At 38.8% G+C, this 144,179-nt stretch overlaps 1 protein-coding gene and 1 long non-coding RNA gene across 2 annotated transcripts; one reads left to right on the forward strand and one right to left on the reverse strand.

The window, feature by feature from the left end:
- Positions 1-3,823: 3,823 nt before the first annotated feature.
- On the forward strand, positions 3,824-65,423 carry CPE (carboxypeptidase E). Its single transcript, XM_064510935.1, has 9 exons — positions 3,824-4,182; positions 45,990-46,186; positions 48,004-48,171; positions 49,103-49,220; positions 50,220-50,402; positions 56,365-56,504; positions 59,049-59,148; positions 61,532-61,650; positions 62,743-65,423. The coding sequence occupies exons 1-9, from the start codon at positions 3,894-3,896 to the stop codon at positions 62,839-62,841; spliced, it is 1,413 nt and encodes a 470-aa protein (XP_064367005.1). The 5' UTR covers positions 3,824-3,893; the 3' UTR covers positions 62,842-65,423.
- Positions 65,424-98,257: 32,834 nt separating this feature from the next.
- Positions 98,258-109,889, reverse strand: LOC112997079 (uncharacterized). The gene is made up of 6 exons (XR_003262609.2): positions 109,811-109,889; positions 105,335-105,480; positions 104,855-104,939; positions 103,379-103,555; positions 101,525-101,875; positions 98,258-100,550 (listed from the first exon to the last, which is right to left on the reverse strand). It is a non-coding gene; the product is annotated as an uncharacterized LOC112997079 (long non-coding RNA).
- Positions 109,890-144,179: the final 34,290 nt, after the last annotated feature.

Genomic DNA, 144,179 nt, shown 5'->3' on the forward strand with positions numbered 1-144,179 from the left:
GATTGGAAGATGTAAATTGAAGGTGGTTTTCTTTCCTTTCCTGTGCCTTGTTTGTATTTGCGTTTTCTTAATTCATTCTTTGTTTGTTTATATTTCCTTTGAGCTGCCTTATATGAAGACTGACTTTACTCAGACTTGAAGCACTGAGTAAAGCCATGGCTCTCCTTATCTCAGTGCTGTTTTCCAGGTATCCAAGAAATAGAACCGCTGAGTTGCGCAAGGCGTTTTGGAGGCTGGTAATATAAGCCTCTGTGTTGAAGAGGTATCCTCCGGAGACCAGAGCTGCCAGGTAGGGAGAGGTGTAAAACCTGAGGTTGTGTGCAGAGTCAGCAGTAAAATAGCTTCTGTAAAAGCTTATTATATCTTCGGTTATCTCTACCTACTTGTCCGATGATTTATCAAAAATGAGATCAAATGTTTTCTTTTTTAAATTGATTTTAACTATCATATTCCTATCCATAATTTCCTGATTAACTGAGTCCCTTATCAATTTTTTCGTTATCTGACCTGGTCTTTTAGAACGTGTATGATCTATAGCTATTCTTTCTGAACAGTTGTTAATACCCTAACTAGTCTTCCAGAATTTTTCCAAGATTCCAAAACTTAGTGTAACTGAATATTAGCAGGCCAAAGATAGTCCTCCAGGGAGTTCTTTAAAGATCTACTGACTTGGTCTTACTGAGAATATGCTTCTCCCTTACATACTCTGTTCAGCATCCTGCTTGGTTATTCATGTGCTAGAAAATACTTTCTTCCTCATACAATATAGTTCACCATCCTACTTCTTTCCAAATATAAACCAGAAAGCTTTGCTGCATATTTCAGTAGCATCCTTATTAACAGTGCATTGTTATTAATAATGTAAAGCTCTGATCTCCATCACAGAGTGTTAAGATTCCTGTTGTTCCTACTGTACTTTAAAAATGGTAGATAGCTTAAGGGTTCTCATTTTAAGTTTAGAAAATAATATGATAGTCTCAGCTTTCTTGTTTTGTCACAGAAGTGAAAAAGTACAAAGTTACTGAAGTCTTGTAGGTAGAATTGTCTGAGTGTGGGGAATTTCTTAAAAAAGATATTTGTGTATATACTTGCTGGTATTTGCTGCTGATTTGCTGAAAAGAAAGATTCAGAAAAGCCAGAACTACTTGAAAATTTGAATCACATTCACCAAAGAGAGAGAGAAAATGGATCTGAAATCTGCTGGTAGGTGATTTGTCTGGGCAGGGAGTACCTGAGATCTATTCCCATTTTAATTAGCATTGTTAGCTGACGCCAGAATATCCAGGAGCCTGGTTATGGGTATGGCCTGGGAATGCAAGGGTATTCCTCTGAGACTCAGGCAAGCGCAAAACCTTTTTCCATATTAGGCAGAAATTTGACCTTCATCTCTGATGACTGTGCTCATCTCCGAATGATGGAAAACAGGCGAAGGGAATGGGTATAAAGGAAGTCAACAATTTATTCCACCTACTCAGGTCTATGAATGTTCCTGAGCTCTCTGTGAATCTAATCTTTGTCTCTAAATCCCTTATTAAAAGAGGTTAGCATGTGTGAACTCAGAATGAAAGACTTATTTGATAGCATGTAAAACACCCCATTCTACCCAAGATGTATGTATGCATCTATTTTTATAGGAACACATTCACTTAAGTTTTTTTTTCACGTTAACCAGTAAGGAAATTAATGAAAATTCATTCAAGGCTAATTATGAGACTTGAACTGTGTGTAAAACAAAATTGTGTGTTAAAACAAAAAAGCTGATTTGTTGAGCCTAATTTTATCTTTGCTTTTAGTGGCATTGTATCTGGGGGAAATAAATTTGAAAGGAAGCCAATGAGTTGCTACCCAGCATAAAGTTCTTTATGACTAATCAGAAATTTTTCCCAGATAATGATACTCTAACTCTAAAATCACAGGTTTGGCGGGTTTGTTTACTTTTTATATAAGGAGTAAGGGAGAGTAATGGAGAAAAAAAGAAAATTTAGCTTGGGATGAAGCTAACCAACAAAACTGATAAAGGAGGAGGAAACTTCTGAATCTTCTGAACCCTGGGTCAACTACCTTTATTTGCAGTTCGTCTTGGAGCTCTGAGAGTGTTACCTATATAACATGTAATTTTGAAGTGATGTGAAGCCATAAACAAATTCATGACATAAATCATGCTGGGAGGGGAGAAATCGGAGGGATAGTGATTCAGTGATCCTAGATACGTACAGTGAGCATGCTATGAGAAACAGCACATCAGAGAGTTTCTGTATGTCCCAGCTCTGCAAAATGCTTAGAACAAGTTTGCGTTTGCATCGTTGCAAACCTGGAGCTGATATGGCACAGCACGATAGGCATCTTCCAAAGTTTTCTAGCAGTAAGAAAGGACAGTTGAGGGTTCTGGAGAACGGCTGTGAAGGTGCCTTTGCACACAGTTGCAGTGTCATAACCCTGGAATTAAACTGGCGTGAGGAAGCTTCTGGACCAAGTTGGCTTTGAAAGACAGTAAAGTCAGAGCAAGCTGACCTTTGGATATTTCTGTGGAAAAACATCAAATAGTCCAGGACTGACAGTCAGGACACAGAAAGATACCAAGTAGAAGTGTGTATGCACATATAAATATACGATAAGTGTGTTTTCAGGTCTGTGAAGAAGAGCTTTGCTTTGCTAGCATAGTGCTTGCACCCACTGGTAGCTGGTGTAGTGTTCAAGGTAGACTCACAGCCAGAAAGTACTTGTAACTTTTTTGCAGATGATGTATCCAGATCATTTGGAAGGCTCTAATCTTGGGCACGCATGCATGTTGTGGGACCTTGGATGTGTCTCACACTATGTTGCAAGTATGATTTTCAGGGCTGGTATTACCAAATGCCAGGAATATCAAGGATGTTCTCCTAGAAGATGTTATCTCCGTTATCTTCCTGCCTGTAACTAAGCAACCTGTAATTTAGGAAAATAGCTATTGGGTTGCAAAGAGTTATTAAAGAAACTTTCTGAAAATTGATTCATTATATTATTATTTGGTGATGGAGGAAGATGTCTTACAGGCTCATCTTTTAGGTTATTTGTTAAAAGGCTAGGTAAACAGATATGGAGCCTTGTTCCCTATAATTTCATTTGTAGAAGGATTTGAATGTTGAAAATTTTCAAGTGAGACTTTGTGTCCTTTAAAAAAAATCTATATGCAAGTTGCTCTTCAGCATGTATGTTTTTGCTTTTATCAGTCATCTTTCATGGGCTACTTTGACATAGTCTAAACTCCTCTGAACTTGTGTTGAAAAACTGGATGACTTCAGAAGTTCTGTGGTCTAGAACAGATTGTGATTTATTAATATGTCGTGACTGGCTTCTCACCACAGTAGGCTGTTGAACATAACGGGATTTGCTCTGTAAGTATTCTTCAGTACCAGCAAGGGTTCTCCGACAGCAGCTGTGTTCTGCCCCTCGGGTTCTATGATGCAGCAAAGCTGCTTTAATTTAAGGATCACCTGCTATTTTGCTTATCCTTTGCCCTGTGACCTCAGCCAAATGCATTTGTATCATTCTGCAACGGCGCTGTTTGAATCTAGCGGGACGCTGGCGCTTCGGCGGAGCGAAACGGCCAGCGGGTTACCGCGGCGGGACCGCAGGAAGGCTGTGCGGGGTTCAAAAACCCCAAAACCCCAGAAAAAAACCAAAACCAACCAACCAACCAAAAAAAAAAAAAAAAGAAAACCAGTGTGGCGATCATGTCAGCGGTGCCGCCGGACCCGGGCGCGGTGGCGCTCGCTCCCCCGCCGCGGCCCGCGGAGGGCGGTGGCGCCGCCGGCGCCGCCCCGCCGCCTCCGCCCGCCCCGGCGCCGCCCCCTCCCGGCGGCGGCGGCGGCGGCGGCGGCAGGAGCGGGTCGTCGGCTGGGCGCGGGCGCGGGATGCGGGGCGGGCGGCGGGTGCGGGCGCTGCTGGCGCTGTGCGGCGTGGTCGCTGCCTGCCGGGCGGCGGCGGCGGAGCCGGCGGGCGGCGCCAGCCGGCGGCGGCGGGTGAGCGCCGAGGAGGGCATCTCCTTCGAGTACCACCGCTACGCGGAGCTGCGGGAGGCGCTGGTGGCCGTGTGGCTGCAGTGCCCCGCCATCAGCCGCATCTACACCGTGGGGCGCAGCGCCGAGGGCCGCGAGCTGCTGGTCATCGAGGTCTCCGACCGCCCCGGCGAGCACGAGCCCGGTAAGGCCGGGAGCCCGGTGAGGCCGGGAGCCGCGGCGGCGGCCGCCCCCGGCGCTGCGGTGCTGCGGGAGCCGGGGGCCGCGCTGCCGGCGGCGCCCGGGGCCCCGGTCTGCGCCGCGGCCGGCCGCAGGCGCGGGGCGGGGCGGGGGAGCCGCGCGGGGCGCCCCGCAGCAGCCCAGCGTCTGTGCTTAGAGCTGCTCGGTGGCTTCTGAGGCGGCTGTGCAGGGCGGTGCGGTTTCTGCGCGCCCCCTTTGCACCCACGAGCGTGCGTTTTTGCCAGCTCCGGTCTCAGAGCGGGTGCTGTCATTTACGTCTGCACTTGAAAAGGCTCAATCCCGAGAGGTGCTGGCTGCCCGAGGCCTGACCGTGGTAAAGCCGCCTGCGGTCAGGTCTTGCCCTTCCCACCAGCAGGTTATGGGACAGGCCTGCAAGCCTGAGATGTTTGGCTGGAGATGGGGGTTTTGCAGAGCTTTGGGACTGGCTCCCTGCTGCTAGGGCTTCATCGTGAGGTTTTTTGACCGGAATCCAGCCTTGCTTTGCATCTTTAGGGGACTTACGTTTTTACCGACTGCATTGGGGTTATTGATAAGAGCGTTAAAAATTAGAGATCGTGGGATCGTAGGACGTTAGGGAGACTGAGGAGGAAGGCAGGGTAACAAAGCATGTCTTGAAATGAAAAAGAATCATAGACATCGCAGTGGAATTTGAAAAATTTCTTTGTGGTGTGTTGCCATCTTGACAGGAAAGGTGATATGGAAGGTAAGAATTAATCCAGCACCCTTATGTAATTTACACCCTGGAACGACGCACCCTTGTTATTGTGGCTTTGTGTTATTGTCGGTATTGGACAGTTGTTCCAGCGTATTTATTTGGCCAGCTGAAACAGGGAGAAAGAGAGAGCACTCTGTGCAGTCTGAGATGGGGAGCGCGCTCCTTCCTGGAGACCTGCTCCTTCTCCCGCCGACGTCAGCGATACGGAAAGGGTTTGCCGTTGAGTCCCGGCAAAAGAGTCCAACTTTACATCAAGGAATGATAATAAACAGCAGAAAAATTTCCTTTGGGTTGAATCCACATATGGCTACAGTGAATATCACAGACGTTCCACATTTCCTAGAACATGCTCAATCCCTCTCAAAAGGAGCCACGTCTAGACAAAAAACGTCACATCTTTTAGTGTCCAAATCACATGTCGGGGAATGTGATGAGTGCTAGCAATCTGTAGTGGCAAACACTGAAAATCCTTTTTTTTTTCTAGAGGATCACCTGGGGTTTGAACCAGAGCAGATTGTTTTATTTAAATCTTCAGTCTGGTTCTGCAAGGTACTGAGTATTTCTTGAAAAGTGGAGAGCTTCTGCAGCTTTGGTTATCTGCAGTGGCACATGAGAGGCACTCAGGTTCTCTTAGGAAGGGCAGCGAGCAGACCCCATGCCTGGCTATGTTCAACGTCCTTTGAAATCACTGTAAAATGATAATTTTCACTGATAATATGTGTGTGTCTTTGTTCCAGAATGTAAACACCCAAATATTATGCTAAAGATTGTATTAGAGATGTTTTCTTCTTAATAACATACCTTTTCTTCTACTGTGTAGTAAAATTTAGCACTATTTATTTTCATATGTGAGCTTTTCTAAAGTGTGTAGTTAAAGACGTGGAGCCTTTTAACAACCTTGGCAGGAAATACAAGGCTAATTTTGCAGCTCTTTGCAGCTGAGGGGTGAAATTCGTGCTCATTCTGAGAATCCACCCTTGATTCTCAGGGCAAGAATATGAATATGGATATTTTGTGCAATTACAGCTTGCAGGATCAGGACCTATCTGGTTTATCTTCATCTATTATTAAAGAATGATAGAGAAATGCACAGACATGTGCATAAATATATACTCACATATACATATATGTGTGTGTATATACATCCACATATATACACACACACTTTTTTTTTTCCTCCTTTCTTTGTGACAGGCTAAGGACTCATTACTCCTGAACATATCCTGTTCCTACAAGATCTCCTAAGTCATATGGTTTATTTTTAAATATGTGTATGTATAAGTGAAATATATAATGTGGCTCATGGGTGTATGATCTGTAGACAGCCCATGCTTCTAGAAGCGTGGTAAGTATGCAGGGATGCTACCTGAATTATTTAGTGAGCTGCTGTGAAAAAACAACAAAAAAATCTGTCCTCTTAGTGAGGAAGTTCATGATTAAATTATATTTTTGAAGAGACAAAGGAGTATAAAAATACATTCTCTGCTGTTCTGTTTATGTTTTTGCATGAAGCTGAACTGGAAGTTTGATTGTAAATGAATACTGCACATACATGCATACATTATATAATCATGGATGTTGCATGTCCATGCAGCAATGTGTGAATGCATTGGTCATACACAGACATATGAATTGACTTGTATTTTAAATGGTTTGTTCTTTGTGGAAATAAATTTGTGGGCAATATTTAAAAAGAGATATGTGAGAGAAATGTAAAGGAAAATTGCCGAAATGTGCTTTAGATTACTAAAGCAACTGGAATGAACCCTTAAGGCCTCATCTTTTGCTGGGATAAATATATGTTAAGAGGATTTTTTTTAAAGCCCTGATAGCACTTCAGAAACAAGAATGGCTCCATATGAGTAAGTCTGATTTCTTGTATAAGCATATGAAGTGTCTTGGCACATCTTTGAAACACAGATTAGTCACTTGGAAGACCAGAATGACCTCCGAAGCTATTCCCAGAGACGTGCTAAATGTCAGAAGTGTGAGAATGCCAAAAGTTTCTGATCATACGTTAAATACTAGGGAAATGTGCTGTCTTTTGTGTAAACTTGAATACCTGCATCTCCCTTTTGATTCATGCCAAAGTTTGTTCTGATACTTTGAAATTTTATTTATTTATTTATTTTTGTGTGGCAGCAGTTTCTTTAGGCTGATAGTGCACTCAAATAGGAGAACATGGCCTGGGAATCACTGATGGAAAAGAAAGTGTTGAATAAAGAGAAGGAAAACCAGAAGATGAAGATGTTTGACCTTTAACAAATAGTTTCATACTGAGGAAGCTGTTCCATGCTGATAACCTCACTTTTAATCAGTGAGGACTAGAGGTTAAGGCAGAGGAAGATTTTAATGAGACTGTGCCAGTGATTGTGTGTTAAAGGCATTATCTGAACCTAGACTGGAAGTGATCAAAAATTTTGGAGTGGCTTTGATCAAGTAAGAAAGTATGATTTTTGTCCTCGTGCTTGCCAAAGAATTAGCAAAGTTGACAGAAGATAGCAGACAGCAAGGCAAAGAGAAGGAGATTATGGCAAGTTGATGATGCACCTAAGGAAAACAAAAGAACAGTTGGTACTAAAGCACAGATTATTTCTGGGACAAAGAAAGTGATATTTTACTTTCATTCAGGTGCAGGAGAATCCGTACTACTTTTGAGAGTAGCAAATCAACTCTTGCTTTGGATATCTGATGTTCTTCTGAACGAACACCTGATAGATGCTGATCTCTTGAGGCTTTTTTTTTTTTAATGACTATAAGAAAGCTCATTTTTGGCATAAGTTTGTATCCTTTAGTAGCAATGAAATATATTCAGAACTGATTAATGCAGAAAACAGTTTTTGCACCGTTAATGTTCAGCCATTTGTTTAAGGTGTGCTGCCACTTCTGACCCAATTGTACCATTGATTTTGGTGGTGCAAGCTCAGTCCTTTCTGTTCATGCTCCACTTCTAACATGTGAAAATGAAACATTCTGACACTTTCAAGATTCTTAGGGGTTTTATTCTTTACATGAAAAAGTTGTAGCCAAAAAAATTGTCAAGAAATCCTGTGGTAATGATTATTAATCAATTGGTTACGTTGTTACAGATATAGGCTCTGGAAACTCCTTTTGCATCAAATGGAGGGGAGAGAGGACAGCTGAAAATGTCAATTCTGTGACGACAAAGTGCTCTGCAGATTTGTGCCATTTTCATCAAATTGTTCGTGTTACAGAAAAGCAAAAAGGAATCCTGAAAAATATTGCAATGTTGGCATTTTAAAAACAAAATATTTTTCATTTTTTCAAAACAGCATTTCATTTAGAAAAGTTTTTCAGTTTTAATAATTTTCTTTTTCACCCTTCCCTCAAAAGGAGTTTTAAAAAAGAACACTTGAAGAAAAAGGCTTATTTGTAGTTGAGTGTTATATCTGATTCTCTAGAAAATGGTATATTTGGACTTTTCAGTTTTCAACGACAACAAAACGTAAGCCAGTGAGATAGGTCTCAGTGATGAGGAGTGAGCATGTTGCACGTGAAGTGTGCGTTTGCTCAGCTGCAGTGCCAGACTTCTGTGAATTTGCTGAGGTGACACTCAGCTACGTTCATCTTTGGGACTGTCACTTGATGGAAGACCCTCCTCGACACCACGAGGAAGTGCGTTGGGTGGGTCACTGGTGGTGCTAAGCCTAAGAAAGCTGCTTGGCTTTCTGTACTGCCCTCCCCAAAGCAGCCCAATGTTAGGCGCTCAGTTTCTGGCGTTCCAGCCCTGCCTCACAAGATCACCGTAAGCGCTGCAGCTGTTTGATCCCGCAAACACACAACTAAAGGACAGACCAAACAAAAGCGAAAATCATGCATCTCCTCTATATTAATGAATGGGGAAAACCGAGGTCCGTCTAATCCAGAAGTGATTGTCATCACCGTCACTGAAGTGCTCCCTCTTTCAGGTGTGGGCACAAGCCATGTGATCTCATCCTTTCCATGATAAGGTGGCAGACTGACAAGTTCATGGCAAAAAAATGGTTACACATGATGTTTGTATTTCACTGTTGCACAGAAGCCCATTTTTTGATTTTTTTGATGATTTTGTAGATTTAAGGGACTCTGCAGCCATTCTAGAGAACTGTGAGCAAGTGCTGCTTTCTGAAAAACAGCAGCAGCAAGAGGAAACAAATGTGTAGGAAGATGCAGTGATTTCAGCACAGTGTGGGCAGCAACCCGTGCTGAGCTTCCTTAGAGCTGCGGCACAGGGGAGGGGGGGAGACGATCCGATATCACCGTAGGGCCTTGTGGTGCTGCTGTGGTCCACGCAGGAGAACGTTGAACTCGTGTAGGCAATAAAACATTTTAGCAACGGTGATGTTGGAAAGCACGTAACTGTTCTCTTGGTTACAGTGATGTCATCAGATGCTGCTGCTCTAATTTTATCATTTACAGCTAGTTGCACTTAATTTTGTAAAGCTTCTTTTTCTCCTTCTTGCAGTTTAGAAGTAAAAATCCTGTGAGCTGTTTGAGTTCTATTAATATCTCCTAGTTTGGCAAAAACATTAATACAAATTGACTATGGCAAGAGCTTGTTAATAAAGCTGGATATTAGAGAACAAATCTGATTTTTGCATGTTTAAGGTTTAAGCAAGCATCAGTTTTTTTATCAATGGCTACTTGTTTAGCATTTTTTTTTCTGAAGGGAGATGCTGAAGACTCTGGGACTAGTCTCTGGTAAATGACTGCAGTGAGTTCATATTCAGCTGTGTTGCAGGGTACTGCAAATGCTATAAAGGTATGAATATAAGGAGACCGCTTTGTATCAGAAGTACAGGAGATGCTAGTCTGAGCACACTATGCTCTCCTTTCTCTGTCCTCTGCTGTTCAGCTTGTCTCCTCTCATGGCTTATGCTTGCAACCTTCTTTAAACATGTGCTGCTCTTCAGGCAGTAAGACAACAAAAGTACCTTCAGTTTGAAATTTGATAGGTGACTAGGGCAGCTCTTGGTGTCTCCATGTGTATGTATGGGTGTATAAAATAAAATACAGAATAAAAAATGGTTAAATCCTAGTAACAAGTCTAACTACCTTTTAGGTAGCCTTCTGCATTCGGATTTTCTTTCTTTGTGCCTCAGGGAACAGATTTCCTTTCGGGACATTTAAGGAAGTTCTGCCTTTCCCCTAAAGCTTTGCTGGGGCTGGGCTGCAGACTTAGCTGCTGAGAGTGCCGAAAATAGAGGGCAAATCTGAGGCTAGTTGTGCCTCGATCATACTGTGGAGGACAGAGCGGCTACAGCTCGCTTCCCAATGAAACCCCTTTTGTGCTGTGGGCCCGCATATGCCGGTTGCTCTGGAGTCTCAGCGGCAGGGTTTGGCCTAGGTGGTCTTTTGCAGCAGGGTTTTAATGCTGCCTAAGGCCCATGTGGGATGTCCAGTGTCCTTATGAGCTTTTCTAGGTTGCGCAGGTCTCAGGAGTGCTATAGGATTTGCAGGCAATAAGATGGGTGTCTGTACATGCTGAGCAAGTTTTAAAAAGGCATTTGTTTCATTTTTGAATAACTTGAATAACTTTGTATTCTTTATAATTTCCTTAGTAGCAATAAATTTTTTGAAAATAAAAGATTTTGCTTCTTTAATATGTTATTTCATAAGTAAAAAATTATTTTCCTGATATTTGTAAATTCGTCTTTTCTTCCTATGTCATCTTAAAGCTCAATTTAAGATAGAGGTACGGAATACCACGAGTTAAATGTAGTGCTTGGAAAACTCTGGTGAAAATCAAGGAGATGTGGTAGGCGCATTTATACCTCACGTTTGCAGCTAGTTATTAATGCCATTCATGTTCCCACTGAAGTCAATGGAAATTCACAGTGAGTACAGTTAGGCAGCTGTGTTAAGCAGTCTCTGCAGTGTTTCCTAGAGATGCAGTACTCCAAATTGCTTTGCTGGCTGAGATATTTAATCAATTCCATTTTTATTAGATCGTTTGAAAAAGGATTAAGAGAGGGTTTGTGCTACCTGGGAAAATACTGTAGGTCCCATCTACTGTATCTAAGAAGTTGATGTTTTCTTTTACTTGATGGAATAAGGAAAAGGGTACACAAACTGTAGCAAAAAGGGCTCCAATCTTCATAAAGGTATATTATAACTCCACTGAAGGTGGTAGTTGTTTTATTTTTCAGGCTTAATTAAAATTAGACTGTTTATGAATGTTAGCCTGACCGTGCAGAATTCCTTGACCTGAGTCAGTCTGATTTTGATGATCCTGCTCCTTTTGAAAGAGTTGATTACTTTGACTTAATTTCTTTTAAAGAGAACAGTTATCATCATCCTCCACATCTGCAGAATTCCTTAACAGTTTCTAATGAAAACGAAGTGAACTGTTTTATTGTTGCTTTGGACTAAATGGATATTTTATTATGGTGAGGTTAATGTGAACTCCAGAGCATTAGTAAGAAATATATAAAACACAATGATTACCTAAGGTTTTGTGAGGCATTTTGTTGAAGGCAGTAAAATGTAATCATGTGATTTATCAAAAAGTGACCTTGCCATCATATAAATAATTCTTCATTCACTTCATCCAGGAATAGTTATTTATATTTCTATAATCTTGTGATCAATATCTCAAGCCTTTAAATTATGCAGAAGATGAAAAATGCGAGACTGGCCCACCTATTACATAGTAAGCACAAATTTTTGTCCATAAAAATGGAGTCACTACTGTGTTCAGTCAGTAATTTATCATTAGAACTAATTTAGAATTAGTTGTGTGTTCATTCCACCTAATTTTTGACTTTTAAATGGGGTATGTGATTTAGAAGCCTATGTGCTATGCATGCCTATTCATGGTATAATCTCTCTTTGCTGTTTTAGCAGATAGAGCTCTTAGGTGTGCTGCAATGCCCTCAGAAACTGTCTGTTTTCTCCACTGAGTATAAAAGACAGACTTCTAACATAGGCGTTTGTGCAAGAGCTTATGGTTAGACGTGATGAATCCCAGCCTTTGTGTTTCATCATATAATATACCTTGTTTTGTTTTATATGCTTACTTTGTGACGCGTACTGTTTATGAGCTGCATTTGGTCTTAGTGGATTAATTTAGATCGTTAATTCTTCATTCCTATTTAATTCGTGTCCCTTTTAAAAAAAAGAGTCCATAGGTCACATCTTTTTCTGGCCTACAGATTCTTTTTAAACAAAAGCCTCATATCTGTGTTGCCTTAGATGCTTGGTTAGCTGTTCCACTGAGGTGGGAAGTAAACTGGAAAGGAGGTTTGTAGGTGAATTCTTTTAAACCTCTATGGATTGAACAAAAAGTGAAAATTGCAGTGTGTACTTCAAGGCTTCTGAGTCAGTTAATTAAAAGGATGAGTAGTAGATTTGAGCACTGAAGTACAAGCTGTGTTCATTTTGGAGTAAGTTGACGAGTGACGTGTTGAAATCAAGAGCCAGGATTCACTGAAGTCAGAGGGATCAGGACGTCACATTGGAAGCTTAGTTTCTGGTATGCTGAGGCTAAATGAAGAGACTAAAGGCCTTTAGAGTTAAAAGGTTGAAGAAAACCCTCCTAAGTAAAATGGTAGCACAGTTGGTGAGTTTTATTTGCAGTATGACATGACTCTGAGCTCATTTGACTGCCATAGACCTCTGTGTTATCTCAGATTTAATATGAAAAGTTGATGCTGCATTGGGAATGGGTTAGGGGCTCTGTATGAACAAAAAAGCTAGAATAAGGCAGGCGATTCACTGGGATTTGGGATTTTGGAATCAGACTTCTGCCACATTATGGAAGACCAACTACATGTGCTGTGATGCTACCTGTGCTGGCCTAGGGCATTGAAGTCATCACCTTGCCCATTCCTTTCAGATTTACTGTGACTGATGAGGACACTAGACTCTCGAAGTATGGGCTTGGTCCATACCAACCTTCCCTTTCCAGCAGAGGTTTCCTGCAATGTGCTAACTTTGCGCTAGCTGAATCATTACCAGCCAAATCTTGCCATGACAGCAGCAAATAACAGCACAATTATCAAAGATTGTGGGTTCAGCTCATTATAAAGCCAAGCTGCAGAAATGTGTGCAAGACCAAGTAACAGGCAGTCTTATATCATAAACCTATGATGGCTAAGACAGCAAACATTTGTTTTTAATTAATTCTTTTTCCAAAATGAGACATTTGTAACTGCATAATCTAGTAGCTGTTTCCTAGTATTCATTCATACTGAATCATGTGCAAAACTGACATCCTTGTTTACGCACAAATTAAGTCCTGGGGAAGCAGCGGAGATAATCATTCTTTGTGTGGAACTGTTCATTATTGTGGAACATGAGCTGCCTGATCACAACAGGAGAAAGGAGAAGCTCTGGCTGCAGAGTCTGCCTACAATGAGAACAGCCGTCGTATGCCTAGATGCTTATCCTAAAACGTGGATCTGCCCTAAAGCTAGTGAAAAGAAAATGTTTTGGTCAGGTGGCATATATGGCTGCTCGGCCAAGATTTAGTGAGATGGTTTCTTGGCAGAGGCATCCTTGCTGACATACCAATTCAATGATCCAGTAGATTTTTCAGTATGTAGAAAGTCTGGCCTTTGTTGTATGAGCTCTCCAAACAAAAAGTCATGCAGGACTTTGCTGCAAGAAATACAATTAAAGTTTGAAAGAAAACAAAAAAGCAAAAGTTTGGCGACATTTTAAAGCTCAAAACTTTTTGCATAGTCATGTTTGCTATATCACAGTAAGGGATTACTAGGTAACAAGTGTGTGACTTATTGTGTATTTTTTCCCTCTGAGATTTCTAACTGTAAGACATTTCATTTGAGTGACATCCCTCAAAATTAAATCATGCCCACCACATGATTAGCTTTGAGTTAGACATGGCAGTTCTTCAGTACTGCAATGTAGTGAATACGTGAAACTATATTTCTTGCACACTTATCTTTCAAAATAAATAGTATAGCCTTTTTTTCTTTTTTCTTTTTTCTTTTTCTTTTTTTTTTTTACTATGGCAAACTGAGGGTTTTGTGGTTTTGGCTAGCTCTGTGTTTTGGCTTATTGGACAAAAGAGTGGTTTTAGAACTGTAAGCAAAGATGGGGTGAGTCTAAGACCTAAATATACTTATACTAAGTAATAAATATTATAATAAACTTATACTAAATAAGACCTAACACTCTTTACACAGGCGAAAAACCTTTTACTTCAAAGGGAGCTTTACGGATACGGTAAGGTGACTCTCCATGTCAGATCTTCATTTGATATAAACTACACAGTGGTTTAATTTCTCCTCTCACCCAGCTGCTGAGTGTGCTCAAATCAAACCAAAGTCAATGGGAACTGTATGTCTGTATCTCCATTATAAGCAGAAGGCTTATAAATCCTAATCCTTGAGCCTGCCTGTGTGAATACCCGTAAAAAGGAAGGCTTAACGTGACTTCAGTGCTGTAATAGCTTGCAGTTAAGGAATGAGAAATGAAAAGTTTACTCCTTTCTGAATAAAAGTTCTTTCTTTCTATTTTTGGTGAATTCAGTACATAGGAGGTTGGCAAGAGGAAAAAAAGTTGTGGAGTTACGGCCTGGGCTATTTTATGTTTCAGTTTTAAACAAGGTCATTTCTTTTAGTAAGCTGTTTCACAGGAAAAAAAAGTTGGTCCTGTGATGCAGGATGCCTTCTTTCCTGGCTCTGCCATGTATTCCTCATCTTTCTGGATGAGAACGCTGTAGCTCAGTGCCTCAGTTTCTTATCTGTGTGATAGGGAAGATTATACTTCCATGCTTTGGAAGGTTAATGTGTGGCTGTGCTATGTACCCAAAATACAGACCTGATACATGGCACGTGGTTCAGTATTTCCTCTGCCTTTGAGGCACAGCTCCTGCCTGCTTCCTGTCTGATATATCCTAGTTGTAAACAACCCCAATATCCGTGCTTCCTCGGCTGTGCTAATGGACATAACGTGAGCAGGAGTTATGAGTTTCTCCCTCCTTGTTGACCTGCTGCGGACATGCTATATATATATGTGTGTGTGTATGTATTTTTTTTATAATGCTCCGTCTTTCTAGCAGAGATGTATAAGGAAGGTATCGATTCCCCTTTTCCTCCAGTGCTGGCAGGCAGAGTCACATCTATATCTGCGGGCTTTCTATGTATTGCATTAGGGGTGCCATGGAAAAATCTATAAATAAAGAGGGGAGCATCTGTTCCTTGACACTCAATGTACATGAAGGAACTGAGAAAAATAAATTCTGTATTATAACAGTAACTAATGCAAAATGAAAACGTACCTGATAATGTAAGATCCCTGAATAGAGAAGTTTAAGAGCCAACAAGCTCATTTGACTTGAAAATTGAAGAATTGTCTGAAATAGATGTTGCCATAGTGACAGAGAGGATTAGCAGTCTGAGACTGATTTCATTGGTCTGCTACTAGCACAAGTTGCTTGTTTGAGTAGCATTAATATGTTGTCTCATGCTGCTTTATATGCTGAGACCATCTGGCATTAGTGGTATTTAAAGGTGCAGTTCTGTTATGAAAGCGTTGGCCAACATGATGTGATTTGTGTTTGTAAGATGAGTTATAAGAGGTCTTTGAAAAGCAGGCTTGTGCACTAAAAATATTCTTAAAAAGTCACAGCAGGTACAGAGATGAAGTGAGGGTTTTGGGAAGCCACACAGGGAATTTCAGAAGTTTGTTTTGTATTCAGTCAATGCACACTTAAAATATTTACTGCACTAACTTGCATTTTTGCATATTTAGGTATGTACATGTGTGCAGTTATGTTACTCATTTTGAAAAGAGGAACTTGTCACTCTACACTGTGAAGCAGCTTGGGAGCAACAGATCAAACACCTTGAACAAATGCAGGATATTATTGCTCATCTTATTGTGTATTAAAGAAAAGTATGTCATAGAATTAAATAAATAAAATAAAGTCCAACCAAGCAATAGAACTCCTCTAAGTTACTTTGCAGTCTGTGTTTTCAAGAAGGAATCAATTTCAATTTTATTTTTATTTTAATTTGGCTATATACTATTCAAAACATTTTTTGTGACAAAGTATTTGATAAGAAAGACATTTTTGTAGAGAGTAAGATAAATCCTATCTTTGATTTTATTTATAGCTGTGAGTCTTCATCTCCTTCCCTTAATACCACTGGGCTCCAGTGTGGGAGTTATCTTCCAAAGAAGCTTATATGACAGTGTTGACATTCATCAGATGCTTGTAGATTGTCATTATTTTTTCCATGGTATTTTTTATTATGATGCTTAACTATTCTCAAGAATTTTTTTCCCAGACAGAGATGGGTGATTTAAAAGTGACCAGCTTCTAACTGAGAAATGTTTCTGTCAGAGCTTGTGAATTCCAGTGTGGAGGTCGGTCTGTGGGCCAAGCATCATACGAAAGTGGCTTGGGAGAAAATTTGGCTCGGGGCTTTGTTCTCCTGTACTGACTTCAAACTAACCTGAATTTGAAGTTAAACCTTGGTAATGAACACTGTCAAAGCAATTATAGAGCATGAATGGAAGCATTTTTACATTCTGAACTTGTGTTTTGCAGGTATGCCGCAGATATTGATATGATTTTCATTAGATAGCAGTGGTTTAGTGTGTAGTACAATCATCAAATGAAGTGAAGGACTTGGGACATACCTCACAAATCTTTGGGCTTTAAGCTTTTATTCTGGAGCTTTGACTTTGATGCCAAAATAAATTCTTGTTATAAATTGCACTTCAAATGGGAGACCCAAGAAATACATAACTGTAGATGTTCTAACTCCTTTAAATAGCTTTAAAATTATTGTCTTTGATGCTTAATGTTTTTACAGCCTAGTCCTGTTTTAAATCTGTCAGAGTGAATATACGACACATGAAGACTGCCAAATACCTTCTCCCCCAGCCCACTCCCAAGCCCCAGTTCCTTGTCTGTAAGCAAGTTTGCTCCCTGGCTTTTGTTGGAGTCAGTCAACCAGTTCTCTCTGAGACAAAGCTTGGGTTGGGGATTTGGGGAGTATTCACCCAAAGACCTCCCTTGGGGTGATATGAACAGGACTGACTTGCTTTTTTCATTCCTCCGTAGCCTTCTAGAATTACCTGAGTGGGTTTCACAGCATCACATACATCTAGATACCCTCACAGGACACCCAGGGCATACCACACATCATCTCAGTGTTGTGCTATTAAAACCAGCCCAACAGGCACTTTGACCTTAAAAATTAATTAAAAAAAAAAAAAAAGGGAGAGAGAGAGAAAAAAAAAATCACTACTTAACCTTGGCCAAATGTAGAGATGATCAGAAGGAACTAGGCCTAAGCAACATGGGAATAAGCAACCTATGCCACTTGGCCTAAGGACTCTTCTGCATACTCTTAGCAATGCAGGCATGGCCATAATTGTTCATTTCTACTTTTACAATCAGAAGTTACAGTTTGTTTTTGAAAATTATTTGTACTTAAAAGCTTAAGTAACCTATTTTGACTAGATGCTACATCATTCTTTCTCAGTATTTGATTTGTTTCTGTTCTCCAAATACTGAAGTTTGTTATATTAATATTTATAGTTTGGGAATGAACTGATGGACTTTTCTTTTTAAAATAAACAAATGGCTTAATTTTGCCGCTTTCATTCTTGCCGAATTCCATAGCACTTAAATGAGCCTACTGCAGTTGATAAAACTACTCACAGATTAATTCAATGTGAGGAAAGATGATAGAATTTAGAAACAGTACAGATCTGGAATAGTGGATGTAGGACACACTCTCTGCTCTCTACAGAAAAACTCTACAGCAAGAGCTTAACGTGATACTAAGTTGCCAAGTCCAATGACTTGGACCATCTGAAGTAGAAATAGATGCCATCAGGCTGTCTTGTCTGGAGCATCCAACAGAATTCTTTAAGTTTATTGCTAATATCAATTGGAATCAACATAGATGGAATTATCAAATATTTTATGTATTCTATTTTTTATTAATATTTTATTTTCTGACCTATTTTACTAGTTGCCTTCTAGGGAGGAATAACCCCATGCACAGGAGCAGGCTGGGGGCTGACCTGCTGGAAAGCAGCTCTGTAGAGAAGGACCTGGGAGTTCTGGTGGACAACAAGCTGACCATGAGCCAGCAGTGTGTCCTCGTGACCGAGGAGGCCAATGGTATCCTGAGGTGCATTAGGAAGAGAGTTGCCAGCAGGCTGAGGGAGGTGATCCTCCCCCTCTACTCAGCCCTGGTGAGGCCACATCAGGAGTGCTGTGTCCAGTGCTGGGCTCCCCTGTATGAGAGAGAGAGACGGAGCTACTGCAGCGAGTGCAGCGCAGGGCTGCTAAGATGATTAGGGGACTGGAGCACCTCTCCTATGAGCAAAGGCTGAGAGAGCTGGGACTGTTCAGCCTGGAGAAGAGAAGACCAAGGGGGGATCTTATCAGTGTGTATAAGTATCTGAAGGGAGGGTGTAGAGATGATGGGGCCAGACTCTTTTCAGTGGTGCCCAGCAATAGGATGAGAGGCAACAGGCACAAACTGAAACACAGGCAGCTCCGTCTGAACATGAGGAAAAGCTTCTTTACTGTGAGGGCGATTGAGCCCTGGAACAGGTTGCCCGGAGAGGTTGTGGAGTCTCATTCCCTGGAGATATTCAAAAGCTGCTGGGCAATGTGCTCTGGGTGACACTGCTTGAGGAGGGGGTTTGGACTGGATGATCTCCAGAGGTCCCTTCCAACCTCAACCATTCCGTGATTCTGTGAAAGTTAATGAGATGGAAGTTTGCTGTTGACATAACCAGCCATAAGTGGCTAATGACAAGTTCTCGTAACAGATCTATAGCTCCAATAGGTCTATTTTAACAATACGTTGTCTATGTTCAGTGGATTACTCTAGTAGGCATTATTCCATATTATGGGAATAATTTCAGAAACTTGTACTTACAACCACAACTGAAATACCAGTAGGTGAAATGTCTCCTTTACAAAGAATCAATAAAAGGCTTGAGCAATACTCAGTTTAAATGTAAACAGAGCAGTTACTAGATTTATGCTTCTTAAATTTTTACTGGGTGAATTGCACCTTTTGGATAGCGTTCACTGAATAATCCCAGTGAAATCTGTATATATTGACCTCACAGTGACCTCACTGTGGAGTGCTCAGATCTAAAACTTGACTAAGATTTAGTGCCCATCTGTGACTCTGACTTCCGTAACCTTGAGCAAGTTATTCGGTATGTCTGTACTCTTGAGAAACGGGAGCAATTGTACAGCACAATTCACAGGAATCTGTGAGGCAGAAACCATTAAGGTCTATGAGTTGTCCAAACACCACAGACATTGGAGACATTGATCAGTGCAGTGCACTCCATTTTTCATTTTCTCCTTCTTAGGAACTGAAAGGAGGATTAGGATAGTCTAAACCAAAAATGATTTTGACAGGGACAGAGGAGATGGGGTCTTCTGTTCAGAGATCCTGCTCAAGAGTCCTTTAATGTCCTGTCTAAAGGCTAGTGGTGGTGTCGGTGTCTTCTCTTCCGATTCATCTAGCACAGAGCATACTGCCTCTGTAAATCCCTTATTTGCTTTGTAGCAAAATTTACTTTTGGTCACTTTGAATGTATATCACAAATCTCACATTTTTTGAGCATAAAATAGATTATTGTGAGGCAGGACCTTGAGTATCATTCTGCTATTATGACCATAGAAAGAAATAGAGCTTTATTTTGCAAAAGCATAGATGAGTATCCAGAACTGAACAACTTACAATTAGCTTATTGCCAGTGTCTGTCACCTGGGAGCGCTTTCCAGACCATTTATATTAAAATTAATTGCAGGGACATTGAGTCTGAGGCAGCTTAACCTGTTGCCGATATAGCAAATGGAGGTTGCAACCTTTATGAGCTCCCAGTTCTACTTTAAACTCGTTGCAACCTGGAAGGCCCTGAATGGTGCATATTTTTTGATATGAGCTCATTTAAAATACATTTTTCTTTTTCTTTTCTTTCTCCTCCTTTCTTTTCACTATTCCGATCTTTCTTTCTCAAGTCCTTTTTTATCACTGCAGTTGTTTAAAAAGAGCCTCTCAAAATATAGCAAGCTGAGACAGAGGAGACTAAAGAAAATGTGGTTTTGCTGCAGATTCTGTAGATTTTTGTTTTTCACTAGCCTTAAGACTGCATTATAGGGTGTATCAAGATTTAGAATATCCAGCAGAAAGCTGTAGCTAAAGTTTACAAGAAAATAGCGCATTAATAAGTGATCTATTCCTAGCATTGTGGTTTAGAGCAGAACTTGCCCTTTCCATAAGAGAATCTCTAGCAGAATCTCAGAAAAATCAAAGCAGTTGCAACTGTAAAAGGAAATGTACATTTAAAATGCCAGGGAGCAACCACACACAAGGATCCTCCTGCCTTGGTTATAGCTCTGTCATTAAATATTCCTTTCAAAGCTCTGAACAGAGATGGAAGTCACATTTATAAATAGATACATAAAGGGAATAGACAAATAATGATACCAGTTGTTCAGCTGATGATCAGATGTTTGGCGCAGTCTATAATATCCTAGGACCTGTCATTGCAGTTGGTGTCTGAACAGAAACCTCTCAGAATAAGAGCATGGGAGTACAAGGGGCAGTAAGCGTACGGAGTCTTACCTAATTTATAGGCATGGAAGCAAGCACACAAAAACCTGTGATAGATTTCATTATTACACTTTTTACAGAAAAATGCTGATTATTTGCTTATTGAGATTTTCATGGCTCAACTAGAATGTGGATCAAACTGTTCACTTTGGTTGCTCTAGGTGAGAAATAGGTTGCCTTCAATGCTGCCATCCTGTCATTCCCCTTTGGCTGTCCTTGTGTTACTCTCTTTCATTACAAAGCATTGAAAACGATGCAGCATAAATTCTCTTTGTGTTTACTTGGCAAATTGGTTAACGTAGGCTTAATTTTTGAAACAATTTATCAGAAGTGCACTAAGTGCATTTTAAGAAAAGTATGCCAAGAGTTATTTCCTCCAGTCTTCCCATGAACTATTTTATGGTGATGAATGTATCTTCCAGTAATGCAGTCAAAACTAAATGTTATGAAAATCTATATGAATTTCGGTTCTGCATACCACAAAGTCCACTGAAGCTTTGCTAGGCAACAGGGGATCCAGAATTTAACATATTGGCTATATTGTTAAAAACTATGGAAGTGAGACAAGACGGTGTGTTACATATGTGCCTTCCCACACGTATCGCATTAATTAACATGAAATAACTTATAATAAACTAAAATCAAACATGATTGTATGTGCATATTCATGCCTACCTGTACCTTTTATATCAAAAAAATTTCTAGAAGGTCCTTGTAGAATGAAAAAATCTCTAAACCACTGGCTGTGTAGAAAACCTGTTTCTTGGACTTTCTCCATGCAAAATAATCCAAAGTTCCCCACAGAGCTTCATAGGGGAAGTAGTCTTTACTGATGGAAAATAATAGCTTTGCTCATGTCCACAAGGCCTATTTAGGAGAGTAAAGATTTGCAAGACCAATTTTAAAAATGAAAAACTTTTAAAGTTAGTAGTAGAAACACTTTTATTCTAAAAGCCAAAGAAATAATAAGTAGTAAGTGTAACAGTAAAATGGAGACAGTGTAGCAGAATTTTGTCAACCTGGAAGTGAAGGTGTACTGACCAAGGGGGGAAGGGGTGAGCTGATCTTCAAAGCTTATTGAGTACTCAAGAGCAGAAAGCAAATAGAAAGATTAGAAATTCTAATGCTAGTCCTTACCTTAGATGATATTCCATGGTAAAAACTAGATATTTGGTAAAAATAACTTTCCAGCCCTTTATGTTCATACTAAAATTATGTTTTTATAAAGGCACGATGTAAAAATGTGAAAAGAAGCATAGTAAATGTTTGATTATATCATTATTAAAGTAGCACTGATGGTATTTGTGCCATATCAGTGAAGTGTAACAGAGACCTCTGAAATTTTATGGGCAGGGAAGGTCAAGAAACAGCCAATGGTTTTGAGATTTTGTTAATCCTTCTGTTCTGCAAGGGAATGAACTCCAGACCATTTTGAAGATCTTTTTTTCTTTTTCTTTTTTAGATACAAAAGAGACAGGTACAAATTAACACACAATTATGCTTGAGCTTGTGTTGTAAGTTATTTTATATTGTTAATAGTTTGCACAATCTAAGGTTTAACGATAGATGAACAATATATGAAGCCCATGTCCTTCCCTTGCTTCCAAAATAGTCAGTAATGTAACTAATGTGTGACGTTCTGCCTTTCTTCATGTTATTGGCAAAGCTTTAGCATCTTCAGCATGTGATTATACCAAATTATACCAAAACTGTTGCAGTTTCTATTTGTTATTCTGATTTGAAGTAGGGGTTCCTGAGACTAGCTTGCTTGTTCAGCTTGCAGGTTTGAGGCCGGTATCTATAATGTTGCAGACAGTAGTCACTAAGGAGGAGTTAAATGTTTAGGAAAGCATTTTGAACATCAGTCTTGCCTGTTCCTGGAATAATTTTACTTTTCAAAATCTTTAGAGCGAAGCCAAAGGTTTCCCAATGCTAAATAGAGTAGAACAAACTTAGAATTTCCCATTTCCTTTGGTTGTCATAACAGCTCTTTTTTTTCTCATGTTATGGCTAGTGCTGTTGATTGTGGCTTTTCTGTCTGGTACACTTAGATGCTTGTGGTACTTTTCTCTTCATAGCAGTGACAGCTTTGCTCTCCACAGGAGGATTCCCCAGGCAGGATAGGAATTGCATGTAGGTGCACAGCTTCTGTTGTTTTAACACATACTCCATTGAAGTCTCAAACTTAATTGACTTCGAAGACTGAAGTCTTTGTGAAGACTTTGTTTGATATCTTTAGGTTTGTGGAAAACTGAAGAACAGAATGACTATGGATGGCCTGGGTATATTTTTTTTTTCCTATGTGATGTGTTTCTTAAGCATTACTTAGTTATCATGTTATGAAAAATGTGTATTGAGAGCTACTATACTGCACATGACATTGTATATTTTGTACTTCAAAGTTCATGTTAAATTTTCAGATTATTTCTTCTAAAAGAAAATTAAAACTTTCAGATCTTTATGCTAAAAGGAATAGCTGCACAGAACCAATGTAAACGTTATTTATGAATTGCAAGTTCGAGAGAATAAGGAAGCTAGTGCAGGAGTATAATGAAAGGGTCATGTAGGGCCTGGAGACACGCTGGGGACAGTGATGTGAGCAGACTCTCTTTCCAGACCTCGGATGAGCTACTTAAGAAACAAAAAGTCAGAGCATGGTTTATCAAGGCAAAGAGGAATGTCATTGGTAGATGGCAGAGTGAAAGACACCCCTAGGAAATGGAATTTCAAATGTTTGGATTGGGTTTAAAACTCTTTAAGATATACTAAGCCTAAACGGTGTTCAAGTCAAGAGCTCGCTTTGTTCGCAGTTCAGTAATTCCAAAGGGAAAAAAACATAGAAAACTTTAAAAGGAAGTGATCTTAGAGAATGGGAACAAAAGTATCAAGGGTAACTTTCTAAAACTTTCTCATACATTGAAGGGGTGAAAGCAGATAGGTTAGAGGCATATGGTGCATCTTGAATAAGTGTTTTATTTATTGCTCTGCAACTAGAGAAAAGAAATAAAAGAATCTACCTAATCTTAAAGTCCGTGAAAACTCTTTAGATTAAAAAGAAACCAGAAAATTCTCCCGAGAGTGTTAGTGTGTTGCTATGTGAACAATTACAATGCAGTAGCAGAAAGTGTTTACTAAGTACCCACTATTCTGAGAAAGGTTTTATTTAGGGTATATCAAAAGAGAAGGAAAAGTGCTGTGATGCCAGTTAGAAAGATTGGTCCATGTTGTGAAATTTGTTCAATAACGTTTCCTGTGGAGGAATCACGGCAAGTCTGTTTACCAAGATCTGACCAGACTTTCAGAATTGCTGAAGAGACTAGAATACATTAGAGTACACTTTCATTATTGTTGAATGTTGATACGTGGGTGAAACATACATGTGAGGGACAAATTGATTCAGAAAAGAGAAACACAAACCCATTCCTTTGTAGGGTGTCTACTGAATAAGTAGAAGTGCAGTTGGACCAGATGGTGTATTTATGCTTGATTTAGTCAAGTGTCTGAAACTAACAGTATTGACGAAAATGTGTTAACAGAGCTTTTCTGAGCGTCTTAGGAGCTGGCTGGGATTGTTGGGTCTGTGTTTGCATTACTAGCCTGTGCTTAGATCTGCATCTTCATCACCATTGGTGTCCACTTAGCTAGATGAAACGTACCCATGCTGCTGTCATCCCCCGCTATACAGGACTTCCTAGTGCAATGTGGCTGCTGAAAGTGAAATCTGGAGCAAGGGCCAGGATAAAAACCTCATTCTTGAAGGAATTGTCACAGAATTTTTAATGAGGACAGGGGCAACATTATTAGGTTTCCTAGTCATCTGGAGGTTGGCACCCTCAGAAAGAGTGAATGTAAGTGTAAAGTGCCTTTAACAATGTAAGAAGGCATTTATTTGGAATTGGATTGGAGGATGTACTCTAATATTCAGGTATTCCCTGGAATGAGGCAATCAAAGAAATCCTTTGTCCTAAACTACTATCTTTTTCAGTGCTGATGATGACATTGTCCGAGGTGCTGTTATGAGGTTTCCCTTGATATTTTTGTGTGAAATATTATCCTTAGCTGATATCACAAAGATGTTGTTGAAAGCTGTCATTGTCTTGTACATTAGTAAACTTCCTAAAAGGGATTTTTCCACATTTTCATCATAATTAAAATAAACACAATTTATTATCGTAGTCAAATTAAATATAATTAAAATGATTAGGATTTACTACACGTTTTCCTTCTTCAAGGAGAATTTTGGAAATTAATATAGACTTTACCTATATTTTTAACATTTTTCTCTACCGCTTCCTCCTTTATATTGCTATTATATTTTTCTTTTTTTTCTTTTTTTTCTGTTTTTTTTAATCACAGTTCTGGAAGGAAAGTCCTGACCTTTTGATTTTCCCACGTAAGTGTCAAGCTGCATTTCACAAGTCAACTCATAATGTTGTCATAATGTCATGACTGTAATTTCAAACCTATATCTTTGTGGGATTTCCTCAGGAACCAGGAATCTTAAGCGGTACTTGTAGATGTAGTCTGTGGAATTACATTTCACTGATAAGAGAACAATGAATTAAGTAATAATAGGTAAACAATGAATTAAGAAGTGCTTATAGTTAATTGTTAAGCATTATAATTTTTGGCATGATTAGAAGAGAAAGAACTGGGAAAAAACTCTTCATAGTTCTAATAAGAATGAAAATTATAATATATATGATTTTTTGATTAATTTCACTTTTAAAAATCACCTGTAATTGAAATTTAGTTTTGGTCCATATCGCGGATCAAAATGTCACTACTGAGGGTACCTTGTGCATAAATCAGGTTGGATATACTTATAACAAGGAAGAATGCATTGTTTCTGGGTAGCGAAGTCAGCAGAATAGTGGAGAAATGAGCTGGCTTTTGTACAAATATGCATGCGTAGTACAGCTACTTAAGTGGGAGCAGAAACTGATTGCAAGAATTTCTTCACGTGTGAGAATACTGTGATGATGGATATAATATAAACCCATAAGAGAGGAAGGTTAAGTATGGTTCAGCAAGAGCACAGCGTAATTTTAAAGCATAAATATAAGCAGGTAGGTCCATCAGTTAGAATAATTTCATCTTTTGACACACAAACAGGGACAGTGCAGCACAAATGCATGTGATGTTCCACCAGTTCCCAGCACTTGAAATCAATGGTTATGATCATCTGGGAGGCTAACCACTAGTTACACTTTACTATTTGCTGAGGCCTGAGAGCAAATAAATGAAAATACGTTTATTTGCCAGTGACTTAGGAGACTTAGCTACTGCAGTCATGGATGTCCAACAGGTCTCCACTGGATAGATGCTGATTATGGTGCCAAATGGTGTACTTTTCAAGGTGGATAAACGGAAACAAAAGGCTAAAGATTTGGATTAAGCTGTGGTGAGATCACCCATGGAAACTATCAATTTGGAATACCTAATCAGAGGGAAAGTAACCAACTGTGTATATTTAATAGTTAGGGGATGGTTTATGAGGAAAAAGTGAAAACATGAAATAGGATAATTTGCATGTAGGAAAATGATAGAAAAACATTTAGTAATACTCAAAGGGTTTGATTCCCTTATAAGAAAATATTTATTCTAAACAGTGGATTATAGCTTGAAATGAGGAATTTATATTAAGGAACTAAATATGGGTAAATTCTCCGAAGAAGCATGCTCTCCACCTTGTTCCTAGGCCAGTGGCGGTCAGTCTTGTTAGGTCTGTGGCATGATAAGCCCATTAAGATTTTTTTGCTGATTACCAGCATAACAATTCCCTGCAATTTTAGATCACATGAAAACAGTGGAATGCTTTGGATGGTATGACACCCCTTGATTGATGAATGAAAGCTGATGTCATGGCCATTCGGCTACAGCGAGGTTACGGAAACACAACCTTTGAGGCCCAGTGTTGCATGTTGCTAAATCTCAGCATAGCGCTTCTGCTGGGTCGGGCAGTGCCCTGTCTCCAGTGACATGTCGTGCTGAGGCACCGCTGGTTTGGGGCCCATGCATCCGGGTCACTTAGCGTGTGGCACCTCTATTTCTCTTGCTCCAGAACAGAGCACAGGCATCAGGACGGAGCAGATTTGCACCTTCTGCCTTTTGTCCTGAGTTTCTGGGTCCCATTCAGCGCAGCTTCCCTCTCCGCTCGCCCGTGACTTCAGAGGTTGTTTCTTCACGGTACTCCTTTGCTGTTCTGAGAAACCTGCTCTGGGGTGGTGGAACAGCCTTCTGGGTAAACGATGAACTTCAAAGTGGTGTTTTCCAGCCACCGTGATTACGTGAGAGCACTCCCTTGGTGCACCTGCAAGCCTTACAGCAGAATTGAACTCATGCCTTTGGGAGGCTGATGTGGTAAGTTACTGCTTATTTGATTCACTGCCTGTGTGTGCTCATCCTGTTTGTGTAGTCTTCTCTGTAATCGTCTCTCTTAATCGACCTTTTATGGCCCTTAGTGTAATTCTCTCTGAAGTCCACAAAAACTTCAGAAACATTGTGACTTGGTGGAAAGGGTAAGCTTTTCCAGAGGCCACTGTAATCATCTTCAGCATTGTATTTTAACCTCAGGAAATCTTGGCCTCCTGTTCCCCAAACTGAAGGAAATGAAGACGCTACAGGAGCACTGCAGCCTCTCTGTTTCCACACTGATTTCCAGAGGAAAATCTTAGCACGTATTAAACCTTTTCTTTTATCTCAGACTTTTTTTTAAAGTGAGTGCTTTGCTTCTCCTCTAGGTTAGTAATTTAAATATACATCTCCTTCTTTTCCATTTACTAACATTCTGTAAAAGCATAGGTTAAATTCAAAAAGCACAGACTGTAAAGCAAGATGAGTGCTCAGATGCTCTTGAACAAATCATCTTTCATGTTTAGCACAACAACATGTAAATATGTAAAGGTTAATGAAGATAATTACAATCCAATATCTTTAAAATTTTAAGGGAGAAAGAACGTAGTTTTCAATACCCTCTTGAAGACCATTACGATCTGAAATTAAGTTGTGCGCACTGGAATGTAAAGCAGGACTTACAGATATAAGGGGAACCTCAGTAGGATGCTTTTGCTGAATTGTTCTGTACTTGCTTCATTGCTTTGTGGATAGTTTCTGAAATATATAGATCCAATGGAGAGATTTGTTGACAAATTAGGCATAATACATTAGGCATGGTGATAACAAGTCAAAGATTCCCTTACTGTTGCCTAAATCTTTGATTTTCTGGTGGTAACCATATATGCTATAAGACATACCTGGGTAAATCCCCTCTTCTGTCTGCTATTTGTCAGCATTCACTATTTTAAAAACAAAGATATAGTGCAATTCCCTTTGAAGGCAATTGACGTGCACCATGCAACGGAGGACAGAATAGACCCCAAATCCCATGCCTCACCTCCGCTACATATCAGGGGGATGAAATTGCCAGGATCCTTAGATGATGGTTTCTAGTATGACAGTGCAGCAGCTTGCATTGAACAGGCTCTCCTAAGAAGAAATGCTATTTGGCTTGGTCCACAACGAAGTATTCTGCTTCCAGAAGAATTTTGTAAATCACTATGATCTTTGTGAAACTACCTACCTTAGGGTTTGTGGAAAAAGGACAAAAAAAAAAGTATTATGGACTTGTGCCAGCAAAACGGGGCAGGTTCAGGGCTCAGTACCCTTAGGCATAAAATATAAATTTCATATATTTAACAGAAGAAAAATACATTTAATATAGAAAACATGCTCTGAGGGGAATCCATCTTACCTCTTCAAGGTTCCGAAATTTGCAAAGTCACTGATGATACATTGTTTGTTCTTGCAGTGAATTATTTATGGAAAACATCTGTGTTATTTGCTTGCTCATTAGAACAATAGTGTGCCAGTTCTGTGCTTTGCTGCCACCCAAAATGAACTGTGTCCATCATTATGTCTGTTATTCCTTTAGAACCGATAGGTATTTGCATAATACTGCTAGAACTATAGATAATGAAGAAGTGGTGTAAAAAAAAGGGGTGGGGGGCGTGTTTCTCTTCCTACACTTCTTTATCTGCATGCTTCTTAACATATGTGTTTATGCATTTGATGTGTGGAGTATTTGCACCTTTCCAACATCTGGTCATTCATTCTATTAAAAATTGGAGACTGAAGTTAAAAAAAAAAAAAAATCACTGTTCTGAACCATTAGGGTTCAGTATGACCTGAAGTGAGCTGGTTTGATACTATTTGGACAAATCTCAGATACGCTAAGACATTTCCATATCCTGTAGAATGTTGAAAGTGTTAAAGAATTAATGATTCTGGCCTTTCAAAAGCCAGAACTGCTTTTTGAGTTTGCAGGCTCCAACAATAGCCCTAAGAGACTCTGATTTCCATATGACTAAAGATATGTCTCTGAACTCTCATGATGAATTTGAATATCACCATTTGCCCTCTTACTGATGAGTTGAACAGACAGATTCAGTTTAAAAATTAGGTCATTGCAGTGTACGCCTTTTCCTTTGAATGGTGTTTGGATACTGACTCTCCAGGATGATTACAATCTCTTAAGTTGTTTGCTCGTAGGAACTTCGTCCAGCCCTAGCTAGGATTTCCAGCATGCAAGAGAAATGGAATTCTGGAAGAAGTCCCAAAAACTTTGCATGGGAAGGGGGGTTCAATCCATATAAGCTGCTGTGGGAGACGGTGAGCAGCAAGTCCACTTTTTTCTGGTGATAATGCTATGCTGTCAAGCTCCAGAATTTCACCCATTTGTGACTGTTGCCCTTTTGAGACTTCTCTGAGGCAAACTAGCTAATTCAGGCAACGTCTGCATTGTTGCACTTGAATTGTGCCCCTTCAAGCAGTGCGGCCGTACCTGCCTCAAATGGCTTTGCCCTGAAACCTTGATTCAGAGCTAGAGCAGAGCGGCGAGAAGCAGTGCAGACACAGCTGCTGTCTTACGTCCTTCTTGTTTTCCCAAGGAGGGGTCCTTGCATTAAATAGGTGGATGTTCCACAAAGTATAAATTAAATAAGTGAAAGAAAGTGGAAAGGAGAAAACTGTATCAACTGACACAAGCTTCAAGTAGCTGAGTGAAAAAAATTGCTTATGGTGGTCAAAGTGATAAAAAAAAAAAAAAATCCTGGAAGGACCATCAGACCAGAGAATAGTCTACAAAGGGCGTCAGAAGGGCTCAAAGGTTAAATGAATGAATAAACACAGAAAGATACTTCAGAGCAGACTCTTCCTCTAGCAGAAGAGATATATACAATATCAACATAGACCTTGCCAGCTTCTTTGGCTTCTTCGCTTGGAAAAAAAACTACTTGTCTTTCACTCTTTACATGTGTGTTGAGATTTGGATGATTCGTAGGATTTAAATGAAACTGCACATGAAGGTCATAATGAAAACACAGAGTGTTCTCTAGTTTTATCTGATTTACCTGGAAAGACATTATATTCACTTGGTATGACATTGCTTTTCCACCACCTGCATTTTCCTATGTAGGTGGACTTATGTGGGTGTAATCACAGTTCAGAAATCCTAAAATAAACCCATAAGATAGCACATTTCCTTTCTTCCTTTAAATAGAAACATATCAGCTACAAAGCCCGATGAAAGTAAACAGCAGCTGAACATCGCATGATCTCCTGCTTTCTCTCATGCACGTCAATGTGCTATCAAAATGACATCTGTTAGCATATTTCTGTGGTGAAAATCCATGAAGAAAGAATTACACAGCACAGCTGCCTAAACTTTCAGAAGCTATTATAATAATGCCCTTAAGTTTTAGTTAGTGGAAGCATTATATACAGGAACAAATACTGTGTGATGAGTAGTGACTGCTATGTATTTTTTCCCCTGCTGGTACTTGCTTAATTTCATAATAGTTACACAGTGAACTAAATTTCATGTTGGACACACTTACTTTTCTTAAACAAACTTCCCTGTTTCTTCATTTTCTTCATTAGATGGTCATGTAGACTGTTCCTCAAGAAAAATATATTCGTATTCAGTTGTCTATTTCAGGTAAATGTTGCCCATTCTGCTTATTTTGGAGGTCTCTTTGAGTCCCCTTCCAAAGGCTTGGAGCATCATTTTGGATTGGTACTTGATTTTGTTGCTGTTGAGAAAGTAACTGCCAAAATATTAATAAACATTAAAATATTAATTTGTACTTCTGGGACACTACTGATCACTTTTATTGTCCACTGAGCAAATTTTCAAACCAAGTTCCTTGCACTTGCTCCTGTGGTGACTTCTGCGGTAGCAAGGATTTTCCCCACAACAGTCACAGATCATATGGTCTGATGTCGTCTTTCAGATCTCTCCAATCTGTTTATTTTTGTCACGGCAGTTGGAAAAGATAAGAGAAGAAAAGGGGTCAGTGAGATCTATGCTGAGATCATCATGCGTCCTGTGCTTGCCATATGCTTCTCTTATCTTATCTCTGAGAGCAGGTACAATATTTTTGTTGTGTTTGTTCACACTGGTGTCTGTCCTGTTATGGGGACTATTAAGGACTTGTGTTAGTAGTATTAATATTTGTGTAAAGTATCACACTATTAAAATGGCATCCTTGAATAGAACACAATTAAGATTCCCTGCCTACCTTTCTCAGCTTGGACTCTCCTGTGTAATCATGCTTGTGCACACATAGGTGAAGAGGTGCTGTTGGCTCAGACAGATGTTTTTAAAAGTGCCTGTTACTTAGCGATCAGTAACATAAACTATATGGATCTTTTCATATGTGTATAGACCACTAGTAGACAAGTAATCTAAAATAGCAGTTTTTTCTTTGTAGGAAAAACATCTGGTCAGTCTGTTAAATTACTGTATTTTTGCCTGGAAAGAGCTGTGAACCAAAGCGTGAACTGCTCGTAACAGGCATGAATAATACATAACTTGGAAAGCCTGGTAAATTCCAGTTTCCTGCATTATACCGTGTTATGTTTTAGTCTGGTTATGCAGTCTTGATAGAACAACATCTTGATGGAAGTCCGGGGTCAGCTTCTAATCAAGAAACTCTTACGGTCCATGAAGTTCGTGCTTGTTTTGCTTTTCCTTGCCATGAAAGACTTAATTTTGCCCCATATCCTGCTTCTGTTGACACTGTGAGTTGACTATTTGGATCCAGCAGGGCCTCTTGAATAGTGTGAAATGTGAAAACAGTGTAGTTCATAATGTGAAATATTTTATGAGCAAGGCTTTGCTTTGAGTTAGTTGCTTTCGTGAGATTACAATAGTAGACTGATACATCCAGTGGGGGCAAATGAAGGTTACTCTGAGAGCCTAGCACGCATTTATTCCTAGGATAGCCTATCGCTAACGGGAACTTTGTCTTCCCTCTGTAAAAAAAAAGTGTAATTCTCTAACTTTGGAGGGTTTGAAATAGTTGTCTTAGCATAGCAATCATATAATATTATACATGTAATTTTACCTTCCTTCTCCTTTTTAAGCAAAAGCAGAAAAACCCCAAGGTTGAGTGTTCTAATTTGTGTGTGCTGAGCTCACTGTTCTTTTCTATAATTAATTACCAAATGTTTGTGTCTGCAGAGTTGACAGTGAAACAACACCTCGCTACACACACATGCCTAACACTAATATTTTGTATGCACCTATTTCAGTAGCTTTGCAAAATAGTATCATTATTCTAAATGTCACATTGCCTATTGCAAAATGGAGTTTTCAAGCTTTTATGAATCCATTGTTTTATAGCTGGTTTGAAGAGAAGTCCTCGGTGAAAGCAAGCCACCTGGAGAATTTCATCATGAAAAATTCATTTGTTTTCCAAGTTACACGTGTGCAAAGAAAATGTCTTAAAAGTTGTTGTCTTAATAGGAACTGTATTTATAAATAGGCAGAAAGATCTTGATTAAAAAAAAAAAAAAGATGAAATTAAATTTGGACAGAAACCAAATATGGAAAAAATCTACCCAGAAAGAAATTTTCAAAAATAAGGACTTGATCCAGAACCTAGTGGAGTCAGTGGAAAATCTCTTCTTGACTTTGTTGCTTTTGCATTAGACCACAAGGCCTCATTCTGGCAACATCCTGAGTATGTGCTTGACGTTAAGTTCCAGACTAATCCCTCTGAAGCTACTATGCTAAAGTTAAGCATATGTTTAATATGCTTTACTTGTTCGAGACCTAAATAAATGGGCAAGAGGATAAAGCTGAACTCTCAGTGTGATTTCAATGATAGTTTTTGCTACTAGTGAAGTTAAAATAAAAGAGAGAATGTCTTTATTGTACAGGTGTAGTTATACCCTTTATGGTTAAAAAAAGAGCCATGTCAGGTCAAATATCGCTGGGAGATTTTTGGGAGAAGAATAAAACTGATAAGTATCATCCCTACCTGCTGGGCTAGTAGCCTGTGAGTTTTATATGCTCCTCTTTCCAGAGTTTTTTGCCTTTCATTGAGTGCAATCTTTAAGGATAATGTGGTAGTCTTCTGTCCCTTTGCCCTCACATTTCTACATTCCTATAATCTGAACACATTTTTTAGATTATTTTATGTTTTGCAACTATATTTCTCTTTTTCTTTATTGCTTAGTAGACAGCTGGAAAATATATACTGAAACATGCTTTTGGCAGTCATCACAGCTGTGATCATAAAAATTAAATTCGGGATGAAAGAGAAGGTTAAGTAAAATGCATGTAAAAAGAAAAAGAAACAGGAAACATGGCAAAGACTGGATTGCTAATATTTTATAAAACAATCCAAGCAGCCTTAAGATTGTCTTTTAATGCAAAAATATATTCATTTGCTAGAAAAGGATTTTCTTTCATGTTGTGTGATTAAATGAGAATGAATCACTGGATCATAAGGTGTAAGGATTTTAATAAAATCAGGGAATATTGGGTTGCTTCCTAAAGGGTTCAGTTTATATCTCCCTTGGAGTCATGTGGTTTGGAGTCAATTTTGTTTGTGAACTGTGCCAAATCGGTCCTTTTCATACATTTTTGAATATCTGCAAATGCTATTCCTTTAGTTAGGCGTAGAAGTATGTTTTAGATCTGAGAAGTTAGTGAACAGAACCGTGAAAAATATTTTCTTGACTTGGTGATGACCTCTGTAGGGCCCGAGTCTCTCCATGAGGGATGTGTGTGTGTGTTTGTGGGCGTATACATCTCACACACACACACACAAACACACACACACACGCACACACACACACTCACTCACTCACTCAAATGGGGATGTGCTTGCAAACACAGCCAGGAAAGGATTTTCCGCTCACACTGCTCAGTATTGTTTGACGAATTATTGACCTTGTCTTAGGAGATAATCAAATGTGTATTGGATCAGGCACCACATCTTTCCCCCTCTTTGACTGGAGTAATTAATTCTTAGGCTTCCTTTTCCCTTCATTGGGAAGCCTGATGTCCTTGAATGCTTCTCTCACAAATGTGTCCATAGCAGGCTGGTCCTCTGAGAGAAGGGCTGCAGGTGTAAGCAGAGGTGTAGTCCAAAGATTAAGGAAGAAAAGAAAGGGGAGTACTTCGAGAAAAAACAAAGATAAGAATGATCCATCAGTTCATCAAGAATGATTCTTCATTATCCTGTGTCTCTTCATAATGTGAGCTAGATCTAGATGGTAGGTAAAGTTGCAGCTCTCCAGAAATGAATGGGGAAGCCTGGTTCTGACATGAGCCCAGTAATGTACGGTGGTCAGCATCTCCAAGGACGGTGGTAAAAGAGCCAAATGGGAACCTTGAGCTCATTTCCATAATTTTATGTCGATCAGATGATTTGGTAAATAGTTAACCCTGTGTGTCTCTGTGTATTTTACAGACATATGCGTTTCTGGGACTTTATGGGTACCATGGCAATTTACTTTGTCTTTAAATTCTCATTTCCAGATAGGATTTTTGCACCGTTCTCCTACTTTTTTTATGAAGGAAATATTTGGGCAACTTTGGTACTTTTCTGTTTTGCTTTCAAGGGTTTTTTAGCCACCCGCCAGATTAGTTTATCTGAGCATTCAAGTGAAGGTTCGAGTTTAAAATTAATAAATGATTCTCTTTGTGTTCTTGTTCTGTCTAGCATTTTCCACTCAGGTTTCTGAGATGTGTCCTATTTATTCTCTTTGCTTCTCTATGTGAAGAGGCAATTGATGATGATGATTGAAAATGGGAAAAAAAGACAGATGTTAAACAGATGGTTCAAAGTCTTAGAATTCATACTACTTCTCTTCCACACATACAAAGTATTTTTGTGTCCTAGAACTATTTCTTAATAGTAATCTCCTAGAGATGTTGCTTAATTATAATAACAGGACAAAGAGAAATTTTCCTTCAAAATGGCTTTCCAGTAAAGGCTTCAGTTTTCATTTAAATTAATAGTTTCAATGAAGGGGTCTGCTTTCCATGGGATTTATTTTCTTCAGCTCAGAAAGCCCCAAATGCCTGAAACATCAAAAAAATATTGCTGTAGCGCTTTGCAGGAGATGCTTTTTGGCTGTTACGCTCTCCTCTGTGGGCTGGCTAGCTAGCTGCTTCATGGAGTCCATAGCTGTTAAGAATGATACACTAAGTATGAGAAATTCGTACATAATTTCAACCACCTGAGAATATTTAATATTTATTGATAAACAGAGGCACAAAATGCATGAAATTGGCTTTCTAAAAAGCGCTAGACCTTATATTCTTCTTCATTAAACCTCCCTAGCCATTTACACCTGCATAAAATTTATATAACATGCTATAAATCTGGAAGGTAGGCCACAGTTTTCCTCTTACTTTCACTGCTTCAATATTGGTCTGAATTACTGAAGTATGACAAAATATTTCAGTTGCTAGTGTCTTACTACCTTTTCTTTAAACATAAATGGCTATACAGGAGGCATTGGGAATATGCTCAGACTGAAGCTTGGTACCACTGATACCAGTAACAAAAGTCCTTCTGCTCTTTAATTAATGAAGGCATTTGCCCTTAGATAACAGACAAGAAAATGTATAATTTCACTAACACGATATTTCCTCCTGCATTGGCAAGAAAGGGCCTCTCATGTTCTGCTACTAACATGAAAGAGAAAAAATTTCAAGGGGAATGAAAGAGAGCACACAAAAATGGATTTGCTGTAGCTTTTTGTATTGCTCAGAGGAGGAAAAATAATTAGACAGTACCAGGAGGAGCTGCTCAGTTTCTGATCCTGCTCATGGTTGCACTTTGATGTACTTGGTGTAATGGAGGCATAGGTGATATAATTGGAGGACATAACTATTATTCAACCTTTTGTAAAGAACATGCCTTGTTATTTTTAAATAACCTTTCTGCTTGCCTGCATGTGGAAGAGTAAATCCTGGGTAGGTTTATTTTATATCAAATTGCACGAAGCTCTCTTGCCAATATGGAGCTCATTATAAAATTTCGAGTTGCCCAGCTGCTAGTTCACATGCTGCACTTTTAGCTGCCATTCAGAAACGGGATTGTGATTTCTGTTGTCCTTGACTGTAGACCATATGGCCAACAGTTACCTGGCTCTCTCTTCTCTTAATGCATGTCTGTCTGATTCCTCTTCAAAAGGCAAACCCAATGGAAACTCTGGGGAAAGCTGATGAGGATATCAAACTGTTATGTTTGTTCCCCATATGGGGAAAAAAGTCTGTCTGTTTTTAGGACACTAGGATGTGTGTCCCTGAGCAGACATAAAAGCTGTTACAAAGTTTTTGTGAAGCATTTGTTTCTATCTTAGGAAGGCTGTTCTGTGTCTCGCAGCTGGACAGCTGTTCTGTGGCTTGTGGTTTTGAGGTCAGTGTTCATTTTTTTTTCTTTTTTTTTTGTCTCAAGCGCCCTCATCTAAGCCCAAAACATCTCCTGAAAGCTTTTTGGCTCCACTCCTCTTTGCTATTGAGACAAAGAATTTGCCTGGTTCAGCCATTTGACATCATTATTCTTGAGTCAACAAGCTGTTACATGACTCACTCCTTCATCTTATGCATCAAGCTTGAATTTATTAGCCTTTGCATCAGTTTAGCTTCCTCTCCTTATGCTGCCTTACTAGGAATCGCCAACTTCTTTCATTTTTAATGTTTAAGATGATATGGGGGACTTTTTATAAAGAGTATCTATGTTTCAAACGTGTGTGAAGAGATAGACCCCTCCAAGCCTTCAGGTCTGCATTTCTAACTGAACTGGACATGAATCAATCATTAAGGTATGATTCCAATTTTAAGTAAAATTTTATATATAATTGAAAAACTCTGAAGACATATGTTGCAATGTTGTATAGCCAGGCTGTTCAGAAATGCAGTGTTGTTGAACTATAAATCTGGATCATTTTGATACCCATGTTACCTCTTTTTGTACTTCACGCCGACCAAATTTAATAGTTGTTGTCTCAAGAACAAATGCAATCAAGTTTTAGTGCTGGTTATCATATAGTGTTCATACCTTAAATGCAGAAACCTAAGAGAATATTAACTGCTAAAATCAGGCTGCAGTTGAAGTGGAGCAAGAGAAGAGATCACAGTAAGCCACTTCTTAATCTTGGCTTCATATAGCTTACTAGGTTTTTAAGCCCACAGTGCTGCTGCTGTTTGTTTCCTGAAAAAAATAGTTAACTTCTGAAAGGAGGGAGTCCTGAGTTTTTAAAATTCTTTTCCTTTGTGTCAAAAGTGTGATACTAAATTAATACTAGGAATAAAAGAAGCTACCTGGGTATTTCTTAATTCCTGAGGATACTGGCATAAATCAGGTCATTTATGTTCTGACATAAATGATGGCCTCTCTTAGTCACCACAAGCCAGCCTTTCATTTTTTCCAGAAAGGAGCAATTTAACAGCGTAACAAGCTTTTGCAGTTTGCCCACTCCTTTCTTCCTGTAATTGATTTTAAAAGGGCACGTTATAAATTTTTCTGTGAACTTCCTGGCCAATAATCACAGAAGCAAAGATCAGTAAATACTAGGGCTCATCTAAGTGAGGAAAGCTGAACAAATATGTCAAAGCGAAAGCCACTCTTATTCTGTAATGTGTTGTCTACGTGGGGGGCTTGTTACAGACATATATTTATGAGGAGATTTAGCCCTCTCCCTCTGTTAGCAATGGCCAGTGCACTGGAGCATCATCGAACTGAATCACAAGTCTGCAACGCCCACAGATTTTGTCACACCTTTGTGACAAAACAGTAGTGGAATAAAATAATGTTCCAGTGCCAAAAAAGGAGGAGGATCCGGTATGCGTAGCCTCAGTGGGGTCACAGGTGCCATTGTGATGCCTAAGAAAGACTCCTGGAAATCAAGGGAGGAAGTCTAAGGACAGTAAATGGGATTTTACTATAGCTACTCCTTTATCCTTAAGGACAAAGGACCCAGAATTATTATTTCCCAAGGACCCAGAATGTCCTCCTGATGGAAACTGCAACCTTTTTATGTGGTAAATAACTCTCCCTCAAGGAGAGAAAATATGAGGAGTTGTGGTCGAAGCAGATGGATGCTGCGAAGGCACTTCCCTTACACATGCATCACAGAGCCATGTGGCTCGGGCCCAAGGTGACACAGCCCTGAAAGCTGCCCCAGCTTGCTTTCTTCCCAGTGTGGCCTCCCAGCAGTACCAGGACATGACACCCCGGGCGAGGAATCGTGGCCTGACTTTACTCCTTGCTCCTTCTTCGCATTCGTTTTCTGCCCTGGGCACTGCTGCAGAAACGGTTCCCGCGCGCTCTGGCCTGCAAATCACCCAGCAGCGGCTGCTCCCAGCGCTTCGGTCCTCCTGGCCACCCGCTTGGCGCAGAGAAGCTGCACGGCAAAGTTGCGCTGGGCCTGTAGACTGCAAAAACTGCTGTGTCCGGCAAAAGAATCATTGTGGTCTTTTCCTTTATTTTTTATTTGCTTCCAGTGAAAAGGGAGAGCTACTTCTGTTTCTTTGCCATCTTTGTCTGGCATTTCTCTCTACCTCTTTGACTTTAGAGTCAGGGCTCTGGATAAAAATGGGCTATTCCACACTTTTGTTTCTTCCCTTCACAAAATCAGGATGAGAACTAAGGAGACCCCCAAGTCCCAAATGTGTCCCCTGCTGGTAACTGGCATTTGAACTAGTTTAGCTTTTGAAATTCCCCATATATTTATTTAATGCAAAAGGAATGGAATAGACCAACTCGGTGCTTTTAAACGACTGTGACAGCTGGCAGATTCTTGCATTGGTGAAATGAAAAAGCTGATTATATGTTTTGCCGAAGAGATAAAGCTTGTCAAATGAACTCGAGGAGGAACTATCATAAATATACATGTAAATTATATATAAACTTTCTCTTCATCAAAAGGCCTATTTTGATGATAAATTGAGGGATTAAAGAAGTATCTTTGCTCTATGTGCCAACCAAAACTGGAGGGATACAGTGGGCGTCTTAAAATGAAAATTCACTTGGTCACACAGAGTTATAAATAGAGAAGTTCACTATTTTCCTGAGCGCAGGGGCCAAGATGAATAGAAGCCCTTGTGCTCTGCAGCCAGTGTCCCAGGGGATACGTGGAGAGTTGCTCGTGTCATCTCTGAGCTCCCAGTGTCCTTCACAAAGGGTGTGTTTTGGGTCCTTTTTTTTCCTACCAGTGACAGCAAAAACCTGTCAGAGAAAGATGAAAGGGAGATGAAAAGACTGCGCTTGTTCCATATGCTGCCACTGACTGGTACGGGTGGATCAGGACAGGTCATTTAATGTTTTGTTTTCTCAGTAACCTCATCTTCAATGCTGAGCTAACAATACCTGCCGTTGTAAAAACATAATGAAATTTGATAAATGAAAAGTCCAATTGATTTTTCCTAGAGTATGAAAAATGCAATGTAAAACCAATCTGATTAATCTGGTTGTATAAATGGGTATTTGTTACTTCTAAAATTTTGATTTCTTTAAAATCTATTTGGAACTTCAAAGACTACTTTTTAACACATTTACATAATTTCTCATTTTTCTAAGAAGTCACGACTTTGTGTGTATCACATTTGGATGTTCCTTATTAAAATAAGGAGTTTGATTAAATAAGAAAATTTGATTTGCTTTACAACTTGTTGTAATTTAAATAATCATTAATTTGGATACATAGCACCATCAGTTCATTAATTTGGATACATGGCACCATCAGTTCATGTGCAGTAACAGAAATCTAGTAGAAAGAAAGCTGTATTCCGTCATCTATCAAAGTAAGTGGGCTTTACCCCAAACACCTAATTCAATGTAACTAATGCACCCTTTGGTGTGGGCACGAGATGCTGTGGGAAGATCAGTACTGGAAGTGCCAGGAAAGAGCTGTGCATGGAGATTCACGAAACAGAGCAGATGCTTTGCCCACTTCTTGTGGGAGGCTGTACCAAGTCCTGTAACTACTGGGCTGAGAGTGGGTTTTTCGAAATCTGAAGAAGGCATCAAGCCACACAGAACCTTTATGGTGGAAATGACAATCTTGAGCATGAGGTAATCTTTCTGGAGTATTTACTTTCCAAGTCAAGGATATAGGATCCTATTTTGAAGCCTAACTGACAGTCTTTATACTCAGTAGAATGGAGATCCCATCCGAATTTATAAACACGAAGGTCAGCAGAAACATAGCTGTTCTTCATGAGGTTTCACTCCTGGTTTAATACGCTGCACAGTGTTAGTTGTTAACTTTAATTTTAAGCAGTACTGTTCAAATAATAATGAAATTTTCCAGAAACAGTTTGGGACCAGTCTTGAATCATGGCCATGAAAAAAATATATGTGCTACTTTCTTTTCAAGCAGGAGTTTGCTAAAGGTTCCTTGAATTTCTGTTCCTCTTGTCATCTTCTCTGGGTGCTCTCTAGCAGTTAATGGCAAGAATGGGAAAGACAGGTTTTTTTAAAAGCCTTCACTGTTGATCCGTTTCTGCTTCCATTTAAGCCAGCTGTGAAACTTCTATTAGTTTCCCTTTCAGCAGGGTTAAACCAACACTGTGTCTTTGTAAATTCCAGCCTAATCTTGTGTGAGGCCTTTATAATCATATATTTATATATATTTAGAAACTAATACTGCATTGCAAATCTGTCTTTTAACACTGTGTTCACATGAGTCATAGAGATCTGCATTTCCATTGAAATATTGTTAAGGCAGGTTGCCTACATTTAGTTTCCAGTGTGATAGAAATCTAGATTTTCTAACTCTCTCACACTTTCTTATCTCACCTCCTCATTTATTCCTTCTTTCCCTCTCTCATTTTTTTCATATTCAAAGGAGAAATCCATTTTATAATCCTTAGACTGCCATGTAGTCTCTGGAGAATTTCTTCCTCTTTGAACTACTGACAAAGTTGTGGAGCATATGAAAGTCCCCAAACACATTTAGATTAATGAATTTCTTGGCAGCAGGAGTTCTGGGATTTTCAGTACTGTGTATCTACAAGAACATTTTACTGGTTTCCATGTTTAAAAATGACAAGCAACTGTAAGTAATCAAAAACACGAAGTCTATTACAGAATCATTGCTTGCTTTTCCATAAGAAAAAATACAGGAAAATAGAAGAAAGACTATTTTTTAAGGGTATTTCAGGCTTGTTTGCAAAACAGTTCATTAAACACTTAAGCTTTCCAGCAGTTATTTTTTCTTTCGTATGGCTATGACTTCCGTGACTGAACTATTATGCATTTTAAAGGTAACTACTTAATGTTAGAGCATGCCTAGTGAAATGACACTGTCTTGATTCATAGACCTAGACTATGACATTACTTAGACTCATAGTATATAATTAGTAGCTACTAAACTTTTTGTACCTATATTTTAGAAAATTACTGTCTTTACAAATCAAATGTGTTTTAACATGCTTTTGAATTTAACGGGAGAGATGCAGCCTGACCTGAAAATGGCAGTGGTTAGTTACCTTTAATTGAACAATCTGCCTAGTATTAATCACGTTCATTCTGTTTCTAGGAAACTGCAGAAGACCTTAGCTGACAGTAACTGCAGAAGCGAATAGTTACATTTCACTATGTTTGCCAGTTTGTCACCAGAAAAGCAACATTTTAAAATACTTTTTCCTCAATCATTTATCAACTTATAATGTTCTATTGAGTCAATCTAGGAGGATGTAATAGCCTTTTAAAAGTGATAATGATGCATTGGCGTATACTTCACCAGAGGAATTAAGATATTTAAAGACTTGATTGTTGCGTTTAATTTCTTGTGACTTGCCCCAGAAGATGTTAGTATCCACCCATTCATTTGTCGTCCCAGACCTTTTCTAGCAATGAGCCATTTTGATGGGAAAGGGGAATCAGAATTTGAGCTGAGCTGCCTCAGTTTTCCTTTTAGTTGATGATAATATTACTGTATTTTATGTGTATAATGATGGATTTACATGGCATATAGGGTTTTCTTGAATAACTCTAACAGAATTTCTAATGATAGGTGATACTATATTTTCTTTACAGTTGAGGAGAATGAGTCACAAAGACTTCAAACTCCTCCTTTCAGCAGTAGGTTTTGCTCTGAGTGATTCCAATCTTTAGGTATACCCAGCCTAGACTGAATATGTAGGCGGCTGCGACTGGGCATTTGAACTCAGAACGCTGACAGTCACATCCCATCCTTGAAAATCTGTGTTCAAGAGGAAAAGCCACACAAACCGTGGGGCTTTGTGTGGACCTGGGAAAAGATGCCGTTTTGTTCTGAACCCTCTACAAAGTATTATTGCCCAATTTTTCCCGTCTCTTTTCCGTATTGCCTCTTTCCCCTCAGTTAGGATCCCCTCCTTTGGGGAGCTTCCAGGGGCTTGGGAGATTGGCCAACACTGACAGGGAAGCAACAAATTCATCTACATAGCTCCTGACTTACAACCAACAGAACAGCTACATTGGGGACTTATCTGCAGCAGTCTGAAGATCCCTGTGGGTCAGTCTGCTGTTAAGCTGTGTTGTGTGGTAGAAATGGATTTTGTTGATCCCTCAGTATCAGGGTTGAAATTATATGTAAACATTTATAAATGTCATCTTCATTATTATACAAAACAAACGCTTTTGCTATTGTGAATGAGAGATTATCTTTTAGAAAGGTATTATTAGAAAATTGATAGCGGTACTTAAATAAGAATTTTAAATATTAAAGCAACAGAAATGTTCCTTTCTGTTTATCATATCTTGGACCCTGGAAATCCATTAAAACTTTTCATTTTTGGTATGTGTGTGGGTCAAATAAACAAGAAAAAACAGTTTATCTTCATGCTTCTCCCTCAAAACCACCTTCAGTTCTCTGCAGTGAAACAGGAGCACTTCTAATGGTTTGGAGGAACTATTAAAAAAAAATTACATTTGCATCCAATTGAAATTTAGAGTCTTTTCGTAAAAAATACATTCTATGAGCAAAGTACAATTAGAGAATCCTGCAAGGGGTGTTTAAGATCTGCATTAAATGACTCATGAAGGGTTAATGGGAAGAGCAGCTATTCCTCTTGCTAAGTAGCAACAGGGACAAAAGGCTGTGTTCTCCATGGGATGGGCTGTTTTCCAGAGAAGCCTGAAGCTTTTCAAAGAGGTCTGGCAGGAGCTGTTGAATGATTAAACCCTGAAACCCATAAGGTGGGAAGTAGTCTGTCAGGTGTCATGCTTTTAGATTGACCAAAGCGGACGTAAGGACCAGACGATTGGCATCCTCGGCACTTGAGATGTCCGTGTTAGTCCATGCAGTGGAGGACAAGGAATCGATTCCTTCAGAAGCAAGAGTGGGCCTGGCGTGCTGACTGCAATACAACTGCACTACGGATTCAGTCACTAAAACGCAGGCCGTTGGTCTTGCTCAACTCAGCCTAACAGTGCAATAGGTGTTTCCTGTTGGCCTCAGTTAGTCTGCCCTCTGGCTTAGACATTATTGTCCTGGAGAAAAAGATGATTGGAGAGGATGTAGGTAAAAACAGCTCACAAAAGGATTTTCCAGAAGGTACATCCTGAGTTGCAGATTTCACTCTAGCGTGAAAGACAGAAATGCGAATGCAGATTAAGGGCTTCATTAACAGCAAAATCGTATCAGTGGATATTAGCCTGTGGATGCTCCCTCGGCTTTTTCAGTACTGTGGTGATAACTAATGGCTTTAGCAGCATTGTGTCCTTTTCCAGAACGGACACCCATGACTTTGCTCATGGTGGGCAGGGACAACTAAAAATGAGCGAGCTGCTAAGTCCCCTGCAGACTGCTTGTAGCATGAATTTGTTTCTGCTGAAATAAACAGTATAAATGCAGTTTGTTTCCTGTGGAGCAGCTGCAAAGCTTAGATGTGAAAGGCTCTTTTTCTCCATTGTTCTTTCAGAGGTATAGGGTAGTGCTGAGAGGAGGAAGAGTTTTCCTATAATGATAGCATACAGTCTGCTGTACATTGAGAAGGAACAAGGAACCGTATATTTCTTTGGTTGCTGTGGCTAGAGGTAAGAAAATAGGAAGCACTGGGGAATTGGTGGAGGACAGGTTCCTACATCAGGTTCCACCTCGCCTCTTTTTCAGCAAGCAGAAGCAGATACTTCAGAGAAATGTGTAAGAAAATGCCCTTGGGGGCTAAAATATGAATACTAAGTTAAGCTTTAAAGCAACTTTGTTATTCAGCACTCTGTTATCTTTCCTTTTTATTTCTTTTGCATTCACTTTTGGTTTAGTTTTCCAACTTTTATTGTTAGCAAAACTTGGAGTTCTGCTAACAAAGAAGTCGTTCTTTGATGATTGATTTCACAGTTCACGTTATGTGTAGTTTTTTTTTTTTTTATCTGTCCAAAAATTATCATTGTTTCCTTTCACTGAATGTTACCTTCTCTTATTCTGTGGTATAGAGAAATATTACATTCCAGACTGATTCTCCCATGCCACAACATATGGAATATGTAAATGTTCCCTTTTATAATTCTTCTTTCTAAGGAAAATAGGACTGATCTGTTTAGTCTCTTTTCATAGGAGATTTTTTCCGTATTACCAGTGACTCTCCTTACCTCTTCCTGAACTCCTTTTAGCTCTTAATACCCTGTTGAGATGGGCCAATAGTACTGCAGTTATGCTATAGATGAGGCTGTGCTCTTGGTTCGCTGTAGACTTTGTGCTTATTTTCACAAACTCTTTTAAACACTGCTAATGTGTCTTTGCGGCAGGGGGTAAGTAGTACCTAATGGGAAACATATTTCTATTCCTTTATTTGTAAAATGTAAATTCCTGTAAATTCCTTCTTGTAAAACTCAAGTGGGAAGGAAAGGTGATTACACCCGATGATTAGACCTCTAGTGTACCCTGGTATTAACAGATAGGAAGAAATAGTTAATAGAAGCTCAATACCAAAACAGCAAATGGAGGATTTTAGTCACAATGATGGAACTGTTTATATTGGATAAAATGGATGACTGAAACAAAAAAGCCTTTTAACTTACCTGTCAAAAATACCAGAGACTAATTCACACGTACAAAAACATCTCAGCTGGAGGGAAAACAGTCATGGTATAAATAGCACTGTCTGCCAGCATGTTATCACTGGATTAAGGTTAACAAGCACAGACGGAGGAGTCATAAGCAGATATGGCTATGTGCTTGCTTAACAATTATTTAGGCCTTGTTCGTGTTGCACTCCTCCTGGCTTGGATTTGCCCCGTGATGGTCCCAAAGACTATCCCAAAGCATATTCAAAGCTATGCAAAGCATGTCATTAGCATCATGTTTGATTAAAGCTTTTCTAACAGAAAAATTCCATCTAAAACAGAAGTTGTTAAGAAAGGAGGGCTACAACCCAGAAAACAGCTGTGTTCTTTGTTTTAGTTAGATGACAGTCCTGTTAACTGCATTGCGATATTTACACTTACACCAATGCACCTCTGGGATTAGGGCCCAGAATGTTGACTTTTTAAAAGATATGTCCCGCGCACCTCTAGAAGGCTTCTCTCGTGTGTTCTTTACATCTAGGGACATGACAAGGTGAGTAAGGAGCATTTGGGAGTATTGGAGTGCTTGTTTCCAGTCAAGTATGAACTTCCCCTTTTACGAGTTAGGTTACTGCACTTGCTTCATGAAGTCTGAGCTGAATATCCAAAGCAACTGCTGCATAACAGCTTGCAGATCACTGGGAGCAGCAGCCGTTTGTTGAGGGTGTTTTGGCAATTGCAGTTTAATGCGTCTGTAGTGGGATAAGCTTAACCTAACCTTGGAGAGAACATTAAAAATGAGCATCAGTTTGTATATTTACAAGCTTCCTAAACAAGACTCCTCTTATAATATTGAGGCAACGGTTACATTAGAAACCAACAGTGTTAATGTTAATAGCACTGCTTAGCATTTGTTTTGATATACTCTGTTTTCATGTGGTATCTTTCCCCTGCCTTTGGCAAATAGCTGAATAAAAATGAGTGTTCGTTTAGCTGGCGTTTCTAAATCTGCTTCTCTGAAAGAGACTTGCAGCTCCCTTGGGAGACTGTGACCAGTCAGAGTAATAGCGATGGCCGCGTCTGTGGTGCGTGGCGTGATGCAGCCCTTGCGTTGCTGTCGTGTGTTATTCTAAGACGTGTTCTCCCTTTTTTGTCGCAGGGGAGCCAGAATTTAAATATGTTGGGAATATGCATGGGAATGAAGCTGTTGGAAGGGAATTGCTCATCTTCTTGGCTCAGTACCTGTGTAATGAATACCAGAAAGGAAACGAAACTATTATCAACTTGATCCACAGCACACGTATTCACATCATGCCATCTTTGAATCCAGACGGCTTTGAGAAGGCAGCATCCCAGGTTTGTAAGGCTACTGGTAATAAGGATAGTTATCGATGTCTACATCAGCCTTAGGATCAGAATGGAACTTGAACGGACAATTTTACAAATACATGAACTTTCACCAGTGTTGTGGTGGTTGTCAGATGGAACAACGTAACTGCCGTATTTTCTAACAGGACCGTAGCCTTGTTCTATTTAACGACGCAGGTTATGTACTTAGGCTAGTACCACAAATGGTTTTCAACAAAAAGCCATTTCTATTTTAAATGAATTCACTGTATTTTAAAATATTATAATTTTTTCCCACATACACTCTTTCATCTAAATCCACTGACCAAAATGCCTCTGAAACAAGTATCATATTACTAATTGTATTATTTATACGTCATGTTTGAAACATGGCAGAAAGGGATGTTTCCACTAAAAATATTCTCATGTAAATGCCTTTATGCGTTTCCTTCACATCCATGAAAACAAGCCAACTTTGTGAGCAATTTTTTAAAAATAAAAAAATTGATTTTAAGTCTGAGGCATGAGATACTTTTAATTAAGCTGTTATTCAGAAAAATTTAACATGTTATTTAGGGTGAAAAGCCAATCAAGAAAAGTGTGACATGTTACTGTATAGTTAGAAAATAGAGGCCAAATAGGACTTTGTTATGTAGGGTTTTTAATATGTATTATGTTGTATGTAAAAATGTTGAACTTTTCTATGCAGCTGTTTATTATTAAATAATTCACATTTTATTAAGCTGCTTATTAAACTGATTCTCATTAAATCTCTTTTTTTTTCAAAAAACAGAACTGTTTTAAAACATAGTCAATATTATGTCTCCCTCTAGTGGCATTAAAGCAAAAGCTGTCCTTAAATTGGTGCAGTATTTTACTTGTTTGAAATCTCTTGTCTATACTGATTCTAATTTAGAATTTGAGAGAACCTTTTGCGCTTGAGTCAAGGTATACTTGCTTTTACAGAACTGCCTTATAAAATTGCATATAATTTGTAATACAATTTTGCTTTTGTGCCGCTCTTGTTCTAATTTAGTGATATATTGATCTTATACACAGTGTTTGACAGTATTAAAACCAAAAATCAAACCAAACCTACTTTACAGAGTACTGAAAGCTAGAGACAGCCTAGAGAAAACTAGGCACTTAGAGGGACTGAAGGCATTTCCTTGATTCAAGACAAAACCTCCCTTAGAGAACTAGCTTAAAGATTATGCAAAAATTCTCATCACATCTCTGTCCCACACCATCATTTCACTGAACAAAGCTGACAAACACCATAAAAATGAAAAGCTCAGGAAAACAAAGATTAAGATCCTTCTTTACCCTGAAATTACTTAAAAGAACTTTGACCTAAGTGCAAATGTTCCTTGCAGCTGGTTATTAAATCTACAGCTGCTCTCAGGCTCACTAAAATGTGGTCTGTAAATCATGACTGCAGGCAGAAGGCAAAGGGGAAAAGCCAAGTCCTGGGGGAAGAGTCAGCAGGCATAAACTGGGCAGGCACTGGAAAACCTGATGTTTCTGGTGATTTTGCCCACCCTCCGTCCAGATCTGCTGCTACGCGAATGATCCTCTGCTCCAAGACTGACAGTGACATAGAGGCTGGTTTGGTTCCTGCAGAGCTCTAGAAAGAAATATGGGTGACTCAGCTGTTCGTGCTTCAGAAGTTTTTACTGCCATATGGTCCCTTCTTCTTCTTCTCAAGAACATGAGAAGTGAAATCATGATTTGAATTTACATAGGTATCTCGTAAAGCTTGATGTGTAAGTTCCTGAATCTACTGATGTCCCTTCCCTTCCCTTTCTGTTTCTTTCCTCATTCAGCCCGGTGAACTTAAAGACTGGTTTGTTGGTCGGAGTAATGCCCAAGGAATAGATCTAAACCGAAATTTTCCTGACCTTGATAGAATAGTCTATGTTAATGAGAAAGAAGGTGGCCCAAACAATCACCTGCTGAAAAACATGAAAAAAGCTGTAGACCAGAATCCTAAGGTAAGTAGTGACTGTGTATCAGGTCACTTAAAAGCCTATCCTATTTTTTGCAAGCAGACACAAAGCAGGTTCTAGGAGCTGTATGTATGGTCTTTACATGAGTCAAGTTCTTGTAAATATTTTGTTTATTTTGTTACTTTAAATTTATCCATCTGATGTTTCTTACTGTCCTTTTCAAAGTTTCTGTAGTAAACCCTTTTGATCCATATTGGTTAATCCTTAGAAATTTCCTCATTCAAACATGTTTTATTTTTAAGGCCAGAGATTGTGTTGCCATCTCCCTTGGTTTAAAAATATTTTTGCAGATATTCTGCATTTTACCACTGCCAGAACTTCACTTGTGTGTTTTGCTTAAGTACACTGCTGGCCAGATATCTGTTCTCACATATAACACATGTAGTTTTGTTAAGCCTAAGCCTTCAATATGCAAGTTTTTCACATCTGGAAGGATTTTTACCTTCTTGTGTTTTCCACAGCAGGAGGTTCTAGAGGTTACAATGTTGTGACTGCAGTCTCATAGGGTTGTAGTTGTAGCTTTAACAGCCATATTCTGGCCTCAAATTCTAATTATTAAATGAAATAATTTTACTTCCAGTGCAGAGAATAGAGTGCATCGTACAAACAATGATTTTAAATTTATTTTACAAATTTAAATTTGCCATACTTTTTTTTTAATTTAACGGAAAAAAGTCCAGCATTGAGATTTCTTTTTCCATGGTATCATTCTGAACTAATTTACACCAGTTTTAGACAGCTATGAAACTACTTAGACTGGTTCCATCACAGAGGACTGTTCTAGTTCTCTCTGAAGCCAAAATAAGATTGCTCTTCATTTAAATGGCTTGCACAATATATGTGATCAGAATTAAGCCCCAAATCCATAATTATATAAGCTTCTACATTGAATACTGCACATACTATTTTGTTGTAGCTTGCTCCTGAAACAAAAGGTGTGATTCACTGGATTATGGATATTCCCTTCGTGCTCTCTGCCAATCTTCACGGAGGAGACCTCGTTGCAAACTATCCTTACGATGAGACTCGGAGTGGTATGTAGTACGAGTTAACAGGAAATAGTAGGAGATCTAAATTATATTCTATATTTATTTCACTGCTACCTAAGATCCATTTTGTAAATGTTATGTCACTGCATTATAATGAATTATTCTAGCATATTACTCATTAATTACTTACACTTTTAAAGCTCATCACTGTATGACTATGTTTTCTAGTTTTTTTCTGTAGAGTTACATCACAAAAGTGATGTAATACCTGAGGGAATCGTGGTCCCTCATATATGCAGTCAAGGCAACTTAGATCTAAAATTAGTGAAGGCTGTTTTTACCCTCTTGACTGAAGCAAGGGACTTGTATCTAGGCCTGTCTGTATGATCTAAGGTTTCTCTACTGGTACCTTTAAATAGCGAATTTCTGAAAGTGATAATATGCTAATAGAAACATTATCATTGTTTCTGCTTTCTCAGTATTGCTCATTTATTAAAAAAAAAAAAAAAAGGTTTGCACTGTGGCAGAGTTATCATTTAGCACACAGCAATTTTAAACTTTGTTGTTTCTGCCATGAGGAGATGTTCATGTGACTGAAAGGGATGTGATCTGATGGTGGTGTTTGTGATTGTCTTTTTTCAGTCTGCTTTCACACAGTTTAATGGCAAATTCTTTTACTATCAGATCCCTTAGGCAGAGACCATTTTGTATGTACTGTATGTTCTCTTATAAAATATCCAAAGCCTCGAATAGTTCAGTTATTTTTGTATATTTTGAAATTTTTATAATACCTATTAAGGCTGATATCAATAGTCACATTGATAATGGGGCAACCTGGTACAGGCAATTGATTAAATATTAGGGGAATATTACTGTTATTAAAATAGCGCTGCATTAATTTGTGGTGCTGTAAGACACTTACTTCTGTGTGGAGCATTTCCAGTCACAGACCTGCTGTACAGCGTTCGTAGTCTAGGCTGTGACACCAGTCTGTTTGACTGCCCTGCTAACATCCCTGCTTGCTGGACTTGTTGTTTCCCCTAGGCAGTGCTCACGAATACAGCTCCTGCCCTGATGATGCCATTTTTCAAAGCCTGGCTCGCAGTTACTCTTCTTTTAACCCCGCTATGTCTGACGCGAACAGGCCACCGTGCCGTAAAAATGATGATGACAGCAGCTTTGTGGATGGAACAACAAATGGTGGTGCGTGGTACAGTGTCCCAGGAGGTGAGTCCCGCTGCAGGGCCTTTCAGTGTCTCTGCTGATTGCTTTAAGCTTGAGTTTTCACCTGTTTAATTGCAGACTGCTATGTCACAAGGTTATCCACAATTTTTGGTGTGTTTAAGGCTAGATCAAAGATTGATCACTCACCACAGTACATGAATAGAATCCCATAAAGCTGATCATGATGCCAGTTTAAAATATTCCTCTTTTACTGCTTTTTCGATAATGTTTCTCCATTCAGGGTTCAGGTTATTACAAATGTGTTTAACAGCGGGCCGGTGATCGCTATGTTAACGTGATGAGAGCTAAGTAAAAAATAAAAAATCTCATAGCAAAACCTGATAAGAGATAGCAGGCTACTAACTGTTCATTATAACCTCAATAATGAAAGCCTCCAGCCTTGAAAGATGGTGAGGGGCCTGGTTCAGCAGCGCTGCAGACAATGGGAGCTTTGATTTCAATGGGAACAAAATCCAGCCATGAAGATACTTGCATCTTTATACTTCCTGGCTTAATTAGGGCTTGATGCACACCAATACCATTGTTTGCTTTCATCTTAATACTCAAATAACAGTCTCTGAATGAATTTTACATATTTATCTGTGCGCAAAATGAGTAGGAATCTCCCAAAGTCTTAGCCTAAGTGATAGCCTAACTCTGCTCTGTTACAGTAAAGGGGGTTTTACTACCACCTTTGAAAGGAACACAATAAAGCCAATACCAGGAGCTTAGGAACAGAACAAGTAATGGTAGTGCTCACAGAGGCAGCAATTATCTGTTTATTTTTATAGTTGTTATCCCCAGGCTTCACAGAGGCAGTGCACTTCCTCTGCTGTGGTACTACTGAGCTGGGTATGAGGCAAAATTTCAACATTCCTGAACATGACTGAAAAGCAAAAATTTCCCTTTGTGTGAAGCTTTCAATGGACTTCAATTTGGAATCATTAAAAAACTCTTGAAAAACTGAGTTTGCATGGTTTGAAAAAAAAAGAATATAAATAAAATATTGAAAGCTTTAGTAGTTAAAATTAGTTTCATTTCAGTCCAAAAATTATCTTAATAAAATGTTAAATGTTAACTGTAAAAGCATGGATATAATTTTTTCATTTTTTTTCCTCAGGAAAATGATATCAAAATCAGTATTTCCATTGTTCTGATGACATCTTTTGATTCTGATCAGACTGCACATGCCAATGGCACATTTTCCATTGGAAGAATTTTTTAGAAGGAGTGAATTATTTCCTGCTTTTTGTGTATTATTTTAAGTTAGACAGTGAATTCCCCAAGTGAGACTTTTCTTTTTCCCATGTATTTGTACAATGTACAAATTAGAAAGGAAGTAGGTTAGTGGAAAGGAATCCTTGTTCTAGCTAGGATCTATGATCCTAGTATACTAGGATCCTGCACCTAATAAAAACTAGTGAGATGACAGTAGACTTAGGGCTATACAGCATGATTCTATTCTTTCAAATGTGAAAATCAGCTGGCAAGCTGTAGCGCTTGAACAAAACCTCCATGCTAGTATTTGCCATTGTATGACTTAAAAAAACAAAAATAATTCAGCCAAAACAGTTCTGTTGTTTCCATGTCTAGTGCTAAGGAAAATAACTACACATTATTTAGTTCCAGTTAAAATTTTCTTGGAAGCTTTTTTCTCAAAAAATCTTTTTGTCCTGTGCTTTGCATCAGGAAACTGAGATGTGGCAATTAAGTTACCTTTTGGTAACTTAATTTTGGCAATTAAGGTTACCTTATCAGTGACCTTCTGCTGTCTATATGATAATGCACTCAAAGTTAGCAGTGGTATAAGCTGTTGAAAAGCAATTTGTATTGATTTTGGAAAAGCGTTTCATTGTACCAGAGTTTACAGGGAAAACTCTCGGAAGATCTTGTCTACGGTGTCTGATCTGGTTCTGAGCTAAGGTGGATCTTCTCTGCCTTTGCACCTTTGGGGTGCTGTAGGCTATTCCTCATCATAGTATGGCATGTGGTCTACAGGTTGGACTTGTCTCCCTGTGTGATCTCCCTGGACTGGGTGGAGGCAAAACAGAAGGGGACTTGCCTCAACTTTTTGAAGAAAGGAGAAGAACTGGAGGTTTGTGATTGGGCGTAGAGACAGGGAATAGGTAGAGTGGGTAATGAAACTGTATTTGGTGTAGAAAGGAGGGCAGTGCTTGAGCAGAGCAGAGGCAAGGGAAAGGAAAGGGAAAGAGTGAGGGACAGCTGAGCTAAGTGAGGTCTCCTGGACCCCCTCTTTGATAGTGCCTTATCAGACCCAGCGCTGTGACCTATGAGGGGCCAGTTTTTCTTTCTAATAAATTATTAGAGCTGCTGTTGCTCTCTAGAGCTTATGGTGCTCCCAGTTGTGCTGCATCCTACAAATTTCTTTGCCCCTATCATTTGCCCACAGGGACTTCTACCTTCTGCTAGAGACAGCAGTACATGGTGGGGTGGTAGCAGTCTTCATCACTATGAAGGGATATTGAAGAAGTTAGTATGCAGGGATCATATGTTGTTGGCTCTCCCATATGAATATAGTTTGCTTCTGCATGTGGTTTTCTGCAGTGCCTGATGTTTACAGTAGGAAGACTGAACGTCTGGTGGCAGAAATGTCTGGTAGCAATTCTTGTCTCAAACTAGAATTCAGGTTGTATTTTCCATTGAATTGCTGTTCTGTCCTTACCCTCCTTGTAAAGTCTGAAGATTTCCTCATCAAACACCTCTAGCCCTAGTCAAGGTAGCAATTCTCCATTCATGCTTTGGGGTTTTGGGGTAGAGAGAGCTGACAATATATAAGGAACATTTGCTACCTGCTTCTGTTTGTTAATTCACCTTTCTGGGAGGAGATTTTCTCACCATTATCTACTAAACAGTTCCTTTCTTCTGTGGAACAGGGACACAGAGAGATGCATTCAGCTCTCCCGTGGGATCTTTGTGCTGAATCTGTGACTGGGATGCCTGTTACACTTGTTTTGTATTAGCTGTCATCTGTAATTAGTTGATACTTGTAGGTTTTTCAGAGAGGAGCAAGCAAAGGTGAAGAGGTTCTTCTGTGTTCAGGAAAGGTCCTTTCAGCCACCAGAGCCTGGGAACAATCAAGCCTGTATACTGAATCAGTGCTATTTTTGACACAGGTCTTCTCCCTATCAGCATGTAGTTAATGACTTCACTTCTGCACAAGAAAGCCAAATTGAATTTTCACAGACAACTTTAATTCTGGTATTTCCTTAGCAGTTGAGTGCATGATTTTTCAATACTAATAATGTTCTTTTAATGTACCTTTTATGTGGAATATCTATTTGGAAATATAAATGAGAACAGCAGATAGTAGTTAATTACTAACTAGCTACATGCCTGTTCTGCTTGTCCTGTCATTACAGAGTCACCTGAGTCTAATCAGATTCATATGTCATTACAAAAATAGCATTTAAAAGCAGCTTACATTTGCTGTGTAACTAGGCTATTGTTTAAGTGTCTTTTTTGTTTCAGGTCCTGTAGATCCAGACTGTGAATCACTCTTGGCACTCAATTAGTTCATTCCTAGCTTGAATTACATTTGCAATTACCAGTTTTAGAATCAATGTAAAGGACTTTTTTTTAGGATTTTATACCAGTCATGTAGGAGGCACATGCTCTCCTCATTACCCCCAAGGCTCAAGTTCATTCTGTCCTGCTAGAGATTATTGTCTCTCTATACATAGGAGTTGAACGAGCTTAGTGTCGTAACTTGTAATTCAAAATCTAAGCAATTTAGATGCAGGGAGACTTCTTTGGGCTTCACTTGCTTTGTGAAGGTTGGAGTTCCTTTTTTAAAGTTGAAGACTTTCTTTTCCTCCCAAATTCTGAGCTTATTTTTGTAAATATCAACACAGAGAAACTAGTTCTTCAGAGTTATGGAACAGTGCCATTGTGTTGCTCAGTTCTGAAAAAAAATCCTACTCATAATCAGCAGCGAAGGGCATGAATCTCAGTTATATCTGACATGTACTAAACCTTTCTGATCTTCAGAGAGTGATCCCTGCTGAAGTATAGAAAATAACTTTTGTGCTATCTTTTGTTAAAAAGAGAGGCTTTGGGAGTGTAGGGACGTGCATGCATTTGATAATCCCATGTGCATAATAAGAAAGAGAGAATAGTGCAGTTTGAGGGCTTGGCCAATGGCAACAGGGCTGTTGTGATTTTGAATGCATCTTTTGAAATGTATTGAGTTCTTGGATATTCCACCTTATCACCAGGCTTAACAGGTAGTTAAAGAGCACAAATTGTAGCCAGCCAGATGCTCTCCAAATTACAGATGTGAGTAGGCCACAGTTTAGAACTAGGCTATCTTCACCCCCTTCACCATCCCAGAGATGCAGACCTGCAGGTCAGTGATGCAAGCTGAATCTTTTTCAGGAGCAACACATATAAGCCCTGGATCAAACCAAGAGCTGGGAAGCAAACTGTAGAATATGGCCATTGTGCACAAAACAGAAAACTATATTCCTTCTTTATTGTGTCCTTGAGAAACTTGGGCATTCCTGCTATCACCTTGCTTTGGAAGGTGAGGGAAATAGTGGGGAAGGAGACACCAAACGGTCTTCCTGAGAACTGGAGCAGCAATGGTCAAGAGTTGTTGGCATCACAGTAAAATTACATCATCTTTCGTCTCCCAGTTCTCATCTTCATGGATTCTTTCTTTGTTTTAGAAGAAAGACAAGAATCAAGAAAAACAACATTATCTAGTGTCTGGAACAGATGCCTGGCAGTCAGCACTGCTGTCAAGCTTTTACTCATGACTTTGCTGCTCTCTTGCTGTGTAGTGACAAATGGTCCACCTTGCTTTCTGCCTGGTGGGACATCAAACCCTTCCCTCCCAGGAGCCTTCTGCGTTGTGATTTTTCAGGCATCTAAAAAGGCTTAAACATAAGAACAATCCTTTAGGAATATGAAAAGCCCCAGTTTCTATCAGTAATTAGGAGTCTAGTTGCCTGGTTGGCAGGAAAAGGACTATTCACTCAAATGGGTTGGCAAAATCCCACCTGACTCAGTCTGTTCACTGCCCTATGCATTCTTTTTTGGACATGACATCAGCTCCCTGGACGTTGCTATGCGCAAGGCCGGTGCTTGGGTAAACTGACTGCATTAGGTCTCACGTGAGCCTCATTGATAGCCTTTTTCTTCTCAGCCCTGCGTCTGAGATTCCACTGACTCTGCTAGGTGGGTCGACTGGGAAGGGAAGAGGTAATGCTAGACCAGCTTTTGTGAAGAGTATATTTATAACTCTCCTGGGGACAGCCTCATACCCCTCCACCTGGTTGATCCACTCACAGATTTGGAAACCATTTTGGATATCATCTGACTCATTTGAGAACATAGCCAATATTTCCATGTAGTCAGAGGAGGGGCTCAGAAGTGCAAAAGAGTACATCTTTCCCAGGAAGTTTTTATTCCTAGTGGTGATTCTACTCTCTATATTTTTAAATTCCTATGATTAAAGATGCATTAATAATGACGTTTAATGCATGTCCAGTACTTATTTATCACATTTCCCTTTATCATGTTTCATTTGCTTTATAGCTAATTGTCTATATAAAATACTATGCCTTACAAAGTGATCAGTTTTTACTTTCATCTGGAAATATTTGAGTCATAATTGGAAATAAAGTTCAGTTTCTCAAGAAAAAATTAATTTCTATGTCAGGTATCCAAAAATGTGTTAGATGTGAATATATAGGCCAGGTACAATATTACAGTGAAATCTTTTCTAAATTCTCCCTGGGGTGAAAGTGTTTTTTGGGATTAATTGTCTTGTTGGTAGCTCCGATTTAACACAGCTGTGTTCAGACCTAAGCTGATGAAATAGAACTACACCAATTGTATTTATAGGTACATTTTTCTTAATATGACCAGCATGTCCCTTTTTACTGCATGTACTTCAGAACAATATAAAATACATCACCAGCTCTCTTTTCTGGAATTGCAGGAATGCAGGATTTCAATTACCTCAGCAGCAATTGCTTTGAAATCACAGTGGAGCTTAGCTGTGAAAAGTTTCCACCTGAAGAAACTCTGAAGGGCTACTGGGAAGACAACAAGAACTCTCTTATCAATTACATTGAGCAGGTAACAAAAAAAGAGGATGGCAAAACTCTAGTTGTTGTATGTGAAACTTCCAAGCATTGCATTGTGTAAACATGTAGTTCAAAATCTCTTATTAATCGCTGCTTCATAATCCTTATACATCTCTGAGGTGATAAATCCTGGGTGATCTTTCTAAAGAGAGGAAAAGAAAGGAGAAGATGGATTGATCTCACTTTCCTTAAGCTGTTACAGATATTTAATTTAAATGATTTATATCAGCTCCCTCAATGAAAAGAAATACACATCTCCAGAGTAGATTTCATTCCACCAGCACTGATGTGTATGCTAAGAGGAGATGGATTGCCCTCTACAGATAGGAAGGTGTGTTTACAAAACATGGAATGAATCGCTCTGGGTGTACAGGGAGCCTAGATGACTAGTTTAGATTACAGCTGCCTGGCAGTTCATTTTAACACCAGGGGAGAACTCTAATCCTGGTTTTATAGATACCTTCCTGCTCCGTGATTGCATCAGCTGCTGAAATTAAGTACAGAGCCATCTATGTGATTAAAGTGAATGATTCCATTAAAAATAATGTGGAATCAGGTTAGAAGGCTGAAGCACAGTCATGGGTTTAGATAACCTTGTGCTAATGGGTTGTTAGAAGTTCAGACTCCTGAAATAGATCTGATTTTTTTTAAGCATTTAATGCCATTGTAACAGACTGAACTGAAAGCATGTTTCCAAACAGTGTGGGAGTTTGGGATTTATGAAAGCTGGATGTTGTAGTGAAAGATCATGAATAGATCTGATACCCCTAACAGGTGCATGCCTGGGACTGTGAAATCAGAAACATATCTTGTTAGAAGGTCAAGTAATAGATGCATTTCTTAAAGATTTTATTTATGCAGGAATGCTTCAGTTGGCCACACAGAATATTTGGAATGTGTAAGTTACACAGTTCGGTTAGTAGGTTGTATGTGGGCTGAGGAAAAGGCTGCATCTGCACTGTCGTTTTTTACCCATTTATTATGGGCTCCCTCTCTGTGCTGTCCAGCACTTGCTTAGCTCCTTTGCACAGGGGTTAATTTTCTCTAACTCATTGAAAACTATGGTGTCACTGTATTTTCATAGCTGTTAGAGCTGAACTTGCCAACTTCCTTTGTTCCTGTGGAGCTGCCAGCTTTATCCTGTAAGTTCAGATGGTTTATCTGGCATTGCTTTCTACCTTCCTACAGAATAAGAGGTCCAGTTCTATGGTCCAGCTCTCTGGTGGTTGTTGAGGACAGTGCAAATATACATTTTCTACTTTTCTAAGCTGATGTCTGCCAAGCATGTCCCACAGTGTAAATTAGAGGAATCTGGTGAACTCAATTACAGCGGCTGAATACCTCACAGAGTTTCTTAAAAGTGAATGTATATGAACTCAGGAGTCTCAAAAGCAGATTTGTGATCCTGAAGTCGTCTTTTCAAAGGCCACAGAATGAGGGAGGTGTCTTAACTCCACAGCACTTCCCAGCTTAATTTCCAAGTCCTGAATAAGGTGTGTGTCTGCGCAGGTTCAAAACATCCCAGTTCTCCCCAGCGCTGAGAGGTAAATATCTACCTCTGTCAGAAGGTAGCTCTTCCTCAGGCGATCTCCTGGGAGGACATCAGCCTGCTTTCAGAGCATGCGAAAGAAACACCAGCAGGATTGGTCCTCCCACACACTGTGGTCAGATCAGGGATTTAATTTTATATATGCTAGGTGCCTACTGGGGACAAAGCAGGAAATGATTCTGCATTTGGTCCCTGCTCCCCAAGTGTTTTGATAGTTCACATTAAATATTAGTCCAATTGCTATTCCTCCTTTGAATCTAAAGAAAGCAGGGAGTCCTCTTCACTTTTCTGAAACTGAGTGGAGAGAGTTTTAAGCTCGTGATCCCAAGAGGCCAGTGCATGTCCTTCTGCAGTCCAGAGTGTGTTGCTGAGAGACAAGAAGGAATTAGGACATGACCCATCATAGCCTTTCTCTCGCAGGCCACGTGGGGAGCGCTGTGACTCTAAATGGCCCAGCTCAAAGACCTGTATTGGGGTACACAGCACAGAGACCTTAGGCATTTCACACCAGGTTCTTGATTGCCCGTGGAAGGCCAAGCGCTTAAATTCAAGCTTGTTTGTGTTTGACTTCTAAGCGGTTATGTCCTTTATTAGCCCTAAATTCTTCAATTAGTTGCAGAAGCTAAAAAAGTTGTTTTTCAGGCTGCCTTTCAAAACTTTTCAAAACATTCATTAATTCCCAGTAACAAAGAGTTTCAAGTGAGTCTTCATTTCTATCATAGTTTGCTGCATATTTCTGAGAAATGTTTGCATAGTGTGAAGAAATCAGTATAACTAACAACTGAATTCTTTTGACTCAGTCACTGCTCCTTCCATTATGATGTTTAATAATTATCCTTGATAGCTGTCAGCATGTAAACTGTGGGATCCATAACATACATCATTAGATACATCCATAGATACTTCACTGACTGAAATAGCCACCTTTTCTTAAGAATTGTTCAATAATTTCCCATGTGTTGCTAACTTTATTTATTTATTTTTTAGATTCATCGAGGGGTGAAGGGGTTTGTTAAAGATCTTCAGGGCAATCCAATAGCAAATGCTACCATCTCTGTTGAGGGAATAAGCCATGATATTACATCAGGTGAGTGTCGTACTTCCAGAAAACAAGAAGTGCTAGAGTCAGACCATTGCAGATCTTGTTAGCTGAAGCTTATTTAAGTGAGCAAATTTTGATGCTAGGAAAACATGTTGTGCCTCAAGAAGGTCAACAGGATTTCATGAATCTTCCTATTCTATTTTGCTTTCAAAGGAGCTAAAGACTGGTTGTTGGAACTTGACAGGTCTGTGTTGTGAACCATTTCTTATGGCTGTTGGTGACTCTTGCTTAGCTTGCCTTCTGATTTGGGGTGCAGGTAGTGTTTCACAGCTCTGGCAGGATTTAGTGTCCTGTTTGCAGTGCCATTTTGAGTATAAAAGCTAAATTGCAGTCCATACTCTTATATTGCTTACGATGTGATCATATCTTTGGTATGTAAATTCTTGACAGATTTTCAGCTTACGTAATTTCCTTCTGTGAAGATAAACTCTACCTGCTGTTTACGATTACGTGACATACTTTTTTCTTTTAGAACTGCCTTTCTAAAAGTATTGTGCTGGTGTTTATAGAAAGTTGTGTGTCACCTCTTCACTGTTGTTGCACCTTGTTCTAGAGGTGAATTTAAAGGTAGTTTGCACAGTGCCAGCTTGAAGTCCTCACTATAGACCTATGCATTCTCATTTTGAATGGCAATTTTGTATTTGTACAAGATACCGGTTAGAAAAACAATAATAAAATGCCAATGCTGTGTGCATGACTTTACATTATGGTCATTTTCCCACCAGTATGTCTCTCTATAGTGTGACAGAGGCAGAGAATACTGTGATACAGGACTGATCAGCCCTCCAGTTGGCTTCCGCTTGTATTCAGTATCACATTACCTGCAAAGAGGGCAGCATTTCTGCCAACCAGGAGAATAGCCCGTAATAACATGAGCCATCTTCTTTCACTGTATATAAAAAGGGAACAAAGCATAAAGGCTGGGAACAAATAGATAGGGTTTATGAAGAGGTAATAAGTGGTGAAAAGAGATATTTTGAGGTATTGGAGATTGATACCAGTGATATTACTGGTGATATTACTTATGCTCCTATGGTATGGAAAAGCATCTAGTCATGATCCTCACACATCACTGTGTGTATCAGCCTGGAAGTCATGTACTGTCAAAACACTGAGAAAGTAAGCACTCAAATTTTAGCATGTTCAGAAAGAAGGATAAATGTGTTTTGGCTTTTTTTCCTGCCTCTTTGTTCATGACTTAAAATTCAGCTTTGTTTTAGTGCCAGGTAGCAGAACAGTCATTATCATAGCTCTGCAGCAGTATTTTTTCTTTGTCTTTTATGAAGAAAAAGGTCTGGGAACAACTTAGTTTGAAGCCAAAATTCTTTAAATCTGGGATTTCTGAAATGGACTATTGATATTTTCTGACCATGCGAGTTGCAGACATTTAAATAATACTTCCCTCTGTGCTTGGACACTTCCAATGTCCCTGCACAGCTACAGAAGTGCTGAAAAAAATTACTGCTAGGGAACCAGCAGTAATAGCAGGGCCAAGAGTCTTAAATGGCACTGCTGACTGATCTTTAGAATAGACCTTATAAAATATTCTGAAATTCTGTGTATAAGGAGGAGGTAGAGAACTTCACAATATTAGCCTGTGAAGAATTAGACAATTGGCAACTTAGAGCACACAGAGGATCTGATTCTCTGTGAAAATGGTAGAGGGCCATTTCTAGAGTATAGGGTCGTGCATTTTTATTCTGCGTCAGGAAAAGATTCTCTGCAGTAACACTCAGTAGCTGGGAGCCTTTCTTTGACCTCAGTGGATCAAGCTTTGATTTATTCCTTTAGCTAAATGGAAAGACGGACATATCCAGACACATGCCTGGATACTGGAATGTGCAGATATTGATACTTTAGAGGTGATATATGTGAAATATCTCATGAAATAATCATTTAAGGCTTTCTCTGCAAAGTAACCTAAGACTTGATTAAAGTTTATTTACATTTGGATTTTCAGAATACTGAGGAATATCAAAGATGTTGCATGGCAAACCAAAATTCAAACACTTTAAAGGAACTAGCTAGTACCTTGGCTAGTGGCGTGCTTCTAAAGTAGAATAATGTCCCAGACTGTCCTTTTCCTCCATGTGCTAGAGAGCCTTCAACCTGCAGAGGCGGACTATTTCATGGAGGGGATACAGCACAAGTTCAGAGTTTAAATCTAATTTTTTGTTACCTGAAGAGAAGAAAATCTGTGATGCTATATTTATACAGTGCTTACAGAAGAATCCTTTCAGGCAGACAAAAGAAAAGGGCTGGCAGGAATAAGAAAGAAGCTGACAAAGCGTACAGTCCCTTTTCCTTAGCTGCATAATTAATTTTATGCATACTTCTTTGGAGTTCATTTTTTCCTGCTTCTCTACAGCCAAGGATGGTGATTACTGGAGGTTGCTCGTGCCTGGAAATTACAAACTTACAGCTTCAGCACCGGGTTACCTAGCAATAACTAAGAAAGTAGCTGTTCCCTTTAGCCCTGCGGTTGTGGTAAGTGCTCATGTGTGTGTTGGTTGATCTTCTCTTATAAAAAAGTCTCGTGTTTTCTTCCTTTATGTTATATGTATATTCTGAAAGTACACTGCTACTCATGGTAACTTCCAGTATATGCTAATTTAGAAAACAGACCGGAAATCTATGCTTCTAGTACTCATTCCGTAAACCACTAAGGATATTCTTATTTTAAACTTGTTTCATATGCTATTGGTTTTGCGATGGCACAGAGAATGATAACATTGAGATAATTGCACTTGTTTTTATTTATGTATTAATAGCAAATCAGATAGAAGATTACAGAATCTCTCTACATAGTATGACATAAAACTAAGAGATGCTGAAGTTTTCATTGAGACTTGATGTTTTTAATCTAAATTGTCAAGTGACTACCTGGATAGGTTAAAAGCTGTGTTTAGCTGTGTGCAGATGGATAGTGAGGGAGCTCTGTACTGTGTGGATACTCAATGTATTTGATGAATAAGACTTAGGCCGTATTTAAGGGTTCAGAAGCATTCTCATTTCATCCTCTGCTCAGGTATGGATTCCACACTTAAAATAGATGCTCCTTTCTCTAGTATATATTATATGCTAGGATGAATTATACTAGCACATCATGTCCATACTAATGAGCCATCTGTCAGAAAAGCGCCCTGGATTTTCCTGATGGCATAAAATAGAAAGCATATTTTGATATGCTGGAGGTCTGCGTTGTTAGGTGTTAGATAGCAACACACTGATAGTACATTTTAATATATGCTAAAAGATTTAGGCTATTATTCAATTCCTAATTACCTAGGCACATATTTTTTGGAGAGTTTATGCAAGTTAAGGACTGGACAGATGTCTGGCTTCTTTTGGAAATTTTACTGCAATAGCTATCTGCATTTTTAGATATGTTTATTGTAGTGGTATGCAAGTATTGCACATTAAATCAATCTTTGCAAAAAAACTAGCCTAAAATGGAAGGCACTTCCCTTAGCCCCATGTCCATGTTAAATACCTTCTTTCAATAAGTGCCTCTAAAAACCTACACTTGTCTCTCTCTATGTATGCTTACCAATGTTTTTGATTCTTTCTATTACTCAGGTTGATTTTGAACTGGAGTCATTGTCTGAAAGAAAAGAAGAGGAGAAAGAAGAGTTGATGGAATGGTGGAAGATGATGTCAGAAACACTAAATTTTTAAATGAAGCTTTTGGCTCTACAGCTTTTAATCTATTATATGTTGACTTAGTATAATGTACTGTGGAAAGTCCCTATATTTTAGGTATTGTGCACTTCACAATAATTAACTTTGATTTTTTTTCAGACATCTTTTGATTAGTATGATTAAAAGTAACTATTAGACTCCTAGCTAGATAAATAAGTTATTAATTTTCTTTCATATTGTTACAGTAAATTTACTCTTATATACAATGCAGAAAAAATGAGTGAATGTCTCTGCAACCTATATGGAAGTATGATCTCTTGTGTATTATTTACAAGTTCAGAATGTGTAGGTTAACTCTTGATTTCAAAAAAGAAATATGCTGTAGTCAGTTCCCAATACCGCCAGAAATATTTGACAGTGCATAGTAGTAGACAGTGCTCCTTACTGAATTATGTAATGAATGTTATTGAAAAGATTTATAATAACAGTGTGGTGGTGTAATAATGTTTTACAAGGATTAAAATTCAGTATAACATTTTGTATGTCTCTGGTGTTGGGGCTATTTAAATATGTAGGAAACATAAGCTTCTGACTTCATGTTAGTAAGTGGAAAGAATCTGCATAAGCTCTTTCATTAAAGATGGCATGAAATGGATCGGGGGAATAACAGACCTTTATTCCTTAATCTGCTAATGACACTTCAAGGCTACATTTTAGTTATTTTTCATTACTTATCAACCAAATTAAAAATTCTGAATGGATGAAGAAGAAAATCTCGTGCATTTTGTTAATATGCTGCTTGTGTTCATGTTTTACAGCAAGAAAAAAATAATTGTTTCAGGTGATATCTGTTCTAATTATCTAACTACTTGTTCAACAATCTTTAAATGCATTAGTGTTGTCTAGATAAGCAGCTGAAAATTCATATGTTCACTGAAAGCTACCAAAACTTCACGGTTTAGAAAATGAACTGGAAACATGCTGAGGACAGACATTTAGTCTCACAAGGCAAGAATGGTTTTGTTTTCAACTCCGTTTCTTCTGGTTAGTTCTATCTAAAACTAGAGGCAAGATAGATAAGTGGAAATTTCACCAGTATGGGGAAATTTTACCAAAGTGTTGGAAGCTAAAAAGATAAGCAATTTTGATTGAGAAAGATCTTTCAGACTCCCTTTTTTAGTATTTTTGAATTAACTTTCTGTAGTATTTTGCCTAACACAAGTGAAATTTGCAGGAATCAAAGAATAAACATGAGCCATCAAATCTTTAGTGGGCGCAAGTTTGGCATAGTTCTTTTGAAATCACTGCAGGTATGCTACTTTATAGCAGCTAAGCATATGTTTGGAAGCTTAGACATTATTGCTGCTCTATTTTAATTCAAGATCAGCTGTTTGATACTAACAGTGCTACTAAAGAAACAGAGGGAGGATATCTGTGTTTTAATTGGCATATGATTTTAGTTAATGTTGTAGGAATTTAGTAGCATTCTGAACCAACAAACGATGCACTATCATGCTCACACCTTAAGTGAAAAATCATATGTTTACGAGTAGGATCCAAATTTACCTCCTTTGGGTATTTAAAAATCTACTGAAAATACTGTTTTTTTGAGAATTTGGAATTCTTCAGTAAAAATAGAACTTGACCTTTTAAAGTAAAAGGCTCGAGGTTTAATGCGTGTTGGTAAATTGAATAACAATAAGATGGAATAATCTTTCTCTTGGCTGATCAAGAATTTACTATTTGACATGTAGATGAGTATCTAAGGAGTAGATACTGAATTCCAAACTTTAGGGGAACTTCACTTGCTGTAAGTCATTATACATTGTTGACCTTTGAATCTCCATCCTGATGAAGAACGCCTGTGGCAAACAGAGAATCATATCTATACATATGTCTTGATAATAACTTGTGAGTGGCTATGGACAAGAATGTACACAGATATAGGATGCCCAGTTATACCCGCTCAGTAGTTTGCTACATGGCAACTCAAAAGAGTAAGGTACAAAACAGGCTCTGTATGCCTGGAAGTAACAATACTATTTTCAACTGAACTAGATAAAATCAAAACAAATAGTATAAAAATTAACCAAAAAAAGAGACTGCTGGCATGTGGGAAAATGGCTACAGGAGAGTTTCTGACCTGTAAATTGGTGTAATAAGGCAAGTGTATATTTGTACAGATCACCCTGCTCTGCAGACTTCCAAACCTTACAATTTCAGTCCAAACAATATTATTACATGGTGCAACTCTTGTCACGCATCCACCACCTGTGTGGTGGATTCTCTGGCATAGTTAGTGCATCAAACTGATCCCACAACAGATTTCTAATCCTTACTTATATTACATATATAAGATCCTCTAGCCTACTATTTCATGCATTAGCGCTTAAATGTAGTGCCTCATAAATGATTTCTTTGTTTTAGTTTGGAAAACACTATTAGCTTGTTCTTAGTGCGGTTAGACAGGTTACCGTAATTAGATATTACAACACCAGAACCACTGCCACTGTTCTCGCTGTAGGTAAACATTTTTAAGAACAGCGTAGCCAGGACTCTCAATAAATAATTCATTATATAGCTTTTCTAGCTGACTTGAACTGTGTTGTAGGACTGTGTATGTTTAAATGGAAGATTAAAGTGTTGTGTGATGCTGAGCTTTTGGTTAAAAAGGCACGTGATGTACTATTGTACAATAAATCTACAGGTTTATTTAAAATGTAAAATGTGTGAATAATTTACAGGTTCAAAACACTTTTTGGCTGTGCAGGTCTGTAAAGCATGCCATAAACCTCCTCAGTGAGATGTGTGTGCCAATTAATTTGTTACGTGAACAGAGAATCGACACTGGGATTAGTGCCTGTATCCCACTGAGAGCAAGCTGTAGCCCCTTAGCTTTGTGCCAGAACAGCCTTTCTTTTGGGTTGTATGTTTCCTCACATTTCTCCCATGCAGGTTTTCAAACCTACGTGGATAGGAATGAGATGCTCTACACCCATACAGCATCAGCGGGGACAGTGTATACTTTCATGAGTCTCTCCCTTCCATAGTATTTACAATTCTATTCTTTTTCCACATTAATCCTTAGGATTAGTAAACACAGTTTATAGCAAAACTGGGTGCTCCTACACATTCCTATAATTATAACTCCAGTGGCCAGGATTATAATAACGAAGTGCATGGAATAAAAGCACTGCATCTGGAATATGTTTCCTTTTTCCTAGGCGGTCATGTTCACCTTGATATGTCTGAACTGAAACATAGTCATGGCTATTTCTGAACTGACAATGACATCAATTAAAACATAAATTACAACAAAAGTGGTGTGTAAGAAGGGGAGGAAGGTAGAATTGCTACCAATTTCTTATTCTGTGGTATTTTATCAGTTCTAACATTTGATAAATAGCCCATTACAGGAAAGAGGATTCAGAGAAGGATGACAGAAGAGCTTAAGTTTAGAGGAGAGATGTACGGTCAGATGGCATAGTTCCCATGAAGCTGATTCTCTCCCATATCTGGGCTTTGTTTGACTCAGGGCAGTGAAGGTCATAGATTAGCAGCAGTTTGTTTCTAAGAGCCAGTCTCTAAGAGTCAGAGCTGCCTCCTAAAGCTTCCCAATAAACCTACTCCAGCAGAGGAGTGACATGTTTCCTACTTGTAGCTCGAAGGCACCGGAAATGCAAGACCCAGAAATATCACTCCCACCCTTGCTTTCTGACTCCCTCAGTCTTGCAAAGGGCCAATTCTGATCATCTTCTTGCAGGTATTACCTGCTATAACCTGCTATATAGAGTTACATTTGCTGGGAATCACTTACTGCTTGCCAGTATGGCTCGGAAGGTTGGCCATCAACACAGTCTCTCTTCCAGTGTTTCTGACTTCTATAATTAAACCCAGAAAACAAACATACCCAAGACATTTTCTGAAAGTCATGGTATAAAAGCCCAGTGGGATTCTTTGTCTCTTGGCTTCTGAGGGTTTTAAGTGAGCTTTTGTTAAGTTTCCATTTTTGAAGTCTGCTTTAGGAGGAGAAGAAAGCGACAACTGAGAAACTGATGTAACCCTGCGCCTCCAGGAGCTAAGGTTTTAAGCAATATAGCAGGTATTGGAATAGCCACTATAAAAAAATGAAAGCTCTAGAAACAACTGCTGTTTACTTTTACTAACAGTGATAATGGGAGCTATAATAATTAAGTTAAATGGTCGTGCAGTGTTGATCTTTCTTCTGGTCTTTTCTTTTGTTTTGCCTCTCTGAGTCCTAGGTATCATATTCCAGCAATGACTTAAACATGTCTTTAATTTGGTACCATTTATCACAGTGCTAGATTTTCCCTGAATTAATGGTTAAGACTTGTATGTTATTTCATCTATGTCCTACTTTGTATTAAGTTAAGCCACCACAGATTTTTGCAATCATGCATCCCTCTGTGCAACAGTGGAAATTGTCAAAGATAGAAGCTGAAGGTTTTGGCTCCTGCATTGGGAATGTTGAGGAAATTTGGCTTCTGGGAATGCACTGGAAGCCGTTTAGTATTGTGAAATAAGTAAAGTTTCTAGCTTTTTATGCTAATCATTCTTCAGTAAAGGTCTGAATAAGATTATGGGCCTAAGGGATCCTAGGAGTGCAATACGTCTGTGGCTTTAAGGCTTTAGCTAAAGCTACTCTGGAAAGATTCCCATTAGCTTCACTGGGGTTTTTATCAGCCCCTGAGTCTGGGATACGAGTAGTTGGAGCTAACTGTTGCCAAGGCTGCTCATATTGGATTAGCAGTGCATGTGCCTTATTTTTTCCAGAAGAAAGATGCAAAATAATAAGCAAGAAATTAAGTGAATTTTCACAAAGTGAAATAACCCTTGTTTAAGGGCTATTGTAAGAGCAAAAGTAGAAATAATGGAGATAACTTGACTGGTGGCAACCTACAGCTCAACAAACCTCTCAACCACTGATCACTAGAAGATAGGAGGATAGATCAGGGGGACATTTTTCGTTACTTTCACCACGAAGGATGTGGTCAGGGCCATAATCAGAGACAAAATACTGAGCTAGATGAACTTCTGACCTGATGATAGCACAGTAACAATAAAGGAGATGATAACACCATTGCAATACATGCAATAACCTGAGTCTCCTGTTCTCCAGTCTTCTGAGGCACAAGCTCTGGTATCCAAGTATGCAGAGTCAACATCCCTCTTCCACATTCCAACACCTCTAGCTCAAAAGGTAAATTAAACACGTTTCAGAAACTATGGACAAGATTCAAGAAAGGACTTGGCTGCCAAGAGCAGTACAATATTACAGTTTGTCTTGCCTCCCTTCGGCTCACTAAGTATCTCCTCATGGGACTTTCTTTGGCTGCCTGCAGTTCTCTCACTGGGCATGTCGAAAACTAACCCAGCCTGAGCAGCTCAAGCCTTGCGCCAAGATCTGTCAGGACTGGCTCACAGGGCACTCTTGTGTCTAAAAGCCCTAATTTTACATTTGCATCATGTGGTAGGTGCCCTATGGCATGTCCTGGCATGCTGAACCCTCGGTTCTCCAGAATGGGGACTTGACCAGAGCAATACAATAGCTCACTTTTGGCCTGTGTGCCTTGGTATCTTCCTGTGGAGGTAGACAACTGCTGCACCTCCCTGATGGTGCAGGAGAAAGGAGCTGGCCTATGCCCCTGACTCCACGTCAGATCGTGGCAGGCATCCAGACTTGGAGACTGGGAAGTGCTTCTGGATCCCAAACATTAGACTTGGTCTCAGAAACTCAATCTGAAAAGGAATTGCAGTAAACCTGATACTTAACACCTTCTTTCTCCTTCAGAGACCAATAGATTATTTTAAGGTGTATTGTGACTGATATTTATCCTGATATGCACATGTATCAGCAGATCAGGTTTGTGTTCCCTATTCAAGGTGCTGGAATGCTTTTTGGTTTCAAGAAGCATTGGATAAAACACTGCAGCAGCCCCGGGAGCAGGATGGCGCTGAAATGGGACAGTGCTGTACAGCATTTGTCATTATTGTGTGGCAATCACTCAGACCTTGGTGGTATTAAGTATTAATGACTGTGATGAAAGTTGTTGGGAGGCAGTCTGAAGAACAACAGCTCTTGCATATGTTTTTGTTATCATAGGTCCCAGAAAGGTCTTGTCTGCAAAGGAAAGATTTCAGTGTTGTAAAGTTTAGCTTTTGGGTGCAATGCATAAGTACATATAAATGCATGGGGAGCTAAGGGGCAGGGCAAGAATCTACAGCATCCTCTCTAGGCTATTTTGGGTGCCTAATTGCTCAGAAACCCTTTGAGGGTGCTACTCCATTGACCATAAAGGGAACGTGGCTTTATGAATTGCATCCAAATTAGACATGTGAGTCCCAGGCTGCCCCTTGGGTTAGGTGGCCAGGGAGTTGTGGAGGGCAGGTGCCAAAGCGGGTACCCCTCAGAGGGGAGGCCCAGAAGCCAGCTTACCAAAGAGGCAGGGAAAGCCTGGGAAGCCACTGATCCCAGGAATATTTTAAAGTAGGTAGCATATAATTCTAATGTAGCCAGTGACTATGTGGAAATGAGCAAGCGGGCTCCTGGCTCAGTGTGCTGGTTCTTCTGCCCTCTGCCTGATGCACCAGATTCCCTTCACAAGCTGTGTTGAAGCCTGTAGACTTTCTTACTGCATTTTGCCCTAAAAATCCTATTAGCTATTTTAGCAGGAATTTTTCAAAAGAGACTTCTGAAGGGAGTGTTTTCTTGTGCCTTCTACAGGAAACTGAAAGACTAAATCAGAAGAAACTAGTTTTGAACTTTATTATACGATACATGATACATTCTCATCCAAATAAAACCACATTCTGTCCTTTGCTTTCCAATTCCACGTTTCCAATTGACAAGCCTCAATATCAGATGCCTCTTAGTGTGTATGGCAATATGCAAGATGTTAAACATTTGCAGAATCTCTGAGCGTTCTTGTAATGTCTCAGAGTTAGACATAGCTTGCAGAGGATTTCCACTGCAAAGAAACAAGATGCAAAGGACATTCTAAATTGTCAGTGAATATCTGTTGGCCAATGTACTGGATGGCATTACAAGGCACCAAGATAAATTCAAATTAACATGAAAACTATTCAGTACTATTAGTTATAGGATTGCCTAAGTTGCTGGCACATTACATTAAAACTTCTTAGATAAGTAGTTGCCTGGAAAACAAAGTCCAAACAAAAAATAAAAAATTACATACAAGACAGTTGAACAAGTGTCACAGAAGAATGAAATTTTTACCCAGTGGAACTTTGTTTCAGCACAGCAGTTAAATTTGTAGATGTAGTCACAGACAGTTTCAAAATTAATTTATCTCACAAACCTTATTTTAAATCTGAGAAAATTGAAGCCAGGATAAAAATAGAAAACACTGTGAATTCCAAAATAAAAATACAATAAATACAAATCAAAATGACTGTAAAAAGATTGCAGTAACTATTTGTTTAACAACACAATTGACTTTAGATAAAACTTATTGCCTGTCTTAGATGCCTTTAAAAATTGTAGAACGATAAATGAAAAAAAGGGTTATTAATAGTCTTGAGTCTTTTATTTTTAAAAATGTCAATTTAAAAATTGAGATTTTAGGGTATAATGTTATACTTAAAAACATTTTACTGGTTTGGTAGCTTTCATTAACGTGTCCACATATCTGGACCCACAATCTATCAAAGAGAGCCATAGCAAGATCAAAAGGTTGGCAGATGAAGCTAGGCAAATTCGGAAGAAGTAATGTTCAGTATTTCCTCGGTGGGACTAATACACTTTTCCAATAGTTTGTGTAGCTATATAGTAGATTTTTCATCATATAGATTTTTTTTAAATAAGACCAACGTTTTTCTAAAAGACAGATTTGTGATGTTTGTATTTGTTGGCTGAACCAATCCTCTGCTCTTCCTGGATACCCCCTCTAAGGTGGTTGTCTTCTTTGGATTAATTATTTCCTGGGGTATTAAAAGATCACAATCCCCTTGGAGCTCTTGTGTCATCATTATAAGAACCATTTTGGGTGCATTAATTACTGGATTCTGAGAATTCAGTCCTGGCTGCTGTGGGCAGTAGGGCTATGCCTTTAAAAACATGTGGGTATTGATTTTCTGTGTCTGCTTCTGGGTTCCCTTACTATCTATCCTCTGAACAAGAAACAAGTTAGTTTCTTGCTTTGATTCTAAACTGAATTTTAAAACATGCCTATCAGACGTCATATAACAGAACCTGCTGAAATGTTGTAATAATGTGTTTGACATTAAGAACAATGAAAATACTTAAGAGGACTTTCTCTCCTCCTTTGCTCTTACAAGGGTTTCATTTTTCCCAGTATTGCAGTATTCCCAGAGTTTACTAATTACAGCCTGGCTTACTTGCATAACATTTACGATGTCAGCAACTTCAGCTCCCATAATATTCAGGAAAACTGCTTGTATTGCAAGTCTCCATTACTCTCAAATCCAGACACTTTCATTGGGAGGGATGTGATGTCAAAGCCAGGCATAATTCCTCCCCCTCTTCAGGAGTTTTTAGTTGTTCTTTCTCCAGAGTCTCCTTTTTTTTTCATTTCAATGTTCCTGGCTATGAGATGCCTGCTAAAATCCTTAAAGACTTGTGTGCTGTTGAAGACACAGGATTCCAGGTCAGTAGATGTCAAATAAATTGTGGTACTGTTGAATTTATTATCTAAAAAAATGAAGATAAGACGGTGCTGATAATAGAAGGTCATATAGTCACAAAATATGCACTGTTTTATCATTTTGAATGAGCAGCCTCATTATTAGGGGCCTTTGGACAGAATCTGTTGAAGGCAAAGAGTAGTCTTTATTGTGCATGTCCGGGCAGATCTTCCCTGAGAAATTCTCCTCCTTGAAATTCTAAGAAACTGCTCCAGTGCAGAGAAGTGAGATTCTTCCAGCACGATATTTTTCAAATGTTGCTTTTCTGCTTTTCAAGCATTCAGTTTCACTAAAACTACTTCTCATGGTTGGAATATAACAGAATAATGAGCATTTGTGCCCAATATTCATCCAAATCTTAAAGATACACATCCTCACATTTAATTTGAATTGTTGCACTGTGCAGATGTGTGTGCAGTGGGTTTTTCATAAATAACCTTTTAAGGGAACTTATCTTAGGACCCTTTAAGGAAGTATCTCGATAAAGTTACCAAAATGCATTGACCTATTGAAACTTTCATCTTGCTGCTGGCTTTTAACAGAAGGACACTGTAACAAATAATATGATCCATTGATTTGTAGCTGATCTTTATTTCTTGAGGAGAGGGGTGAATGAGGTATAGGACTTCTTGAGAGTGAAAGAGCACAGATAGGGCTAAAAAGGTGTGATCAAAAACTGCAGTTCAGTTCTTTTTCTGCTTCCATTTATTAGCAGGTCCTCATACTATTAATTCTATTAGAGCAAACAACTGCATGACAACTTATACATTATTGGACAAAGGTATACTTTGGTGGATACTGATTAAACCATAAAAAACAGTAAAAATGGAAACAAAAGTTAGTCATGAATATTTTCTTTTATTAATACATGTACAATACACATACAATATGTACACATATGTATTTCATCATCCCTGAATTTCAATGCTTCACTCTAAATGTTTTCTTTGCATATCCTTTTATCAAACAGCAGCAGTAGGGGTTATCTCAGATCTTTGTATTTGTTGAGCAATAATAAATTAACAACCTTTTCTTCCACTTAGCCAGTGGGAAGCAAAAGGCCTGCCATTTTTCTTAGCATATTACTGTCAACTGTAGATGACTCAAACTTCGGGACTGGGGACCTCATGCTTTTACTCATATTCCATTTCTCATTTTCCCTTGCAAGGTGTATTTTTTCTAAAAGAGGGGATGGTCTCCTGAAATGGCTTTGTTAGATCTGTCTCTAATCCCTACCCCATTAACTCGAATACTTGATTAACTCATCAATTAAGATAGTTTATGCTGCTTTCTTGTTTGATAGTCTTGGATTAAGACCTGGAGAGTCTTAATCTTAGAATCAAAATCATACTTGGTTATGAGAGGCAATATTAGGATACACTTCATAAACCGCAGGCAAGCAGCTAAGCGTATGGCTGTACTGAAGCATACCCAAAGCAGCTTTTTCTTGGCTACAGCAGAGATTGAGAGCTTGAAATCTGCATGCTTATGGGGGCTCTGAATGTACAGTCAAGGAAGATAACCAAGCTGCATCATACTTACAATCTTAAACAATTTCTTCTGCTGTGAGGACATCAGACAATTGTATTACAGATTTTTCACATCTGAGTAGACTATTAGAGGGGAAAAAAAGTTAAAAAGGGATTCTGTTCAGTATGTTGTTCCTCCCAACTCTTCCCTGTGTTCAGTCAAATAACTAATATTTCTAAGCTGTACTACTTCTAATGTCAGGGTCACAATTACCATTACTGAGATCCTGTCAGCACAAGTGTATACTTTCCTTTGATGTCTCCAAGATATTTCTTTAAGCTAGTATGTTGGAAATGTGCTAGGAAACTTTAGGATGCTGAGGTTAGGCTGAAGGTCCACAGCAGCCATAACCGGCATTGCTGCAGGGGAGCTAGTGGAGGCATATCAATGTACACCAGCTGTGAAGCTGTGCTGGGCAGCCAAGCAGTAACTTGTTGAAATACATTGAGGCAACAGCTCACATTCATTTTGCTTATTTCTACAATGTTTTTTCCCATCTCTTTGTAATGTATATCATCTGTTTACAATGACGTTACAAAGAAGGGATACAAAGAGAAGAGACAAGATGGGAACTAGCCTTGTGGAGATGAAAGGCCCATCCCCTATAGTCTTGCAACTCTCATCTGTGTTGCAAGTCCAGGGAATGTATCTCAGTTACTTTCTGCTTGCAGAATCAGAGAAGCATATAAACAGAGAAGACTTGGCTTGAATTAGATTCCTGCATGAGCATGGAGGACTGACAGAGAAATTAAGCGTCCTAGAGTAAAATGTGTCCTTTTCTTTAGCTAGTCAAATATTTTGGCTTCCTACCTAGGGACAGGAAATGAAAAAGACAGTAATATGGGGCAACAAACCACAAAAAAGATACAACATTATTATTAATCTGAGAAATCAACAGATACTTAAATATGAACTCACTTTTTTCTTCAGTCAGAAGCCTAAAATAATAATAATAAAAATCTCATATTTTTCCAGGGAATGTTTTCCAATATTTTCCTTTTAGAAAACTGCAGATCAAAAAAACCAAAAGATAAAAATCTAGTTGTACAAACCCTTCCTCACAATGACTTTTTTCCAGTCAAAGCTTTTAATATTTGGAAGACTTGAACTGAAAAGCTGAAGAAAAAAAAAAAAACCCTACAAAATTGGATGCTTAGCATCTGGGGAAACTATGTAAATGTGGTAAATGCCCTTTAATTAGTAGCTGATGACCAAAACTTTAAACAGGCTCCAGACATCTGTGCTACCTGTTGTTGCCAAGACCGCAGTATTACTGTGTTTTCACCTGGGAGTTCTGTGAAGTAGGAAACACCTTGTGGGTCAAACCACTCCTGCCGGGTGGCATCCTCTGTTAGAGAGATGGGACAGACGAATTTTGGTTGATGAAGAGACCGTCCTCTGAATCTGTTGGCCATCCCTTAATCCAACGCTGTTTGTGAGTCCACAAATGCAGGTATTTGAGTACCTGTTTGGACCTGATCCTAACCGCCTCTAGAGAGAAGAAGAGTCCTAAAGTAAAGATGTGCTGAACTGACTCTCCACCTTCCTTTGTGGTTAAGGGCATTGTAACAAGGGATAACAGCCAGATTTTATTTTCCACTCTATATTTAAAACCATTGACTTCAGTGGAATTATTCTGGATTTAAATGCGATCCTTGGGAGTAGAAAATGACCTTGTGTCCTTTTCCTTTCCACCACAAAGATCCACTTTCCCAGCTTTTACACACTGAGCAATGGCAATTTGGCATGTGCTGCTACTGCACATTTCTCTCACAATTACCTGTTTCCTCTCTTGTGTGCATTTTTGGCATAATGGGTCATGTTCTGAAAATTCACATACCTGAAATATTTGGAAGTGCTGAGTTCTGGACACATCTGGATATTAGATGCTCTCTGAACAGATAGCTGCACTTCTTGGTAATAAAAGCCTAGCTCTGCCATAGGAAATTCCAATCAGTTTTTCCTCTCTATATTATCATTTCGCCTCCATTATTTTACTGCTTCTTTATTAAAAGAGAAATAGAAAACGTGCAAAACTCTGCAGAAATGGAAGATGTCATTTTGAGGACAAGAATGTAAAATCCTATTCTTCCAGTTAAGGACTTACATCCCTCACAGCTAATTTCAGTGGAAACTTTGCCATCCACTGTGGTGGATGTAATTCAGTAACTGACAGCAGCCTTTGGGAAACAGTTCTGTGAGATCAATGACAAGAAATCATGTTTGTCAGTACACTTTTGCTGTGAAATTTTTTGTGTGAGCATATGATCGTCAAAGTCTGTCTTGTTAAGTTATAGTTTGAACAGCCTGAGAAGCCTCTTGCTTGACTTCAGCTGGTGATTCATACTTAAAAGTAAACTCTCAAGACCAGCACACGTACATGCACTTGGTACAAGTTTCATCTTACGCTCTAACTCAGAAATCGGTAGTCTCTTTAGAAGTCCCTTGAACCTTCTAAAGCTCCTTAGAAAAACATCTTTCCCATGCTCGTAGAGTTCAAATGGAGAGCCGGTTTCTAAGTTAAAGACTGAATAGTCTTGCAATATCTTCCTGTATTGCCAGATCTAATAAATAAATTGAGGCCTGTCATTAGGATGCTGTTGAAATCTGTACATTGTCAGCCATCTAACCACAGGAATTCTTTCTCCCTTGGATTTTAATGAAAGCATCCTGTTATTTCCTGTTTGGATCAAAAAAAATCACAAGAAATCATTAGAAAAAGATCAGTTTATACATAACATCCTCTGTTTGGAAGAGTTTTTCTTTAATTAAAAGTATTTTTTCTTTTAGCAATAATAAGGTAGATACTTCCACTTGTTATCATAGAAAGAATTACATTCTTTCCATATCTTCATTCCTCTAAAGAAAACATCAATTTATTCTATTAGCTGATCAGGTAGTAAGCTAACAATCAACTAATCATTTGCAAATGCTTTTATTTCAGTAAATAAGAAAAGTACCTAGCCCTAGCTATAGCAATGGCAACCTTTTCTGACTACAAGCTGAATGGCTACAGGTATGCCTGACTTAACTTGGATGATGCTACATCTGCCTATGCAGATTTGTGACCTTAGGGCTGGAAGAAGGTTAAGCATGCTGACAGAATGAGGGAGGCAGTGCACGAGAGTGGGATGGAAGAGGTACACTAAAATCTCTCACTAGTTTTCTACATATACATTTATTAAAGATTTGATTCAGCAAGATATTTGTCTCACTCCTGTTCTTGAGCAGCTCTATTAAAACAAATGGGAGTATTTACATGATTAGTGGTAGGTACAGGCAACAGTGTCTTGCTGAATCAGCAGATTCTGCTGATCAACAATATTTGGAATATTTATTTGGAATAAAAGAATTATAATTAACTGGAACTCAATTCACACTTGCTACCTTCCCTTTGGCACGATGCCTAAATCAGCTGCACTAACGAGAGAAGTTATCAGCACTAATTGTTCATCCTCACCCTCCCTGCTAGAAGTTACTTATCTCCCTGACCTCCTGATAAAGCCACTGCAGAGTTTCATTCAAAATGATATTGGTTAGCTTGAAAATTTTGTCTTTGATAACTTGGCTCTTTTAGACTGAAATGGATGAGGGAGCTTGCTACCCTCCTCCTCCTCTAGCTAAGCTGTTTATGGACTGTATGTGTGTTTTTATCCTGAAGCTCAGTGTAAGTAATATGTGTGGGTGAACAACAAGCCAATACTGAATTTGGAGCAAAAAAAAAAAAAAAAAAAGTATTTTGAATATTGACTTCAGTAATAATAAATACAAATGTATAATGTAACATAATAAATACAAATGTATAATGCTAAACAAAAGGCTATAGGCTATTGAATACATTTATTGATACTGCACCCCATACAGTATCAAACGATAAAAACAGTAAAGCAAACAAATAAAGCAAATGTGTTAACAAGAAGAACTGGTAATTCAAACCCTAAGAGCTACCAAAAAGAAGATAAAATCTACTGGCTATGTGTAACATCAGGCCCTTGATAAGTTGTTAAAATGGTGTGACACTAAAAGGAGCAGCTGTAGCCAGTTCTCATAAAATTTGGTATTTGTAACTGATGTTGGGGCTTAAAGTAGCTCCTTTAGCTCCCTAGCTGGGAAGTCTGATTTTGAAAGCAGAGGCATATTTTACAGATACTGCTTCCCTTTTTGATCATATTAAGGATTTTTTCCCATTCTTTCTTTCCAGTGGAAAGCCTGTTTCTCCCTCTGGCAGACTGACAGATGGAGTAAGTGTGAAGCCATTTTCTCTTTTTTTCTCTTCAGCGTTCCCTGCAAAGAAGGGCTTGACAGGAAGGTGGGATCCCTCGGTGCTGGAGTGGCCAGCTGGGAGACACGGGCCCTTGAATACGATGCTGGGGCATATACTGACTCCTCTGTAGTCAGGAGTATGACATAAGTTAGCATTTGTGTTATGGATTTTAGCCACTTCATGCTTTGAAAGAACTCTTTCAAAAAAGATAACTCTTTCCAGAGAAGTCTGAGAAATATGTGCTTCAGAGGTCTTGCTTTAAAAGCCCCATTTTTTTAAACTGGATTGAGGCCCACATACATACTGGAACGCATAGCGGGGCGTTGCTCAGCACTCGGTCTTGCAAGTAGCATATATCCTGGCTTTAACTTCCGCGCACCTTGCGCCCAGGAGTGGTCACAGCTGCTGACTAGGTGCAGCTGCACCTCTTACACAGGCAGGCAGGGAAGATGGTGTGCACGCGCGGGAGCTCCCTGAGCCGGCTGGCACTGCTGCCCCAAGGCTGCCCTGGTTGTGAGGAGCCCCGATTCCTCCTTGGAGGTGAATTGGGAGGCTCTGGTTCGGCTGCCTGAGGCGCCGCCCAGGGAGCAGAGCGGGGACGCGTTGCTGCCGCGTGGGGCAGCCGGTGTTTGGCCAGCGTGTGCGTGAAGGATCGTGTCTGGGATTGTTCCCCTCTCGTCGGTCTGGTTTCCCACCAGAACCTGGTGGTGGTGGTATCTGTTTGGGGTGAGGGCTCACGTGCCCTCAGGAGGAGGAACGTGGAATCCAGGACACCCCTCACTACACGAAAACAGCTGGGATTCCTGAAGCTTTGGGCGGCCGTACCCGGTGTACACTGCCAAACGGGACTCAGCCGAATGTCTGCTTTTAAAATAATACTTTCTTTAGGGTACTGAATTTCTTTATATCACAAATCGTGTGTTTCTTGGGATTGAGCAACCTGGAGGGAGTCTGTCTTTTTGCAAAATAAATGCGTTGTGATAGGCAGGTGAGGGAGCCCTCAGCTGCACGGCGTCCCGCTGCGAGCCCGCCCCCGGGCTTTACCGTGCACGCAGCACGCGCCAGAGGGCAGTGTAATACCTGCACAAAGAGGTCCCTGCACGTTTCAGCAAAAAACTCTTTCAGGTAGGCACTGCAGCTTCTTTCAAAGGAATAGCTCCTACCTTAACTGTTCCCCTCTTGTTGTGTGCAAATCTTCTAATACTGGGGAAAACTACAGGACAAGTTTAGATCAACAGAGGTCCACTGGGTTTGATTCTTGCTTGTTCCTACTTGTTTAATAACTTTCAGAGTTGCATACAGATTTGCTATATTCCTTAACAATTATTTCATATGTTGAACTCTGTCAGTATGTGGTTTAAGGTCCTTCATTAGGTTTTGCATCTCCTATCCATGTTTGACACTAGCTCAAATAGCTTTGTAACATCCTTCCCATATATTCCCTCTAGAGCACTTTAGACGTTGCAGATGTTCCATTTGCACTTCCTCTTTTTCCGATGAGCAAAGCCTATGTAACAGCACGGGACACAAGGAAGCTTTGTTGCATGTATATTCCAGGTCCACCTTTTTCTCAGGCTTTTTTGTGGTGTTCTGGATTTAGCCCAAAGCTAGAAAGGCCTGTAATAATATTTGACTTAACATACACTGTATTTTGCCTATTTATCTGTTCGGGTGATTGTCTCATTCAAGTATGGCTAGTATAAAAAGGTTTAACATATCTGCATGTTCAGTAATGCTGTATAATATACTGAGAAGTTCTTCCTCTACACTTTTCATGGGTGGTTTTCTTTTTTTTGATTGTTTTCACATAGGACTAAAACAAAATTTAAGGAAGATCTGCTGTTGAGCTTATAGCAGAACTTCTAATTAATTCTGTCATAGTACTGGGCAAATGATATCCTGGCAGGAAGAATGAGAGAGGGTACTCACTGTATTGCAGTTCTTGGGTTATAAACCAGAAAGAAAGTTAATAGCTCAATCATAACATGCTGAACTTTTAATCTAAACTTTATTTTAATTCATACTCCTTGAAGCTTTCTTTATTGCATATTCAGTATGAAATGCTCCTTAGTTAGTGAAATCCTGTTTTGAATTTTTAGTCAATGAAGGAGCAGAGAGGCGCCCCAGATGGTGTTCTTCCATGGTTCTGGTGTCCAGGTATGAGGAGCTGCTCTAACCTGAGGCAGCCAGTAATCCCACATGTCCCTCAAGAATATACTCTGTCAAATATCTTTCTGCATCCTGTATAATTGCTCAGCTTTCTTTCTCAGGTCTTCATTTTTTATCTCCCCATTAATTCTTCTAGTGTTTTCCCCATTAGAGCAGTCTCTCTCGCACTGTTTACTATTTCCATCCTGTCCCCCCATCTGCTTTTTTTAGCTACCTTTTCCTTCCTCCCTCATTGCTTCTGTAGGGATCCTGGTCTCAGGGATCCGGAGCTTACATACTGGCTTGAAGGAAATTAAGAGGCATACTTAAATTTGTTTTCTCCTGTAAGGCTTGTTTGATATTGCTATTTCTTTACATCCATGACCCTATCAGAAGGTCAACTGATATTTGTTTTCTCAACAGAGTATCTGAACATTAGTGTACACAATAAATACTACAGGAGTGCTTAATCTTGAATTCCAGCAACTAATTACTACCTTGTACTTATGCTGACTGCATCTCCTCATTCTTGTTTCCTAACGTGATGAAAGCTCCAGAGCTAGGTTTGCTTGTGTAGCCTCTTTTTCAGCAAGAAGCTGCTCTTGCAGTCAAGGTCAGCCGTGGAGCTACCCTGGAAAGCAGTCCACTATCACTAGCACCGTACTGCAGTACTGCTGGCCTCAGGGTTTTCTTTTCAAGCGAAATGGAAAGCAAAAGTGAAAACCAAATTAAGTCATTAATTTATGGAAAATGCCTCCCCTAACCAGGCAGTATGGTGTTAGGTAAAAGTCAGTTGAAAATTCTCCATGAAATTGTTTTGGAGCCTTTGATTGCTGAAGGGGTCCCCGGATAAATTCCTCCATCCCTAGTGCTGTACATACCATGGAGCATCTTGCACTCAAGACATTTTATTACGTGATATTATCAGCAAGTCACAAAAATGCATTTTTAAAGCTTATTAAATATATTTCTTTGTACTTTAACCACAGATGATTAGAAGAGGTATTTTGAACATCTGTTGTTTGATTTATGCTTTGATTTGACATTTTGACAGAAAGATGTTTGTCCTTTCGGTTTCTGAGTGAGTGATCTCTTTAAGGTATAAGGTTAGCAGCCTTGGGTGAAAGATGTCTATCTCAGACTAACAAATTCACACCTGCACATAGAAAAAGAGATTAATACATTAAAGAGGTTGATTTAATGAAACTAATTTTCTTTCGCAAGTGAGGAGCCATCTTCATTTGAGTGTAGAAAAGCAAGGCAACCTTTGTAGATCTATTGTTTTACTCTATGATTCTGGGAATACAGTTTTATGTAGTCAGAATATTATATATCGGATCACTTGTGTGCTTTATAAGGAACCACACAGTTCCAGGTGTTGAAAAAAGCAGGAGTCATTCCATGTGTTATTTTATTTTAATACATAGAGAATGCGTATTAGGTAAGGAGTGAAAGCTCAGTGTATTTGATTTAGCCTCAAGGTATAAGTCTTCCACTGAAGTAGTTTTCACAATTCTTACTGGTGAATTCTGCAGAGTGGCCTCCTTAAGCAAGGGGAAAATAAAGAATGAAAATTTGCTCTGCTGGTGAGCAGTCTTGTTTCCAGAATGACTGACTTCTGAGATAAAACCAAACACTACTTTCATGTGTCCCTCTTTGATCATAAATTCCCAAACACAAATCAAAATTAAAAAGCCTCTCAAGTTATGGATGTCTGAGATGCTTAAATATCTGTCTGGCAGTGGAGTGGAAGTCAGCTCAGGCTCTGCTGCATTTTCAGAATTTCAGCCCATTACTGTTTTGCAATTTCTAGCTGAAACTTTGTTGTCATTATGTTCCTGTTTACACCTTGTTATATGAAACATTGTAGTATATCTGATGTGAATTTTCTTTTTCTGTACTTTGTTGCAATTTAGTCATACAATCAGGTTGTGGTGATGATTCCAGTAGCATGAATTTGGTTTGTGTTGAGGTTGGATTTACACTGGCTGATGAAGTCTTCGAGTTGGCAATGCAGCTCCCTTCTTCTAGGTTGAAAACCTTCCCTATAAGGATTTTTCATTAATTATGGGATTCAATTTCAGAAAGGGAAACCAGTTGTACAAATAATTCCCCTTGCAAATCTTCGACCTCTGGCTGGCTAGTATGGCCAGAGTGGGCGACTTTCCTATCTGGTTTTCTGGGTTAACTACAGAGTTAAAGCAAGTATCAGCCAAGTTGGTAAGAAGTGCCTAAGGTGACCTGCAAAGCTCTTATGCTACTTTGTTTTCTAGACTTTTCTTATTGAAATCCTCAAAGAGAAAAGTGATATGGTTACTATCTTAAAAACAATCCAAATCCAAAAAAGTAGTAGTAATTTTCTCCCCCACATTTCCATTAGTTTGATCTGCATGTCTCAGAAAATCCTGCAAACCTTTTTTGAGCAATTATTTCTTTAAGCACTTACATCTGCCTTAACATCTCAGCTGGCTCAATGACACTACCTTGTGAATATGTTCTTTAAGAATTATAGGACCTGGACGTTAGAATGCTGTTACTAGTACCTGAGGATCTGACGTGGTGATGTGGGCTATGATGAAAATGTTCTTGAAAATTTGCTTCAAAAGTTTTACGTTTTACCTGACCTGTCAACAATGGCTATGCTTTCAAAGTGAACCAGGCATGCAGGTTTATCTTAAAAATCTCGCTGAGAATCTATTTTAATCTTTATGCCTTAAACACTACCCCCGCCAAAAAAAAAACCCTCCTCAAATGTCTCTTGTTCTGCATCATAAAGCTCCTTTAATATATGTGCCTTTATTCTTTTAAAAAAGATAATTGTAAGATGTTGAAAAATACATCATGTTTATGTTGCATGTTTGATTCCCTCTCTCTCTCACTAATGAATGGTTGCTTGATAGGTTATCTCTCTGGGACAAAACAAACAAAAAAGTGCTGTGAAAATGCTGAAGAAATAAAGCTAGGATGGCCTTTGAAGTGGCACATTCATCATGCTTGTTATTTCTTTAAATAGAAAGACATTAAGATGCAAAGGAGTGGATTAGAGATGGTAAAAATAAACAATAACGTGTTAATACTGATAAAATTATGACGTAGTGTGTATAAATTAGGTGAAAAGTTTTGGGTTTTTTACACCCTGAAAAGCTCTAGTTTGTGAATTTTGGTGGCAGAATCATTAGGATTATGAAAGTTTTTAGAACTGGAGGAGGTCATTTGATAACTGGAGCATCTGCAAAGCTCGGTGTTATCGACCTGTCCACCTTTCTGTCTTATGGAGGAAGAGGAGTACTTTGAACTTGCTACTTATTGCATTTCAGCACTATCTTCTGGCATCTCTTACAGATTTATTTTGATAATTAGATGGGCAAGAAAGAGGCAGCTGCTGCAGCAGCCAACTGCTGCCAAAGAATAAAACAAACACTGGGGAAGACAAAATAATGGAGGGGACTTGGGAAGAAGAGCTCAGGTTTAGGAGGAAGTTTCTGAGGGGTGGTAAGGCACAGCAATGTTGCAAATTCGAGCAGATGTAAAGAAAGCAAGGTGATAAATCGGTAAAGGTGTATTAGTGTGGAAAGGATAAAGGTTTGGAGAAATTTGGGGGATGAAGGAAATAACAGAGATGGTGAGTTTGGGGATGGAAGAGGTGATGAATGAGGGGATCAGCTGGAGAATGAGCAGCTTTTCAAGGCAAAGGGAGAAACTGGAAACAACAACAACAACAAAAAAAACCCCACACAACAAAAACAAGATATAATGGCAGGCATTGTAAGCATAATAGCAATAGGCTGGTGAGGGGGGGCAGGCAGTAGCCCGCGCTCCTTCCAAATACTGAACTCATCTGCAAAGTCACTGTGGCGTCTTGTGAAACAGTCAAAGGATGCTAGAGCACTGCAGGATCAGGGGGATCAGCTCATGTCACTCAGCTCCCCACGAAGGTGCAGTCCAAGTCTTGGCTCACGATCTGTACTGTGAATGGCAAGGCCGCGTGCAGCAGACAAGCTGGGGGAAGCCAGGATGGCCAAACCCCCGTGCAGCAGCGTGCAAAGGTGCCTCACTCAAGTGGATGGCAGCTTGAGAGCGCTCCCGTTTGCACTTCACTTGGTCCGTTCCTGTGCTGCAGAAGGCTGTATCCTACTGAACTTGAATAGTCTACAGGAAAAAGATGTGGAAAATCTCCCATCCAGAATGCTGAGGGAGCATTTACGGGAAGTGGTTAATGGCAGTGCAAGGTCTGGTGATTAAAAAAAGCTTGCTGCAGCCTCCTGTTTTTGATCTTCCTGTGGTGCTTGTCCCATTGATCATTCCAATTTATTGCCCTATCTGTGCACATTTGCTCTGTGTGGATCTATTTATGCAATCAATTCTCATTAGATTATCAAGTGATTTACTCCCTGTCTACACAAAACCAATGCACAATGGGTAGCTCCATTGATGTGCAAGTGGGTTTTGTACAATTCAGTTGATGCTGAAGTAAATTGTGCTGAAGTAAATTGTGCTGCTGTAAACTTTGCAGTTCATAGCGTGTGTGGGTATGTATGTGCATAGAGCAGGGGTCTGGCAGACTATCAGTTACACTGATGTTGATATCTGTACAGAACAGGCCCTCAAAATAGAAAGAAACTTGCATGAGAAATATTTCAAGAAGTACTTTTTATAGCACAGTGACACAGGGAATAAAAGATACCCCGAGACTGATCTTTCTGTCCATTGTTTAACAATATCTAAAACTGAATCTTTCAGTCTATTTCAAGACTGAGTAACAAGAAACTAAATGTTTGGAGTATTGGGTTATTTTTTCCCTACTTATAGGTAGGACTTCCCCACCCCAACTTTAATCATTGACTGCAAAAGATTTATTTGGATAAAATATTGGAATCGAAAAGTATACCCTAATCTCAATACCTGTAAAATAACTGCAATGCTACACAACATACATTTAAATTGCCCCAAGTGCTTAAACACATATGTAATTTTAAGGATATTTTTAAAAGAAAAGAATCAGGTGCCTAAAATATAATACATAATATATAATAGGAGAAGTAAGGATAAGGAAATAAAAACAGTACAGTCAGAATAATATAGTATCCAAATCAAGGCATCTATACTGAACGCTTCTGAGATCTGACTAATGAGGCAGGTATGGGAGTTCTGACAGTTTGTGGATGGCAATGGGAGTCACTACAAGCAGCACTACTGTCCCTTGCGCTTCTCCAGTCTCCTTGCGCTGCAGACTAAAGTATTCCACTTTCCACATTTGAGGGGTCTGCTTTAGCACTTGGCTCTTCTCTCTACCAGGTGACAATTTAAAATAATCCAGCTCGCACGTGCGCGCTCGCTCTCTCTCTCTCTCTCTCTTTTTTTTAAACATTTACCCCTGGTTCAAGTGCTTTGGAATTACTTTGCTTCTTCAAGCCTTGAGTCTGATTTTGCTCAGAAGAAGAAAAGATAATTTAATGAGAAAGGTCATCGGTCAGCTAATTAAAAATGAAGTGTAATACAGCAGTGATAGCAAGACCGCCACATGATTTCTCTTTGACACACCAGTTCAGGTTACTTTACCAAGGGACCTCAGCAATCTGGTGCTGATGTTGGATTTGATTAAGCTGCTTGATTTTGTAATTAGGGGCTAGTAATAAAGACATAAAGGTCAGCTGCTAGGATACTGTTATGAAATATTTCATGTCATTTTCTCTCTTAGAAAATGTTCTAACTTCCAATAAAAGCAGTGAATGAGCAGTGAGCATTTAGCACTTATACTCTGGACTGCGTGTTCAGCTATGTTTTGAATGGACATAAAATATTATACCATTTACTTAGTACTACAGCTGCTCAGGTTTTATTTTTCCCAAGGAAAAAAGTAGGGAAGAAAAATGCGTCTTAAACTACCAGGATTAGAAGTTTGGGTTTCACAGAACAGTCTCTGGTAGGGGAAGATAAATTTTCTGATAATGGCAGTATACTTTCTTTCTATAGACAGCAAACTCAAAGAACACTCAGAGTAAACATCAAGACATACAATATATCTCTTAGGATAGATGTTAATCTGAATCCTGAATGATGTATCACTCTAATAAAGTCAGAGTCAGAAGGAGATGAATAAAGGATGTCCTTCACCTGCTGCTTGGGCTGTCATGCTTATTGGACATGAAGTAGTGGATTACATTCACACAACTAATGAAAGGTCTTAACAAATGAGAGGATACGCTAAAAAGGCAGAGCAGCAGGTCTTGATTCAATAAGGAACCTACCGTTCCCAAACTTCCCCCTTGCCCCCTGTGATTAATCTGTATTTGAGATTGCTGACCTGAGTGATAGTTCCCAAATGATCGCCTTTGCTTTCACACTCCATAGGGACTATTAATCCAAAGCTGAAGCTCTACACTTTCCTAAGATAATTTCACTTGCTCTGCTTATCTCAAAAGGTGTTTTTAAAAGACACTTTTTTTTTTAATTAAACTTGAGAGGACTGTAACCAAAAAACCCAGGGAGGGCTTTAGCACAAGGAATGGAGAGCTGCTAGCTTTTGATTATTGAAACATTTTGGCAGAAATAAAGTGCATTCATTACATTTTCTAGGAGGGAGAAGGCCAGAATTCAACAAACTGAACAATAGCAAAGATTTAACACTTGGGTATAAGAAAATTTTAGAAATAAATACATAGGGTGATAATTTTCCGAGTGGGACTGGAAGTAACATTTAAAATCAGATCAAGATGCATGGAAAAGATATTGCATACCATATTGGACCTGTGTTCTGTGACGTACTGACATTACTTTGGCAGTACAAAAAGCAGCACTTTTATAAGTGAGCTCACACTCTCCTACTAATTCCAGCCATAGAACCACAACAACGTACGTAACTGGTGAAGAAAGAGGAATATGATGGATTGGCTAGAATGCACAGATTAATGGGTGTCAGAGCAGAGAAAAATGTGTAACTAAGAGAAATGGGGCATGGGAGGAGAAAGAAAACAGGTGTTGTGGCTTACATAGAAGGTTTATGGAATTTGGCACAGAGCTTGATCCCATGTTCACTGAAGTTGATGGCAAAGCTCCCATTCACTTTAATCATGCAGAATCCAGACATTTCCCAGGGTATCCAGAAGAAAGTAAAAGATTGCAGGGGAGCAAAATAATCATGAAAAGATGGGAACTTGGAGAACAGTAACACTGACAAATACAAGCTTGTCAGGGGCTAGCCAACAGAATATGGTGGTTTATTAATAATAATTTTACTCACTTGGTCAATGAGCTAGGGTAAAACTTCAAACAAAAGGCAGAACTGGTTAAAAAAAATCCTATACTGTCATGTGCATCTTTATAAAAAAAATATCCAAATGTCAACTCATGAATTAGCATGGCTCAGAGCGGTATGTCTATTATTTGTTCATTGACTGTGATGTTCTAGAAAGATTGTGTATTATTCTGACTAGTCTTCTGGCAAGGGTGAAAACAAGACAGTGCTCATTCATTCTTGCTTAAGGAAGAATAGCTTGTCAGCGAGAAATACACTCTCAATTTTATATGCTTAGCCTGTTTGTGTGCTATTTATTGTGGTCAATTTCTTTCATTACCTAAATGGTCTTTTAAAGGTGACTGAAGGACATCTGAAAAGGACTGAGTTCACCGAAGCACAGATATCTCAAATTCAATACTCTAACTACTGTAACAGAATGACTTCAGTCTTTCTGCTGAAAACACTGCCCTCTCCGTCTGTTCAGATTCTATCATCAGGCAGCTTGTCCTGAACTGTCGGTTTTACCGTGTGCTGGTAAGTATGTCTTCAGGATATTTTTAGCCATGTCTGAGAATACTCAAAACTTACAGACTATAAGTAATCCATACACATTGCGAAGCAGTAAGGAAATCTTGAGATTAGATATAGAAGCTTGGTTTGTACATATACCACCACTGTGTATTTTTCTGTAGAAAAATTTTGAAAAAATTTGAAACTTAAAAAAAGGTGGAAATAAAAATATTATGATTTAGGGCTTTTGGAACAAAGTATTTGGTATCTTTAGAGCTGGAACTGTTTAAAGGAAGGCTTTAAGAATAGTGGGAAAAATGGTATTATCCTTGTCTTCTCATACTTTTAATAGCATAGCCACAGTCAGTGGTGTGTATCCTTCGCTTTGTTGGATTGCATCCTTCTGGAAGCAGTGATGTGCGATCAGCTGGAATCTTGGGTTCTGCTCGGGATCCTTCCGCTCCTGCAATTCAGTCGTCCATAGTCATGGCGCTATGAACTGTTTATAATTATTTTTGAGAAGTGGTTGGAGATAGAAAACAAGAATTTTTTGTTGGCTGAACTTTTATTCCTGAGGGCAACAGTTCCCAGAATTATTTTCATGAAGCATGCCTAATACCTGGACTTAGGCTTGGGGTCTCATAACAAAAGTAATCTGCACCACAGGATCTTTTAAGCTCAGCATTGGTAACAGGATGCACTTGCTGTATGTGAGCGTACAGCCAGGGAGAATTCAGCACCCCTGCTGAATGACATATTGAGAGGGACTAATGCAGCTGACTTTTCTAAAAATAATTTGAGGGAAAATACATTTCTGTCTCTGGCACCTGGTTTTGCTCTCCTGGAGCAAAGCCGATGGGTGCCAGGCTGCTCCATGAACCCTGTATCCAGTGTGGGAAGTGCTTTCCAGTCCCAGTTCTTCTGGTTTCATGGGCAAATGCTGTCAGGATGGTATCGGAGGCCCTGGCCCCCCTGCTTGGCAGCAGCCACCCAGCAGCTAGGCTTTTTTGACTTTGCCTCTCTCCTCTGTTCTTGGGTTGTGTATCAGGCCAGGCTAGCTGTTTCTTGGGTTGTCTCCTCTCTATCCTCTGAAAAGGAGACTCGCCCTATTCCTACTGACAGCTGTGACGTGGTACCCTTGGGACAAACCGTGGTGAGGCTTCTCATTCCTGGCATATCTGGGAGGGACTCAGTGTCTGCCACAGCTGTGGCAAGCAGCTGGCTCTGCTGAGGTTTGCCACAACGAAACCCACCCCATATAAACCACATAAAAATGATTTGAAGGTTGCTATTTTGGCAACCCTGGCTTTAGCGTAGCATTGGATTATTTAGTGTTATTATTTATAATTTAATTCCTAGCTGTCTTAGAACTTGCAGATTTGTGCAGTTTTAGCCAGTTTGAGGGTCAAGGACGCTGCACAATTAACCCTGGCAAAAATGCACGTATTTTATCTTAAGACTTTTAGGATCAGTGGCTAGATACGTTTGTCTAACTATCATAACTACAATCCATATGATAACATAGTTACTTCTGCCCACCTGAAAAATTTGTACGTTTTGACTGAGGTATTTGAAAAAATCAAAGTGCCCAATCAGCGTCTTATTAACACTGTGTTAATTACATATACGTTTTTCATGTTTTATGACTGGCTTCTACTTGCCTAACCACATGTATTCTTCATTTTGACAGAACTGCCTAATACTAGATATAGATTTTGAAGGTCATTTTCCTAGGGGGATATCACAGTACATATCTAACCTAGAAGCAATAAAGAGCAAAGCAGGGAGTCAGTGAACACAGTAGTCTGAACATGGAGCTTGCTGGAGCTGTGTTTGCTAAGGACATTGAGAAGAACAGCCCTAGGGACAGGGGGGACCCTCTGGTAGCCAAGCACAGCACTGAGTTTGTGAGTGAGAGAGAGAGCGAGAGAGCACAAGCACTGGACCAGAGTGACATCTTGCAGGGCAACTCTGTCAACCCAGACAGTTATTTTTTACACGAACAAAAGCTTTAGGTGTTTTTAACCTTATTAGGTGTTTGTTTATTTATTCTGTTCCTTTCTCAGAGTTTTTGTATGTAGCCAGTTAAATAACAACTGCTAGGACTATAGCTGAGGTAGACAGATACATGATTAAATCTCATTTATATTAGTTTTCTGTGTGTTATGTTTGTTAACTAGGGCTCAAGCAGAGACTTCAGATAGCTGAGCATGTACCGCTACTGATAAGACACTGATTCAAAGTTGTAAGTCTTGCTGGGCTTTGAGGGAGTCCTAAAGCACAGATCATCAAAAGCCCATAGGTACTATCAACATCTGGAATTACCTGCCTGGATATCTGATTATAATGCTGATTGTCCCCCGTGTATTCTATGGTCTAGTATTGGAAAGCTCAGAGTGATGAACAAGATAATTGCAAAATTCTGCAATCTAATACGGATTATAAAGCCGATTTCGTATTTCATTATGGCTGCCTTCAGTCTAATTCCATAAAGCCAAGAACTTAACTTATGAAAGTTTCTGTGATGAAATGTCAATAAGCTGCAGCACCCAGAATGGCTATTTGAACACAGACTTCAGTTTCATGGTAGAAGTTTTTTGACCGCAGTAGTGAGTTTCAGATAATTTTGAGTAGTGTTTTTATAAAGTATTTCATTGCTTTTTTAATAGTTTCTAGAGAAAAAATGATGCTAAATATACAGAAAATCTGTGTCATTCAAAACTTAAAAAAAAAATAAATTTTTTAAATCCCTCTTGGATGTAGATATCTGCTCATGGAACCAAAATGGTTTCCTCTCTCTGAAGCAGATAAAAAGGTTAAGCGTTGGTATATCACTCATTTAAAAATTCCTTGATAAAGATACTTCTGATATCTTGTGTGTGAATAACTTGGGACTTACGCAACATCTTTGCCTGTTCACAAACACATCTGAAATGTGCTGATGCCAGGTGTAACAGAGCACTACTTAGAAAGTGCTGTTCAAACACTTTGTATTGTCTCTACTTCTGTTTCAAAGCAAACACATAGTTTCTCCTCTGCATGCCTCAGACCTTATTTTGCTGATCAGAGTCGAAAAACAGAGTACAATACCATAAAATGACATCAAAGGGCAATACCTGTAGCTCTGAAGTGGCAGCAATTGTACTTTAATAAATCCTTGCATTCAAGATTTATGACTGGGCAAACTTGCTCATCCACTTTGATTTCAGGAGATCTTTTAGATCTTCAGTACAAATGTCTGTAATCCAGCACTATTTTTGCTTTATATTACCTACAGTGCCTCATGCCAGCTGAGCAATTCCACCTACTGTGAGGATGAACATGTTACATCCACATTTGGTACAGTATTTAAAGATACCATAGATGGGTCCATATGGTAATAACTGTTTGTATCAACATGTTAAAATGAGTCCCAATGTATTGCTATGCTCACTTCTTTCTGTCTAAACTACTTTTTTTTTTTCCTCCTCTTTTTTTCTGGCACCTGATTCATCTACTAGCAATGACAGGCTTATAAGCATGCCTCTTTTTAGAATTATGATCCCAAAAGCAGAAGAGAGAAAATATTATTATTCTAATCTCAGTATGAAGTAGATAGAGAACCAATCCACAGAAATTGAATGTTGCCCCAATATCATACAATTTTTTTTAATAAAGCCAGTGAGACAATTTCTATTTCCCTAGTGTTTAACCCCACCGTTGCTTCACAATTTCCTCTATTTTAAAACAGTCCTCAAATCTGGTTCATATTGAGTGAGAGCAAAACTTTTTTTTAACTTCATGTAGACATACTATTACTTTGGGAAGAATACCCAAAGCTCTTACAGTATAATTCCAGCAGCACCACATGATTTATTGATTGTGTTCCTATTTTTTTTGATTTATTTTTAACTACATGTAGAATGATATCTATATGTTAAAACATTCAATCTGCTTGCTCATTATTGGCAAGAGAAACAAGTTTTGAACCTTCTTCTGGCACATCTCCATCCCTAAATCTGCTGCACATAGCTATTCTAATGTTTCCTTTTTTCTCCAGAGTAGGCACAATCGCTCTTTGTCCTTTGCAGAGCAGATCAGCGCGCAGGGAAATTTCATCTCAGCCCCAGTACAGCTTGACTCCTGCGGTGTTTCAGACCTGAATTCTGGCCATCTGTGTCTTACTGCTTCAGCAAGTTTCCTCTTAGCATTGTCATCAAGCATTTTCTGCATGCAGTCTTTGCACTTGGAAATGAGCAGCGTTGTGTTAATCTAATTCTAGTGCATCAGCTAGGCTGTGTAAATGCATTGGGACAAGTTATTTGGACCAAAAATGTTGCCTCTAGACTCCTTATTTTTATAAATACATTTTCCCCACCAACTCCCCAGTCCTCTAACTACATTATATTGTTTAACTATCTGTCCTATTACAGACTACCAGCCACTTTAATCAGAGAAAATCTTGTCTTTCTCAGGAATGCAGTGCCTCTTTATTACTGAAAATTATTCATAAGACATGTGTTACAGAGATATTCATGCAAGAAGAAGGGGCCACATAGAGTTTGATTTCTGGTATTCTTCAGCTTGGATCCTTGCCACCTGCCTGATATTATGTATGCAATGTCCAATGATGTGAGCATTTAAACATGGTTATGGGGAGGTAAAAATGCTTTTTTATTTTTATTTTTTTTTGCAGTGAGTTTTCTATTGCCATTCTGCAAAGGTTTGTTATTATTTCCTTAGAGGCTTTTCAAAAACAAAACAAAACAAAACAAAAATAACATTCATTTTCTATTTAAAAATGAAAAGTAAGATTTCTTCTCCTTGTTGTTGTTATTAATAGTGAAGTAGCAACCAGATGCCTCAGTAAGGGATGGGATACCCATTTCATCAGCCATTCTACAGAGCAAACAGATGGTTCCTGCCACAAAACACTGAACAGCTAAATACATGATGAAAAATGAGTGGATATGGCAGCCAGGAAATGCAAAGAAACCCTATACAAGAGGCACTGAGTGCACAGCCTAGGTGGTTTGTATATGCAAACCAGTGCATGCCTTGATTACCTCTTTACCTGCAGTAAAAGTGGGGGAAGATGGAAGCAGACAGTTCAGTAAAGCAAATTGACAGCTTTTATAAAGATGGAAACATCATCTGGCTCAGCTTGATACATGCAGCCTGGAGCAGAGGTTTTTCAGGCACAGGCCCTTTACACTACAGGGTCCTGGAAGCTGCTTTAAGTGCAAAGTACTTCCCACTTCTGGAAAATCAGCAGTCTGTCTTCTTTGTGTTATTCTGTGCATTTTCCGCTGTTTATAGGATTTGCATTGAACAAGGGGGTCTTAAATACTCCTGAACCACATGCCCATCTCTCTTTGCATTTGTGAAGCTTGGCTGAAGGAAAGTCACCTACTGAATATGTCCGTGTGTTTATTTTTTCATTTTTATTGCTTAGCTCTGAAGCATACTTTATTTTGCATGATGGTTCTTTTGCACAAAAAGGGGTGTGTGTGTGTGTGTGTGTGTGGAGGGGGGGGCCCACTGCAGGCTCTAACTGCTGTAAGGACATGTGGCATCACCATAGTGACTATGAAGACAGTTGCTGTCATACAGCCCTACTGACAACTGGATGTTCACAGCAGGATTTTGACTGATCCATGGATACTGGTTATTTTACCTTGTTTTTTTTATACTTGGTAGTGACAGAGACCCCTGTGGTAGGGATCAAACTATTTATAGCATTATTTTAATAGTCGTCTCATGTCTCCGTAGTAAATAGAAAATAAGGTACAAAACTCTACTGAGCAGAAATGACTTGTTTAACAAAAATAAAGGGGGGGAAATTGCATCAAGAGAAGGCAATTCATAGTGATCTGAGTGAGATTTGCACAAAAGTGATTTAATCTGATCCCCATTCCAAAAACCCTCCCAGAGGAGTGGAAGAATTCCCACTGTCTCAGCTAGGTGTTGGATGAGGGCATTCATGGACAGGTCTCCAAAACCCATTTAAAAGATCATAACTGAGTCTCCTGCGAACCTCTCAGAATAGGAATTTAAACACATTCTTTATGGTTCTTTTTTATATTTCATGTCATATGAATTTGTTTATTTTTTTTCTTTGCACATGTGTATGAGTATATACTGTATGAATGTGTGTGAGTGTTGGAACAAAACCAGGCATAATGGGTGCTCCACAGCAGCTGGAAGTCCTTGGCTGAAGGACTCCAACTGCTGGCCTCTGCGACGGCCTGACACCTGTGAGCCAAGTGTGGGCCTTTTATAATGAGAGAGGTTGATGGATGTAGCATACTTTGAGAAAGATTTTTTTCTTTTTGCAATAGCAATTCTGAAAATGTACCAATGCATTTTAAACATTCAGCTTAGGTTGTCAGTGTTGTTATTCTTGTAGGTTATTGCAAATGGTTACATTCTTTTAAATCTCTTTTTAATATTCTGTACATTTGTTTATAAATCCCTTAACTTCAGGAACATCTGCATTTTTGTCATCCCCCGTAATATTAAAGTTGTCACACGTAGGAGATTCACTTTTAGAAGACCATCGTGTGCACTGCTACGATCAGATTAAAGAGACGATTACGATTATGAACTACCCTTACAATTACTTCTCAGTTTTGTACCAGTCTGTAAATGGGCCAAGTGGATCTGATTTGCAGCATGGCTATTTTCTGCAATATGCAAATGATTAAGACCTATAATTAGCTAATGATCCGTACAGCAATGCTACAAGCTCCTTTGCTCTGATTGCCTACTACCCACAGAAGCCCTTTTGTAGCTTAAGAGAAATTTCCGCTCCTGGCTCCTTCAGTCCTCAGCTGTTATGTATCTTTTAATTTATAAAGGAACTGATCTCCTTTATAGTGGTGGAGGTGGCTATGTTAGCCTCACAGAATAGCATGGAGTGAGGAGGGGACTAAAAAAAAAAGAAAACCCTAGCGGGTTTTTAACTACGTAAAAGGAGAGCTTGTAAAAATTATCCTTTAACTGCAGCCAACAGCAGTGTCAGCCAGCCACCCTTTGCAAAAGGTTGGGGTGAAGCTATAAACACTGTTTCTGAGGGCAGAACGACCTAGCACTTGTGAAGCAAATGTACAAGCAATGTCTCCGTTAAGCGACAACCTGAAATAAGAGCAGCGTGGAGGGAAACGGTGGCCCCGATGCGAGAGCGATGCAGGAGCACGGGGCGCGCTGGCCGTCCTTGACTTTCTGGCAGCTCGGGAGCCAGCAAGGAAGCGCAGATGGAGCCAGTCTGCAGAGGCCTCTTCACACTCACTTTTTTTTTTTCTTTCTCCAAACAGCAGGAAAATAGTGAACAGTGCCAAAGCCCAAATGAGTCACTTCGCGTACAACAGGAAAAATCATAGAGTACTGAAGACCACCTTAGACGCGAGTTCAAAAGAAAAACGTGTATACTCGTGTCGCTGATGTTCTTCCGTTAAATCCCCACTATGAATTTTCCAGGAAAACATGTGACAAACAACAAAGAAATTTCTCTGATTTATGTTGTACTCTAGAATGGTAGAAGAAAATGATGGAAAATAATCAGGGTACTGTTTAGAAAAAATGGGGGCACGTCTCAAAAAAGTTGATTTTGAGCCCTATCAATCTCCTGTTTAAATCAGTGGCAAACCTCCAACTGGCTTCAGAGAGAGAAGGGCTGAGCCTGGAGAAAACAGACTATGAACATATTTTTTAGCTTAGGATTCCCTCCCACCCCCCTTTTATATGACTGAAAATATAAACCACATTTAATGCAACTAGTTCTCACAGGTAATATGGAAAGCATGCAATAATGCTGCAATTAAATATTTCTCCAGAAGCTATGACACATCCCCAAAAGAAAGTATGGTTACTATGGTGGATGGGTTTCAGCAACTAGAGGTAAAACAGAAAGTTCGTATCTTAGAGGAGAGACTTGAAAGAGACAGTAGAGATGGCAGAACAGCATGAAAAGCAAGAAAGAAAACCCAAGTTAAAGGCAAGCGCTGTCTGAAAGAATAGTCTTTTAGATACAAAGATCTGAAGGTCAGATTTCTTAGGGCCAGTGAAGCCTTTGGCATCAAAGGAGATGTGCTGATTGATTTCAGTGGCTTTGAATCAGGGCTTCTAATTGGACTGAAATGTTCATGCCAGAAAACGTAAAACAGCTAAGTTCCAGATTTTTGCAATCTGGTGGCCTATTATGTGTGAGGAAGTGATGGTGGAATCGATAAATCAGGTGACAATTCCATTTATTCTGCATGTTGAATCATATTTTATATTTTGGTCTCCAGATTGTTTTGTTAAATCTTTGTACTCCCTCAGCATTGACTGAGGAGTTATTCATGGTTCATAATAGTTAGGCAAAAATTAAATCCCATCTGTTTCTTCCATAATAAGTAACCGGAATGAAGGACTTAACACAGAACTCCTTCTTGCTAAATGGCACATCAATGCTATTTGTGGTTTTATGTCTGAAACTCTTGTTTAATGTCTTTGTACAAAGAAAAACTGCTTTCCTATGCAGAAGTCCATATGATGAGACAGCAGTGACAGCTGATCATCCAATCTGGCAAAAAAAAACCTCAGCCACTTTTTATGTGTAACAGCTCGTGGATTTTGACTGGTACCTTGAGATAATTTTAGTAGGATAAGAGTTTTCTATGGAAAATCAAATGAATGAGAATGCCAGGGCTGTATAGCAAGCATATTAATTGTGACAAATTCATCCAGAAATGTGTGTAGGTTTATTAAAGATTTGTTATAGGCTTATTAAAATGCTTCCAGTTCTGGTTTCTAGCAAGTCTTTTATACTCTTTAAGGTTTTCTATCCTCTCTTTTTTTCTTGTTTTGTTCTAAATTGTGCTCATAACTAACCTGAAAGCCAAGGAAAAAAATGAGGATGTTTATAAGAACCTAAATGCTAGCATTTGGATGTTGAAAGTCATTCATCATTAGAAGCTTGATCTAGTAAAATGTCAGTTCTATTATCTGGACAGGATATAGATAGAAGGATAATATAGAAAATAAACCCAGAGGAACATAATCATAGGCATGGAATACCTGCAGCTCTAGTGACCTTGGGGGCAAGAGAGGACGCAGATCTGAGGAGATCGAGAGCAAAGAAAAAGGAAACTAGTAGTGAATGTTATATTGAAAGTTGTGTGTGTCTGATATAGCTCAGAAGAATGTGAACTGGATCTTAAATGTGTGCATTTCAGCAGCCTGACCTCAGCTTGCTTATTTCAGCTAAAATAAGTTATGAAGAAATTGGCATAAATTCACTGACAGTTTATTCTGAATCATGTCATAAATGGGTAAAAGGCCCATAAATGTCTAAAAGAAAGTAGGGGCCGCTCCCATTGACACAGAAACCAGCAATGCAGTTTTAAATCCGTCATTCTCAGAGATATGCAGCTATCTCTAGAGCAAATATTAACTGTGTTGCTAGATGAGATGTTTGTCATTACATTAGATAAAACAGAAGTCTGAGCAGAATGTAGTTGTTCCTGACAAAAGGAATTAAAGGTGGAGTCCAAGAGCAGCAATATGCTGGTTTATTCTCTTCCTGATGAAATGAGAGTTTGGCAACTATTGTGTATTAATCGCTTTTATTATGTTTCCCTTCTGTGCCTCTCTTATATGTCCTTTCTGTCTAGTTTATGACTTTGCATACAATTATAATCTAAAGGTGCAGGTCGCCACATTCAGAATGTCACACCCGTTTCTGGCACCATCCTCATAAATAGCCTGGAGCATATGCTTCCTGTATCTTCCCCCCCTCTTAGGGAGAAAGGCTGTTATTGCTGATAACAAATCAACTCCTCTGTGATTCATGGGAATTAAGAGCCATACAGTCTTAAACATTTCTGTCACACCACGAGTCTTACTGCTGGATACCATGTCCTTACTCAGGACTTCCTAGAATGGTGTGGTCATCACCTCCTGACACTCTTTGGCACCAGTTAAGTCTGCAATGCCCTTGGGTAACATGACTTTACTTTTTGGAACACGGTTTTATTTCCTACGTCAGTAGCTTTCACTGATTCCATGGAAACTACCTTCAGGACCTCATTTATTTTTCTACTTGAATTTATGGGTGATTTGCCTTTCAGCATTTGAATCATTTTTCCAATCAAATGTTATTTCTGCATGTACGTGTGTGCATGTGTATTTTAAAAATACAAATCTTTTAACAAACAAACTCTTAATCCTCTAAAAGCTGATACAAAATAAGCTATTTTCAAGAACTAGCTCTTTTGCCACAGCCTGCTCCTGATATAAAGCTCTCCAAAGATCAAAAATAGTGAAGGAAAATGCTGTAGTTAATTTATTTGAAGCTCATGGAACATGAAGGGCTGAACGGCTGAACCAGTAAATGCTTCTTCATAGAGATTTCATCTAAGTCAGTTCTGCACAGCATGTTTTGCAGATCTTTCACAGCAGGAACTGGGTATTACAAAGAAGATTTCCTTTGATTTTTATCAGTAGAATCCCACAGATTCTGCAAGTGTTCAGGGGACCCCTTTAAAGCTGCGTTTGTCACAACTATAACCTGATGCTGGAAAACAAATCATGTTTTAGCCCAGGGCATATTGGTGTTTGGGTCTTCCACCTAGGAAATAATTTGTGAAGAAAATTCCCCCCACACACTTCCCCCCGCAAAAAAAGCCCCCAAACCCTGCGTCTGATGATCTTGAAAAGATACAAAAGCAGCAAAAATCTAACAGGAGTTGCATCACAAAAATATTTCAATATTATACTTAGAAACCTCCTATGAGCTTCTTCCCCTTTAGATTCAATCTAGATATCCAGTTTGAGAAACTACACTGTCTTACTGGGAGTTAGAAAAGATCTTTAATCACACAGACTACTCAAAACTGACATGAAAATGCTCAGATTTCAAAGTTTTCTGTCAAGAAAGGTATGGAAGCTACCATCTAATTCAGATCTACAGTTTGTAGCAGTGGAAACTTACACAATAAGCCTGATATGTTTTTCTGCTGTATTTGTCTCCTGTAAAGGTGGACTAGGTAATCCACGCCTTGGTAACTGATATTGTTAAAAAAAAAAAAAAAAAAAAAAAGGAATCATTTGCTAGAATACTTATCAGTGCACTTTATTTACTTAATGCCAGACAAGGCACACAAGATCTTAACTTCACAAAAATACACAAACCAAGGAAATGACTTATGTATATTAAAAATGTACCTTTCTGAATACAATTTCTATGTATACACAACACATACTACTATAATCAGACAGCAGCTTTGTACTTACTGGAATTCACAATAGGAGCCTGCTTGAATGGTAGTTAGTAGGTGATAAAGCAGAAGTATAAAATTTTGCATTCGAAATAGATGAACTATATGCTTTATATGGGAAGAAACTTGCTTATGACAGCTAGCAGTGTCTTTCCCTCTGCTGTGAGTTCGAACACAGCAGTATTATCCCAGCAGAGGTTATAGGCTGTATTGACTATGTCATTTTTAATACAGTTCTTTTATTTGAAAATCAGATATATTTTGCCTTGGAGCAACAACGAATGCAAAGTTCTAAAACAGTCTTTCCTTAGCTGTCAGGCTACCTAGCATTTGGATTTTTACTTACAGCCTTTGTGTATAACAGGTATAATGCCCTTGCAGTTCTCAATCCTTTTAATTGAAAGATTGATTTTTACCTTCTGAAATTAATCCTTGGACTATTTCAAAGTGTGTTGCCACAGTGGGTTTCCATTTACAACCAAATAAGTGGTGGGTTTTTTTCTTTTTCTTTTTCTTTTTTTTTAATGGAAAGCAGGCTGAGAAACATAACCTCAGTGCAGGCAGTGTTTGAGAGGTCTGTGACTAGCAGCTGTTGGAAGCAGCTATAGCCCAGACAAACAGGAGTTAATCCGCGTTTCAATAACTTACCTGCCCGGGTTCTTCTACCATTCTCACGATCATGCCTGTGTAGCTGTTGTTTGCCTACTATGGATTTGTTAATACACATATCATAAAATTCAGCTGAAATTGGCAGGAGCTGAAGCTATGTAGCTTCTTACAAAAGATCAGACTTTTCAATTGAAAATGTTCAGGCAACGGTAAACATATTGTAGCTATCAAAATATCAGCACCTGAGAGGCAAGGGCACTACTAGTCCCTTCATATTTTTTCCTGTTGTCTTGTGGACCTGATTTTGTTTAAAATATCAGTGGAATGGAGAGGGAAAAAAACAAAAAAAGCACAGGATTCCTAACAGTGAGGCCAAGCAAGTTGTTAATCGTTACAGGTTTTGACTCCTCTTTTGTAGATAGAAGCGATCGTCCATGCAGAATGAAAATTGGCAAATATAAGCCCCTTTTAGATTCAGGTTTATCACATTCTCAATATTGCTTCAGGAAAAAAACCTCACCACTTCCAATGGCACAATAAATTTAGCACACTTAGACTTTCTGAGCAGGATAGACTAATGTCAGGGTTATTTTCTACCTGTCTCTGATAGCGATCCTACTTGCTGCATTATTTTTAGAAAGCTGTCTGTTGATAACAAGCTCTGCAAGGATGACCTTTGAAGAAGCCAAGATGACATTTTTCCCTTGGACAACAGACTTTGTAAAGCCTTTTTTTCTTCCCTCCCCCGCGCTGTAAAGCCGATGGTCCTATTCCTTTGCTATTAAAGGGTGTTATTTTACAAAGAGAAGTTGCTATCTGAATTGATACTGTCACTTTCAGTTTCCTAGAAACATTACATGTTTTGTGGGTAGTATATTTTTGTTTTCCCTGCTTTGTCCCACAGATTGCTTCTTTTCTTACAGGAAAGTTGATTTCCACACACCTGTGCTGCTGGCACAGGCAATAGCAGAGCCTGGACTCCCTTCCCTCTCCTGCATTAAAATGTAAGGAAACCAGAGCAACTAGCAGGCCTTCTGTATCGCATTAGAGAGCAGATGTTGTTGTTGCTGCTGCTGGTGGTGGTGTTGTTTTAAATGTCTGTCTGTTTAAATATCTTCTCTCCTATCTCCGATGAGAGGAATCTGGAGCCCTGTCTCAGCAGTTACTGAGGTATCCACTGGAGCAATAAAACCTTTTTATTTTTCCTGTGCAGAGAGGAAGGCAAGGACACCAGGCCTGTGGTCATCAAGGTGGGCTCCCAGTTCCCCAGACTCTCAGATGAGCAGGGTGAAGAGTGCAGGAGAGCAGGAGACGTCGGCAAACCCAGAAGGTATGCTGTGAGCGATGGTAGGGAGTACCTGGTGTGCTGCTGCTGAGCTGAAACAGGCTCTGTGGAGCAACATTGCAGCTTCCCAGTAGCTTCGGAGGAGGATTACTTGCCAATCACCATTCAGTGTGATCCTTGAAGATCTAATTGTGAAAGTTGTGCAAGTTTTCCACAAGATGCCAGAGCATTCACCACCTCAAAGTGTCAGGGCCAGAAATGGGAAGAAAAGGGAAATGATTGCTTATGATGACTGCCAAATCTCTGTATTTATAAAAAACTTGTACTTTATAAATAGCATGCTATGTCCTCACAACAGTTTAATAAACTATAAATGTTCATTACAATGCTTTATAATCTAAATGTGATGATTAGTTGTTTCTCTCTCCCCCTGCCCCCCTTTAAAGTGGGAAAGACATTTGTTTTGTTAAAGCTTGATGGAAGTTCAGAACTATTTTCCCACTTATCTCCCTGAGGAAACTGGCCCATCAACTGTTTAGCTCCCATAAAAGGGGATAGATGATAGTTCCAAAGGACTAGGCTTGGAGAGCAGATTGCTGAAGTCCATCTCATCCTACTTAATGCAGTTCAGATGTAGGAGGCCCCACCCACTCCAAGAGATGGTTAGCTTCTAGTGATTTTCCATAACTAGATAATTACATGTTTTCTAATGCTGTACCGTGTCCGCAGTGAAATAATTCTGGTGGGGGAGCTGACACAAATTGTACAGTGCAGAAAATGTGTACAAGCAAATCTGATTCTTATCTTCCTGTCCTGACCCTATTCTTCAGAGTTTAATTTTCAGACACATCCAAGTTTACACTGAACCTTAAAAAATAAGTAATTATGTTTAAAGGAACACAGAAAAGAAGTTTTGCTTTCATCCAACTCTTTGACACAGACTGTGGTGCTAATAAGTTTTGAGAAACTGTGGTCTGAATAATTCCCTTAAGAAGACTTGTAATCACAGGCTGCCTATTCTGTTAGTTAATTCTGAGTACAGGAACCAATTTTCATCAAAAGTTTATAGCAGCAAAATGAGTCGTCTCCCTCAGGCACCCAGCTGAATGCTCAAGATAGTCTGAAATTGGAGAACTAGAGTAGAAAGTGCATCTCAAGCATTTGTTTGCTTCAGTACGCTTACCACATAAATTCATCACTGTTTTTATTACCTTAAATTGCTTGCGAAGTGTCGCTGTCACAGAGTTTTGAGATTTTGTCACATTGTTTCCAATACTCTACTGAAGGGGCTTTCGGGGGATCATACGCCAGTCTGATCTTCATTTCGACAGCAGTTTAGTGGTGTGTCTACATTACCCTTTCTGTTTGGGTCAAACAAATCCTTTCAAAGCGAATCTCCCGATGGTCATGCTCTGGTTCATCTTCTGGGGCACATGAATTAGATTCCTTTTGGATGGAAACAAAGGCAGAATTTGCTTCTGGAGTGCACCAGCTGCTCTCAAACTGCTCACGGGGGTGCCCTCCAAAGAGGCAGGCTCTGCTGCCAGTTCAGTGTGAAGAGCCTGAAACATATATAGCATAAATGGGCCTTCTGCACCCTTTGCCAGTGCCTTCCTATCCTATATATACATTGAATCACATATCCACATAATCGAACATGCAACTTAGAGCAATTTTCTACACTTCAAAATTACTTGAGTTTTAGTCTTGTTGGCTGATGCACATCTAATAGACTTCAAGCATCTTCATTTTTGCAGGTGTGGAATAATTAGACAGCAAACTTTGAGCGATACAGCCCTGTACAGCACATGGTACATTCTTTCCGAATTGTGCTGGTGCTCTGTTGTTCAACTGGCATGGTGACTGTTGCTATGGAAACTGCTTCTGCAGTGACCAGTGTCATACCTCTCCTATTTTATCAGAAAGGCAGCATTTTCAACATGTTAAATTATATAATTTTTTTTAATGAGTAGGAAGATGTAAGGAAGTTGCTATATTCAACTTCTGTTCTTAAAGGTAATTGATTGTTTTCCAGAGTTGAATTAAGCTAAAAACCAAACAGCGAAATTACTTTTTCTGCATTACATTCAGTTTTGCAAATAATTTCCCAAGTATTGAGTATGTTAGCATCCACCTAAAAACCTGCCAGAGATAGCTCTGGAGCCTTTTTTATTATTTTTTCTTTTCTTTCTTACTGCACCTTGAGTCCTCGGTATTGGATCTAAACAGCAAAGCTAGTACAATTGGAAAAGGGCAAATGTGAATGTGTAGGAACCTGGGAAAAGAGGTTCTTTCTCTGCACAATGCAGAATGGAGAAACTTGGTAATGATTAATGACCATCCTGTCCCATGGAATGTGAGGACTGAGAGCGTCCTTTTAATCTTTACTCCTGTGTGATACTCTTATTCGTATCACTCTGAAGTACCTTAGGTAATCATTGCATAAAAGAGGAGCCGGGGAGCTGACTGGCTGACTTCTCGCTTCACTGACTTGCTGTGTGACCTTGTATTGTTTCAGTTCAGTGTGATTTAATTCCTCCATCTCTAAGTGTTATTTAAAAACAAATTCTTCATAAAGGATTTCTGAAGTGTCACGAACATTTGCAAAGGATTTTGTTTCACACACAAAAAACAATATAACAGCACTGTGACATGACACTTACAGCTTGGCTTTATGCATTTATTATTTGTCTTTGAATAGCCTTTTGGCTGAACCAAAAGGAGTGCTGGACACAGAAAGTTATTGTCAGCAAGTTCATATCCTCCCTATTGCCTTATTTACTTCTTTCTTGAAAATCTGACTTTTGTTAGTTTTACTGGGTGCTTGCTGATCAGATTGCTCACCCCAGAAGATGAACTGTACTCTGCAAACAGTACTTTTATATTTGTTGGTGTCAGAGATAGAATCACGTAGTATTAGCAAGCTGAGAACTTCAGTTTGTCCTTATGATCTCTATTTTCCAATTTTTTTTTTATTTCCTTAACAAACCTTATTACAAGTTCAGTTTCCACACCCTTTGCATTCTATCCATTCTTTTTTGTTTGTCAGAGAAAATAAAACAAACCTGGGAGGGATTTGATGCTCTGATTGGTGCTGCTATATTAGGGAACAAGGATGGTGCAGGGCTATCTTCACAAAGGTTATTACCACCGCTCCAAGGGTTCCTGTATCCCACTGTTCAGATACTCTGCAAAAGTCACCGGATGATCTTCAAAGTACCAGCAGCAAAGTTGTCAAAGTTCTGCAAAGTACAGTGATTAGGGGACTATACTAAAGACTATTTCAGGACTACTGGAAATTTCCATGAAACACTGGGAGGCATGTGGAAAAAAACCAAAAAATACACCAAAAAATAGGAGATTGTAAGACAAATGTTATGGCAATGATTTGTGGATCTATAGCGAACACAGAACGTTTAAGTGGAAGAATGTAAGATGATGCTATAAGGCATATACAGTGCATACATAAAAGTCAGGGATTTCTATGCATAATTATATATATACATGCATGTATCAACTTTCTATTGCATATGACATGTTAAACAAAAGTGTAAATCAGACAGCCTCCTTCATTCCAGGTAAAAATTCCCTCTCTTTTAAATATGGCTGCAGTAAAGGGGGGGGGAAAAAAAGATCTTGCTTTTCCAGTGGAAAAAAGATCTGTAAACCAATAGTAGCCTTTTGCTTAATGAGAAGCTAGGCAGAATATTTCTGCCAGCTATGCTGGTGTAAGGGATGCAGAAGCAGTGTGTGGCCAAAGAACATAAGGAAGAATGACCTTGCTATCCTTAAATCTGGTTCTTTCTTCCTCTTCTCTTCTCTGTGTTGATGAAATTATGTGAATTTGGGGAATTTGTCTTATTCTGATCCAAATGAGAAATAATGTACCAGCCTAAACTACATACCAAAAACTAAGTACTTCTGAAATTGTTCAAATTATTTTTAAATCAATTTTGAGCATTTGTATTAGTAGTTTTATCCTAAAGAATAAATCCTGATTATGGTTATTTATTTCTTAAAGGCCACTTTAAACCAAGATTTCATAATACCTACTCTTTTTGCTCTCCTTACTCTCATCTGTCTTTTTTTTTTGTTTTGTTATGCTGATTTTTTTCCCTCTGTAATCAGGTGACTCAGGCTATTTCTGTTGGCTGTTGTCTAAATGGGTTATTTTATAATGTATTTCATATTCTATCCATTTATTTTCCCTTTGATTTCTTCTCCTTTTAGTTTTAGTTCTTTTTTTCCTATTACCCTTTTTCTTCTTCTTACTTACATATTTACTTCTCTTTTCCAACACTGACTCTTTGTTTCCTCTTACATGCAGCTGTTCTGGGAACTCCCAAACTATAACTAGTATTATTTTGCATTTTAGCCTTATTTTAAAATAAATAATGGTATTTGCAACTATCTGGAATGTATAGAATCATACCTATATATCTAATTTTGATTGAAGTGAGAAGTTAAAGAATAATTTCTTTTTTGACATGATCTAGTAGGGCCAAGTTAATTTCCATAGCAGAGGGTTTGTTAGTACTTACAGTAGAGAAACTGAATAGGTTTCGTTGACACAGGGACATTGGATATTATTCCAGAAGGGCACAAAAAGATGAAGGTGGTGCTTATCTTGAAAGAAATTGAAAAGGAATTATTCTAGATGAGTCAGCTTTGCTCTGGTTCATGGAAAAATACTGGAACTAAAAACCAAGCCAACTATTTGTAAGCACTTGCAAAAGAAAGAAAAAAGGAGGTAAGTTGCAGTCAGCACTGATTTATCAAAAATACATTGCCTATTTAATTGCCACTCAGGACTGGCCATTGTCAGTAGAGAAAAGGTATTAAATACCATATTTTGACATTAGTAGAGCCATTGATATTTTCTTAAAAAAAGGAAATACAGTCTAGATGAAACCATTGCAAGATGAATTCAGAACTGACCATACTCAGCAAATTTCAATGGTCTGCTGTCAATTAATTATTTTAATTAGGAAGCTGGCTGGTGAGTTGGAGAGCATGCTTACTATATTTGTAGACGACATCCTCCAGGGAAAGCCTGCAAGCACTTTCAAGGAGTGGGTTACAATCTGGGAAAAGCTTTGGAGCCGGAGGTACCATCTGCTTGCTTCTCTCCTCCGGGGCACACTTCTGCAAGCACAAGGTTCTCCACCTATGCGGGAAAAAACACACGTGAGACAGAGGACCGCTGTCCTTGTCAGCAATTCATTTAGGCTTTTATTGTTCACAGACGGAACCTGGTTCAATGATTTTGTGAAAACAACTAGTATCCCGTAAAAACCTACCAAGGGGAGTGCTGTAGGCGTGTAGGGTAGGTAAGAGTTTCTGCTGAGAGGTGCCAGAGCCTCGGAGCTGGTTTGCCGTGTCAGCCTTGGGGCAGCGCACTTTCGGGAGGGACAGGCTCTTTTGAGATGGTCTAAGCAGCCAGCACAGAAAACTGAGAAAGTGCTGGGCTAGTTTAGTCTTTGTTTACTGTGGGGAAGACATGACAGAAGCAGGTTAAATTTCCAAATGTGTCAAATGTTTCTCCTAAAGCTGTCTAGTGTGGATAAAGCAAGAATAAATGGTCTTTAACTGCAGCATGAAAGGTTTCTGTTAGATTTTAGCAAAATGTGGCTGCTAAATATAAGGTTAAATAAGCACTGGGATAGATTATTAGGAAAGTATTTCATTACTAAGGACTTCAGTAGAGAAGTTACAGAAATATCTGTCAGAAAGAACTGACATGCAGTTTGATCTTGCCTTGGTGGACATAGATGGCTTAATGACCTTTTAATTTCCCTTCTAGCCTTGTTTTTTAAAGTTTTGTGATCAGGAAAAAAAAAAAAGATTCTAGAACGAAAATAGCAGTCTTGCTACTGACTCAAATTTTGGACATGGAGAGTGTTCTGAAAGGCAGAAAACCATGTTCTGAAAATAGGCACATGTGAAGTTTGTTTGACAGAAGATAGAACAAAGTTTAAAGCTGGGCCCATGTAACCTTTAGAGGACCTCTATCCCCTTATTTGTAGTATGTGAGCAATTAGGGTGACTCTTCCTCTCCATAATGCCAGTGTTGTTTTATGGATTGGCTGATGTTTTTCCTCTTTCAAAGATTTTTTTTTCCCCTTCATCTATAAAATCTGCTCTCTTGGAGACTTTTGATTAACGTGGAACAAAGAAACATTATTTTGCTTGTGAGAATGTTTTTTGTGGTACTAGAAATATTCTCAAGGGTGCAAATTTTATGGGGAGTGTTTAGCAGCACAGATTCCACCTATTTTCCCACATTTGCTTTGTAATTTAAGGTCTGAGTATGAAATTCAAGCGTTACCACTTGAAGTTTTCCCTAGCAAAACCCTATTAAAACCATATTTCTGAAACAAAAATTACAGTATGACCAAAACAGCTGGAATGTTCTCAGTAAGGCGTATCTACAATCCTTGATAGCTATTGGCATTTTAGATTTACGAAGGGCCAGCTGTGAAACTTTCACAAAACAGAACTTTTGATTTATTTAGTATTAATAATAATCAGAAGCATGCATTGGAAAACAAATTACACAATGTGATAAGCTAATGAAATGAATATTTGTACTCTAGTAATTTCTTGTGCCAAACATGATTGTACATGCGCATAATGAACTCATTTGCACATAAGTGGTCAGAAAAAGTGAGCACTCCTCCATCCCCCCCGCCTCCAGTACAAAATTATTTTTTGCTTTGCTTTGGACTTTTTTTCAAAGTTTACAAGAGAAATATGATGATACTGCTTTTGAACATGTATCAGGAATTGGTTTTGTTGGGGGTTAATAATCTGCAGTTGGAAGGGCACCAGCTCCTTCATGTGATCTTTAACTTTAAAAAATACTTTTTTTTCCCCCCAGAAAATAATAGCTAATTACTGTTTAATTATCTACAGAACTACCAAGAGAACTTTTGGAATTAGCTTTGTTGTACAAGACAGCTTACAAGCTTGTGTATGAATATAGATATCTGTCTAATTTCCCACTCATAGGGAGTTTTCTTTCTGTTCCCCACTGATACTTAGTTCTGCCAAATAGCTACCTGACTCCTCATGAGGATTTAGCTAAAATTTTAGCAATGCTGTTTTATTAAATCATGCTCTCTTATTTTTTGCATAATCCTCCAGCTGGGATGAAAAGACAGAGCGTGTTATAACATAGTTGTAGCAGTTTATTTCTGTTCATGGGACTACATTGTTATCGGCAGTATGGTGAAACAAATAGTTTATTAACTATATTTCTGTCCACTTGCTTTAGGGAACAGCCTTTTGGAAGACCAAAGTACTCACACGTTTCTGTGTTTTGCAATGCCACTGGCTGATGCTGACCTAGTTTCTATAATCGACTTCATCTAAGTATTCTTTTTTATTGACGTAGAAGGTATATATGATCCAGCAAGACTCTGCCAAAGCATATCAAAGATTATTGAATATATAAGATGGCTCCCATTGAGTGCAGTTGAAATTCTGAGGCAATAGATAAAAAAAATCCTCAGCGTGTTTAAGTACTAAAAGTTATATGAATAATAGAAATGGATTATATTTTCAAAATTTCATACTTATTAGAGCAGGTTGTTTAACATTATGATCCCAAAGTGTAATACTACAGCTATGCATCTCACTACATGGATATGAAAAATCAGTAAGCTGTTAATTTAGTAATTAACATAACTCATGGCAAAAATTGCTGTAGATATTAAGTGTGATTTAAACCAGTATTATTTTCCACTTCTGGCTTTCTTTGCTGTCTTTCTGGGAAATTGCCGACTCTTCAGCCCAAAGTGTGGTCACTTTCTTTCCTTTAGCACTTCTCTCCCAAGGCATACTGTCTGATTCTCATCTTTCTGATCTAACTTTAGATTAAAAGCAGAAACCATGGTGAAATTGTTTACATCAGTGACACAGCTCTTCAATAAAGCCATACTCCATTTTCCTTGTATTTGTTTCAGGTCCTATGCACGTGTATGGTACTGTGTAAGTAGTAAATAATTCATAAAGTGTTACTGAAGTTGAAAAATAGGTTTGTGCTCTAGCTATGGAAATGTAAGCTTAAGTATAAAATAGGTGCTCATTAAATATGTATATGAAAAAACATAACTTAAAACTATAGTCCTAAAGGGCCATCTTTTCAAACCTGGCAATCTAATTTGGCTTTCTACCTTTGCACCTGCAAAATCAGTAAAAGAATGAGTAAGTGCTTGTTCTGAGTCTTATCCTGAACCATTTCAGTCAATGGGAAACACCTATCGAGGTCAATGGGCTTTGGCTCACACCCTTTCTCATACCTATGGGTGTTGAGACATGCAAAGTAGATGAATATGTAGGTTTAATGGGCAGTCAGACCAGAAAAATTTGGTCCTACATGGTTATTATCCAGCTATGAGTTTCTCAGCCACAGAGTCCATAAGATAACTTTCTTTACCTCTCCAAAAGTGGCATAAAAGGTGCAGAACTTCCCTTTTTGAGAGGTTCAGCAAAATGCTTAAATCGGTTAAAGCTGCACAATATTGTGTACCAGTTTTGAAGCCCATCTGAAAATCTGTGTATGAGTTTATTGATGTGCAAGACAGCAGTCATAGCCTTTTACTGTAAAATGGAAAGAAAAGGTAAATCTGATTTAAAGTAAGAAAGCTGACTCTCCAAGAAAGCAGGTAAAGAAGTAAATTCAACTCTAGGATATTTTTAGCAAGCACTTTTGAAAGTTAAATAAACAGTCAGAGCAATCATAAGCATCTAGTTTTGACTAGTTTTCAAAATCTGATATCTCTGACCTCTGGGGAAAAACGTACCAGGAGTATTTTTGTCAAATTTGTGTCCCTATTTTGGGCTGAATTTTCAATATGCCTCCTTTGCATGCATTCTTAATGTAAAGTGCCGATCCTGCTGTCTTTCATCTAGCAAAATTCTAAACTTCTTGCTTAACTTTAAACACAAACAAATTAAGCTGTCATTTGCGATCGGGCTGAAAATGTCCTGACAGCTCATCCATCTGCCAATAAGGAGAGCTCATCTTCCTCATACGGGCCAGATTTTGCACTGGTGATCAAATAAATGCCTGTGATGACACTGCTGTAACTTTTTAAAGACAAAATTATAACAGAGTTACTGATGAATATTTATTACAACCATTTGTCTTTCTTGACATGGCATCAATGGTCACATGAATCAGACTTATTTCTCTAAACAGGGATCTGGTTTGTCACGACTCCCTTGAGATTTTTGGGAGTTAGGCATGCCGCTCTCTTCTTAACTTCACAGCTTACAACTTGTTATATTTTGCCATTTCCTCTCTTGGAAAAACCTGGCCTCAAACCGGACGGTACTGCTTCTATGGTGGCAGAAAGGGAATATTCTGGGCAATATTCCTAAACAATATTTTATTCCGACACGTGAATTAAATTACAAAGTGCCTGCCCGCCCTTGTGGTTTAAAAGTCAGTTTGCAGACCAGTTTTCATCTTATGTATTTGACTAGCTTACCAGCCATCCTGTGACCCGATGAAAGGCTTCATCTTCCCGTCGGTGACCGAGGGCACCTTCTCCTTGAAGGAAGGAAGGGATCTCAGTTGTGGTTACAGCTGTTTGTGTGGGTGGGATTTAAAATGGAATGACAAAATAAATCAAGTTAAGAGTAAGCTCTACAAAGCATTATTTTTCAACCATATTTTTCTTTGTGAAATGTGTATGTTTCAGTGCAATGTGTCTCAGTCCTGTGAGACTTGTAACTGATTGCCTATCAAAAATACCGCTAACATGCATCCGGATGAGAATAACGTAGGCAGGCTATGACAGGCTGTTCACTGAGCCTGCGCATATTAGTAATCAAACATTTCAGGCAAATAATGTGTATGAAGTGACCAAAACCCAGACCTCTAAAAACCATAATGAGCCCTTAAGTAGATTCTTGTTTAGATTGGAAGATAAATGGATGATTTTTTTTCATTTAAATTGTGATTGATTATTTCTGTGATGTAAATTTTATACTTTTAAATACACAAGAGAGCACATATCAAATAAATGAATAAATAAATATAACATAAATGACATTAGGGTCTCATTCATTTTGTTTTGTTGAGTAACAGTAGACCTGAGTGGAGAAAAAAAAGAGTGAAATCAAAAGTGCTGATAAGGAATCCCAGATCAAATTGCTTTCAGAGCCTGGATACATTTTCTGTATTGGCTTTTTTTGTTTTTTTTCTCCTTTCTGGTTCACCCACATATACAGTTCTCTCCAGCTTCCAAATATTGTACAGTCTCAGGATGACATCAAATCAATACACATCCAATAGTCTCACTTTTGCCTCAAAAGAAAAGAGCTAATGGTGCTGACAGTCTTTGAAAAGCTTTCAAGTTGGCCCAATCTGGAAAAAATTATCCTGAAAAAGAAGTAGAACTCTTTTCCAGCAATGCTATTATTATAGTATGTTCCATCAGCAATACTTTGAAGTGTTTAATAATACATTATAGCACAGAAAAAGGAAAATGGAGGAATCTATCTTCATTACTGAAAAACTCTGATTTGTGCTTTGTGTCTCCCACTTTTCTAAGAAAAGCCCCACTTAAAGCAAGAATTGCCATTTTTATATAGCAGCATCAAGCATTGATTCTTTAAGAAGTAAAAATATTTAATAGAAAATGCTTGTATAATATACTTAGGAAGCAGTTTCAGAAAAGAGAGTGTAGTATTATGCTGCACTTTCTAAACATAGGTGTCAACTATGAGTTTATATCAAGCGGGTTCTTAAGCATGGGTCTCACTTTTATTTTGTACGCCTATTGATGCTATTATGACTTAGAACCATGTATACGTGTACTAAGGGATGTACTCCTGTCACAAAAAAGGGGAAAGTGAGTCTCATTTTTTCTCCTCCATTTTTTCCTCATTGTAGAGTGACTCCATTTGAATGGGCATAGCAGGATTCACCTGGAGCTTCTCGTAATAAGCTGAGGCTGAGTATGGTGGAACTTCCATAAGAAGTCTAACTCTTCGGAAGATCTTTCAGAGTGAAATGCACCAGGGAGTTATTTAAAAATATAAAAGAGGATATTTCCTTGTTAAGAATTAGAAACTTTTCCTATGGAAATTTATGATTTTTTTTTCAGGGTTTTTTATTAGGAGGTTAATTTTAGTATTTGTATGCCATCAGCCAAGAAATTATTTTCAAATTTGTATTTTGCTTGTATGTTATGAGGAGAAAACATAAACAGTTAAAGGATCGAGTGTTTATTCTAGCTGTGTTTTACATTGTTAATTTCTCTTGGCCAGAGGGATAGGTATAAAAAAGTCTTTTTACATAAAGCTCTGTGCTCTCAGATTTTACCATTTGTCCTCAAGAGATGGGTATATAGATTGGGAAAGTAAAAGAATAGCAGGAAATACAAAAAAAGAAAAAAACCCCAACAACATTATTTCTATGGGCTGTAAATCAGGTGACTGACTTTCATGGGCAAGGAGCTATTATTCTTTATCAGTTAACTGGTGGCAAACATTTCATTTCCAGTTATTTGCCATTGCTTTCTGTTTGCACTCTGACCATAGCTATGTCTTGCAAGATTAAAATTCAGCCAGGTAATTACACCCAATTCCTTCTAGCAAAAGGTTAAAAGTGAAATAGGAAAGAGAGAGAATGGGAAAAATAGGTGATAGCAGTGGTTTAGAACGAAAGATGTGCAGGAAACAGCATGAACCTTAGAGTGAAACTGGGATATAGCCCGGTAGATGAACATATTCCTTTCCTTTTCCTGAGTATTCCCCCTGTCCTGCTGCAAGGATGCCTGAGCTGTAATGGTAAATTCATGTTTTTCAGTATGTGGGCATGTTCTTGATGGCTGCGCTACTGCATGCCTGTTGGTATCATGGTGGTGATGTTCTCCGCCTGTTTCTGGATTCATGGCCAAACTGAACAAGTTTCTTGTATGCTAATCAAAAGAGAAGCCACATCAGACTATTCAGTTATAGCAAATTTATTACTTTCTTGTGTTGGTAGTTTCTAGTAAAGGTGCATGAAAATAAAAGGAATACCATCTATACTTGCATGACCACCAGCCACTTAATGGTAGTGATAAAAGGAATAGAAATACAGCAAAAACTGGAACAAAGCAATTTTATCTCTAATTTTCTTACTTGTGTGAAATTCTCTCAGTTCCGTGTTTTCAGTCAGGTACTTTGTAGGACTGAGATCGTGTTGTGGTTGCTAGAGATATGCTTGCCACCTTGTTTCCTTCTTCATTTCGTTTATTTAAACACTGGTAGGAGATCCAATGGTCAACCCATTCCCTCTGTGCTTGGTGCTTGGTGCTGCAGTGGAGCTGCACATCTAGGTGGTGCTTTACTTTTTAACCTGGTGCTGAAGGCTGCGTTCCATTTCATCCATGTTCGTCTCACTGTTTCGATAAATAATAGTTGCCAATGGATACTTTCCCTACCTTTCTTCAATACTGCAATCCAGCTGTCTGCCGAGCACAGGGAGAGGAGCTGAGTGCCCAAGGTTAAAGCAAGAAGGACGTTCTGCTCTTGCTGGAAAGCTAACAGCCAGCAGAAGCTCTTCCTGCAGAAAATGATTTCTCCAAAACGCTGCTGCTAAAAGGCCTCTTCATTCCAGTTGGCATTCGTGGGTATACTGGTGGTGGTTACATTGTTAGTGTGTGACTCTAAATCCAAAGTCAACATGACAGTATATTTATTTTTACAAATTCACTCCAGTGGAAGCTCAAAATTTTTCTGACATTTTTGACACTGCTTTAAGGCATGTGCCTGCCTGTAACAGCAGCTATTAGACACTGTTTTTTTTTTTCCTTCAGGAAAGAAGGGTTTGGGTTAAGATAACTACAATCAAATCTCTTCACCCTTATAACATACTGGTGTGTCATCCTAGAGAGAAAGGCAAGTTTAAGATTAATTCTCTTGAAGCAGATTTGATGTTTGACTCTAATCAGCTAGTCTGAACACTTAACTGGAAGATCTTCTCATCAGAGGTCAGACTTTGAACCACAACTTCAGCGTAAGCACTGAATAGTAGCACACTGTTTTCATTAGTTATAGATCCCTAACTTGGATTGCAGCACCTCAGCATAATAATACTTATGTTTTTAGCTGTAAGAAATTCTATAAAAATACTAGGTAAAAATAATAATTTATCTAGGAAAGGATATTAAGAGATGACCAAATACTGGCTTGATATTATTTCAGCTGGTGAATTGCTGGATGCTAAGTACTTGCTAAAGGTTTAATGTATTGTTAGTCTTGAAGAGTTTTTCAGGGAAGCGGTAAGTAGCGTTTAATTATCATCCTCATTTTTATTGGCTTAAATTAAAGAATAACTGTTGAGCAAATACAAAGTTAATTATTTCTGTGGCCAAAAATATACAGTTTAATCATTTCTTTGATTCGGCTTGTGCTCACAGCTTCCATCCTGTAGATAATTGGAAAACTGAAGTGATGAGATTTGTTTAACTTCCTACTTAATATTGCTATCAAGTGTTGTATCAGAAACTAAGAGTTTTATTTTTTCCTTTTTGCTTATATTACACTGTGGTTGCTCCAAGGTAGCTGCTAAGTCCTAGTAGTTTTCTATCCAGGAAGTGATTAAAAAAAAAAAAAAAAGTATGAGGATCTGCTTCTGTGTAGCATGTACTTTTCCATTATTTATTTAGCCTAAGAAAAAGGGAAGATGTTTCAGATCTCAAAGGTATTATGTTAAAGTGGCTTGAGCTGAGTCTATACATGGAGTCAGGATTTAAAATACAACCCGTTTTCCTAAATTTTTTAACAGTTTGAACTGAAACTGATATCTCTCACTACCTGTTTTTGAATGGCTTGTCACTAGCAATGCAGTAATATATCAATGCTAAGATTAATTTTTACTTTTCTAGGTGGGTAATTGTTGCTTTTTCCATTACTGTTTTTGAAAATGGTGTAATTGAACACAAAATGTTCGATGCAGGAGATTTTTTTTTTATGTACATATGGTCTTGAAAAGTGCATCCTAAGTCAAATGAGTTTAAACAGAATGAAAGGTTGGTTCAAACTAAAACTGTTCATTGACTTCTTTCATGACAAAGATCCTTTGAGAGTTAGCTAAGGTGCATCCACATCAGTAATTTAGCTTAGTGCATGCGTGTGCTATTGAGGCAAATCTGATCCGTACTCCACTTTGCATTGGAGAGTGGTCTCAGGACAGACAAGATGAATTCTTTTCTGGAGAAAAGAAATTAGAAATCTACTGCTCTAACTAATTAGCAATCTGCTCTAACTGCCAGTGGGCATTCAGTCCTGGAGACCGGAGCAGAGCTAATGCAAATGGATGTGCCTGCCCTCCCTCCCCGCCCCAAAAGACACGTAACGCGGGGTCCTCAGCACCAACCACCCTGCTCTACGGCTCTGCTGCTACTGGACGGCACCTCCTGCAGAGCTGCTAATGCAGGCGTAGCCCGCGCACTGTGGCTGCAGCGCTAACAATATCCAAATCTGCCGGCAAAAAACAAACTTGAATGGAATGTAAGGTCCCAATCTCCCAAGTTAGTACTTCAAATATGCAAATAGTTTCATTAATATTAAATATAGGTCACAAAAGAATTGATACCTGTCATAGCTATATAATTACCAAATATTACAGCGCTTTTACATTGATACCTTACCGAATTTCAGACAGTTCCACATTATGGAAATCTGGGCACAGAACAAATTGTTTTACATTTAGCTTCAGTCTCATTAATTTGTGTGTGATACATATATTAGGGCTTTCTTATCACTGAAAATTTCTAAAGGAGTTTTGCAGCTGGAGAACTAGAACAATACCTGATAAAACAGAGCGATTGAGAGTCGCAGGAAAGATTCCTGCTGAGTCTTCATAGAGCTGCAAATCAAAACAGCCTCTCTCTGTGTCACTGATCCAAAGCATACCTTGCTGCTGGTCAGATTCATTTAAGTTTGATTTTCATTGATCTGCAGCTGAAACTTTTTCTAACAATGAAGAGAGCCAAGAAAGGTTAGATTTCTAATGTTGTTATAAAGTTTACATGTATCAAACCTATGGAAAAGAGTTGCATTAAAATCTTTGGTTCCTTTAATGACCTTGCTATAAGTTCTGTGGTCTGAGAACTTAAAACATCTGCCAGAGCCTAACCACAAGCATTCAGAATTCCATATGACATTCTTCCGTTCGCCTAATAAAAATACTAAAATGAAGAAAATATTTTTGCTTACTCAGCTATTGTCATGTGCAGAAAGCAGAGCAGGTGAAAAGTTAGTGCGAGAAGAAGCAGTGTGAGGAAAAGCTTCTTAAGTATGATTCAGAGCATACTAGTTAGTGAAACAGTGCATTACTAAGAAAGCAAGGCCAGAGTGATACTAATCTTGCAGTCAACTGAAAGACTTTTTCCTGCTCTCCTAGTAGCTTTGCATGAGGTTGATTTTAAGATTAACATCCATATCAAAGAGAAATTTGACACTAACCTTAGCTTGAACTGATGCCTGCAGTATCTGCATGCCGCTAGGACCCCTGAAGTCTCTCCCAAGTGACATACTGGGTGTGAAGGCACTCCTGAAAATACTTTGGAAGGTACTTCTCAAATTTAGGAAGTAAATCATGGTGGCAGGGACGTATCATGGTTGTATCCCCCGAATACACCTTCCAAAGGTTAAAGTATGACAAAGATGATGATGGAAGTCTGGCTGGTGCCTTTACACATAAATGCAGCCATTACTTCTACAGGTTGAATGAACTAGTCTTACAAGAATTTAAATTATTGCTAGAGGGTAAAACAATAACCTATATATCTAGTATATAATTCACATTTTAACACAGTTTTAAATCAAAGTTGATTGTTTAAATACCTCTGAACAGGGTTCTGTGGGTAGTGGTTCTTTGTGTTATAAGCAAGCTTTCTGCCAAAAATGTATTCCTTTTTTCTCATGTTCTTTATGTCACTTGAGATTTTCTCTGCATGGGGCTGTATTTCCCTAAATCTCAGTTCAATTTCCATTAAGAACTAAAGAATTAATAGGTGCCTTTCCCTCCCAGCTTCAGTGAACTAAGCTAAGCACTAAATTTGCTGCCCTTGCATTGATGCCCTTAGATCATATTCAGGATTTCTTCTTATTTTGAGTAGTAAATCAGAAAAGTGTAACACTGTACAATAATTTTTGCAATTATAAAGGCATTCCTTTTATATCTCATTATCATATTGCTTGCCTGAGTATTTAAGAAATAAGCCAGCTTTATCAGGCAAAGGTTAAAGACTAAACTCCAATGCTGGAAAAGCGGTATAGCCCTTTGCAGCAGCATGCTCAGCTCTGCCCCGTAGCTATCTGTTTCCATTTAAATTACCTGCCAACATATACATGCAGTTCTGATTTGTTACCATGAAAATGGGAATAAATCTTAGGCTTTGCTTCATTTCCATCACTTGCTTGAGGCTCAGCATATCACTTTGCCACATGCCAATTTTCCTGATCTTGTATCCTGGCAAACCTTGAACATCTTAACATTAAGCATGAGTTATGTATAGTCAGAACAAGTTGGCGAATCAAGGTTCAAATATTCCTGAAAATAAAATGTTGTGGACAGTGAATCATCTTCATTTAGTAAGAGAGGTACTGGTTTTCAGTAAATGAACTCTTGTCAGTTTTAGATGAGCTGAGATTTCTGAACGGTGAGGGTTCGAATGAGGTTAAGCATATAGCAAGATGAATAAAATATTTTAGAAATCCAATTTTAAAAAAGTATTAATGACTCCTTAGATCATGATAGGGTCATAAGATAGTAGTGAGTCTGGATGCCAGAGGTGATTTGTGATCTGTGTATTGACCTGGAACGTGGGTAATTAACACTAAATTTGAATTACATTTTAAGAAATTAAAAGTTCAGTAGAGGATTTCTGATTCCTAGAGGAATACTAAGAAAACCTCCAGCATTTTAAATGGAAGAAAAAATCACTTAGGAAAAATTTTAAATAGTTAAACGGCTCTTTTCTGTCTTTAATTGGAGAAGAACTATGTTTCCTCAAAAAGGTACTGATGCCCAAGACCATTCTCTCAGTCAGTCATGCGTTATCGAACCTCTTGAAAAGAAGCAGGGAGAAAAAGATCAGACTTTCCCCACCAACTGTATAGGTTGACTCTTCTCTTACCGTTTTACTACTTTTTGTGGAACTGGCAAAATGAATCTAAGCTGATGAGGGAAAACAGGTTTTGATGTTTCTGGTAACATTTCCAGTACTTTCTGTTTACATTGTTCATTCATCCACAACACTTTCTTTTTCAAAACAGACTATCGCAGTAAACAGTCTAAATGAGTTTCAGACAGCCTTAATTGCTCTCTTGAATCTCCTCAGTGGTTTTCATTTAAAGACCAAAAATTCTTTAGAAAGGTGCGAAAGCCTCTTCACTCCCAAACTGGCGGTAGCACAAACAGTTGTGGTGGTAGAACAGTACAGCATTACTTACAGAAAGGAATGCTGTTTTCCAGTCATTGTGATGGAAAAAAATTACAAGTCATTGCTGCTGCTGTTCTTGTGGCCGTGGTTTCTTTTCCATGGTTGTGTTTCAGTCTCTGCGACCTTGCAGCTGCTGCAGCCATGTTGCTTGGTCTCAGAAACGCGGCTTGAGCATTTTTTCCTCTATGCTGTGAAGACCTTGACCCACTGCCTTGTTATGATTTTTTTTTTTAAAAGCTCTCCCTAGAATTTAATCCAGTTGTTCCACATCTGGAAAATAGAAACAGAATGGTCTGAATATTTGGGGAGGGGGGAGGCAGAGGAAAAGATCAAGATTTGGATTTTAGTCACTTCTAACTGCTTGCTTAAACTAGTTTTAGTGGTTTGTAGCAATTTAACCTGCACAGAAAGAGAAGGCTGGTTTTATTTTTCTCCAAACAATCAAGTCTAACCCTGGGAAAATAGTTTTAAGATCATATTACCTGTTCGATTCTGGACCCACCAATGCAGAAAACAGAAGAAAAGGTGGCAGAAGATTCAGGAGCCAGGCAGACCCTGTGTGAGCAATCTGCTGCTCCCCCAGTACATCTGAGGCCTCAGGGCCACGTGCTCGTGGTCCTCTCCGTGGAGGTGGCCTCCCTCTGCCACTGCCACCGTGTCCCGCTGCCATTTCCAGGGGGCCCAGGCTAAGCAGCCCCGCGGAGCTGGTCTGGGTGAGCTCCGTGCTGTGCGATCTGCCTCCCATCAGCGCGCCGCAGGAGCCAAGCGCACCTGATGCAGCAGGGGCCGGTGCCCTGCGGTGTCACCGCTGCTAGCCAACCCGGGAGGCCACCTACACTTCACCCGGAAAATACGGCTGGAAAGGTGACACCCAGTTATCACACTGAAGCAGAGTGAAATTCAATGAAGGTGAAAGACGGAGTAGATACACTTTGCAAAATAAATCTTGAGGTTTCTTATGTGATTGAAATAGGCATACCGTACGGAAAGCTCCTTTGCAAGTCACAGTCCTACGGCTGTCAGCTAAAAAGAAAATACTGCCACATTAAAATACACCTTCATCCAGAATAAATAAGTCTTTTTCAGGTTGCTAGGGGTTTCTGCTAGAGCAAAGTGACTCTATCAAAAGTGGAGCAGATGCCTCCCTGTGAACCTTCCACCGTGGGAATGGGCTTCACAGGGGCTCATCCCTCAGTGGCTGCGCTCCAGCCAGCTAGCTCCTTCCAGCTCCCTCCAAACGGATCCATACGCCAAGCAGCAAAAACGTTTGGGGGTTTTTTGAGGGGGGAAATGAATTTTTTGGTCTTGTTTGAATTCAATGCCGCCTGTCCAACTAGCACTAACTCTTCCAAAGAAGTTTCTTTGCATTTCCCTTCATTTCTGGAGGGAACCTATTAGTTACAGTAGCAGCCAGTACGCTGGATAGTGGGACTATATAATTTGCAGTCTAACTATTTTCACTGTGCTTATTCGAATTTAACATTTGTAACTGCATTGCCTATTGTCGGTATGCTAACCATGCAGCGCACCATCGCATAATTCTCCAAATATTACAAAAAGCAGAAACGGGAGAGAGAGAAATAATTTACAGAGTAGAAATCTCATGTGATTGCTCTGCATTGGCGCTATCTACAGGCTGACACACTTTATAAATCTATCATGCTGGTGAAAGTTTATTTATTACTGTGCAGTCAGTGAAATTAGTAATGTTCTGGGCAGTAGTTTTCTTAAGTAAGAGAATTAGATGACTTTATTGGCCAACAACTTGGAGCACTACAGAGTTATTCAATGAGATCTAGGAAATTTAACAATTTGTTGGCAGTATGGAAATGGTGGAAATAGTTCTGGTCAAAGAAAAACTCATGATTCCACATAGAGCTTAAAGTCCATATAATATCTGAACTTTTAATGTGGTAAGAAAAGACAGGATTTATTTGGCTGCAACACTAAGGTGGTAGCCATTCCTGTACAATTAGATGTGATAATATCTGTGATAATATATCTGGTTCTGGACACCGAAACAGCAGGAGAACTCTAAAGAAAATCCCCCAAAGTGACACAAATGGTGAGACACGAGGGTATTTGAAGGCATGGCTAGATGGCAGATAAGGGAAGTAAGATTAGTACAGTTGCATGAAGAATGCCACAGCAGAAACAATAATACTGTGTATTGTAAAACTGCTAATCGTCAGGGTGTAGGGGAAACCCAAATTCTCTGAAAATGAGTGAATTGTGATATTTCTTAGCAATAATGAAGTAGTGCAACTTAAAGCACTGAGTAAATTTGAGAGGAAAGGTAATATTTTCAAAAGTTATAGTAAAGGAATAAATGAAATAAACTGTGCATTGACATCCAAAATGAAGCAATGGAAACACTAAGGTACTCAGTTTCATTGTTTTGATGAGGAAATTGAAAACAACTAAGCAGAGGACTAGTAACTCTAGTTTCTAATGAAGTTATATTTTGTGCTGAAATATTGTTGATCTCAGACCAGTCTGATGCTAGTACGAGAAGTTTCAAGGCTGGCTTTTGTATACGTCATTGGAGCTATTACATGGGCATTAGCTCAACTAATCTGTCATACTTTGGCAATTTATTCACCGTGATCAATTTACATGTCAGCATTTCCTGATTCATATTTTTGTGTTAATTGCTCAACATATTTTTGAACTGATCTAACAAGTTCTGACCCCAAATCCCACACTCTTCGACCATGTTTTTTTGTTGTATGTGTACTAAAGTGAAGCACTGTGATTTGCAGTAGTCAGAAGTTGTCAGGTTTGTCGTAAGGGTAGTTTCCATCCCTTTCTATGAAGCTGGTTTTACAAGGAATACATTAATTCATAATATTTAATCGTCTGATTCCTACCAAGACTTTTCTCATATTCTCATTCTGAAGAAGATAAGAAAATTTTATTGCTACCTTTGGTTTATTCTTATGAAAAATCTGTAGTATATAGAAACCATCGCATAGATCCGTACTCCTTGATCATATGCCATTTGTGTCTGATTGAAATAATGATATATTCAGGTTCATTATTTATTCTAGAATAGTAGGGATGAGATACAAATATTATTTGTGTAAAGTGTGAACAGAAACAACTTTAGAAAGATACAGTTAAAATAACGGGAAAGAAAATAAAAGCCAAAGGCATTCATATTTTTTTATTCATGTATTTTTGTCTCTTTACAGTGAAAAAACTGTCACTAACATTCATTAATATTAAATTTTATATCAAAAGGTGTGCTCTACATGCTAATATTGTTCCACATGTTAATATTCCATCTATTTCAACAAGAAAAATCTCAGAAATGATATTTCTACCCTGGCTTTTCAAAATTATTTAAGGTTCTTGTTGGTTTTTCTTCTGGCAGTGTTCACTTTCTCCTGTAAGCTGGACATCAAAAATATTGTAGCTGCATAAACATGAGAAATATAAGGAAAGTATTTAATTTTACTTTTAAATACATGAATAAAAAGTGGATTGCAGTATATGTTTGAATATATCTTAGTGGGTATTACTGGGAATAGCGATTAATTTGGGTGCATGGAGTTTCTCACGTGTGCCATCTGTTATTTTTAGATTGTGAGATTACTGAGAAATTTGCTGAGTGAAGGTTTTGAAGAGAGCCTATATAGCACAGTCAGATGGGATCCCCTGTTCATTTGGTAGTGACAGAAATAGCAATTTTAGGGCTTTTATTTTTCCCTTTATTTTTTTTTCTCTTTCTTCCACTGACTGGAACAACTCTTGTTTGAAGTATGCATAGTACCTCTATAAAAAAGATGTGCTGTCAGAGATAGTTCTGAAACATAACCCTTCAGAAGATCTGAATACATTTGTAATATTAATGGTTTTACCTTTCCTCTAAAGCCAACTTTGTGAATAAACATTATATCCTTAGTGGCCTGAATACTTCAAATTTTGAAGGAAATTAAAACCAGTCTCAGAATTTGAAGTTTTGGCTTATCATTAGTACTTCATGATAGCACTTTCAGGTTTAGTAAAATCCTTATGCTTAATAAATAGCTTGGTAGGTTTTTTTTGTCAGTTCTGAGACGGTAGGATAGGAGTGAGCTGTGCTGATGATTACAAAGGCCTTGCATACATGTAGAATGCAAACAAGTAACAAAAATTAAAATCCTGTCTGCGATGCAATAAGAATAAAAAGCAATTCTAGTTATTTTGGATAATTTCAGGTTATTACGGCCTACCAAATAGAAAAGGTCATTGCAATTTCATTGGTATGGAGCTAGTCAGTAAGATCCAGTTACTCGGACAGGCATTTTTCTCTGCATTTGGTTTTGTTAAAAAAATAATTGGGAACTGCCTGTTCTAAAAGGCCTGTGTTCTTTTATCCAGGATTCACTATAATTTTATTTTAGTAGAAAAGTAAGTTAATGAGTGATTTATGCAATCTGCAGATGTGAAGTTTAAAATTAAACGCTAATTTGAGGTCTATAAAAGTAAACATACACAGGAGATTTAGTCCTTCAGAGGAAAACTGTGTCACTGAAATGGACAAAACTGAAATTATTGTTGCTGGCATTATCACAGCTTTTTATCCTTTGCAGACTTTCTGAAATACCTATCATAAGGCAAAAATTTAAACAGCGTTGTATGTAAAACTCTAAGAGCACTTTAAAACATACACGACTCTCAATAACCTTTCCATCTCACACAGGCATTATAACCGTTATTTAGGTGAATGAACTCAGATATAGAGAGACGGTTTGATAATTGTGGTAGAACTGGACAGAAAGATGGGGTTTGGGGCAGTGCCACTTGTATCTTCCTCTCACTTCACGAGGAAGATGGACTTTGATTTTTTTTTCTGATTTTCATGCAGAAGGGTTGGCTACAATGTTCTACCTAATATTAAAGAGGATTGTATTGTTAATGCAGGCAGTTAAACCCAATGCATCATTTTCCTTCCAAAATTATCCAACTTGCTTAAAAATCAGAAGACCTTTACTGTAAAAATATTTTGGTCTCTTTGTCTCCTGTTTTTTTGTCCCTAATTTCATGACTTTTGGATTTTTCTCTTTAACTGTGAAGTCTAGGATTGGCAGGGAGTGGATGAGTTATTTTTGCTTTGCTTCGTTTTAAATAAAGTCTCAAATTCTGCCATGGTTACCTGCATCCTGAAGCTGGCTGTCTGCAAAATACTAACCGCTATCACAAGAAGGCAACCGTGGCAGAATGAGGGAAACTCCGCAGCGGGAGTTGGTGCCGGCGCGCTGCCTGGAGCTCTCCTTTGATGGCTGGGAGCGAACACGCTCCTCCGGCAAAGAAATACTGAGTAATATCACAGGAGGGCACAGGAAACAAATGACGTCTGAAACTTTTCACTAATGTTGTTGCACACAACAGCTAACAGGCCTCCAAAAAGTGAAGCACGCATCTCAGAAGTCACACTGTACATGTTATTTGCTGGGTGGAAAATGGATTAACCAAAGCGAGTTCTTCCAGTTTGCAGTTCTTCCATGACTAGATAAATGACGATGATAAAATTAAAAACAATGCTGCCCTGGGGACAGCAAGTCTCTTGGGATTACTAGTTTGTATTTTCACTGCATCAGCAAGGATGCAGATTTGTAAATAACCCAGACTACCCAAAAGGGCAATAAGTTATTCATCCTTTGTTGTTTTCTTACGTAATATACTTCCTTATTTTCAGTAGAGAAGGAAATATAATGCTGAGAACCAGTGTTAGAAGTTGCCTACTCAGAGTCTTTCTCATAAATATGAGTGAGTCAGAAGTTGCCAATTCGTTCAGGAAAAGCTATGTAACACCACCACACGGAGATGAAAGAAGTATATTTTCTTAAGGACGCCTTGTCCTACCAGAGTTTTAAAGACTGATTAATTATAAAGGTCAGAAGTTAATGTTTGTTTTCGGGATAAAATTCTGGTTTGGGAAAGGCTTGAGTCATTTACTGTAGATAGTGAAGGCTTGGATTGCATTAATTTATAGCTTGTATTCTGCCATAAATTGTTATGAAAAGTGTTTCCAAAGTGATATTAAATTGAAATGATAGTGTCAAAGGAAACCATGTATAATGAAGCCTATCCTAAAGGAGCCAGGTAACATTCTGGCCTTATTAAAGTCACGGGGGTTTTACCATTGACCTCAATGAGGTTATGATTTCCACTCTAACCCAACTCTAAAAGACAGATGCCTGTCTTAAACTGACAAATCCAGCTAGCATTTCCAGTAAAATCTTTCTCAATTTCTAGCTAAATTCCCTATTCATGTATCTTATTTCTAGCATCTTGTTAGCTGTAATATCTAGGAAGCTCTCCAGCTGTCTGCCTGCTGAAATGCTAATTTCATGTCTGCAAGACTCCTAGGGTGCAGTTAATTTTCCCTAAACTTAGCTGTTTAGTACCTTTTGGACTGCTCTGATGTATCTGAAACATTCATACTAGGGCTGGCAGATTGACACGGGACTGCTGGGAGGCCACAGGACCCTTTCAAGCCAGCCTTCAGGAGCTGGGCAGGATACTCCAGTGCATCTCAAATGGTACTGGGGACCTTTGGTTTTGGCAACCAAATCAAGTCCCTTGTCTACGCAGATAGCACTCCAGCTGGGAAGACCCTGAGAGACATTCTTGTTACTTTGGTTAAAAAGACCGTAAGTATTAGATACCTAAAATCATCCTGAAAAAGAACTGAATAGGTCCATAAAACTATTTTCATCTTTAGTTACTGTATATTCAAATTGCTTTTCAGGGGCTGTAAGGTAAAGGATTCAGGGAGATTCCAAAGTTGCCTTCAATGACACAGGGTCATGTTCAGATGTAATTTTAAATATAATTACTGATAAATCAAGCAGGTTTTAAATATAAAAGTTCCTCTGAATTTTAATGCTCCAATTCAAATCAAATATTTCATATGCACTGTAAAGAGATACACTGTTGGTCATGGTCTGATCTAAATTGCAAAAGTGAGGGACAAATTGTGTTGAAAAATAATCAATGATGTGTTGCATTTGCATAGTTCCAAAAGAGGTAGGTCAAAAGTCACATTCTTCTGCTATCCAAACCATATTGCGATATTGTTCTGATTAGCTAATGTTTTCTGTGGGCTAGTTTATTGAGCATCAACTAGCAGCAGTGTGTACATTTGAGAACTCAGGCTACAAAGGATTTAAAATTGATACAGGGTTTTACAGTGTAATGCTACGTTATCTCAACACAGCAAGGCGAGTGATGGAAATGTGAATGTTTAAATAATTCATTAAGTAAAAGGATGATGCCATGGTTTTGCTGAAGTCCATGGGTATGCCGTGGGTATTTTGTTGTAGATGAGCATTGAGTCAGAATTAGACTTGAACTCCTGATGTGTGCAAATATAACATGTTGAATAGAGCTAACTTGAAATTGCAAGCCCTATGGAGGGGTGCTGATATCCTGACTGAAGTAGCATGATTTTTGTTTGTTTTGATAAGTGCTCCATTTGTGCAAAAGAGAGAATGTCTTGCAAGATCCAAGAATATATGTGAATTTAGGTCAGTGAGCCCTAAATTAAAAAGCATAGATAATGTATAAGGACACTAAAACCTTCATGCAAAACTTTTGTGTTTGTAACTATGCAAACTTTTATGTTTCTGTAAAACCTTTAGTTAAGCCTTTATGTTTAATTCTGCTTTTTTGGATTACAGTCTTTGAAATGTTTGTTTTGAAATGACATTTTTCATTTAAAATGGACACAAATTCTAACAAAGAAAAATGATATTTAAAATCTGAAAATGGAGAAAAATATTTCTGTCTGTATGCAGTATTGAATTTTTGGAAGATGAATTCTGTTTCTTCATTTTTTTAAGTTGAACTTAACAAAAATATTGATTTGGTTTCAACCTGACCACATTTGCCACATGATATTTTCTAGTTCAGTGCCTGAACTAATAAAACCCCATCATTTGCTCAGCCCTTGATTCATGGTAATTACTACTTAATCACACAAATACGATAACAATCAAGGAGTTTTCTTTTGGAGTATGTCTTCCACGTTCTTCCAACCCAAAGTGGGTAGCAAGATTTAAAACACTTTGTTTTCCTTTGCACTTTGTCAAGTTTCAAGACAGCAGGTTGAGCAGAGCATTCCCCTATAGCATTTTCAGACATCTGACTCCTCCCCAACATTGTATGAGTAACCTGGGCATCTGGCAAAAGGCTGTGGACTCCAAGGGCTGCCAAATAGCTGGAAATTAAAAACAAATCCTCAAGTGATATTGAAGCTCTCGTCTAGAATTTCTCCAGCTCCTACTCAGCTCTGAATGCCTGGGCTTTAAAAAGGTGAAATGAGTCTTATTGTCAGAAAGTGAACAGCAAGCCAGATTAGATCTGCTCTAGATGTTGGTGTTTCTTCTCACTTAATGTCCTTGGTGAGAAGCTGTGATACCATTTAATAACAATTTTGCCTTCAACTGAAAGGACTCAAGATTTGCTCTTATCTTTTCTCTCAAAAGTGGAGTTATGTTGGCTTGTCTATATTGCTGTTATAGTAACTTTGTGAGGCTTTTGCCAAGATAAACAATTCTCTTAGTAACATAAATGGGAAAGATTTCACCTCATTCTGAGTTTAAATAATCTACTGATCTATTTATCTAATCAGCCCTCTTTCTTTCTAACCTATTACGCTGGCATCTGATTTGAGTCTGTTATATGATAGGTTAAGCTTGAACAAACTCCTTTCTAACACTTTGCTTTTCTTCTCATACTTCCCTCTTTCTGCTTCCTACCTCCAAAGGATATTTCAACAGTGGAGTTTAAAATGATCCCAAATTGTCTTATATTATTTTTTGATTCAAGCTATAAGATTTTCCAACTGTAGCCCACTTCAAGCAAATTCTCTCTTTAGTCAAAATCTCTGTGAAAAATCAAGTTACATTTTGATCAGTGCTTTCAACTAGTAATGATATTTTATAAACATGCCAACATTATTAAATATTATACCCAGATATTTATATTTTAAGTCCTCCTTCTTATCTCATTCATCTTGTTTGCAAAAATCAGAAATACAGTACTTAATTCAATCATTTTGGGAGAGGCAAAGTTATAAAAGGAAAGAAATGTAGTTTACAGTGATCAGAGGAGTTCAGATTTCCTAATGTAATTCTACCACAAACTATTTACACTTGGTCAAACTTTTAGCTAATGTATATCAACTGAAGTGACACAGAGCTATTTTCAAATAGCTATATTCATTCTTATTGTCTGTTTCTTCTTCTCGTGTGTTTTATTTTGATATCAAACATGTTAGCTTCCCCATTTCTGCCTCCTTAGATATTTACCGTATTAGAAGAATCCTCTTCCCACCCCCCAAGTTACTCACATATTTGTGCAGTTCAACTCTTCTTAGTTGCTAGGATCCCCTTACATCTGGAAGTTTTCTGAGTCCATGGGTTCTGATTTTATTTTTTTTTCTGAGGAAATAAATGTCTTTGTGAAGAAAGGATAGTCCTCAGGTGGAGCTATGATGTAAAAATCGTATTTTATCTAGCCTCTACCATGTGTTCTTGCATCATCCTCAGCTAAGTCCGTTTCTTTCTTTGGGAGCCCTAGATCTTTGTCCTGCCTCAAGAAAGAAAAGGTAAGGACATTTGCTCTCCCAGTTTTCTGTGGCACTTGTGTAGGGACCTGTATATCTGTTAGAAGCCACCTTCTAACCAGCTGGGGAGAGGCGTTAGGACTGAGTCAGTACAATGCAAAAATGGACCGGTTGCATAGCAAGTGGCTACACTAACCATTCTTCACTGGAAAGAGACAGCTGCTCACAGAGGTATCAGTAGTAACTTCAGAGAATGACCGCCTACCAAGCACATCGGAACTGTGAGAAAATAATTCTTTTTTCCGGTTTGAGAGCATTCAGTCACAGAGCTTGGATACTTGGGCCTGTATCTACCCTTCACAACCTGGCCCGTAGTGTCTTTGTGCCTATTTTCTCACATATAAAAGAGAAAGACGACGTTTAGATGGAGGATTAACATTAGTGAGAGATCACGAGATGAAAGGTGCTGTGGGACTGAAAAATGTTCCAAGTATATTTCCGAAGTTCTGGTTTTTGTGTTTTTCCCTTTGGATATGAGTGAATTTCCTGACTAGAGTCTAACTAGGCCAATGAGTAGATAATTTATTCACATGACTACAAGTATTTCTTTAGAGTGGTTGGTTTTACTGTTTTTCTTCTTGTCTGTTTTCCTTCTTGTCTATTATTATGCATATTTAATGATACTGTGATATGTTTAGCTGATTTCAGTTGCCTGTGTGGTATGGTATACTTGACTACTATGTGTGTAGAAATCAAAGGACATGGGGTGCTGTATGGTCTAAATTTTCCTTGACACTGATGAAGTTCAGCTTTTTCATTGCCTCCCAGGTGTAAAATGGGGGATACGAAAATACTGAACTGTTCTATTTTAATATTTATAGTTTTGCTGGTCACATGATGGAATTTGAAACCACATCTTAGACAACAACACATGAACTCTGTGAGCATTTTTACTTCCAAGAGTTTGATTTTTGTATTGGGGGAGTCATAGCATTCATGTTAAGAAAAGCAGTAATGTGCCATGATTAGTCTGGGTTGTAGGGAAAAAACAGAGTTAGTCTTCTAAATATGGAGTACTTGCTAAAATTATACAGTCCAAGGAGTTTTTATTGGTTGGAGGCCACAGTACTTAGTTTTAACTGGATCAGAACTCTGTTGGCCTCCTTATATTTTTTCTTAATATTCTTTAACTATTCAGTTTAATTTAATTTTAATGTTTAATATTCTTTTGTTTAAATAGTATCTGGTTTTAAGAAAAATATTTTAAAGGATATAATTGCACCCTGAGGTTTATATTAACATCCTGTGAAATAAGATACATGTTAAATTAATACTGATCAGAAATTAGCTACTACCACAAGGCCTCTGTGTTTCATATTGCAGTAACCCACAAAATGGGAGAAACTCAGGAAAATATTGAACTTCCACCTCTTCTTATGAACACAGAATGCTTAACCCTTTCGGCAAATCTGGTGTCATTTCAATACAAAAATTGAAAAGGAATATTTTGTTTATTGCAATTAAAAGCAGAATGAAAAAAAAAAAAATCTCCCATTGAAATGCTACATGCGAAAGCAAAAACCCTGCATCTTGGAAAGCTTTGACTCTAATACCCTTCTGTCTATTCCGTCGGATTTCTTCCTACAGTATCACTGTATCCCGGGATAAGAATCTGAAGACTGAGACATCGTATGGAGAAGCAGGATCTAGTTTGTGCTTGGCCACTTTTTTCCAAGGCCACATAATTCACTGACTAGCTTATTTGCTACTGACTACATATTTATGTTTATAGTACATCCTACACAGCAGCTGATCAAACTTTACTTGCCAAATCTTCCTCCTCCCCCTCCCCTTCCTCCAGTCCCCCAAACTAAATAATGCACTTCCAGGATGTTAGAAAGTATCTGAGTTTTTGAAGGAGAGTTTTGGAGGACAATCAAAGCAAAATAGGAAATATTGAAATAATTTTGCTTTTTGTCAAGTTGATGTTTCAATTTTTGCCTGTAAGCACAGGGGAATTTGCCTTTCACAAGATAAGGCATAAGAAATGTTTATATCTTGTAACTTGTCCACTTGTTGGGCCAGAGTAGGTATCTGAATACAATTTTTGGATTTCAAACTAAAGTAACATTGCTGCTTCTTCAATTCGAATTGCTCCACTATTCAGTGAGTCAGAGTTTGATTTTTATTTTCTGTGAAAGTGTCTTACTTTCCAAAGTACTATTCCAACAGCTTTAATTCAAACTTGCATTAATGATGGACATTGTGCAAGTGATGTTGCTATCTAATGAAGTTTTCTCTTGCCTTTCATCCTCTCCCAAAAATTTTTGGAAAGTGAACCACTTTTAATCACATTAATGTGTTTTCCTGTGCGTACATAACAAAAGAGTAATGATCCAAAACAGATCATCCAAGTCTGGGTATGTTTAGTAAATACACTCAATAGTTTCCTTTCTGTATTCTTAGAAAAGAACTATGCAAAAAAGAAAAGTAGGCTGAGAGCCTATTTTTACATTCTTACACACGTGCAATTTCCATTGGAAACTATAGTAATTTTTCATGTAATTGAGTTAAAAAACAAAATGAAAACCATTCAAAAGTAATTTCTATACAGAAAACTGTAAGTCCTCTACTTTGCCCAAAATGTATAACAACATTCTTTGTAATTTTGTTTGAAATAAGTCTTCTCAAACAAAGCTATAGTCTTTCTGATCTCATGTAAATTACATTATAATATCTTTTTAATTGGAGAAAGTAAGGTAATGACAGACTTCCTGTATTATGTAAACCAGACCTTTTAAACACACAGAATAATTTATATTACCTTGAACTTTTAAAAATGTAAAAAGATCCCTTGCTTTTTATTTGAGTTTATTGACGAGGTCAATATTTGTGAAGTCTGTTACAGTAGACTAAAAGCTCCTCTGGAGAGAAGACTTTGTTTCCCTCATTTTTGCTCCCCTGCTTTTTTATTAATTTGTCTCAGTCCTCTAAACTGCATCTTAGAAGGCTTTAGCTCATAACGCTTCCACATAGAAGCTCAGTATGCTTCACAAACATTAATTGATCTAGCTCTATAACAGTTTGATGAGATAAGCAATTTATGAGTGATAAACATGTACAAGGTGACCTGCCATAGTCACCGAAGAACTGTGTGTGATCGTTTGGAGTAAGATCTAGGTCTCTTGGACTCCAGCCCTATTCCTTAGCCACAAGATTAAGGAATGGATAAGATTAAGGAAGATGATAGGTGTTACAATGTTTTTATAAAATTTGGGGATCAGAAAGGATATAGAAGGTTCTGCGTTCTCATAGTGTAATTTCTATAGTTATTCAGTGGCATCTTCCATACTTTGCACTTCTGATACTATCATAGTAGAAATATTCAGTGTGGCTAACAGTTACATTTGGATCTATGTTCTAATTTTCAACTTCATGTCAATTTCTTTCTTGACAAAGGCATATCTCTGCCTAATTTCTTAATCTAAGAAACATAAGCAGGTATTAAATCCGGTACTGAGAGGGGTATGGAATTATCTTAATATTGAGCATCCCAAAGATAGAAATCACTACAAGTGCTTTCTTCCATCCTTACTTGATTTGCTCTATGGAATATTCCACAGAGACTAAAATACTAATTTCCTACTTTACTTTTTTAAACTAATTTTTTGTTGCTTTGAAATGGCACTGCTCTTGGTTTAAGTATTACTGACTCAAACTGATGAAAATTAATTTGTCGTGGATACTCTGTTGCTAAATATGCTAAGCTCTTTGTGAGTTCAAAGGCTAAACTACTGCCAGAATGAAATTTAAACTTGTCTCTGTTAAACATCTGTGCTCTCAGAGTTACCAGTGATGTGTCCCTTTGACCTATTTCATTTGAACTATGCTGGAAGTGAATTTTCAAACTACTAAATCTAACTTTAGGGTGTGAATCACTGCTAGGTGATGATAGGTAATTGGACAGTGAACTCACAAGGGGCATGAGAGTACCGGAGCTCCCAGGTTCTCAAAGGAAAGAAGCTAAAAAATTGTAAATGAAAGTGGGGAATGGGTGGCTGAAAGTTTCTCTTTATTATAAAGAAAGCAGATTTTGTGGAATGTTTGATTTATGATAGTTTGTATGTACTGGCCAAGTAGTTTCACAAATCGTGTTCAAGTAGTACAAGTAAAGGCAGCACAATAACACACGGGGTGGATGAACCGTACTTATTTGTAGCATGCAAATATATAAACTTCAGCAGGAATTCTGAACTTCTTCTCCTATTGCAGGAGTGGTAACATCAGAGAAGCCTATCCCTGCTGGATGTCTAGACCAGGGTTTGTGCCCAGTAGCTAGAACAGATCTGCCTCTGTCCTATCTAAAATAGATCAGCCTCTGTGTGTGTTTGAAATCTGCTTGTAAAACCATTTTTACTGGAACTGTCCAGTTTTAGTAATGACATCAGTTTTACAAATATTGTCTGAAGCTTGGGAAAGCACATCAGCCTTGGGTTTTCTACTGTTATAGTCACTGTGTGAAATTCTCCTCTTGTGAACAGTCCTACAGTCCTACTGAAGTGATGGGTTTGCTGTTGTTTTGAAACATATTTGCAGTCTGTTATATAGGTTTGCAGTGTTGTTTCCATCTCAGATGACTGAGGTTAATTATTTTGTCCCTGTTAGAATATAACAGCTTTCTGTTGGGAATGTATTATCAGTGTGTTTCTCTGTAGATGACTGTTCTTAAGTAAAGTATGTATTGCTCCACAGGGAGAAAGATGGGTGAGAAGAGGGTGAGGTTTATTGTTGCAGTGAACTCTACTAATGGGGATTCAGAACGTGGCGGAAAAGGACACTTTGGGATTCATTCGACAACATCCATAACCTTGGCACTGATCCCAGTGTATTGGTGTTGAGCTGAATAAAACAAATATTGAATTGCTGAATGGAGCTTTCTGAAGTATCTTGCATGTGTTTCTGCTTTACATGGTAAATATTTGTGGATCTGTTTTTAGTTAGTATCATTGACACAGATTAGGTGAGGAAAAGAGACCCAAACCCAAAAAACATTCAGAAGTTTGCTTAAACCATTAGCTTATCCTTTCTAATGCTCTGTGGTACTACTTCAGTATGCATTTACTTCTGTAGAAATACCAGAGAGTGTCTGATGTGTGTTTCCTACCACTAGTACATTTAATAGCACTTCAGAGAGAGGGAAGCTTATTGTATGATTGACGTCTTATTTTACTAGAGACACAATAAAAAGAAAAGGAAAGAAAAGTAAAAAAATCCTCAGTGCATCTTTGAATCCTTTCTCTGTAGTGATGTGGTGCATGAATAGAAGAAGCAAATAATAGGAAGTGCAACTGTTTCCTGTCTTCTGCTTAAAAACCAAAAACTTTAAAATCTAAATAAAATGGTGCATTGAGCCTCCTTTTTTGAACTACTTTTTTTTTGAGAAATTCGCTGCACTCTGGTGCCTGAATACGATGTCAGTGCAGGTTTTCCCATTAAGGAATCCCATCTGCACAGTCTTTCAGCCAGTAACTGTGTGTTCTGTCTCAGGGAAACAAAACGGCTTCAGCAGCGCCTCTTCTTCTGCTACCTTCACCCACACACAGGCACGCTGGGCTGTGATAGTATTTGGCAGTTTTTTCAGATGTTTCTCCATAATTACTTGTGCCTGTTTTCTTTCTCATATTTGCTGCGGTGAGAACGGCTTACAACTAGGTTTATAGAAATAATGCTCTGCAGAAAGGGTCCAAAAATAAAATAAATGTTATGTTACGAATTTATTAGCTGCTATTATGAATTTGGAACCAGAGTTTTATTAGGAGCACTTGTGCAAATAGTCATGCTTCAAAACACGAAGCCTGAAGCACAGTGTCTTTAAAGCTAAAAGCCTCCAAATTCAAGTGGCACTGGTCAGCCTGCCATTACAGACCATCCTCCCTAGGTTTAACACAAAATGGCTTTTAAAATTTTCTTAATGTGGACAAAAAAGTAGGCTAATAAAAATCACTCCCCTCAGGCCTTGTTGAAGTTGTACACTACATTTCCAGTACAGAAAAGCAAAGGCTGCAAAAAGCTTTCTCAAACACTAAGCAGAGGGCAACATTCAGAGTGTTCTGCCTTACTTTCCTCACTAGCTGCTGCGCAGCTGTGAAATCAGCACTGCTGGAGCAGCAGTCCCACCTGGATGCTAGCGCTGTTGATAAGACACTACCGTGTCCATGGAGGCCAAGCAAGCAGTACAGCTGGAAATCTCTCTGGAGGGACATACACAAAAATGGTGATAAAACATGACCCCTTCCATCATTACACCTCTCATCTGTGAGTCTAAAAATAATTCCTTTTCAGTCATCTGTGTTGTGAACCATGCAGTCAATACATGGACCAGTCAGTGAGCTGCCAGCCTATATTTCGCTATATCACCCTTCAGCTAGTTCCTTGTAGCTGAAAGAAGAAAATCACAGATTGTCTAATCTTATGTCTTAAGTGGAAACACTATCCTTTTATCTTGCTTTATCAATTGAAAATACTCAAGAAATCATATAGCAGTACATCCAACCCAAAACAGCCTAAAATATACTTCTTTCTCTACCAAGACTATCAGGGCAAATATATAGTAGAGGCTACTCATATTAGAAGTTTCTCATGAAGAAATAAATATGGAATAGAAACCATATTTCCATTCCCCTCTTTGCTAAAGCTGCTAATGAGAAATACCTGGTAGGTTTCCCAGTTGTTACATTAAAAATTTTTTTCTCTATATCTACATTTCATAAAATACAATGTTCTGAAGTTTACAAGCTAGCAATCAAGGATGCTGGGAGTAGACACGTTTTTCTGGAACACAAAACGAACAATAAATCACAGCAAAGGATGCCTCTGGAGTATGAAGAGATAAGCTCACTAGGAGAAACAAACAAATGTGGTGGGCATATGTGGTTATCTATACACTTTCTTTCACAAAACTTAACCTCATCAAAACTTTGTCTTCTTAGTGGAAAGCTTGCTGAAATGAAAGCTAAATTTCAAGTTCGCTTGAATGTGTGTGGTATTGCACTTTCAGAAGATGGATATTTACCACTTCCTAACCTGATCATTCTTTTAATGGCATGTGTGTGTTTGATATCAGATAGGGCTTACTAATGGTTTCTAGCCCTGCTCAAGCTGTTATTATTGGCATATTCTTCCACCAGTACATAATCATTTTGGCAGTTAGAGTGTGGCCAATAGTGATGCTGGCCGATGGGTGTTGCTGCAAAAGGGTATATAGAAAATGTTCATCAGCTAGTTAGAGGCTTGTCTGAATTTTTACTATGTTTTATTTTTCTGAGAGGTTTAAAAATTGGTCTTTAGTAGTTCCTTTTGGGGTGAAATCTGTCATACGTGAGTCTTGTGTTGTATGTAATTAAAAACCCCGTGATTTAAGACCTAAAATAACATGTTCCATGATTCAAGTTGCATTTGTATTTATATAATCCGAATTCTCTTCTTGTAGCTAAAGGTTTTGGTTTTGATTTAAAATTTCATTTAAAAACACTTCAGTTGGCAAAGAGAGTGACAATGATTTTCCCGTTCTGCTTTTTTTTTTTCTTTGAAGGAACACACAAATGTTGAATCTGCCTAAATTAAATGAAAATTAATAAAATGAAATTTGAAATCTCAATAAATATGGTTTCCAAAGGATTAGTGTACGAGGAGACCAGCCACAGAAGGATATTAGTCAAATCATGGCAGAGGTGTGTGAGGAATAGGTTTCTGGCTGAAGTCTCTTCCCCCATAAAGGACACAGCCACCAGTGAAATTCAGCATCCTTTTTCATTGCAAGCAAGAAATCTATCCTTTTCTTCCCTTGATCCCACAGTCCTACAGCAACCGCTGGGGTGCTTAGGTGAACCGCAGCTGGACCCTCCCCTTCGGCAGGCTGACCAGAACGGCAAGTGCTCAGGGAGGCGTTTGGTGCATGTATCTCCAGGGCCTGCTGAGCCCTGCAAAGGTGGGCAAGGCTGTGGGCATGCCCAGGTAGTCTTGAAAGCCCCACGTCAGCAGTAGCACAGGAAGGCGGATGGTGCCTGACGGGTAACCATGGTGGTGTCTGGATCCCTTGCCAGCCATGGGCCAGGCTTCCGTGGTGGAGGACAGGCCTAGGAAGTTAGCTGCACCACACGGCATGAGGGCTAGCAACGTTATCCCTAGAAATTTTGGCAGCTTAATCTGTTGACCAAATTTCGTGACTGAAACTTCCCTCATGAAGAGACTCCTGCCCCAGGATTAGGCTGGCAAAAAGCTGATCTTCCAAGTCTAGCGCTAGGTTTGTTGAGCAGGAGGCCTCTCCCAGTGGATAAGCAAAGTTTCATTTTCCTGAAGACACTGTACGTATTTTCAGACTCCGATAATCTTCAGCTAATAAAAATCTCTCCTTTCTTGTCTCTGTATTTATTAAAAAGCAATAAGGGCCAACTTTGATATTAAAAATTAAACAAATGAAAAGAAGGGGTCCTAATGGCAGGCCTGTCTAGCCACATGGAAAAAAACCAAATGTCCGATATGTCACCCCCTCACCAACACTGCTGATGCTCACACAATGTGTGAAGAGGGGTTTACAATCATAGCATGTGTGGCAGTATTTTGAAAGTGTTGCCATGGCATCTCGTCCATCCTGGGGAAGATGTGAAAAGAGTGAGCCTGCGTGCTCAGGAAGTGTGTGCGCAGTGCTCAGTGCTTCAAACGTGCATCGTGTGATTTGCTGCTCACAGCCAAGCCTATCGTAGTTTGATGCTACGTCTGCCTGCTGATCGCAGATAAACATGGCACAAAATTGTTGCCTATGAACTTCTGAAATTTTCTTTCTCTGAAGGTGGGCTTCTTTGCACTCTGGGGTACTGTGTCCACCTCCTGACTCACTCTACAGTCAGTAAGTATTTCTTATTCATATGCGCATGCTCATGTTCTCTGTCTCTGTCTCTCTTCCCTTTCCTTGCCCCTTTCCTCTTCCCCTATGTCCAGACACCCACAGGATTCAGACTTGAGAGGAGCCATGCTCTTGGCCATCAGTTTTCCTCGGACCTGTTTTGGGGGAGCGAGGTGATGGGAAGGTGAAGTTCTGCCCATGGAAAAACATCTCCTCTGCTTCAGGGGTGAAATGCCCAGAGAGAAGCCTGGCTTTTGGGCTCTGGCATTGACATGTGGAGCTCTAGCCTCAGCACAGAGGATCATGGTCAGAAGCTGCCTCTCTACCAGAGGACTTCCTGGAAATACTGAGCTATACCAGTTGGTAGCATAGGTTTCTTGCCCTCTAGTCCCCAGTAGATGGCTTTCAGTTTTAGACCTGATGCAGCATTGTTTATCTTGCCTCTGCCAACTCTGTTGCTGCCTTTTCAATCGACTGCTTGGAAATTCTCCTACAAGCAAGCCTATAGGCACAGGACTTGGTCCTGGCACTGGAAACCTGTTGGGCAGGATTATGGTCTCTGGCACTCAGAGCACACAACGAACGCAGATGGGAGGTAGATGTGTCTTTTGGCTGTGTACTGCTGTGCTGGGACATGAAGTGGGGTCATGAAGTGGTATAGTGTGTTGTAAGACACACTGGCATATTAAATTTGTGTGGGCTCAAAAAACAGATTGTATCAGAACATGTTGACAGGCTCTGTATTTTTAGGGCACTTGCACGTATTACCTTCTGGTTAACATCTGGATTTCCTTAACCAGATACCAGGGTATTTCCCTCCTGGAGTGGAGTCCAGATGCAGAGTAATTGACATGTAGTATGGGGGTCTGTGGGAGCAGGGCCATTACATGTGATACACTGATAGGACAGTGTATATGTACCCCAAAGCTAGTACAGAATTTCGATAACTACAAGCCCAAGCAACAGCTGAACACTGGTTTGTGGGACAGGAGCTGTAGCATTCTGCCTTCTTCCTTTTTTACCTCAGATGCTTAGGAAAACTTAATTTCACTTAATTTCACTTGCCATTTGGCCTTAAACATGTAACAGATACCACAGCATCCAGTTTGGCATGAAGCATTTGGCCCCACAACATAATGCAACAATCTAGCCACGTTAATGTGGTAGGCAGCCAAAGGTAACGAGCCTGCATGAGAAACATCTGTCGGACAGGAACACCAAGATATACTTCTGGTACCATCCTGGCTCAGGTGGTCTCCCATAGTACTGTATTGTGTGGTATAGAAATACTCAGGGCAGGGCAGGGCAGGGCATACCCAGTGCTAACGTTTAGTTGATTAGTCATTCTGCATTTCAACTACGTGCAGGAGTGCTTAAAATGGTACAAGTCTTCTGGGGTTTATTGAAAATTTTAGTTCTTATAAACATACTCATTGAAGGCAGGTATTGGGGTCACAATAACGGATGGAGTTCTCATGACTGTGTTGCTGAGAGCTCCTCACAACACCAGTATCTGAATGTTTTGTCCTTACCTCTCAAAAGAGAGGGGCAATGGGATTCAAAAACCCTAATGCTCATCTAAATACCTTTAGATGCTTTGCTAGCACTTTTTTAAAGACATCACGTGTAAAACAAACAGTTTTTGTGTCAGTTTTCTCCATTTGCATTACATTCCTAAGCTTAGATCATGCTTAGAGCTATCCTTGTACTTCAGCATCCTATCTGCTTTAAATGTATTTCATAGACTTGTTTATCTTGATCAGAAGCACCTAACTGCAGCTCAAGGCATTTATACATTATTCATAAAAACACATGCAAAAATTATATTGGATCAATATTCACAAACCAGCAAGGTTTCAAATAACTTGTAGGCATTTAGCTCTAAGCTATTAAAGTCTGTTCCAGTTTTGAAAGAACTATTACTTTTAAATCCTCGTAAATCTGTGGGAAACGATAATATTGATCCTTTTATTTTTGTCTTGCTGCACATTCAATTTATATCCCACAGAGTGCACTATGTAACTTTTCCTGAAGCAAAAGTGACTGGATCATCTACACAGAAAACTGCTATGATATATTGCATATATAAAATAACTTTATAGTGGGGCAGTGATTAAAAATAAAATGTGTATTCAATTAATCTCATATTTCTATGTTCCTACACATTGTCAGGAATCCCCGAGTAATGTGCTTATCAAGAATTGACAGAGTATTATAGAAACATTGACTTTTTATTGCAGCTTCGATCTGGATTTATGCCAAAAAACTCTGTTTCATTGTTATTTTGAGTAACAAGAGACATCTATAATGCATTGAAGCATGACCAAATTTTGGATGCAAATTTATATCTCTCTGAGGCCTTTAGTGCTCTGAGATCCTGCAGCTGAAGTCTTCCCGGCTCAAGGATTTTTACAATTGACAGATTTCAGATTTTTTAATGTAGAAATTGGGGATTTTTCCCTTTATGGAGATAAACTTTAGGCTTTTCCAACCACTCTGAGAATTTTCTAGGAATCTAAGTTAGATTAGAACAGGAATCCCAATTTCCTGGAAGATTAAAAATTATACCCACACATGCACAAAAACATTCTAAAACAAAATGATGAATTTCATGCGGCATAGAAGCTCCAAAATTTTCCTTTGAAGAAATCATAACTTTTTCTGGTTCTTTTATGGGCTCCCCACAACACTGGGAAAACAGCAGCAGCAAAGGGAGGGTCTGAATGCTGGGGCTTTGGAGCAGCTGTAGCATCAGCGAGCCCATTTGTCGAGCAGCTCTGAAGCCCCGAGGCTGGGAGTTGGTTTTCAGGCTTTCAGGTCTCTAGCAATTTGCCAGAGGAATTGTGGAGGAATTTATCTGGCAAGCCAGAAAGAAACCAGGTACATTTCTGATGGGACCTGCCTGGTTTTCTTAGGAATTTTGTTGGAATTGACACATTCCTGGGAAATGGTTCATTTTCAAGGACCTGGCATTTTTGTTCAGAAGAACATTCTGTCAGAAAATATAGCGCTATTGCTATTGCTGGGTTTGGCTGCCATTCTTATAGATGGTCAGCGAAGATCGCAGCATCTGGGGGGATAGGATGTTATTGTTTTCATTCGTAGATACGAATCAAACACTGCTATAGAAAAAAAGTCAGTCTCCTTTAAGATGGTCTGTTTGGACAGCCTGGTCTCCTCTGTAGCTCGTGATCATGCATTTGGAAAACACAGTTTTCCCCACAACTGTTACAAGGAAGGCAAGGACGTTGCTGAGCATTTATCTCCTCATCATAAGCAACAGCAGCAGCGGTTTTGAGCAGAAGAGGTGGATGGTGGCTTATGCTCTCTCTTTGTTTGTATAAATGGTTCCAGAGATGCACATGGCTCTCTGCACTATGGCAATGTCTTTTTTCCCCAAAGATTCAACTTAAATCTACTGTACAAACGGGGGCAAGGAACGCCCTTTTTGTATACAGTTCTCATTTTTAACAACTGAATTGTGACGAGAAAGAGAGTGAGTTTAGTATTGCCTTGATTTGGTCCTAGCTGACAAGATAGGATGGCCTTTTTCTTTGCTTGATAATGCTATTTTCAGATCAGTCGATGACTACAGAAACTGCTTTTCTTTCTCAACACATCTTCAGTAGTATCTTGACAAATTTGAAATGATTTACACCAGAAACTAAATTACAAGGTCATCAGGGCAGGATCTGTATCATGTTTGTAGAGTGCTATGTGTACTTAAGATGTTCAGTTAGAAAATAATCAATCAGAATGGTACCCATGTGATATCTCTATATCCTGTTTCATAGAAAATTAAGTGTTAAAATTCTATACCCTCTCTCTTGAGCAAAACCCGGTGTAACTATTTGGTTGCAGGGCAGACTTGTCACAAACTGAAGTTCTGTACTAAATGCCTACAAAAATGGTATAAGGTTTCTTTGGGTTTGAAATTCAAATGCCTTGCAGGTTCGCAGTGATCAGTTTACAAGCGAAGAGATGGGTATTTTCTTAACTGCCCGTAGTGCAACTGAGGCTGGTGGCTGAAATTCAGAACGTCTCTTTCTGTTCACACGCCCTCAGCCAGAAAGACGTTGCCGTTAGAATTTAGATAGCCACTCTGTTGAAGCACAACCAGAAGGAAGTTTATTGCTTTCTGTTGCAATGAAGGAAACATTAAATGGTGTCATTTTGTCTAATCATTGGTAAAGGTAAGGGAGAGCCTAAATTCAAAAGGTAGCGCAGCTGCTCAGTTTGATCAGCTGCCCGACTGACCGGTGCCTTCCTCACATAGTCGTTTTTTTGATTAGCATAGCATTTTGACACTGGCACAGTCATTTCTAATTCTGATGGTGGATTTGGTTGATTTTCGTACCATCTCAGGAGTCTTCTCCTGTTAGATAAGGAATACTTTGGGCTAAGTTAGATCTGGCTAAAAGTGTGACAGCATTTTTCTCATAGAATAGTGCAGGCTTTTTTGGAAATATCTTCTCCCTTGATAAATACTGCTTTCAATCCATTTTTATGGGAATCTACAATAAAATGTAAGAAAAGTTTCTTTTGCATTTTGAAGCTCCAGTTTTGATTTTTGTTTTCCCTTTTTCTCTCATTTGACTGTGGCATTAAAATAAAAGAATTGAGGACAGCTGGGACTTTCATGTATATACTGTCTTTTATTCTAAATTTTGAAAACTTTGTCAAGTTTAGAAAAATAAGAATAGGAACAAGGAAAAAAGTTTTGAAACTTTGCCCCTGTGTACTTAAAAATATGGAGATATTTTGAAAAGACTAAAGGAAAGGGGAAAATATGATTATTAATGTTACTGTAGCTAGTGTCAAATGGAAGGGGAGGAACAGCACAAACTGAAAGGTTCCTTATTAAAACATTTGTGTTTTCAGTATTTTGGAAAATCTTTCTAACTATTGTTTTATTACACAGCTTTGAAAATTTGCAAGATGGCACTAAATTGTTACAATAATAATAGTAAGAGTTGCAATAACTTAATGAGCTGTAGATGAACAGGAACCATTTTAAGATCACCAGCTATGAGCTTAGCTTGGTCACCTTCTTAGTGCTGTTCGGTCCAATTCTTCAAGGACCAGAATGTACTGGTAGTAATATAGTTCCAGTTGTATCTATTAAGCTATAGGAATTTACACCAGCTGCTAATTTGACCCACATTTAGTGCCTGTCACTAACAGTTACAAGCAGATTTTACACTTGTGTATCTCACAACTAAATTTAGTTAGCATCAGTGTACCATACATCCAAGAAATTAAATGACTTCCATGACTGGAGACCTGGCCAAATAATGGTTTTCTGAGCCATTAAATAGATGGCATCTAACCTGATAGCAGGATTGAACAAAGAGATAAATAATTCAAATATATTTCTGCCAGAGAGTCTCAAAATTGTCAAAGACAAGCCTTTTTTATCCTCCCCTCTTCCTCCCCCCCGCCAAGGGAAGACCACAAGAAACAGTGTAATTCATCCTGTCTCTTTTTAAGCAGCCTCTTAATGTGGTGTCCTGACACTTGGTGTGGCTTTTGAAGTGGAGTTAGCTGCATTGTTGGGAGGAGAAAATTTTTCACGATCTTATCTTGGTCTGCAAAATGCTCATTATTTTCAGAGAGGAGTTGGAGAATTTTGTGTTCTGTTTTTCACAGAGACATGTTTCCTCATCTGACATGACAAAATTTTATTTTTGTTTAGTTCAGTTTCTAAAGCTACCTCACAATCAGCCTTTAAACAAAACCCCCTGTCCATATTTGTGTTGCAATGTCCAGTACTAGAAATGTGACATTGTTATGCACTTAAATGGAAAATTAATGTGCAGTGGTCAATATTGACCACTTATGGAGTTTTTGAATAAAAAAAACTTTTTTAAATTTCAAATTCCCTTAAGGAATTCAGAAATGAAAATAAATTATTGATAATTTTGCATCGTATTTATAAGTGTGGATCAAAGGCGAAAGCAGCCACGGAAGTCATGCAACATGGTACCATCTTCCACAGAATTTCAGTACCGGCACAACCTCGTCTCTTCCGTCGGGTTCCACCGCAGCCGTCGTCCTGTGCAGATCTAGCTCCCCTACGGGGCAGAACCAGAGCTCTGTACATTTTAACTGCACTCCACACTGGAGTCCCTTAGTACAGTATTCTTTGGCTGTCATTCACTAACCAGATGCCAAGTCATCTGTGCTTGTGCAACTTGGTAAAAGAGAGCTTTTAAAGTCTATTCAGTTTAAACGAGCTTCTGCTTCTAGGCTGGACAGACAACAGCTCTTCTTTTTATTGTAAAGCCTCACATACTGGATCAGTAACCCTATGCCATCTGAACGTTACGGTATTGTTAATATATTCCCAAGTAATGAAAATGATTGTCTAAAGTATATTTTTCAGTCAATCTTCAGTGAGGTCAGGGGTTCTTTTCCTGGATAATTCTCCCTTGAAAATCTGCAGCAACGTAGATGAATTGCACATGCAAAGACTCAGATTCACCTGTCAAGTTAGCTCATCAAACACTCAAATGTCTACTTGCTATCTTGCTACGGGTATGCAAGTGTAGGAGTTCATTTGTGAATGTAGATGACCCAGGAAAAAAGTATGTTCCATCCTGAAATTATACCTAACTATTTTTGCTATTCTATAGCAAAATTCTTTTGCTTTCTATATCTAATAAGAATGCATACGATTCCTTAAGTAATCCATTGACTACACTTCTCAATTAAATATTCCTATTTCATACACCTCAGTAGTAAATACTAATTTAGGTACTCTTTACATCTTGGATGAAAGAGATGGTCATCTTTCCCAGTCAGAAATGTCCAGGCTTTTTCTACTCTGTATAAGGAAGGAGTTTTGCGTTCTTAAAGAATTCCATTCTTTTTTATTAGTGATGCCTCCCCATGCCAGTGTAGCAGGTGATCAGCTTATGAAATAGAAAATGACAACTCAGCAGTTGATAGCAAGGTATCTGTATATACATTACAGACAATGAATTTCCATGGACTACGTATTATCTAGGCTCAAAATCTCTCTCTGGTTGAACAACTAAACAACAAACAGCAGAGCTTCTACTTTGAGGCAGCAAGCCAAACTGCGAACTCAGATTTTTGCCTTTGTGACAAAACTGAAATTCGACAACTAATGGGATTTAAAGCACACGTCCCAGGTTTTGCTACTTAAGAGTGGGCACCCAAAACATGTCACTAGAAAATAGAAAAGAATTGATTTTGAAATATCTGCCATCAATGCGCTGGAGAAAGAACAACAAATCAGCTTCTCAAATCTCGCTGTCATGTCATGAGATGTAAAGCAGGGTTTCTAGTCCATTAAAATTTTACTCAGATGTTTTCAGTGTGGATTGGATGGATGCCAGGAATCTTCTAATTTCTGGTCAAAATTAGCCAGAAGTTCCAAGAAAACTTTGTTTTGAAACATCAGAGCGTGATGTTTCCTAAAGGAAAGTTGCTCCTTACACACTCTTGCTATCCAGCTATGTGCTGCAATTACACTGTAAAACTGGCAAGCTCGTCTGGTTTAACTCTGTGAATGTCATTTCCAATGCGCAGTCAGAACAGGAGGTCCTAAAATCTCACCTGTAGTCTTTGGATACTTCAGGCTAGCAGAAATTACAGCATGTCCACTATTAATAGAAGTTTCTCACTCACTAGAGCTATAGAGCATCTTTGTCTGGTCCTGGGGTTTTCCACACTCTGAATCTAAGCTCTACAGCAGGCAGTCCTGAGCATAATAGCCCTGTTAAAAAAAGGAAAAAAAAAAAAAAAAAAGCCAATAAGACCCACTCCTGCCCGGCTGCACACTTGTTCCTGTTGCAAGGCCTTAGTGCCACACACTGCTGTGCCACACTCTGCTCCTTTAATCCCTGCACTGTAATTCCCATTTAAAATAAACCTGAGCCTGGGCCCTACATGGTAGTAGCAGGGCAAGCCAGCTGCTGCCCTGC

Source organism: Dromaius novaehollandiae, chromosome 4 (assembly GCF_036370855.1).
Source record: "Dromaius novaehollandiae isolate bDroNov1 chromosome 4, bDroNov1.hap1, whole genome shotgun sequence".
NCBI classification, from domain to species: Eukaryota; Metazoa; Chordata; class Aves; order Casuariiformes; family Dromaiidae; genus Dromaius; species Dromaius novaehollandiae.

Excerpts from the sequence above, each read along its gene's own strand:
- CPE (XM_064510935.1), top strand. The coding sequence starts at position 3,894 with ATGCGGGGCGGGCGGCGGGTGCGGGCGCTGCTGGCGCTGTGCGGCGTG. Across the intron at positions 46,187-48,003 it reads TTGAGAAGGCAGCATCCCAG|CCCGGTGAACTTAAAGACTG; the intron begins GTTTGTAAGGCT and ends TTCCTCATTCAG. Across the intron at positions 48,172-49,102 it reads CTGTAGACCAGAATCCTAAG|CTTGCTCCTGAAACAAAAGG; the intron begins GTAAGTAGTGAC and ends ATTTTGTTGTAG.